Source organism: Microcaecilia unicolor, chromosome 1 (assembly GCF_901765095.1).
Source record: "Microcaecilia unicolor chromosome 1, aMicUni1.1, whole genome shotgun sequence".
Taxonomy (NCBI): domain Eukaryota; kingdom Metazoa; phylum Chordata; class Amphibia; order Gymnophiona; family Siphonopidae; genus Microcaecilia; species Microcaecilia unicolor.
The window spans coordinates 25,287,737-25,431,915 of NC_044031.1; the positions used below are offsets into that span (position 1 = coordinate 25,287,737).

The following is a 144,179-nucleotide window of genomic DNA, read 5'->3' on the forward strand; positions in this document are numbered from 1 at the left end:
CTCTGTCTCACACACACTCACACACAGACACTGTCTCTCACACACTCTCTCTCACACAAACACACACACACACACACACACACCACACTCTGTCTCTCTCTCATTCTCTCTCTGACACACACACTCCATCTCTCACACACATTCTCTCTCTCAAACAAACACACTCCGAGGAAAACCTTGCTAGCGCCCATTTCATTTGTGTCAGAAACGGGCCTTTTTTACTAGTCTGTTATGAAGCGATCGGGGACAGATTTTAAAGGTAGCTGGGGCAGGTGTCCAGTTTGCAGTGCTTGTCGGCGGCTCTGTTGATCGCATGGGCCATTGTCTCAGCAGTGAGGAGAACGAATTTTGACCAGGTTTGGTCCGCTGGATGTTCTCCTAAGGTTGGGTCTAATCCATTGATGACATTTTCAATGTCGGCAGTGTTCTGGGGAAGACTGTTTCGTAATTTTACATTTTTTTCATTGGAGTATTTTGCAAGGTTGTCTTCTGATGGGATGTCTGATTTGGTTGTGGTGACCGAGGTAGTGTCCAGTAGTTTATGTACGAGTTGGTATAGTATTTTTGTGTCTTTGTGATCTGGTCCTGCTTTGGTTTTGTAGTATGACCTTTTGGCTTGTCTTATTGCGTATTTATATTTTCTGTGTATTTGCTTCCAAGCGCTGAGTGTGTGATCATCTTTTATTTTTATCCATGCTCGTTTGAACTTCCTGGTTTGTGTTTTTAGTTTTTTCAGTTCGTCGTTTTGCTAATTATCTTGATTTCCAGTTTAATGATCCTAATTGTTCAAGCTATTTTTTGTCATGATTGAAGTTTAACCTATTATCTTTAGCTCTTATCATAGGACAAACTTTCCTCTTCTAACCTAACCTGTCCCTTTGCCCCAACTATGTATTTCTCCTATCCGGAACTGGTAATCACCACTTGCGGAATTATGTAAGCCACATTGAGCCTGCAAATAGGTGGGAAAATGTGGGATACAAATGTTATAAATAAATAAAATAAAAAAACATGGTACTGGATTGTGTCTATGTGAAGTTCTTGTTCGTAAGGGTGCTATTTCGTCTAGAACGCTTCTACATCTTTTGTCCCATTCAGAAAGGAAATTTGTGGCGTCCATCTGTGGTGTCCAGTCGTTCTCATATATATGTTGCCCGAATGTGGTCGGGTCTATTTGGCTTCTTGTGGACTAGGTTGTTTGTTCTTGAGTGCGATATGAACCCTTTTTCCGCCATTTTAGGGATAGGTTTAGCTTGTAGTGGTCGGTCCACGGTGTTTCTGTCCATTTGATATCTGATATTCTCAGAGGACAAGCAGGCTGCTTGTTCTCACGACTGGGTGACGTCCACGGCAGCCCCCGATGGTCGGAATCTACCTAGCAACAAAAGTTTGCTAGAGTCTTCTGACACGCGCGGGCATCTTCCCGCCCATCGCGCGCGAGAGTCCCAACTCAGTTCATTTTTTTACGTGGTCAGAGAGGGACTGCAATGGTCTTTCTCATGCCCAGTAACTTTTTCGTGTTTTTTTCCGCTTCTTAGCTCTCTGAGCTGTTTTTCTTTAACTTAAAAAAAAAAATTTCCTTCTTTTCTTAGTTTTGTTCCCTAAGTTCCTTTCGTTTCCGTTGCGGCCACATTTAGGCCGCATGTTCGGGTTTTCTCCTTTTTGTGACTTCTTTTCCGGCACAATCGAGAATTTTGATCTCGCCGCCACTATTTTTCCGTCCATGACATCGAGGATTCCCAGCGGCTTCAAGAAGTGCGGTTGGTGCAGCTGGGCAATCTCAGGTACTGATCCACACGCGTGGTGTATCCAGTGCCTTGGGCCCGACCATTGCCCAGACGCATGTAAGTTGTGTCTTAGCCTCAAAAATCGGACACAGGTGTCCAGACAAGCTCAGCGGGACCGTCTTTTTGGAGCTTTGCCCGGCACTTCGGTGTCGACGTCGACAGCGGTACCGAGGTCGGTGGCGTCTACATCAGCACCGGAGTTGGCATCGACATCGGGAGAGCAGGTGAGATCTGTCCAGAGACCATCAGCTGGGACCAGTGGGCCGTCGAGTGGGTCTCCACCTGAAGGCCCGACCTCTCTCGGACCCGACCCTGAGGAGGCGTGTGGATACCATGTCCTCCTCGTCAGTACCGAGGAGTATCGGTGACGTGCATCGAGACCTTTTACATGCTCTTATTGTGATAAAAGTTTCATTCGGAAGAGAGACCTAATAATTCACCAAAGAAACCATACAGGAGAGAGACCTTTTTCTTGTGCTGAATGTGAGAAGGGCTTCATTTGCAAGTCAGTTCTTAAATTGCATGAGAGGACTCACACAGGAGAGAAACAATTTCTATGCACAGAATGTCATAAAAGCTTTAGGCAGAAATCAGATCTAACAACTCACCGGAAGACTCACAGTGAGGACAGACCCTTTCCGTGTACACAGTGCGGCAAAAGCTTCAGACGGAAAGGAGATCTTGTTAGCCATCAAAAAATTCAAACGGGAGAGAGACCCTTTTCCTGTGCTCAATGTGGGAAGAGTTTTAGACGGACAGAGACCTTGTTATCCACCAAGGAATTCACAGAGGGGAGAGACCCTTTCCGTGTACCAATTGTAGGAAAAGTTTCATTTGGAAGAGAGAACTGAGAATCCATCAAAGAACTCACAGAGAGCCTGCTCTTGATCTCTCTGGCACTAAACCTATTGAGTACTCTTGGGCCACAGATTTAACGTTAACCCCGGAGATACAAACAGTGAACAGATCTCAACGCCCCTACTGTTTGTGGATGATTTGAAACTTTGCAGTTTTTGTGATTGCCGCTTGGCAGAACAACGCGAGTAGTGCAATCTTCTTAGAGGAAAATTGAGCATCTTTCCGGCTGACAACTGTGGGATAAAAGAACAATCATTTAAAAGCAGAGGAAGGAGCAACAATCTAGCACAAATTATTAAGGATAAAGATCAGCAGAGAAAATACTACTACTTAAAATATTTACAGTGCTTCTGGCTTGCTATACAAAGGTGCTAAGTGTTCAGGGACAATCTGTACCTGCCTGAGTGCCCCTTATACTAAGCTGCGTAGGTGCCTACGTGCGCCCAAAACTCACCAAATTGGAGTTACCACCCGGTTACCGCGTGGCCATTGTGGTAATTTCAATTTTGGCGTGCATCCGCTACATGCGTCTGAAAAATATTTTATTTTCTGATGCACGTAGCGGACACACGCCAAGTGGCACCTGACGCGCGTAGGTCTTTACCGCCCAAATTCTTTACCGCTACGTCTATGGCTGGCGGTAAGGTCTCAGACCCAAAGTGGACACGCGACAATTTTGATTTTGCCGCACATCCATTTTCGGCAAAAAAAAAGAGGCCTTTTTTACAGGTGCGCTGAAAAATGATTCTGCGCAGGCCCAAAACCCACAAGCCATTTTTCAGCGCGCCTTTGTAAAAGGACCCCTCAAATAGCTTACAGTCTAAGAGGTACCTGAGTGGGAGATACAGTGACTTGCCTGAGCTCTCTTTGTCTCTCTTTGTTAAATTGCACAGCGCTGCGTAACCCTAGTAGCGCTCTAGAAATGTTAAGTAGTAGTAGTAGTAGTAGCTCACAAGGAATGGCAGTGGCAGAAGCACAAATTGAACCTTGGCCTCCCTGCTTCTCAGCCCATTGCTGTGACCATGAGGTCACTTCCTTTCCCTGGGCTATATCCTCTCCCTCCAGGAGAAAAGAGTTTTAATAGAACAGAAGGAGGTGAGCTGAAATATGGCCCTTGAAGATCGTCACATTGCCCTTGCTTTGGCTCATCTGTGAAGCAGACACAGAGATCCTCTCCCAGAGGCAACAGGATAACGAGAACACAAGTGGCTGGTGCACCAGTCTGGAACCAAGATTTCTTTCACAAGAGAGGGACAGAGCCCTGAATAGAAAAGGCGAAACCCTAGGTAGCTTGTTAGCTAAGAAGCCTTCTGAGCACTTTTAGCATCTTACCTGCACCCGCTCATTAGTGCCAGCAATCCGCTTTCTCCTAGTGAGCAATCAAGACTTCTCTCTGAAGGAGGCTATCAGGCTCATTTTCGAAAGAGAAGGATGCCCATCTTTCGACACAAATCAGAAGATGGGCATCCTTCTCACAGGGTCATCCAAATCGGTATAATCGAAAGCCGATTTTGGACGTCCCCAACTGCTTTCCGTCGCAGGGATGGCCAAAGTTCAAGGGGGCATATCGGAGGTGTAGCAAAGGCGGGACTTGGGCGTGCCTAACACATGGACGTCCTCGACCCATAATGGGAAAAAAAAGGGCGTCCCTGACGAGCACTTGGACCACTTTACCTGGTCCTGGTTTTTTTTACGACCAAGGCACAAAACGGTGGCCGAAATGACCAGATGACCACCGGAGAGAATTGGGGATTACCTCCCCTTACTCCCCCAGTGGTCACTAACCCCCTCCCACCCTCAAAAAACATCTTTCAAAATATTTTTTTGCCAGCCTCAGATGTCACTCAGCTCCATCACAGCAATATGCAGGTCCCTAGAGCAGTTTTAGTGGGTGCACTGCACTTCAGGCAGGCGGACCCAGGCCCATCCCCCTGCCTGTTACGTTTGTGGAGGAAACAGTGAGCCCTCCAAAACCCACGACAAACTCACTGTACCCACATCTAGGTGCCCCCCTTCACCTGTAAGGGCTATGGTAATGGTGTACAGTTGTGGGTAGTGGGTTTTGGGGGGCTCAGTACACAAGGTAAGGGAGCTATGTTCCTGGGAGCAATTTATGAAGTCCACTGCAGTGCCCCCTAGGGTGCCCGGTTGGTGTCCTGGCATGTCAGGGGGCCCAGTGCACTACAAATGCTGGCTCCTCCCACGACCAAAGGGCTTGCATTTGGTAATTTCTGAGATGAACGTCCTTAGTTTCCATTATCACTGAAATCAGAAACGATCATGTCTAGGGATGACCATCTCTTAAGGATGACCAAAATTTGAAGATTTTGGCGTCCCCGACCGTATTATTGAAACAAAAGATTGGACTTCCATCTTGTTTCGATAATAAGGGTTCCCCGCCCCTCCATCGGGACGTTTTGCAAGGACGTCCTCAACAAAACTTGGGCATCCCTTTCGATTATGCCCCTCCACGTGTTTCCATTCCTATCTTCTTCAGCTTCTTCTTTGTCTTTGTGCAGCCCGGGTGAATGCATCTGAAAAGGGACTGCTTGACCCATTTGTTCAGGCCTGGGCCTACTTGAGTTAACAAGCCTTGCTGGCCTGCTTTGTGGGGTAATGACATTTCTCACATTTATTATAGATGTTCAAGTAAAAGTATGCTTGAGGGAATGTGAAGGAAAGGGATGAGTTGGGGGGGGGGGGGGGAAAGAGTATATGTAAGACACCCATAAACAGGGGGCTGAGAAATCATCTGCCTTGACATAGAGGCACAAAATGACCAATATGGCAGATCTCCGACACCTCTAACACCAGCGGTGATCTGATGCTATTTTACTATTGAAACCAGATGAGGTATACTCTTCGGGGTTGCAGACTCTAACAGCTCCCATTAAGAGCCTAAACCGTAATGTTTCAGGTAGGATGACACTGCTGGGTGAGGTAACTCTGTAAGTTACTCCAGTGCTCAATAAAGTAGTGTGGTTGATGTGTTAGCCTATTGGGATGTATAGAAATATGAGTTAATAAAGAATATAAAGTGATACCTTTTTGACTAGTTTTTGGGATTTAAATTCCCTTCCTCAGGTCAGAACAGTATGAGCAAAAGATGACAACACTGAGTGAATCATAAAAGCATTTAATTGATACTCTGAGGTGGAAAGGGCTGGGGCAGCGGAAGGGTTGGAAGACAGGAGGGAGAGATGGATGGGTGATCAGAAGATGAGAAAGCATTAGAATTTTATGCTTTATAAAGTGACTAGTAAAACAGGCCCATTTCTGAACGAAATGAAACGGGCACTAGCAAGGTTGTCCTCTAATGGCAATTATGTTTTTAAGGGAACTGTTAGGAGAGAGAGAGAGAGAGAGAGACAGTGTGTGTGTGTGATTGAGAGACAGAATGTGTCTGTGTGAGTGAGAGAGTTTAGTGTGTGTCCCGTGTGCACCAATTATGCTGTCTCCCCTCTAGTCATCCATAAGCAGGCAACATACTCTGTGCCCTGCCCCCTCCATCCATCCATGTGCTGCATCTCTCCCCTGCCCCCTCCATCATCACACCTCCCCCTCCCTCCCAGTTTCAGTCTCCCCTCCCCCCCGTCGCTCCCTCCCAGTTCCAGGCTCCCTCCCAGTTCCAGAGTCATCGTCCCTGTCTCCCTCCCAGTTCCGTCGTCCCTCCCTCCCTTCAAGTTCCACACACCCACCCGCCGATTAGCTCTTCTGAGCAGGGACCGTCCTTAGTTATTAATTTGTACAGCGCTGCGTAACCCTAGTAGCGCTCTAGAAATGTTAAGTAGTAGTAGGCTGCACGCTGTGTACTGATGTTTCCTGGCCACCGCAAGCCTGACGTGGTAAGTGAAGATGAGTTTCAACAATCGGAGGGCGGGTGTGTGGCACTTGAAGGGAGGGACGACGATGACCATTGAACTGGGAGGGGGGACCCTGGAACTGGGAGGGAGGGACAGACGGATAACGTTGGACGTCACTCTTCTCCTACGTTCCAATGAGGAGACTGATGTCAGGAGATGGTTACGGGCGCAGATAGCCTCATTGGAACGTTGGAGGAGCAAATTATTATATTAGATAGAAAAACCAGATTTTGTTAAGGCCTCTCTTGTTAGTTTCAAAGTATCCGATCATGATCTTCAAAAGTATTATGTTCCTGGATTTATTTTTAAAGCTCCATTTTAGTATCCTGATCATAAAGTTATTGATGCAGTGCTATGGCCCCAAGAACTGCTTAAACTACATACAATGATCCTATATAATAATTCTCACCTCCAATGTTCTATGCGTCTTGCTGCCTGTGTCCGTGGCTTCTCCGGAGTTGGTCTGCTAGGCTCCGTAACCAGACTGACATCACCGGAAAGGAGACACCAGATTGGCTAGCAGAGGGGAGGAGTGGCCATTGTGGCTGAATCCTGCTGCCGCTGGACATGGAGGATCCCACCCTCTCCCCCCGTGCTCGCTCCCGAGTCGCAGGCCTCCCCTCCCCTTCGAATTGCAGGATGATGCCCCCTCCCTGCCTCCGAGGTCCATGCCCCCGTCTCCTCCGATGTCCACGCCCCCACGCCTTCCTCCCTCTGCCCTTCAAGCACGACCTGTCCTCCAGCAGCCCCTCGCAGGACCCCCTCCCCCCTCCCCTTTGAGTTCCAGGACCCTCTTCCCTCCGAGTTCCAGTCCCCTTCGAGTTCCGGACCTCCCCTTCGACTTGCAGGACAATGCCCCCTCCCTCCAAGGTTCACGCCCCTGCGCCTCCCTCCCTCCTGCTTAGAGGGCAGAGAGAGAGAGGGAGGGAGGCACGGGGGCTTGGACCTGGGAGGGGGCGTCGTCCTGCAAGTCAAAGGGGAGGGGGGTCCTGGAACGCAAAGGGGAGGGGGAGGGGGTCCTGCGAGGGGCTGCCGGAGGACAGGTCGTGCTTGGAGGGCACAGAGAGGGAGGGAGGTGTGGGGGCGTGGACCTTGGAGGAGAGTGGGGTGTGGACGTCGGAGGGAGGGGGCATCCTGCAAGTCGAAGGGGAGGGGAGGCCTGGAACTCGGAGGGGAGGGGGTCCTGGAACTCAAAGGGGAGGGGAGAGGAGGGGAGGCCTGGAACTCGGAGGGCACACAGAGAGGTAGGGAGGGGAGGGGGGCCTGGAACTCGGAGGGCACAGAGAGAGAGGGAGGGAGGGGGCCTGCAACTCAGAGGGGAGAGAGATGGAGGGAGGGGGCCCTGGATATCGGTGGATGGAGGAGAGGCCAGGGGAGAATGCGATGAGGGAGGGGGCAGGGGAGAGATGCTGCACATGGATGGATGAAGGGGGCAGGGCACATAGGATATTTGCTGCATATGGGTGAATGCAAGGGACAGAACATAATTGATGCACACAGGACACACACTACACTCTCACTCACTCACACAGACAGACACACACACTCTTTCTCTCTCACACATAATCACTCTCTGACACAAACTCACTCACTCTCTCTGACACATACTCTCTCCTAACAGTTCCCTTAAAAACATAATTGCCATTGCGGACAACCTTGCTAGCGCTCGTTTCATTTCTTTCAGAAACAGGCCTTTTGGCCTAGTGGTTAGGGTGGTGGACTTTGGTCCTGAGGAACTGAGTTCGATTCCCGGCACAGGCAGCTCCTTGTGACTCTGGGTAAGTCACTTAACCCTCCATTGCCTGCCGCATTGAGCCTGCCATGAGTGGGAAAGCGCGGGGTACAAATGTAACAAAAATAAAAGTATTTAGTATAATGTATAGCAGGGCTCCCCAATATTTATCTGATATGATACGTCTCCCAAAAGATAACAGAATTGAGACATCTCAAAACACTTTACTGCTTCTGTCACGAAACGTGTAGCCACCCGTCTGGGGTTTCCCCGTGGCTACTTAGAGGGTCTACCCCAGCACAGCTCAGGTCTGCCTGCACCTGCCGCTCGTGCTCTACGCTAGCACCCTTCTCCCACCGACTGGGTCACAACCACCTCTGGGCGAGTCTCCTGCTCTCAAGTTATCCCCAATGATTTCTAGGTTACCGGGGCCACACACCCAGTGGCCCCACAGTTCCCAGAAAGCACTCACAGACCCAACACACAAACCACCAGGATTCTTTATCAGTCCAGAAAAACAGGGCAAACAATCCATAACCACCTGAACTTCAGAAAATCACTAAAAACCAAACTATTCAAAAAGACCTACCCCAACGATCCTACATAAACTCCTTCACCCAGCAACACAGCATGACCAATGATCATACTGGACAACATACAATCTTCATCCCTCCTGACCCTTCACAACTACCTCATTCGATCACTATACAACCTTGTATTTGTTCTCAACTGACTTGGCGAACGCCTTGACGGTACTGTGTAAGCCACATTGAGCCTGCAAATAAGTGGGAAAATGTGGGGTATAAATGTAACAAAACAAATAAAAATTAAAAAAAATATTGAACAAAATAATGCAAATAGCAAACAATAACAGGTAACTGAAATGTGAATCAATTATTAACACTAGCTAAACATATATGTACTGTCTAAACAGTCCCTGGGAAGGTCAGGACATATAATTCACCGAGCCTCAGCAAAGAGACCTGTCTTTCTTTCCTCCCGGGCTAAGACTGAAGCAACAGCCAGCATCTGCTGGGTAATTTCAAACACCAGGCCAATCGGAGCCCAGAAAAGTCAAGTTTCAAATAAAAACTAGTTACTTCACTACAGGCACTTTCTATTATCTGTGTGCTAACCAAAAGAAAGAGAAGTCAGTCCTCTGGAACAGCTTTAAGAATAAACATGCACCATCTGCTGGCCAAACAGGAGAAATACACTTCAGAACATAATGCAGGAGTCTTTTATCACTAAAGGACATTCTCTGACTTTCCATCTCCTTGGTTTTTTTGGAAGTGTCTTATTGTTAAATTGATGCAATGTCCTAGGATATGACTAGTTTTTTTTTCTTGGAATTCACATAGAACTTATTGTTATCTGTGGAATACAAGAAAACAACTGTTAGGGTGGTGGACTTTGGTCCTGGGGAACTGAGGAACTGAGTTCGATTCCCACTTCAGGCACAGGCAGCTCCTTGTGACTCTGGGCAAGTCACTTAACCCTCCATTGCCCCATGTAAGCCGCATTGAGCCTGCCATGAGTGAGAAAGCGCAGGGTACAAATGTAAAAAAAAAAAAAATAATAATGTGTCACCTTGGTTTGTCTTGGGGACAAATGTCTCCAAATGGGATATTTTTGCATGTGTAAAACAGAAAAATAACTACAAGGTGAAGAAGAGAAAAAAATCAATATCCCACCAAAAAATCCAGTCTGTAAATCATAAATAGATTTAAGTCTTCCTATAAAGAGATGGAGAAAAGACCTTAGTGACTTATAGAAAAAGGAGGTACTCAGTCTCTACAGCAAAAACCACCACCATCGGTCAGAAAACAACCTCCATTTCTAAGCAGAACTCTCCAAAATAATAATAATGCACAACGACTCAGTATAAACTTAATATAAGCTTGCTCCATCATCTAAAGTGTCTTGTAAATAAAAAAAAGTTATAAACACAATAAAAGACTTAATTGAATAACGCAGAGAATAATGTACAGGAGGAATTTTTAATAATGACAGCAGCTGGAAACAAACTTGAAGATCTTCTCTCCACGTAACTCACAGGGTAATCACGGTCCAATTCCTCTAGCCATCCCCTAACCCCTCCCGTTCCCTCTTGCCTACCCTCTCATCTACCCTCCAACCTCTATCCATCCCCTAACCCCTCCCGTTCCCTCTTGCCTACCCTCTCATCTACCCTCCAACCTCTATCCATCCCCTAACTCCTCCCGTTCCCTCTTACCTACCCTCTCATCTACCCTCCAACCTCTATCCATCCCCTAACCCCTCCCGTTCCTTCTTACCTACCCTCTCATCTACCCTCCAACCTCTATCCATCCCCTAACCCCTCCCGTTCCCTCTTGCCTACCCTCTCATCTACCCTCCAACCTCTATCCATCCCCTAACCCCTCCCGTTCCCTCTTGCCTACCCTCTCATCTACCCTCCAACCTCTATCCATCCCCTAACTCCTCCCGTTCCCTCTTACCTACCCTCTCATCTACCCTCCAACCTCTATCCATCCCCTAACCCCTCCTGTTCCCTCTTACCTACCCTCTCATCTACCCTCCAACCACTTTGTCCTAAACCTGTGATCAAGAAGGTATACCTGTCTCATGAGCACTCAATTTATCATATAAAGTTTTCCATTCCAAAAGGTGGTTCTCTGAAGCCTCTTGTCTAGTACAATATAAATCCAAACCCTCAAGGTGCAACACACTCATCATACAATTGGTCAATACTCAGCGGTACCGGTTCTATCCGCTTTACAATTTTTAGCGGTCAGGAGGCCTAGTAGTAAAAACAAGCATGTTCCCTTATCCCACCCATCTACACAAGGGCCACTCAATTTCACCTCTTCAGTACCTATGCCTTGAATCCCACTACATTCCCTCTAGCATCTGGCAGACTTGATCCCAGAAACATCTGATCCAGGGGCAATATAAGACTATGAGTGAGTGAGTCTTCCGCCAGGGTCGCTTTACTCATACTACCCCTCTCCTCAAGACCCTTCACTGGCTCCCTATCCGTTTTCGCATCCTGTTCAAACTTCTACTAACCTATAAATGTACTCACTCTGCTGCTCCCCAGTATCTCTCCACACTCGTCCTTCCCTACACCCCTTCCCGTGCACTCCGCTCCATGGATAAATCCTTCTTATCTGTTCCCTTCTCCACTACTTCCAACTCCAGACTTCGCGCCTTCTGTCTCGCTGCACCCTACGCCTGGAATAAACTTCCTGAGCCCCTACGTCTTGCCCCATCCTTGGCCACCTTTAAATCTAGACTGAAAGCCCACCTCTTTAACATTGCTTTTGACTTGTAACCACTCGCCTCCACCTACCCTCCTCTCTTCCTTCCCGTTCACATTAATTGATTTGATTTGCTTACTTTATTTATTTTTTGTCTATTAGATTGTAAGCTCTTTGAGCAGGGACTGTCTTTCTTCTATGTTTGTGCAGCGCTGCGTACACCTTGTAGTGCTATAGAAATGCTAAATAGTAGTAGTAGTAGTAGAAAATTGCATTTGGGAAAGTACTTCGAGTCAGTGAGCTTCATTTCACCTCACAGCCATATCTAAATAACTATGATGTAAGAACTTGAACTGCATTTTCTGTAGTAATATCCCAAATACCTTTTAAAGAGTCACAAAATAACGTGCAATATTCTGTTCCCAAATATCTTACCCCAACTTACTTGTTCAATACGTGGCGATCTGTTGTGCAGCCAATTGCATCCCCTCTGGATGTCCCAACACCCCATACCAGTGAGTGATAGAATTTTTCCCTGCGACAAGGTCTGGTCTCAATTTATCCATCAGGGCATTCTCCATGAGCCAACCCTGGGCCCTCCACTTAAAATGAAGCACTAAAATGTCTCGCATGAAGATGGGCATTGAAATGAGATTACAGGCAACTGATATTGTACACGTAGTTGGCTCAAAGGTTGAAGGTCTCTCCCCTTTGGCCAAAATAAATCTCCTATTATCCTACGGCCCCGATATTTGCATCCACTTTTTTATTGGGCAGGATAGGGATGTCCCATAGTTTGTTCCGGGGCAATTTCTCCAAATAGATTAATTTTGCACATACCATGACAATAACGAACCTCACTTCTAAGCCAAGATATGTACAGCTTGATCTCAGTGTCTCCAATTTACTCCTAATATTCACCATAGTGCTTGCATCATGCCAAACAAAGCTTCCTTGTAGAGTTCATAAGATGTAATGTGTATAAGCAACCTGTCTAACCCTCCTATTTACTAAACTGAGTGGCAGTAAACAGGGGGGAGTAAGTGTGCTTAGAAATACTTTTCAGTCAAGCCTGTCACACCCAAAACAGAAAATATTTGCGTCTTTTTGACACATTTTCTTGGTCTCAGACTGCATTTCTCAGTACTCTCTAGCTTGGTTAAATAGCTGATCACCCATCAGCTGGTCCTTAACCTAGTCCTAGATAAATGCCAGGCAATGTGGATTACTGGTCATTCCTTTTACTCCCTTGCTATTTCCATTACTCATGGAGAAACCTGTTGCTTTAACAACCTCACTTAAATCCCTTGGGGTGATTCTGGATGCTTTGTTTTCAAAGATTAGATCCTGTTTTTTTCTTTTGCTCATCATCAAATTTGAACCATCTGTGCTTTCCTAATAAAAGATGCCCTCTACCCTTTACTGCATGCCCTTGTCATCACTCAACTTGATTATTGTAATTCATACACCAAACTGCCCTGAAATTGATTACAGCTAGTCCAGAACACTGCCGCTTGGCTCCTTCATTATCTTCGCTACACTGACTGTCACTCTGTTATTTCTAGAATACCATTGGCCTATAGTGACAGAGTTCAATTGAAAATATTAGTTCTTACATTCAGGGCTATGCAAGCGGGTCTACACTTTTTGATGTCCTCTTCCCACTTGCTTCTTCCTGACAGTTGCAACCTTCCGACGATACATTGCTTGCTATTCCCTCCTCTCTCACAGGCATATTTAGGAGTAGACTAATAGTGAATTGGACTTTGATCCTGGAGACCTGGGTTTGATTCCCACTGCAACTCCTTGTGACCTCGTGTAAGTCTAGTAGTGGTAAATTTGCCTTTTACATACTACAGTACAGTTTCGATAATCCAACTTTCCTTAATCTGACCATCCAGCATATCCGACAGACTCCCTCTGGTGACATCATTGCATTTATTTCTATTAAAAATCTTTGTTTCAGAACAATTTCTGAAAATTGGGACCTCTATGCCCTTTGTTTATGCATTGTTTGAGGGGTTTATGCAGTGTTTTCCATATTACCCATAATAGAAACATTTCTTCAGTAGAAAAATCTTAATTTCTGACATCCAACAGCAAAACTGACAATATGATTTACTCCCATGGTTCAATCCAGAATGGCCATGGCCTTTCCTTCACAATCATTCCTTTTAAACAGTATCGCACAATTTCTGGCGCACCAATCAGGGAACTGGACTAGACCAACTGTTCTGGAATTTTCTGGCCTTTTCTTTTGGGTCTGCTTATTTCCGTTTGTGTTTCTGTGAGTTTCCACTGATAGTGGCAAGACAGGAATTTCTGGCTGACCACAAACTGACAAGACCATTGCCATGACATCCCAACCGTCTTGTTACAAACAAACTGGCAAGACCCCCGTTGTCATGACATCCCAACTGTCTGTTACTGAGCAAAGGTGTGGCAAGGACACCAAGACCCTATCACAGGTCTCCTATGTACTTGCAGGATTGCTGATTGGGTGATATATGAGATGGTCCTTTGTGATGGGAAGGGTATATAAGTAACTGCTCATCTAAAGAGACTGAAATAGCCCGGCTGGCAGGAGAGTTTCATATCCTTGCCACAGCCAATACCAGGAGGGGTGTCCTTCCCCCCCCCCCCCCCCCCCCCCATAAGAACTAATTCTTTACAGCTAAGAATCTTTATAGTATCTACATAAGTACATAAGTAATGCCATACTGGGGAAAGACCAAGGGTCCATCGAGCCCAGCATCCTGTCCATGACAGCGGCCAATCCAGGCCAAGGGCACCTGGCAAGCTTCCCAAATGTACAAACATTCTATACATGTTATTCCTGGAATTTTGGATTTTTCCAAGTCCGTTTAGTAGCGGTTTATGGACTTGCCCTTTAGGAAACCGTCCAACCCCTTTTTAAACTCTGCTAAGCTAACCGCCTTCACCACATTCTCCGGCAATGAATTCCAGAGTTTAATTACACGTTGGGTGAAGAAATATTTTCTCCGATTTGTTTTAAATTTACTACACTGTAGTTTCATCGCATGCCCCCTAGTCCTAGTATTTTTGGAAAGCGTGAACAGACGCTTCACATCCACCTGTTCCACTCCACTCATTATTTTATATACCTCTATCATGTCTCCCCTCAGCCATCTCTTCTCCAAGCTGAATAGCCCTAGCCTCCTTAGTCTTTCTTCATAGGGAAGTCGTCCCATCCCCACTATCATCTGAAGGCGACAAAACAGTGTGACAAGGCGGTGGCCGTAGCTAGAAGGTTGTTAGGCTGTATAGAGAGAGGTGTGACCAGCAGAAGAAAGGAGGTGTTGATGCCCCTGTATAGGTCATTGGTGAGGCCCCACCTAGAATATTGTGTTCAGTTTTGGAGGCCGTACCTTGCGAAGGATGTAAAAAGTATTGAAGTGGTGCAAAGAAAAGCTACGAGAATAGTAAGGGATTTGCGTTACAAGACGTATGAGCAGAGACTTGATGACCTGAACATGTATACTCTGGAAGAAAGGAGAAACAGGGGTGATATGATACAGACGTTCAAATATTTGAAAAGTATTAATCCGCAAACGAACCTTTTCCGGAGGTGCGAAGGCGGTAGAACGAGAGGACATGAAATGAGATTGAAGGGGGGCAGACTCAAGAAAAATGTCAGGAAGTATTTTTTCACAGAGAGAGTAGTGGATGCTTGGAATGCCCTCCCGCGGGAGGTGGTGGAAATGAAAATGGTAACAATTCAAACACGCGTGGGATAAACATAAAGGAATCCTGTTCAGAAGGAATGGATCCTAAGGAGCTTAGCCGAGATTGGGTGGCAGAGCGGGAGGCGGGGATAGTGCTGGGCAGACTTATACGGTCTGTGCCAGAGCTGGTGGTGGGAGGCGGGGCTGGTGGTTGGGAGGCGGGGATAGGGCTGGCCTCACTTACAAGGTCTGTGCCCTGAAAAGGACAGGTACAAATCAAGGTAAGGTATACACAAAAAGTAGCACATATGAGTTTATCTTGTAGGGCAGACTGGATGGACCATGCAGGTCTTTTTCTGCTGTCATTTACTATCTTACTATGTTCTTCCTTTCTTTCTCTCTGTTCTGTGACCTTTGTATGACAGTGAGGAATACACTTTCCTTCCTATTGTTAGACTCTGTTCTGTAAAACTACTAGTGTCAAGAGCCAATAGTATTTCTTGTGCTGTTGCAGTGAGAAATAAAGATTCCTTTTGGTTTTCTAACTTAGTCTGGGTTTTTTTTATAAGAATAGCAATCAAACGCAGCCAGTACACAACGTCATCCATTCAGTCTCTTTATTAAATTCTACAGGAGCAACCGAATGTAATGTAAAAATCCCAAACTGTTCTTTACAATTTAAATAGCGTTCTGTACCTTCCCATCCTTCAGGAATATAATAAAATAGTTCACCGGCAAATATCTGAAATCTGGTGATTTTTCTGCTCCCAATGTTGCTCTAACGGAGTTTCTTTATTGTGTGTTACAATTCTAGATTTATGTTAAGTCACACTCTTTATCGGACGCTTATTCCTGCCTACATAAATCATATTACAAGGACACAATAATTTTCATGTGGGAATAAATACATTCTTTAGTTTGAGGGTCTGTCCAAAATGCAGGAGCACCATTGACACTGACCAGTAGAAATATTCCTCTTAGAACCCCCTTGTTTTTTGGATAAAATTTCTCCAATATTTCGACCCCCAGAGGAGGTCTGGTTTCAGCTGGTGTAAATCCTCACGCCCAATTCGGCATGGATCTATAAACAGTGCCCAACTCAGAGCGCTGTTTATAGAATAGTGCGTAACGCTCATTATTTTTGGCGCAATATATAGAATTTTGACCCCAAGTGTGTTAAGCCCCCTTGGCCTTTTAAATATTAAATACACTATATCCTATTTAAGGCTCCACATGCAAGAGCATAAGAAAATAAGCGTTGCCAAAATGGGACAGACCGAAGGTCCATTAAGCCCAGTATCCTGTTTCCAACTGTGGCCGATCCAGGTCACAAGTACCTGGCAAGATCCCAAAACAGTACAATACGTTTTATGCTGCTTATCCTAGAAATAAGCAGTGGATTTCCCCAAGACCATCTTAATAATGACTTATGGACTTTACTTTTAGGAAGATAGCTAAATCTTTTTTAAACCCCACTAAGCTAACTGCTTTTACCACATTGTCTGGCAACGAATCCCAGAGTTGAATTATAAGTTGAGTGAAGAAATATTTTCTCTGATTTGTTTTAAATTTACTACTTTGTAGCTTTATTTTGTGCCCCCTAGTCCTAGTATTTTTGGAAAGAGTAAACAAGCGATTCACATCCACCCGTTCCACTCCACTCATTATTTTATAGACCTCTATCATATCTCCCCTCAGCCATCTTTTCTCCAAGCTGAAGAGCTCCAGCCACTTCAGCCTTTCCTCATAGGAAAGTCATCCCATCCCCTTTATCATTTTTGTCGCCCTTCTCTGTACCCTTTCTAATTCTACCATATCCATTTTGAGATGCGGCGAACAGAATTGCACACAGTATTCAAGGTGTGGTCGCTCCATGGAGCAATACAAAAGCATTATAACATCCTCAGGTTGTGGAGAGAGGAGGAATACTAGATTTTTTTTTCTTTTTCAGGAGTGAATGGTCTCCCACAATGTATGGAAAGAGACTGAAACCTGCTTAGGCCATACTCTAGTTCTACACTGACTTTTGTGTGACCACATGGCAGGCATCCTCTATCTGCTTTTCTCTCCTAGCATACTTTGTCCTTGATATGCATATTCTTTTGGCTATTGTTCACCATTTGCTTGCCATCTCTTCAGTCTCTTATAGCTCCGAAGGCGAAGACTCCATCAGAGGCAAAACCATACAGCTGCCCACACCCCAGAAAAGCAGGTTTAATGTAGCAGGCTGTTGGACTGCCAACCCCGGGCTGCCATCTTTCCTGCTAATGTCACTTCTCTCCTCTCTGTGAGTCTTTTCATGTAGTCTTAGGTATGGTTTCTGACTAAAGCCTCTATTGCACTCTTTACATTTAAACGGTTTTTCTCCCGTGTGTGTTATTTCATGTCGCCTGAGGTTTGATATTTGACAGAAACATTTCTCACACTCAGTACATTTGAATGGTTTTTCACCCGTATGGGTCCTCGCATGTTTTATCAGATTTGATTTCAGAGTGAAAGTTTTTTCACACTCAGTACATTTGAAGGGTTTTTCACCCGTATGGGTCAATTCATGAAATCTTAAGCTTGACTGCCAACTGAAGCTTTTATCACACTCTATGCATTTGAATGGTTTCTCACTTATATGAGTCTTTTCATGAATTGATAAACTTGATTTCAGATTGAAGGTTTTATCACACTCAAAGCATTTGAAGGGCTTCTCTCCAGTGTGCGATCTCTGATGTAATACTAGGTTTCTTTTGATAGCAAAACTTTTACCACATTCTGCACATTGAAAGGGTCTTTCTCCTGTATGGGACCTTTGATGTACTACTAGACTTTCCTTCTGAAGGAACTTTTTCCCACATTTGTTGCATGAAAATGGTCTCTCTCCACTATGGGTTTTCTGGTGTTTAGCCAGATAAGATTTATTGCTAAAACATTTCCCACATTCAGAACATGGAAACGGTCTCTCTCCTGTGTGCATTCTCTCATGTGTTATTAAATCTCTTTTCAGAAGGAATCGTTTCCCACATTCGTTACACTGATTTGGCTTAGCTTGGGTATTGTGAGTTTTCAGGTGAGCCAGGAGATGCGGCTTCTTACTGAAGCTCTTTCCACATTCTATACATGTATATGGTTTCTCTCCTGTATGCAATCTCTTGTGTGATTTGAGAGTTCTCAGATCCATGTAACAGTTCCCACACTCATTGCATATATATTGTGGTCTTAATGTCTGGTTGCTTCGCTGCTCCAACGAGTGTGATATGTCACAGATGCTTTGCTCAGAAGGAGTTCCATTCTTGGGTGGGTCTCCTGGTAGGTTTCTCAACCTTTCTTCTGAATTATATTGAGTCCAGAAGTTCTTTCCCCAGTCGCAACACAGACAGGTATCCCATTTCTCTGATATAGTTTTAATCGCTTCTGGATGTATAATGGGTTCATTAGGAAGTGTCTCTTCTTTTCTTCTCTGGTACATATCATTTTCTGGGTAAAGAAATAGAGAATAGATATAACTCAATGTGTGGGATGTTATAGAGTAAGCTTGTTCTAACACACCCTAAAAACTACACAACAGAAATCTGAAACAGGATTTTAGTACACAGGGAAGCGTATTTTCAAAGCACTTAGACTTACAAAGTTACATATTAACCTATGGAACTTTGTAAGTCTAAGTGCTTTGAAAATGAGCCCCAGGGACTATCATTTTGTTACAACTTGATGAATCATTAACCAAACAAGACAACTAGGGCACAAGAAAACATCAGCCAATGTTTCTTGGAAATAAGGGTCAACAAGAAAGTTGTAGGTGATACCTTTTTACTGGACTAGCTTAATGTATCTGACAAGCTTTTTGAGTTCTCTCTTCATCAGGTCGGTGAAGAAACAATTCACTTACATTGGGTTTAAACACTACAAATTCATCCAGGCCTAAGATGTCTACATAGACTATGAGGCATATTTTCAAAGCACTTTGGGAGGCTAAGTTCCATAGGTTTCTATGGAACTTTGGGAGGCTAAGTGCTTTGAAAATATGCCTCTATATCTCCCACCTTACTCCCCCCTCTCCATTGCCTCTCTCTACCTACTCATCTCTTCTTTTATTCTGGTATACTTAACTTTTATCCTAACAATATTTTGTATTCCTATTACTATGTAAGCCGCATTGAACCTGCTTTAAGTGGGAAAGCGTGGGATACAAATGTAATAATAATAATATGTTATTACAGTTCAGTGAAAAGGGGGTGGGGGAATAGAAAGAGGTGATGCTACAGTAACACTTTACAGTTCAAAGATCCTGCATCTGTTACTAGGTGAGTAAGTCAGCGACTCTGAAAATAATACAGAGGACTCAGACTGTTTCATCATTCTAATTTCAGAATATGCTCTGAAACACAATCTGCGCTGTAGCCAGAGGGACTTACTAGAAGTCCCATCGTTGCAAATCTTGCAGTGTGCTCGATGGAGGTCAGGAGCATTCTCAACAGTGGTACCTATGCAGTGGAACAAAATGCCTCCATTACAGATCCTTGTGTAAAGCTTTACCCATCATGTCAGAATAGTAGATATACTGGAGTAGGTGTACAAGTTTTTGTTTGATAATAAGGGGTTAGGCCGAGATGTCTGTAACCAGGGATGTGTTAAAGTAGCGTTTCCCAAACTTTTACGAAATATGACCCCATTTTAAGAAGTAAAAAAACATGCGTCGCCTGGTGACAATAAAAACAAAATAAAAGACCACCTACTCCCCCCTCTTCCCATGTATCTAAAGCATAAACAGAGCAGTAGCAGCAGGAAGCTAGCCAAACCTTTTTTAAACCCCGCTAATCTAACTGCTTTAACCATATTCTCTGGGCAATGAATTCCAGAGTTTAATTACACGTTGAGTGAAGAAATATTTTCTCCGATTTGTTTTAAATTTACTACTTTGTAGCTTCTTTGTGTGCCCCCTAGTTCTAGTATTTTAGGATAGAGTTTCACTCCACTCAGTATTTTATCAAATCCTCCTCTCAGCCATCTCTTCTCCAAGCTGAGGAGTTTGTTAACCGCCTAGGACAATAAGCTTTTAAATAAATACATAAGTTCACACTCACAGACCCCCAGTACTCTGCAGGATCACTATTGGGCATACATCACAGTGAAGGTCCATTGAGGGGTAGCCAGCCCCTATGTCTGTGAGTCCATCTACTGATCGTATCTGGAGTCCCGAACCACAGTTTGGGAAACTCTGTGTTAAAGGTTTTATTAAGGAGGGTGGGAAAGGGAAGGTTTTGAATGGTGATTTCATTTGTGAACCACTTCGATTGTTTTCATTAACAAGTAGGCAGTATATAAAAACTTTGCTTCCTTTGAGAAATGTTCACCTATGTTACTTGAATCTAGATATTCTGTGAAACAGCTACAAGTTAGAATTCTCCTGCCCGGTTGCTCTTTTCTTAAAATCTCTTGTTGAGAACGCGGTTCAAGCCAACATAGATTCCTTGCTGGTTCTACAGGCCATTCTACCTGTTCCTCAGTCCAAGCAGGGACAGGGAAGATGCTTCATCTACTTCACTGTCCCAAAAAATGACAGCATCTTTCAACATGTGTTGGATTTCAAGAGCCTAAACCATTGGCTTCTGTGTCTCATACTTTCAAATGGTGACCTTATGTTCCGTAAGCAGAGCTCTCAACCTCAAGGAGGGTTTGTTTCCTGATTCCTTGCTGTGGTTTGGTGTTAAATAAGAAAATAAGCGTTGCCACACTGGGATAGACCGAAGGCCCATCAAGCCCAGTATCCTGTTTCCAACAGTGGCTAATCCAGGTCACAAGTACCTGGCAAGATCCCAGAACAGTAAAACAGATTTTATGCTGCTTATCCTAGAAATAAAGCAGTGGATTTTCCCAAGTCCATCTTAATTATGGCTTATGGACTTTTCTTTTAGGAAGATATCCAAATCTTTTTTAAACCCCGCTAAGCTAACTGCTTTTACCACATTCTCTGGGCAATGAATTCCAGAGTTTAATTATACACGTTGAGTGAAGAAATATTTTCTCTGATTTGTTTTAAATTTACTACTTTGTAGCTTTATTTTGTGCCCCTAGTCCTATTATTTCTGAAAAGAGTAAACAAGTGATTCACTTCTACCCGTTCTACTCCACTCATTATTTTATAGAACTCTATCATATCTCCTCTCAGCTGTCTTTTCTCCAAGCGGAGGAGTCCTAACCGCTTTAGCCTTTCCTCATAGGAAAGTCATCCCATTCTCTCTATCATTTTTGTCTCCTTTCTCTCTACCTTTTCTAATTCCACTATATCTTTTTTGAGATGCAGTGACCAGAACAGCACACAGCATTCGAGGTGTGGTTGCACCATGGAGTGATAGAAAGGCAACATAACTTTCTCATTTTTGTTTTCTATTCCTTTCCTAATAATTCCTAACATTCTATTTGCTTTCTTAGATGCCGCAGCACACCGAGTAGAGAGTTTCAACATCATCATCAACGATGACAGCTAGATCCTTTTCCCGGGCAGCGATTCCTAATGTGGAACCTTGCATCACATAACTCGGAAAAATCCACTGCTTTTGGAATCTTGCCAGATACTTGTAACCTGGATTGGCCACTGTTGGAAACAGGATGCTGGGTTTGATGGACCTTCGGTCTGTCCCAGTATGGTAAAATTTATGTTCTTATGATCACTTTGATCTTGGGGGCGTTGGAGCTTCAGGTTCTTTCTTGCCAGGACCCTTACCACTCCTTTTTGGAGGATTTGGTGACATTCGCACTGCTCCTTTCTGCCCAAGGTGATTTCGCTTTTTCATGTGAATCAGGTGTGTTTACCCTGCTTTGTGGAGGGGAATTTTGAAGTTTCAGCACAAAGGCTTCACAAGCAGGTGATGAACAAGTTTCGTCTCTCAGACCAACTCTTGGTCCTGTTTCATGGTCCTCAGAGGAGCCATGAGGCCTCCAAGGCTTTTATCATGAGATGGATCAAGGCTACTTCGAGCTCATTCAACTCAAGCTCAGGTGACTTCCTGGGCGAAGGCCTGGGTGGTTTCTCTAGAGGATATCTGTCAGGCGGCGACGAGTTGCTGCTGTATTCTTTTGTGAAGCATTACAGGACTAATGTGCAAGCCACAGCTTGTTCAGACATTGGTAAAGCTGTCATTCAGGGGGGGGGGGGGGGCTTGTCTTCCCCCTCCTATTGAGTCTGCTTGGGTACACCCTGCTTGTTCAGGATGGTACCCAGCCCGGACGACTACATAAGAACATAAGAGTAGCCATACTGGGTCAGAACAATGGTCTATCTAGCCCAGTATCCTGTTTCCAACAATGGCCAAGCCAGGTCACAAGTACCTGGCAGAAACACTATGCTGCCAATCCCAGGGCAAGCAGTTGCTTCCCCATGTCTGTCTCAATAGCAGACTATGGACTTTTCCTCCAGGAACTTGTCCAAACCTTTTTTAAAACCCAGATATGCTAACTGTTGTTACTACATATTCTGGCAAAGAGTTACAGAGCTTAACTATTTCTTGAGTGAAAAAATATTTCCTATTTGTTTTAAAAGTATTTCCATGTAACTTCCTTGAATGTCCCCTAGACTTTGTACTTTTGGAACGAGTAAAAAAAATCATTCTATTTCTACTCGTTCTACACAACTCAGAATTTTGTAGACCTCAATCATACCTCCCCTCATCTGTTTCTTTTCCAAGCTGAAGAGCCCTAACCTCTTTAGCCTTTCCTCATATGAGAGGAATTCCATCCCCTTTATCATTTTGGTTGCTCTTCTTTGAACCTTTTCTAATTCTGCTATATCTTTTTTTGAGATACAGCAACCAGAATCAAAAGCAATACTCAAGGTGAAGTCGCACCATGGACTAGGAAGGTGAAATGGTTATATCTGTTAATTTTCTTTCATTTAGTCAGGTTGTACCATCCTGTGATAAGATTTGGAAAATGAAAGACAAGTGCCACAGATGTGGTGTTGAAGCTCATATTCCAAATAAGGCTGCAGTCATTGATGGGGTATGAGTGCCCTCTACTAGACGGACCTTTGGCAGATGCATACTGGAGCTTTTAGATCAGTTTTCTCTACCTCCATCTACCTTTAAAAGGGGATGACACAGCCCAACTAAAGGAAAGGAAATTAATAGGTATGACAAAATTTCACCCTTTTCTATGAACTAACAGAGAAAATCAAAGCCTTCCCAGAAAATATGAGCAGGAAAAATTTGGTATACTCTCAAGGGAAAGAAATGAAACAGTAGCTCTAGCAACAAAAATCTGTTGCATCCTGTCACCAGGCAAGAAATGTGACCTGACCAGAGACAATATGGACCAGCACCAGAACTTGGGAATTGTTCTCATTATTGACCTCTCTGTACATATCTTTATTTTACTGTTGTTACTATTACTTTGAAAGTTATCACACATAAGACCTGTCATGCCAATAAGGTTTTCTGAATCTGATTCTATTTGAAACTAGATCCAATAAAAATAATAACATACCTAATAACACAGTAGATGACATCCAGAAAAAAAGCACAAAGGCCTCTCAAGAATGGAACAAGTGGACTTTATTAATGACCCGATAAGGGCCATGTTTCGGCGCCCTGGCGTTCTACTCCGCATCAGGAACCTCTTCTCCGGTTAATTAGTCATTGTTCTTTATACAACAACCTGTGCATTGAGTGATGTTTCGTTGAATTGACCCCTGAGGCCGGCGTAGGTTTACGCCGAAACACGGCCTGTGTCGGGTCATTAATGAAGTCTATTTGTTCCATTCTTGAGAGCCCTTTGTGCTTTTTTTTCTGGATTGCTTTTGCTGTGTACTCTGACCCTCTCCATTGTGTGCATACATATTATATATTTATTTAACACATTTATACCCCCCATTTTCCCCCTTAGTTGCAGGCTCAATGTGGCTTATATATATATATAAACATAGTAGATGCCGACAGATAAAGGGGAAAGGGAAAAGGGACTTGCAGTGGCGTAGGAAGGGGGGGGGGGGGGCGGTGGGGCGGTCCGCCCCGGGTGCAAGCGCTGGGGGGTGTCGGCGCCGCTGGTTACCTGCTTTCTTTGCCCCGGAACAGGTTACTTCCTGTTACGGGGCAGAGAAAGCAGGGAACCAATGGAGCCGACGCGGCAGCTCCCAGAGACGACGTGCACTCGGCGGGGTGGAGCGCCAGCAGTAAAGATACACTCCGGGGGGGGGGGGGGGTTGTGCGCGCCAAGGGGGGGGTGCGCCGTGCTCGCACCCGGGGGGGGGGGGTGCGCAGTGGCGACCCGCCCCGGGTGTCAGCTGGCCTTGCTACGCCGCTGGGGACTTGATATACCGCCTTTCTGAGGTTTTTGCAACTTCATTCAAAGCGGTTTACATATATTCAGTTACTTATTTTGTACCAGGGGCAATGGAGGGTTAAGTGACTTCCCCAGAGTCACAAGGAGTTGCAGTGGGAATCAAACTCAGTTCCCCAGGATCAAAGTCTGCTGCACTAACCACTAGGCTACTCCTCCACTAGCAACATTCCATGTAGAAGGCTGCACAGGCTTCTGTTCGTCGAACTCACAGAAGCAGAAGCCTGCGCGGCCGCATTGCTGATCTGCAAGGGCAGGCTTCTACATGGAATGTTGCTAGTGGAATAGCAACATTCCATGTTGAATGTCAAATAGGGAAATGGGGCTTGATATACCGCCTTTCTGAGGTTTTTGCAACTACATTCAATGCGGTTTACATATATGCAGGTACTTATTTTGTTCCAGGGGCAATGGAGGGCTAAGTGACTTGCCCAGAGTCACAAGGAGCTGCAGTGGGAATCAAACTCAGTTCCCCAGGATCAAAGTCCACTGCACTAACCACTAGGCTACTCCTCCACTAGCAACATTCCATGGAGAAGCCTGCCCTTGCAGCTGCGCAGGCTTCTGTTTCTGTGAGTCTGACGTCCTGCACATACGTGCAGGATGTCAGACTCACAGAAGCCTGCGCGGCCACATTGCTGATCTGCAAGGGCAAGCATCTACATGGAATGTTATTTAGTGGAATAGCAACATTCCATGTTGAATCTCAAATAGGGAAAGGGAAATGAAACTTCATATACCGCCTTTCTGAGGTTTTTGCAACTGCATTCAAAGCGGTTTACATATATTCAGGTACTTATTTTCTACCAGGGGCAAGGGAGGGTTAAGTGACTTGCCCAGAGTCACAGGGAGCTGCAGTGGAAATCGAACTCAGTTCCCCAGGATCAAAGCCCGCTGCACTAACCACTAGGCTACTCCTCCACTCCAAGACCAGAACAGTCCACCCAGTCTGCCCAACAGTCACATTCATTTATCAGTTTATGATTAAACCAACCACGGATGTGATATAAAATATGTATACTTGATCCTGATCTCTCTCTGCCATTTTCAGGACACAGACTGTAGAAGTCCACCCGGCACGGGCCTTATGTCCCAGTTACTGGAGTTGCTGTTGAGGCCCACTCCAGCTTATCCCGAACTGTTTTACTATATATGGGACGCAGATCGTAGACGTCTGACCAGCACTGGACTTCGTTCCTCATGTCTGGAGTTCCCATCTAAACGACACACCTGCTGATCATAGCATATCAACACCCATGAAGTCATTTAAGTTTTGTCTTTATACCATCCTCTTTCTAGTTAGGGATCCTCTGTGTTTTTCCCCCCGTTTGTGAATTCCGTCACCGTTTTTTGTCTCCACCATCTCCCTCGGGGACGGCATTCCAGGCATCAACCACCCTCTCCGTGATAAAGTATTGCCCGACATTACTCCTAAGTCTACCACCCTGCAACCTCCCCGTCTCTGAAAGAGATTTGTTTGGAGGTGGTGGAGATGAAAACGGTAACGGAATTGAAAAATGCGTGGGATAAACATAAAGGAATCCTGTTCAGAAGGAATGGATCCTCAGAAGCTTAGCAGAGATTGGGTGGTAGAGCTGGTGGTGGGAGGCGGGGCTAGTGGTTGGGAGGCGGGGCTGGTGCTGGGCAGACTTCTACGGTCTGTGCCCTGAAAATGGCAGATACAAATCAAGGTCAGGTATACACATAAAGTAGCACATATGAGTTTATCTTGTTGGGCAGACTGGATAGACCGTACAGGTCTTTCTCTGCCGTCATCTACTATGTTACTACCTTTCAAGTATTTAAACATCTGTATCAGTAATAAATAAACAGAAAGATATAAAAACACTAACACACATCAAACCATAATAGGCACTGTGCAACCCCCTCCCCCTAAGAACACGGAATTGTCGCAAGGAGTGGTCAAGAGGAGCAATGCCCTGGGCATAAACCTGCTCTTTTGAGTCAATATGTGTAAAAAAAAAAAACCAAAACATGAGCCCAAAGAGCAGGGGATGCCAAAGGCAACGCTTGCGCTGGGCACAGATCTGTACAGTAACTTTTAAGGAAAAACATCTTTTAGTGAAAGCAGTCACTGATCCGGAACTCCAGCTACCATTTGTAATGGAAAAGCTGTCTGGCCTTAAACTCCTCTAAAGGAAGGTCTCAGTTCATTCAGGATAATAAAAAAAAAAGAGAGGTGTCTGGTCACGAAAGTGGTGCCAATGTACAAACACATGACAACAATCTCTCTCACTTGGAAGTCAATGCTGCAGTATGGAATTAGGCATGCCTTTTCTTGAGGGGGTACTTGGAGGTACTGAGTACTGGCACCTTTTCCATTGTCTGCTAAAATTGACCCATGGAACCCAAGTTTTAATGAAAGCGCTCAGGCTCTACACACCAATTCTGTCTTGTCATAGATTCTATGACTGGTTGCAGGTGGCCTGGCTATTATGGGGTGGGTCCCTCCTTGATTACCCCACTCCTGAAGGGTGGCCTAGCATTTGAGTACCGGCACCTTTTTTGCTAGAAAAACAACACTGGAATTAGGGCTACTAATCCATCTGAGCTTATACCGATCCACTATTCCCGTGTGGTTTGGGAGTATATTCTACCCTATAAGCTCGTCCAGACGCACTGTGCATTGGGGGGACGCTCTGCTTCAAATGTCTGTAATAGAAATCCTGAAAGTGAGTAAAGAGACCTCCAGAGAAGCTTGTGAAGGGTTTCTGCAGTTCCACGCTACATCTCACCTGAGCGGCTGCTTTTTCCGGCTTCTCCTTCCTCTGACCTTGGCTCTGTCCTGATGTACGGCTCTTCCCCTTGTTCAATCTGGGATATAACATCAGGAGTGATGGATACCCGGCCTGTTCCTGGGGTAAGAACACTGCATTAAGTTTCCCACAGTCACTCAGTACTCGGCACACAATATTAGCGGTTATTTTATGGAATGGACATGTACTGAATTCAAAATGTATTGAAGGAGGACGAGATTATGATAGAAACATCCAAATACCTGGCAGGGTTGTGGGGGAGGGGCACTTTCTATAGTGAAAGACTCAATACTCTGGATTCAGAGTTGGAATGAGGGGAGCTAAGAAGAAATGTGAGGACATTTTTCTTTCTTATCAAGGTAGTGAATGCCTGGAAAAGCCAACCAGAGGTGGAAGTAGGCACAACAATGACAGATATCAAGTATGTCTAGGACAGATACAGAGGGTGTTTATAAGCACTAGTAAGAAAGAAAGCTCAATGGGAATCTACACGTGTATCGGCTTTCTTTTTTCTGTCTCCTCTCTGGAACGGACTTCCAAAAGAGATTAGATTACAGAATTCCTACATTCACTTCCGAAAACTTCTGAAAACTTTTCTCTTCACAAACTGTATTGAACAGAACTTATGATAGTAGGGAAGGTGTAGAAGTTTAGGCTAAACTGTATTTAATATGTAGATTTTTTTATTAGTTTTGTCATTTGGGGTTGCTGTGCTTTTCTATCAATGATTGGGGTTCTTATTTGTTTGTATGTATGAGTTGTATTTCTTTTTAAATGTAAACCGTTCTGTTTTGCAACAGCAATAAGAAACAATATATAAAACGAATAAATGATAAATTATGACCAGAAACTGCTAGGATCGGGGGTGCCACAATGGGCTGAGGTTATAAAGTGCCAAGAAGCTATGATATTGCCTTTTCTTTTTCAATTCAAACCAACTAGCTTTAAACTCATATTGCCTGTCCAACTCCGCAGCCATATCTGGAAGAAGGGAGCCTGGTCTCTTCAGGAGGCAAAGACTACGATTCTGCCGGAGCCCATAGCAGTGACAATCACCCATACCAAAATGACATCCTCTTCTTTTCGTCCCACTGTATTCAGCCTGAGACACAGCACCCTCGCTGCAAGAGAGTCCTGAATTTGGAGGACAACCATGTGGCAAGGGAAAGTGGGTCAACGAGTCACTCTTACTGTTGGTGTGAGAACCAAAAGCCCTTAAACAGCCCCTCCTGGGGGGGGGGGGAGGGGGGAGAGTGGTGGAGGAATGATCAGCCAAACCCACCTCAATTAACTTTCTCCCTCCCCAGCTCAGTCCTAGTTATACCATGAAAGAAAGAAAAATCCTAGTGACTGTCACCCCAGGAGCTCTGTTACTAATGCTGCTACACCAGTGCTACCAACTGCTGGAGAAAGAGAAATACTGACATTTTTTCTTCTTCCTAACTATTTACAGTAACAGTAAATATGAACAAAAAATAGTCTATGTCATCTAATTCTTTCCAGATTTTCTAGAAATGCATCATTCTCATTTTTTCTGCAGCTGCATGTTCATATTTTTAAACAGAGCACACGTTATTCCACCGGGTGTTTCAGCCCAAGAACTATAATTCCAGTTACTGATTACTTTTATAGCCAGGGAGGTTAAAAAATAGAGAAGCTTTTTTTTTCAGATGAATGCATCTTGTTCTAAAGCAAGAGACTTCCAAATAACTACATTTAGAAGTCAGTTCCTCTTATAACATCAAAATTGTAGTCTGCTATTGAGGCAGACATGGGAAGCAACTGCTTGCCCTGGGATTTGTAGTATAGATGGGATTTGTAATATGGAATGTTGCTACTATTTGGGGTTCCGGAATGTTGCTAATCTTTGGGGTTCTGGAATCTTGCTATTTTTTGGGGTTCTACATGGAATGCTGCCATGATTTGGGTTTCTGCATTTCCTGTTTGCGGAACGGCGGGACCACAGGAACTGCTGAAACAGAAGCGAAAGAAAAGGCTGTCTGAAGCGGAGTCCCTGCATGCAGGAGGTAAACACTTTAAACAGCCGGCTCTTACAAAGGGGAGGGCCAGAGAGGGGGGGGGGGGGGGGTTCTGAAGCGACAGGGAGGGGAAGGGGGTCCTGAATGACACGGGGGGAGGAGGGGATTCCTGGAACTCCACTGGAAGGGGAGGGGCAGGTCCTGGAACTGGAAGAGGAGGGGGGTCCTGGAACTGGAAAGGGGGGTCCTGGATCGGGCATTAACAATTACTGGTGCTAATCTGCAATAATTTAAATTTATGCATAGATCTGAAAAGGGGGCCATGGGCAGATCAGGGGCATTCCTGGAATTTGTGCACAGTGTTACAAAATTAGGCAGAGCCTCATCTAATTTAGGTGCAAGGATTTACACCAGGTTTCAGTTGGAGTAAATTCTCGCACCCATTAACAAACACTATTCTATAAACAGCGCCCAACTCAGCACCATTTATAGAATACAGTTACAGAATATAGGATGCATGCAGCTTTCACAGCACGACGAGGATGAAGAAGTTAAAGAAGACCGCGGCTGGGCTGGCGGGGGGTTGGGGTCCCCCGCCAGCCGTAGCAATATTTTAAAAAGCCGGCAGGAGGAAGCAGACCTCGGGGGTAGGTGATGGTGGTAGGCGGGGGAGGGAGGGTTAACGGCGGTAGGGGGTTCCGGGGCGAAATCTGCGGGGCCCAGGCCCCAAGCAGATATGCCCCTGCTTCCAACAACAAAAATATTTATTCTTTACCTAGTGAGTTGAGAGTCTGATAATTCTCTTTCATCACATCTTTGTAAAGCTCCTTCTGCTGTTCTTCTAAATCCTCCCACTCCTCCTGGGAGAAATAGACAGCGATGTCCTCAAAAGATACTAAGCCCTGAAAGAAAAATAAATTCATACGGGGAATCAGTTCCACGCACACATTTAAAACAAAACCCTCCCTTTGTGGGGACTCCTGATCTCTCTCCTTCCCTCAGCTCAGTCCTGTTTACAAAGAGGGAGCAGCAGTCTCCTACCTGAGCAGAAGCTCCTGCAGGCATTGCCCTCTCTGCTTTTGCTGTTTGCAGCATTAGAAATGGACTGTGTATGTTGGGGGGGGGGATCGTTTTCTGGCTGCTAGGAAAGAGCTTTTGCCTCTTGCAGCGCTCGGGGGCTGTTAGAGGATACGGCGAAGAGATCAGCAGAAACTAATCGTTTTCTGATTTTTAGCAGCTTTTCTTCCTCTTGCCGCTCTGCAGCAGCTGAGCGCAGGTTGATGACATCACGCGCAGACTGATGACGTCTTCTTCTAGAGGCGTGGCGCTTTATACTGACAGCCCACGACGGGGTGGGGTTTAGCTCTTGCAGACTGTTTCTAAGGCTGTCAGTTCTGCCTCTGCACGTTCAGATCGAGCTTTTGCAGAGGCACGGCTGTAATTGTTGTAGCCTTAACTGCTTTGAAGTGTTTATTTGTTTTACTCTGCCGAAATAGTCTGAAGCATTTAACCCTGCAGGCATTTGCTACTGATCACCTGGTTTCACATCTGAAGCAGTCTTTTTAGTACATAAGTACATAAGTAGTGCCATACTGGGAAAGACCAAAGGTCCATCTAGCCCAGCATCCTGTCACCGACAGTGGCCAATCCAGGTCAAGGGCACCTGGCACGCTCCCCAAACGTAAAAACATTCCAGACAAGTTATACCTAAAAATGCGGAATTTTTCCAAGTCCATTTAATAGCGGTCTATGGACTTGTCCTTTAGGAATCTATCTAACCCCTTTTTAAACTCCGTCAAGCTAACCGCCCGTACCACGTTCTCCGGCAACGAATTCCAGAGTCTAATTACACGTTGGGTGAAGAAAAATTTTCTCCGATTCGTTTTAAATTTACCACACTGTAGCTTCAACTCATTTATTTATTAAAACTACTACTACTACTACTTAACATTTCTAGAGCGCTACTAGGGTTACGCAGCGCTGTACAAAATAAACAAAAAGGACGTCCCTGCTCAAAGGAGCTTACAATCTAAGGAACGAAATGTCAAGTTGGGCAGTCTAGATTTCTTGGGTAGAGGTGTAGAGGTTAGGTGCCGAAGGCGACCTTGAAGAGGTGGGCTTTAAGCAGAGATTTGAAGATCGGCAGGGAGGGGGCCTGGCGTATGGGCTCGGGGAGTTTGTTCCACGCGTGGGGTGAGGCGAGGCAGAAAGGGCGGAGCCTGGAGTTGGCGGTGGTGGAGAAGGGTACTGAAAGGAGGGATTTGTCTTGAGAGCGGAGGTTACGGGTAGGAACGTAAGGGGAGATGAGGGTTGAGAGGTAGTAAAAAAGGCCCGTTTCTGTTTGAAAGGAAACGGGTGCTAGCAAGGCTTTCTTCTGAGTGTGTATGTTTGAGAGAGGCTTCTGTTGTGTTCCTGCTGCAGTGTTGTGCTGATTCGCTGCTGCTAGTGCTCCCTGTATCATGGCTCTGCCCCTCTCCCTTCTACTGGCCAATCTGGTGTGGGTTGTGTGACGTCACTATTATCTACTCCAACTGCAGACCACCTCCAAGGGATCCATGGTTCCAGGCCGCCTCAGAATGTTGGAGGTGAGAATTATTATATAGGACTAGTAAAAAAAGGCCCGTTTCTGTAAGAAATTAAACTACTACTACTACTTGACATTTCTAGAGCGCTACTAGGGTTACGCAGCGCTGTACAGTTTAACAAAAAAGGACAGTCCCTGCTCAAAGGAGCTTACAATCTAACGGACAAAATGACAAGTTGGGGTTGACCTTCAAGTGCACTCAATCTGCAGCCCCCCATTACCTCTCTACCCTCCTCTCCCCATATGTTCCCACCCGTAACCTCCGCTCTCAGGACAAATCACTCCTTTCTGTACCCTTTCCACCACCGCTAACTCCAGACTCCGCCCCTTCTGCCTCGCATCACCTTATGCCTGGAACAGACTTCCTGAGCCCATACGCCATGCGCCCTCCCTGCCCATTTTCAAGTCCTTACTCAAGGCCCATCTCTTCTCCCTTGCTTTTGGTGCCTAACTACCTTCCCATTCCTGATACCTACACTGACTACATAGTTTTTACCTTTAGATTGTAAGCTCTCTTGAGCAGGGACTGTCCTTCCCCATGTTTAAACTTGTACAGCGCTGCGTAACCCTGGCAGCGCTATAGAAATGCTAAGTATTAGTAGTAGTAGTCTAGAAACGGGCGCTAACAAAGTTTTCATTTGAGTGTGTATGTTTGACAGTGTGTGTGTGAGAGAGAGTGAGTGTGAGTGTGTGTGTGTGTGAGTGACACTGTGTTAGAGAGAGAGACTCTGTGTGTGTGTGTGTGTGTGTGTGTGTGTGTGGTGGCCGAGTTAGTGTGTGGGAGAGAGAAAGACAGAATGTTGATTGATTTTGTGTGTGTGTGTGTCACAGACAGAGACACACCAGGCTGTGTGAGAGAGAAAGTGATTCAGTGTGGGTGTGAGATACCGTTGTGGGGTAGGGTAGGGTTGTTCTGTATGTAGATGTTTTTTTTCTTTTTTCGGTGGTAGGGGGTGTGTGCGTGTCAGTGGGAGATAGCAATCTGAATTCAGCACGTCCCCCCAGCAAAGTATTGCAAGCTATGTCCCTCCCTCCGAGTGTCTGTGTTGCCCGTTTCTTATTTATTGTGATATGTACAGTATATGTATGTGTATATATATATATATATATATATAAAATACACACACTTTTTTAGTTATGGTGTTAACAAAATTTTAAGTTTTATATTAAACAGTATCTGCTGCACAGTGCCTCGGGTAAGTGTTCTCAAAGGTGATAAGCCCCAATAAAATAAAAATTGAAAATGTCAGAAAAGTTTTGCATTATTCTTTCTTACTGCAGGCTAAAAACAATGGCAAACGTAAGAATTTTCAACCAAGGGGTTCACACACTACCAGATTTCCAGGGGCCACTTCTTTATTCTCTCAATTTCCACTTGTATTGACAACTCCACTTCTTTAGATTCACCAGGGAAGACCTCTTAAATATAGTCATATGGCACTTCAGTCGCTAGGAATCTTCAAAAACGCACCTCCGTAGACAGCCATCTCACATTGGCTGACGTCTCTGCAACCGCTCCTCCTCTCCCCTCTGTCGTCGCTGAGCTCCTCCGGGGCCTCCCTCCAGGGGTAGTGACGAAGAGGGGAGAGGAGGAGCGGCTGCAGAGACGTCAGCCAATGTGAGATGGCTGTCTACGGAGGTGCGTTTTATGTTTTTTAAAAATCTTTATATACCGTTAGTATTGGCGGTGGCGAGGGGGTTGATTTGGGGGGGGAGTGGCTTGGTGATGCGATGGGTGGTGGGTGTCGGATTTGGGGGGAGGGGCTTGGTGATTCGCCAAGGGCTGCAGGTGGCGAGGTGGTTGGGGGGGGATAGGGGCTTGGTGTTGCGCCTTGGGTAGGGGGTTGGGTGATGCTCTGTGGGGGGGGGCTAGAGGCTTTGTCATGCGCCATTGCGGTGGGGTTGGGGTGATGCGGGGGAGGGGGGGGGGTGGGGGTGGGGGTAGTAAGAGGTGTTTCATAGGCAGGGGGAGGAGTACTCTTCCCCTGCGTGGCTTGCGGAGGGGAGGGGCTTGGGTGATGTGCCGGGGTGGCGTCACTGACCGTTTTCCGATTCGTTGAGTGTCTGTGCTCCACCCTTGACGTCATCACGTTTGACTCGTGGGCGGGGCAGACACTCATGGAGCAAAGGCGGCCTCAGCCACTTCACTTTTACAACGTTGGGAAAGTGTGGCTTCATTAGAACGTTGGAGGTGCGTTTTATATAGAGAGATTAGGATTTATTTATCTGACAGTGGCGTAGCCAGACCTGACATTTTGGGTAGGCCCAGAGCTAATATGTGTGGGCACTAGGTGTGAGTAGTGTTTCTTGGGATACTCTAATAATGCCTTAGACTGCATTCGATGATGGATTTCTAAGTAAACAGTCTGTGCAACAGTTCTCCTGCATTAACACAAACCACATACCTGGTTCATGGAACACCGACATTTTTAAATATAGTGATTTTATCCCATATCTTAAACTTGACCAAATATGACTGCTATAAGGCAAACATGTCAATGGCACATATCCTTCAAACTTTGCTTTGTAAGAAATGCAATGCCTGATTATGCTGTATTCATAAAACAGGTAAATGCCTGACATCTACAATACTACTTTATCCTAAAGCAAAAAAATAAAAATATATATTTTGTTTACAGTTTGTCGTCTCTGGTTTCTGCTTTCCTCATCTTCTTTTCACCGTCTTCCTTCCATCCAGCATCTGTCTTCGCTCTCTTTCTCTGCCATCCACTGTCTGCCCTTTCTCTCTGCCCCTTCCATCCACCATTTGCCCTCCCTCTCCCATCCATCCAGGGTCTGCCCTCCCTCTCGCTGCCCCTTCTTTTCAGCCCTCAGTTCCAGCCCCATTATCCCACCTGCCCCTAGTTCCAGCCACAGCCCACATCTACTATTACTACTACTATTTAACATTTATATAGCGCTACAAAGCGTACGCAGCGCTGCACAAACATAGAAGACAGTCCCTGCTCAAAGAGCTTACAATCTAATAGATCTAATAGATTACAATCTAATACAGCAGCAGTGCCGAGCAGAGCAAACGCCAGGCATTTCACGGACTTTTTTTTTAAAGGCTGGATCAGGTCAGGTGCCGGGTGGCAGGGGAAGAAGAAGGTCATGTCCGTCGGGGGAGCTGGTAGGCAGGTGGGGACTGCGGCGCCAGCGGAGCACCGCCCCACCTGCTGACACCCGGGATATTGGCTGGGTGGGCCTGGAGGGAAAGTGGCTGGGCCTGGGCCCATCCAGGCCCGCCCGTGGCTACGCCCCTGATGTGCACTTTGGCCCTTTGCTCTTCCCCTATGGTTCACACATCCTTTAAAAATACTTGATTATTCCAGGGAACACCTCTGCTCAGGGGAAGACTGACAGTGTTTGGGGTCCCTGGGCAGTAAGGATCATAGGGCCCCCACAACCACTGCCCACCGTGTCCTGTTGCAAATCACAGCCCTCCTACCATCACAATTGCCATCCCTTTCCGCAAATTACAGCCCCCCACCACCGCAGTTGCCTCCCACACACTACAGCCCCCTGTAGGTGGGTCCTACCTTGAATGGCCCTGGTGGTCTAGTGGCTACTGTGCCCAGGGCTGGCGCCGACACATTTTTAATATGGCTGCTGCAACTTCCAGCAGTAGTCTCGCAGGTCTCGGCAGTCTCACTAGACTTCTGCATGCTGAAAACTAGCTCTACCGCTTAAAACCCTATGCCAGCTGGCATTAGGGCAGGAGGGGAAGCAGGACAGCAGGATTCAACTCTCCACCTGTGCTGTTACTGTCAACCCTGGGGGTCCAGTAGACCTTCCCAGTGGGTGTGGACCCCTAGACCCCCCACCCCAAATACCCTGGTGGGTATACAGGAGGCAGGGCACCACCATTTTGAGGCTATGCTTGCAGGAGGAGGGATTGCTTACTCCCTCCTCCTGCTTCCAGGTACTGGGGGGGGGGGGGGGTTGGGGGACAATAGACCACCAGGGTGGGAGGAAAGGAGGCAGGGGTGCAGCAAAGGGAGGGCTTCTACTTGTGGGACAGGGGGTTTATTGGGGGTCTGCCCCTTGTGTCAGGGAGTCCACCAGACCTCCAGCCTCTTTGTGTCAGGTGGTCCTGCCCAAACTACCCTCTTGCCATAACTTATTTGTGGGTTAGACCATGTATAAATGCTGACAGCAAGGTATCATGGCTGATAAGTTTATTCCCCTACTAAAAGGGGGAATAAACACATCTAGGAACACCCTAGTCCAACCCAATACACACCCAGCCCATGCCCGGTTGCCATTTGCACACACTTGGCTTTTTGATGTGCATATTTCAGTTTTGTAAAATGGGAACTTAGAAGTTTATGCAAGATAAACATTTAAGTGCCAGGTTATGCACATTTCAAAAGCAAACAGCCTTTCTGAAATGGCCACCATCGTACTTTACCATTTATAAATGCACACGTATGTTCTGCTCAAACTCTACCCATGTGCATGCCATCACTGCACATACTTTTAAGCTGATCACTATTTTATGAGACCACTTACATACTTGAAACTAGATACCATCTATGTTGAGAAATTGGAGGTGGAAGACGTGAACTCAGGCAAAGGGAAGAAACTTAAAAGAAACCATTATGGAACTCATTAACTTACATAACAAGTAGTAGAATCTTCCATACCTAGAATCAAGGTCTCTAGCTCAGATCTCATCAGTGTGAAAGCTATTTAGGGGGTGGGTGGGGGTGGATACCTGAGGCATTAGGGCGTTCTACGTGTCTTGTTGGAGATAGTCAATCCTTGCATAACAAGTTGTTTGCATTATTTGAAATGTGAAGTCTCTCTTGAATTTGTTGGACATGTAACAGGCTTGCTCAATTTGATTTTCTGTCATTCAAAAATTGTGAATATGCTCTGCTTACTACTAATAAAAATATTTCAAAATAAATTAACTCCCTGAAAGTATAGTGTAATCTATTTTCATGTGATCCATTTCTTCTTCAGCTTTAGGAATATACAAGTCTTGGTAGATGCCGATTATGATAAATGACCGTGTGATCATGGAGTTTTCTTGTTCCTATATCAAGAGGCCAATCTAAAATTCCAAAGAGCTACAAGAGTTCAGGGATCAATTGCTTGGGTCTTATTTCACTATCAATTTTAATATTCTGTAATGACCTTCGCTCAGCAATTTTAATCTTCTGTAATATTCTGTAATGACCTTCGCTCAGTAATTTATGATGGATTGTTTCTTCCTGTACTCCTGGGACTGTAGAGCTTCAAGTCAACTACAAACAGTAAATGTGATGTTACCAGAGCATCTTTACTAACTTTAGGATTATGGCTAAACCCATAGGCTAAAGAACTAGTAACAGTAGTCAGTGGATTAAGTGCTATACAAAACAATAGTGGTGATAGGGAGTCTCCCAGAAATATTCCTCACTGGATCCTGATAATTGAAGAGCACATTTTCAAAACTCAGTCTATTACTCTCAGTTTTGAGTTACCCATGGTAGTGGCTTTTGGAATGAGTGAAGTTAAATCATTAAAATACCATGGACTTTAGTGAGTTTTGGCAGAGGAATAAGCGACAGCAAATTAATCTTGCCTTGATGAACAAACTTTAATTGTATAACTCGAGACTGAATTGAGTGAGTTTTGGAAAAGTGCTTTTCAATTAGGAATCACAAACTGTCCCTCTTCATATTCAGATGGAGCGAGGTTTGCCACGCTTTTGCAGTGAACTTAACCAGTCTAGGGTTTATTTTATACATTTCAAGGCAATTTATTAGCCATGCGTGTAGGATGCTTTCAAAGCCTTTGTTGTAATCAATCCATGCCATACTGAGATCTCTGCTTTTCTTAGCACACCAAATCCAGATGTGCCCTCGAGTCAAGAATAGACTCCTGATGACCACACAATGAAGGACCCCCCCTCCCTCAATGGATTTGTTGGCATGATACAGGAGTGGTTTTTGAGCTTAATATTCGTATATCTATATATCACAAGACTCCTGAAGAAGGCGTCTGTAGCGCCGAAACACGGCTGTGTTGAGTCGAGTGTATATTTAAATAAAGAGATTGTTCCTATCTACGTCGCCTACTGGTGTTGCTCAAGAGCCTACTCCTCCTACTCCCCCTTTCCTCAGACAGGAGTGGTTTTGCCATTTCCTTTTCCTCAGACAAGGAGGTTTTTTCCTAGCATTGACCAAGTTTAATTTAGCATTAGCTGTTCTTTAGTTCAATATACTCCTGTTTTATTGCCTTTCTGTTCTATTGCCATGATGTTGTTGGAATCAACGGGACTGCATATTCTGTTGGAATCTATTGCAGTGAACAGGTCATAAAGTGTAGGTAGACAAGTTATCAGTCTATAATTTTTGGGAACATTATTTGGAGCCCCTTTGGAAGGGCAAGTGTTCTTCCTGTTAAATCTGGCTGCATATCAATTGATTTTTGCAGCTCACCAGGTCTTCATGGTTGGGCACTCCATCTGGGCCAGGGTTCTTGCAAACTGGGGCCTCTTTTTAACCTGCATTCCAGGTGTTGCGCTGTTACTTACTACTACTACTTAACATTTCTAGAGCGCTACTAGGGTTACGCAGCGCTGTACAAATTAATAAAGGACGGTCCCTGCTCAAAGGAGCTTACAATACTTCAGGCCATTTCATAGCTTAAATATATGCCTTTGTTAGACACTCTTGTATACTGGGTAGCATTCCATTCTCTTTTGGGGACCTTGTATACTCTTGTACCCAAAATGATGAACCATAAATAAGACAAAAATCAAGACTGTTCTGGACATGGAGAGATATTTTGCAAGCCATTATACTCTGATCAGTAGCTGCTATAAAATCTTAGGGACAAGAATAAATGGGCAGACTGTGAGCCATCTATACAACTCATAACATATCAGCTATGCGGCTTTGAGCTGCTCAGCTTCTTGTAAGGCTCATGTGATCCTTATTTCTATATTGGTTATTGTAAACCACTCAGAATGACCTGATGGGGAGTTAATAGAGTTTTTAATAAATTGTAAACTACATCTTTACTCTTACAGGTGAATGCTGAATGTGACCCATTCCTTCCAGTCTTTTTGAAAGCTCCCTGCATCCATGTCGTAGCACTTTCGTTCCTACCACTTATCTCTAGAGGCCCTAACTCACTGTGGATCATCTATGTACCTCTCTCTCTTCGGCAGAGATCTCTATTTTGGACACAGAAAGCAATCTACTTGCTACTGACTTTCCTCTCCTAGTTGTCCCTGTAAGTTGCATTGTCTTTTTATACTTATTCATTCATCCATCCACTTACACTCAGTGGAAATATCTATAGAAAGTGTCATATGTCTGGATGGTGAGCCCTGGGACTGTTCGCAGGGGCTCCCAACTTGAAGGGCAGGAGGAGCCTGACCGATGGTGGACGAGTCTCTCTATAGTAGTCTAGCAGATGGCCCTTGGGGGCAGGACCGGTAGACCTGACCCTGGAGTGGCTCTGAAAAGAACCCTTGGGGGCAGGCTCAGCAGAACTGGGACATGGACTGACTCAGGAACGCAGAGGCCAGGCAGGACAGAAAACAGCAGTTGCGAGGTCGTCGGGAAAAGGGCCAGGACGCCTTCAGTGGCCCGGGGAGCCTGACATCATCGGAGGGTGTCCCACCACCCTCCCTGCAGCAGGGCCTCAAAAGTGCTTCCGGCATGTGCGTCAGGAAACCAGCAGTTGCTGACACAGTGAACTGGGAATGAGCATCGCCCAAGAAGGCAGCAAAGTGCCGTGACACCACAAACGCCGACCCGGAGGCCAGCTCCCAGATGACCGTGGAGCAGAACATGACTCCCTGCCGAGGTCCACAGGTGGGTTGACCCAGGGTCGTGACAGAAAGACTCATCATGCTTGTATTAACTCAGAATTAGTGCAGTCCTCTTGATTTCATCTATCAATGGTAAGTTCTTGTGTGCTTGGTGTGTAACAAAACAGAAATTAAGACTACAAGTCTTCCCATATGGATTTTGATCTGTTTTAATTTGCTGTCTGGTAACATAGTTAATATATCTTATGAGGACAGTACAGACTGAATGGGCTGAATTGTCTTTTTCTGCTTTTGTTTATCATGTTACTATGTATATGAATATAGTTTCCCATTTCTGTCGATTTTTCTTTTTTTGTGCATTATGCGGTTTGACTTCTATTTCAAATTTTTGCTACATGGCATCTAGTCTGCCTAGTATCATTCCTGGTGCATAGTAGATTGACCTCGTACATACTCATTGCAGCCCGAGGGCCCGACTTCCTGTGAAGATCAGTTGGACAGGTTTGGGAAACCGTACCGTCATCTGTTATTGCATGTTCCGTGACCTTATCTGATCTCTAGGCAATGCCCTTATCTCCATACTCTAGATACTAGGAATCACCCTCCCCATCCAAACAAGTCATCTTCGTGACAGACTGAAGATGAAAGGTCTGCACAGCCATGTTTCTCTCTTTGTTTCACAGGAAGAGAAGTTGAAGAGCTTCTAGCACGAAGAAACCATGAGACTGATGGCCAGAGCTTCAACTGCTGCAGATTCCAAAAGTACATATTTATTTCTCTCAGACTCTTCTACTGAACCAGTCCATGCAAATCTTTAACAGGGCAAAATTTATAAAAGGCAGTTAAACAGATCATGGAGTAGAGTTGTCTCACAGCCCTGCCACCTCCCCTAAAGTTTACGTAACAACCTTGTCCTCGCTGTGTCCGTGTAAAGGGAAATAGACACAGACATGATCAGGCATCTGCAATGGGATCATATTGTTGGGGGTCTTTCCTGTCTGCTGCCCCTAGTGCTGCACACAGGACTCGGTGCAGGCTTCAAGGAGTAGGATGAGATGAGAATGGACCATCTTTACGTTCCAGAGGGTACTACGCTCTCATGAAGCTGATGGATCTTCACGTGGGCACTTCGGCTTCTGATCTTGTAAAGCACTCTGGAAAAGAGAAAAGAAAGTTGGGCTCATCTTAGCAGGGGACAGACACCAGCACAGGAACACAGGTAAGTGCATATGACCTATTTACAGTCCACTGAAACTTTCAGGTGTATTTACATCGAGGTCATAGTACTGAATTTTAGAGCGCTACAGGGACTAAATTCTAGCCACTATAGTCACAGGATGCCTGTCTGTTCTGTCTGTTATGAGGACCTTCCATGAAGGAGGCTTAGTTGGTGGTCACAAGGCAAACTGCCTGTTCAGTGGCCGGCACATTGCTGTTGAACTCACTGCTAGGGCTTAAGGAGAAATTAGGTCTTACCTGATAATTTTCTTTCCATTAGACCTTCCCACTGTTCCAGAACCTGTGGATAGTTGTGGACACAGAGAACTGAAACTGAGCTGGCATCCAGTCCAGATCCTCAGTATTTATGTAGATAAGCAGGAAGGAGAAACTCGGAATAAATACAACCACCTCAAACAACTCGCTAATATAACACTAACCAAATGATCAAACGTGTGGACCTCTTTCATCTTTTGACAACTTGTAGAGAACAAGACATAAGCAGGAAGCACCATGCAAGGCGACAGTCATTTGACCCATTACTGCACACTGACTAATCATCTCAGAAATCTCAGGCAGACCTCTGGAATAGTGGAGAGGACTAATGGAAAGATCAGGTAATACCTAATTTCTTCTTCCATTACGTGGCTTCCCACTTTTCCAGAACTTGTGGGATGTTCAAAAGCAATCCCTAGAGTGGGTGGGATCATGGCGCCGCTGCCCTAAGGACTGAAGCCCTAAAACTGGCTTCCGAGAATGTCACAACTCCATCCTGTAGTGCTTGGCAAAGGAATGCAGAGTCAACCACATCACCGCCTTGCAAATATCCACCGGAGATAGTAAGGTAGTGTACACCCAGGATGTCACTATATGCCTTGTAGAATGAGGTCGTATGGCCTAAGGAGCCTGCTTCCCCACAAGCAAATAAGCTGATGTGATAGTTTCCTTCAGGCACCTGGAAGTCACAAGACCAAGCATCTGTTTACCAAAAAGCACAGTCTGTTCAATTTGCGAAACTAATTCGTGACTTCCAGATATCTAATGAGGACTCTATGCACATCGAGAAGCTTCAAGGAAGAATACTGAGCCTCTTCGTCCTCTCTGTGAAAAGACAGAAGCTCCATAGATTGAGATGAAATGCTGATACCTCATTCAGAAGAATGGAAGGAACTGTGCATAGGGAAACCTCCACCTCCAAAAAGTGAAGAAAGGGATCCCGACAAGATAGCACAAAGAACTTTGGAGCTTCAGGCTAACGCAACAACCAACAAGAATGCTGTCTTTAGCATAAGATGTTTCAAGGAGGCCTTTTGGAGTGGCTCAAAAAGGAGGCTTTTGAAGAGCCCGAAAGACTAAATTAAGGTTCCACTATGGACACAGCATATGAAAAGGAAGGCTGAAAGCAGCCCACTCCCCACAAGAATCGAACGATATTCAGGTGAGCCACAAGAGATGTCTTCTGTAGCTGGCTCCTGAAACAGGCCAAAGCTGCAACCTGAACTTTAGAGAACCCAGCACCAATCCTTTCTAAAGGCCTGTTTGGAGAAAAGCTAGGATGTGAGTGATCTGAGCAGAGAAGGGAGAAAGTCCGCACTCAGAACATCAGCCCTTGAACGTCCTCCACACTCTCAGAACACCAGCCCCTGGACATCCTTCACACCCTCACATACTCTACGAATGTATGGAAATTATGGAAATGGGACTTTCTATACCACCTTTCTGAGGTTTTTGCAACTACATTCAAAGCGGTTTAAATATATTCAGGTACTTATTTTGTACCAGGGGCAATGGAGGGTTAAGTGACTTGCCCAGAGTCACAAGGACCTGCAGTGGGAATCAAACTCACTTCCCCAGGATCAAAGTCCACTGCACTAACCACTAGGCTACTCCTCCACTCCAAGCGTTTCCAAGCCTGAAGAAAGATGGAAATGACTGAATCAGAATAACTTTTTTGTCTTAACCAAACCCTTTCAATGGCCAAGCCATAAGACCAAAAAGGAAAGGAGCTAAGGGACCTTTTGCTTCAGTAGGCCGTGTACCTGTAGAAGACAGAGGACCCCCGTCTAGCAGTCAAATCAGGTCCGTGTATCATGGCCTCCACTGCCAATCCTGGGCTATGAAAATTATTCAGCCCAGGCACAATACAACCCTTTTCAACATGCTGTCTACCATGGGCCAAGGAGGAAAGACATACAGTAGATGTGTCTCCAGCCAGGGCTGCAGTAGGGAATCAATCCCCAAATCAAGCCCAATTCTTTCCAATGGCTGAAAAACTTGGGCGCTTGGCATTCCTTTTCGTCACCATCAAGTACAGAAGTGGAGAACCCAATCAGTCCACTATCAGCTGAAACCCCTGGTTGGATAGTTCCCACTCTCCTGGGTCCAACGAGTGCCTGCTGAAAAGTCCACCTACACATTCAAGGACCCCACAATGTGACCTGTCGACAAGCAGAGAAAATATTTCTCCACACAACTCATGAGGGAGGCCACCTCCACCACCAATTGGATGACTGCGGGTCCCGCCTTGCTTATTGGTATAAGCCACCACCATCACATTGTTGGAGAAAACTTGGACCAGGGCCCCCACCAGACAGGGAGTGAAGTTGCCTAAGGCCCTGAGCTCCAAGCGATTTATTGACCACTGAGATTCCTGTTCCATCCAGGTGCCCTGTGCCAGATGGAACTTGTAATGAGCTCCCCAACCCAACTTGCTGGTGTCCATTGTCACCATCTCCCATTGTGCCATCAGAAAGGGTGTTCCCGTTGATGCAGAAGCTTGCAGCAGTTGGGGAGGAACTGGCCCTGCTGGGCTGAGTGACACTTCCTTCTTACTCAGGCCAGATGGAATGCCCTATATGGAATCAGACATGAAGCCAGTGATCCCTGCCGTCACAATCCGGGGGTCTGAGGCTGCCGGGCAGAAGCAGAAATCTTCCCCTTTGGCGTTTGTAGGGTAAAAAAAAATATTGGCAAAACAAATGCTTGGAAAAAAAAGCAGCAGGAGCAGATGAGCACAGCGTCTTCACTGCGACACCACCTTGGGTCCCCTCGCCACGTCCCCTTTTGAAATATGGGCTACGAGAGGTTAGGCACTCTGCCTTACAAAATAGTGTGCAGCCAGATGCACGCACAAATTCTGAGTCCCCACTTAATTTCAATAAATTGGTTGTTAGCACCCAAATATTGCTGGTTCAGAGCTCATTCATCAGTTACATAAGTACATAAGTAATGCCATACTGGGAAAAGACCAAGGGTCCATCGAGCCCAGCATCTTGTCCACGACAGCGGCCAATCCAGGCCAAGGGCACCTGGCAAGCTTCCCAAACGTACAAACATTCTATACATTATTCCTGGAATTGTGGATGTTTCCCAAGTCCATTTAGTAGCGGTTTATGGACTTGTCCTTTAGGAAACCGTCCAACCCCTTTTAAACTCTGCTAAGCTAACCACCTTCACCACTTTCTCCGGCAACGAATTCCAGAGTTTAATTATACTTTGGGTGAAGAAATTTTTCTCCGATTTGTTTAAATTTACTACACTGTAATTTAATCGCATGCCCCTAGTCTAGTATTTTTGGAAAGTGTGAACAGATGCTTCACATCCACCTGTTCCACTCCACTCGTATTTATATACCTCTATCATGTCTCCCCTCAGCCGTCTCTATAATCAATTCATGATGAAAGCTTCACATATCAAAACTACTAAGAACAGAACTCCCTACCAAAATCACCGATTACTTAAAATGTTGTAAATTATTGAGAGCTTTCTTACTTAGTAAATCCCTTACCATTGCTAGCAATTGTTATATTTCACTGCTACGATGTTAATACATTATATATAGCCTTTTAGTTGTAATTTCCTTTATAATTGTTTGATGTAAGCCACATTGAACCCGAACTTGTTTGCAAGGGTATCTGGGAGTGCGTTCAAGTTTGAAATCCAGGAGGAAAGTAAAAAAGCGATTTGAAATAGGGCAGGTTTGTGTTTAAGAAACAAAAAGAAGTTTAAGAATAAAAAAACAAGGGAAACAAAAATGCAGACGTGTAGGAGTAAGATTACAGTCACGGGAAAGCCTCAGCTTTATTCACGAGTTGGTTCACTGATGTTCCACTGATGAGTGGAGGCTGACCGACACTGCTGTTTTTCCGTTTCGTTCCAAAACCGAAACTGCTACCAAACATAATCGCCTGGTTCGGCTAAAGCCAAACCTAAAGTTTCATTGTGAACGGAAAGAAAGAGGCCCACTGGGGATTGTCAGAGCTGGCAGCCTTCTGCTAAACCCACAGGAGATTATTACCCTCCAGTTCCAGGAACTGCAAGCACAGGCTGACAACTGGGACAGCCATTTTAACAAAAGACTTCTCAACGCTGGTATGTTAGGGTTCCCAAGTCAATGAGGATGTAGTGAAATATCATCCTTTATTTATTTATTTATTTTATTGCATTTGTATCCCACATTTTCCCACCTATTTGCGGGCTCAGTGTGGCTTACAATACATTGTGAATGATGGAAATACAATGTGTTACAGTACAATTATGGGTTACATTATGAGGAGTTGTGGGAAGACAAAGTCAAGTCAAAACAACATTTAGAGCGTAGAAACTATGGAATGTTACAATGGGGAAAAGATAGGGCGATAGAACAATAGCACGAAAACCTTAAAGTAATTTATATGTGGGTGGAGTATTCGGGGTAAGAGAATTTAGAAGAAAGTGTATTGATGCATTTCTGTTAGTGTGTATGGACTTCATGTGTTTTGATCCTTGCAATAAATTTTCTCAAAGAGATAAGTCTTTAATCGTTTGCGGAAGTCGGTTAGTTTGTAGTTCTAAGAAAGGTAAAAAAATAATAATAATACAAATTAAAAAAAAAATCACGATTACCAACTTTCATGCTTACCTAAAGTGTGCACAAGTAACAAGAGAAAGTAGCACTGAGATGTTTCCCATTTTGTATTTCGTTATAAAACTGATTAAGGACAAGCATGATAGAGATTGTTTTTAAAATAGGTAAAGGAGTCCAGGCACTGCTCTACACTGCAGACATTATGCTAGCCTGCTGCACAATCCAGAATAAGAAAAGCACATATGCTCTGAAAAATTACATCATTTCTTTACCAACAATATAAGCTGACCAGTACTTGTGCTTGAAAACAGTTACCGCAGATTCCTCTCTCATAGAATCTAGAACATAAGAATAGCCAAACTGGGTCAGACCAATGCTCCCATCTAGCCCAGTATCCTGCTTCCAGCAGTGGCCAATCCAGGTCACAAGTACCCGAAAGAAACCCAATTAGTTGCACCATTCCATGCTACCAATTGTGGGACAAGCAGTGGCTTCCCCCATATCTATCTCAATAAATGACTATGGACTTTTCCTCCAGGAACTTGTCCAAACCTTTTTTTAAACTGAAATACACTTACCACATCCTCCGGCAATGAGTTCCAGAGATTAACTATTCTTTGAGTGAAAAAAAATATTTCATCCTATTTGTGTTAAAATTATTTCCCTGTAACGTCTTTGAGTGCACCTAGCCTTTGTACTTTTTTTAAGAGAGTAAAAAAAAAAAAAATCTATTCACTTCTACTCATTCTACAGCAATCAGTAATTTGTAGATCTCAATCATATCTCCCCTCAGCCATCTCTTTTCCAAGCTGAAGAGCCCTAAACTCTTTAGCCTTTCCTCATACAAGAACAGTTCCATCCCCTTTATCATTTTGGTCACTCTTCTTTGAACCTTTTCTGATTCCGCTTTATCTTTTTTGAGATACGGCAGCAGAACGCAATACTAAAGGTGAAGTCGCACCATGGAGCGATACAGAGGCATTATAAGTATATAGGTATTGCCATACTGGGAAACACCAAAGGTCCATCAAGTCCAGCATCCTGTTTCCAACAGTGGCCACTCCAGGTCACAAATACCTGGCAAGATCCCAGAAAAGTACAAAACATTCTACTGCTTATCCCAGAAATAGGGGATTTTCCCCAAGTCCATTTAATAATGGTCTATGGACTTTTCCTTTAGGAAGCCTTACAAACCCTTTTTTTTTAAACTCCGCTAAGCTAACCACCTTTACCACATTCTCTGGCAACAAATTCCAGAGTTTAATTACACGTTGAGTGAAGAAACATTTTCTCCGATTCATTTTAAATTTACTACATTCTAGCTTCATTGCATGCCCCCTATTCCTAGTATTTTTGGAAAGCATATTCTTTGTCTTATTTACCATCCCTTTCTTAATAATTCCTGTTTGCATTTTTGGCCGCTGCCACACACTGAGCAGAAGATTTCAGCGTATTATCTACGACACCTAGATTTTTTTCTTGAGTGCTGACCCCCCAAGGCAGAACCTAGCATCAGGTAACCATGATTCGGATTATTCTTTCCAATGTGTATCATCTATCATTTATCCATATTAAATTTCATCTGCCATTTGGATGCCCAGTCTTCCAATTTCCTAAGGTCTTCCTGCAACTTTTCACAGTCCGCATGTGGGTTTTTTTTTTGTTTTTTTTTTTAACTTTGAATAGTTGTATCATCTGCAAATTTATTCACCTCACTTATTCTGATTTTCAGATCATTTATAAATAAGTTAAATAGCACTGATCCCAGCATAGATCCCTGTGGCACTCCACTATTCACCCTTCTCCATTAAGAAAAATGGCCATTTAACTCTACCCTCTTTTTTCTGTCCAACAACCACTTCCAAATCCACAACCAAACATCATGAGGAACTTTGTCAAAAGCTTTCTGAAAATCTAGATATACTACTTCAACCAGCTCACTTTTATCCACATGTTTATTCGCGCCTTCAAAGAAATGAAGCTTCTGCACACCACAAGTTTAATTGAAACGCTACATCTTCATCATACCTCACAGAGCCTGGAAATTCTTATAATCGCCCAAATAGTATCCAACTCAGAATATATAATTATTTAAATAAAGACCATATTATACTCCCAAGCAAAATTAGTCCCCACACATGGACCTCAGATAATGAAAACAAACTAAAAACCACAGTGCTTTTATAATGGCTGGACTTTGTGACACATTTGGAGAGACAGCCGATATATCTCCACAAGAGGCTAATTCCTAAGGAACTTATCACCCTAAATTTACAGGCTTAAATTCCCGCTAAACCTTTGTATCAAAAGCATTTATTTGGATCATCTATATACCATATAAACTACTATGCAAATCATAATTGCATTACTTGCAATCACATTACACACACAAAATAAAAATAATAAAGCAAAGATTAGCTCCCCCGCTCCCCAGACTACCTTACAATCCCTTGTGATCCAGTGGTGTAGTCAGGGCAGGAGTGATCCCAGTCATAGGCGCCGACTCTGTGGGTGCTCAAACACCCCCAATATTTTAACCCGCCGTCGGCTCCGGTTCCAACCCCGGCCAGCCCAACCTGCCCCCCCTCTTCTCCCTCAGTAGTCCTCCATCCTCGCCTTCCTGCCGCCCAGAATTTGAAACTCAACTTACCTCGGTCCCAGCAGCAGTGAAAGGCAAGCAGGCTCGGCTTCAGCCTTCTCTTCTCTCTCAGCTCTGGTCCCGCCCTCATTTCCTGTTTCCGCGAGGGCGGGACCAGAGCTGAGAGAGAAGGGAAGGCTGAAGCTGAGCCTGCTCGCCTTTCACTGCTGCTGGGACTGAGGTAAGATGAGTTTTAAATTCTGGGCGGCAGGAAGGCGAGGACAAAGGACTGTTGTGGAGAAGAGGGCGGGCTGGGGTTGGGACTGGCACTCGGAGGAGGGGGGGTCTGGAACTCAGAGGAGAGGGGGGCTGGTGTTTGGGGCGAGTTACTGGACTTGGAGGGGAGGGGAGAGAGGAGAAATCGCTGGACATGGATGAGAGGGGAGGGTAGGGGAATGGCTGGATATGAATGGAGTGGGGGGAGGGGGGATGCACCACCTGTAAAAAAAAAATAATAAATTTCAGCACCCCCAATCATTTTGAAAAGTTGGCTCCTATGATCCCAGTTGTTCTTGCCCATGTCAGCATTATTCTCTAAATAGTTGCCGTAACCTCTACATCCCTAGACTGCCAGGGAAGGACTATAAGATAGACCTAAGGGGAGCATCCGCACATGTGCAGCGAGAAAAAGGCAAGAGGAGAGGGAGGAAGACAAACAGGGCAAAGCCATAATTTTCAGCTTCGTCCAAAACTGAAACCATGGCTGTAATCCTTCTCAGCAAAACCAAAACTGTGCAGAAAAGGATTTTGGTATCCGAAGACTCGGTCAGCCTCTACAGGTGGTGTACAGAGTTGAGAAGGCTGGAGGATGTTGGGATGGACTGAGGATAGGTAAAAAGTGGGATGTTTGACCACGGAAATACAAATCCTGGAGACAATATCATAAAACTTCTTTATTGAAAAAAGACCTCGACACAACTGTTGTGTATTCATTTTCTAAGGTCGTCATTGCTCAGTAGTCTTTCTTTCCCCTCTACATGCACCATCATCCTCTTATATGTTATGTTCTAGGATTGACATTTCACCTAGGAAGTACTTCACCTATTCATCTAGTGTTTCAATAAGGTTTCTCTTGAGCTTAGAGACTCAGGTTCCTTTTATGTTTATATATTATTTGTGTAGGTTTCAAGCATTGTTTTTGAACTTTTTCGTTCTTGCCCTTTGACCTTGATGTCATTTCCTTTTTGGAGCCATTTTTTCTTTTTTAAAACACACAATCAGTCTTGAAACTTTTTTTCACGTTCCATGCTGCGCTCCTAGTGACCCGCTACGGACAAGCTTACCACGAAAGGTCTTTTTCAGGTATTTCATAGTTTTCCTTGTTAGTCATTTGGTCTCATGCTTCGCTGTATTTAAGAGTTTCCTTTCTTTCCCCTCTATTTTTCATTATGCTGCTTTTTTATATATATATTTTTTGTTGCAGACCACTTTTGTAATATAGCCAATCACTTTACGTTTGGTTCGTCACACAGACCAAATCGTGTTTCAGGCATTTCAGGTTAGTTTTTTCAATTTTTACACCTTCCATTTCTTTTTTTTCCTTTGCGCTTAATTTAGCGTCCTGTTCCACCCCTTCTAACAAGGATTTTGTTGTGTTTTGCTTTTCTGTTTCAACAGATTCATATACGCTACGTCATAGCGGGAGGTGGGTAGTTGCTCCGTCTATTTAAAATACATTTTAAATATAATTCGCGCAATCCTTGTTTCATCAAAACTGTAAGGCATAATATGTGTATACCATACACTTTATGTACAAACTCCGATTCACTTTCTATGGTATTCACGGGAGGCAGGCAGTTTGCTTTCTTAACTTTCTATTCACTTCATGTGCTTCTTGCTCCATCACAGCTGTAAGGTACAATTTGGGCACATAAGATATAGTAGAATTGGAAAAGGTACAGCGAAGGGCGACGAAAATGATAGTGGGGATGGGACGACTTTCCTATGAAGAGAGGCTGAGAAGGCTAGGGCTTTTCAGCTTGGAGAAGAGACGGCTGAGGGGAGATATGATAGAAGTGTATAAAATAATGAGTGGAATGGATCGGGTGGATGTGAAGCGACTGTTCACGCTATCCAAAAATACTAGGACTAGAGGGCATGAGTTGAAGCTACAGTGTGGTAAATTTAAAACGAATCGGAGAAAATTTTTCTTCACCCAACGTGTAATTAGACTCTGGAATTCGTTGCCGGAGAACGTGGTACGGGCGGTTAGCTTGACGGAGTTTAAAAAGGGGTTAGATAGATTCCTAAAGGACAAGTCCATAGACCGCTATTAAATGGACTTGGAAAAATTCCACATTTTTAGGTATAACTTGTCTGGAATGTTTTTACGTTTGGGGAGCGTGCCAGGTGCCCTTGACCTGGATTGGCCACTGTCGGTGACAGGATGCTGGGCTAGATGGACCTTTGGTCTTTCCCAGTATGGCACTACTTATGTACTTATGTACTTATGTAACTTCTACGTCCTTACCACGCCTTTTTTTGGTGATCCCACTTCTTCTTTCAGCTTTTTCCTTTTCTTCCCTTCCCTCTACCCCCTTTTTATTTTCATTTTTCTTTCGTTTACCATATACATTTTTCATATATATTCTTATATATATTTTTGGCACATATATACATTTTTATATATTTTCTTATGTTGCATGGTTTTTTCCTTTTTTTGTCCAACGTCTTTCAAATAGCCATGGCAACAGTATATTTTTCTCAATTGGCTGTATATGGTGCGCACAGGTATAGGCACCACCACATGCATACACTAGTTTATTTATTTATTGTATTTGTACCCCACATTTTCCCACCTTTTTGCAGGCTCAATGTGGCTTACAGGGTATGGAAATGAGAACGTCGTTACATGATTTGAAAGAACAAAAACAGTCAATCATAAGCTGAGGTGAAAGAGGAATTCAGATGGAAAGGTGTTAGGTAAGGTCGTGTGACTCAGAGGTGTCTTAGGTGTACTTGGGTAGTTTAAGGAATGATTTGTTTCATTGAGGGTGACTTTTGTAGGCTCTGTTGAAGAGATGTGTTTTCAGGGCTTTGCGAAAGCTTGTTAGATTGGTTATGGTTTTCAGGGCCATGGGTAGTGCGTTCCATATCTGTGTGCTTTTGTACGCAAAGGTAGTAGCATAAGCCTGTTTGTATTTCATTCCTTTACAGCTGGGGAAGTTCAGGTTGAGGAATTTGCGGGCCGATCTTTTGGCATTCCTGGGTGGTAGGTCCACTAGGTTTAGCATATAGAGTGGGGCATCTGCATGAATGATTTTGTGTACAGTCGTGCAGATCTTGAACTCAATTCGTTCCTTGAGTGGGAGCCAGTGCAGTTTCTCTCTGAGGGGTTTCGCACTTTCATATTTAGGTGTTCCAAAAATGAGTCTGGCTGCGGTGTTCTGGGCTGTCTGGAGTTTCTTGATGGTCTGTTCTTTGCAGCCTGCGTAGAGCGTTACAGTAGTCCAAGTGGCTTATTACTAGTGACTGTACTAGGGTGCGGAAGATGTTTCTTGGGAAGAAAGGTTTTATTCTTTTGAGTTTCCACATCGATTGGAACATTTTTTTCGTCGTGTTCTTTGCGTGGGTGTTGAGAGTGAGGTTTCGGTCAATGGTGACTCCAAGGATTTTCAGATTTTCTGAGATAGGAAGTGTGCAGTAGGGTGTGGTTATTGTAGGGGAGGTGAGAACTAGACATTGAGTTTTTTCTGTGTTGAGTTTTAGCTTGAATGAGTCCGCCCAAGAGTTGATACCACGTTCCCTTTTCATGCATATTTTATTTGCTTTTCCTTCTTTTGTTTATATATGATGTTGGTCTTACGTTTTCTCCTGTATATATGATGTTGGTTGTATGATTTTTACTTGTTTTTTTATTCAAAGTCTTTTATATTTGCATTTTGAAGACAGCATGTTTTACTTCTGTATGTCTTCCTTGTTTCAACATAAGCTGTGCGCGTATTTGTATGATGCTGCTTTTATGATATGCTTTAGTATATATAGGTTTCCATATAATACCTCATGGATATTTTATCTATTGTCCTTCATATATGCATGTATTTTAAGATAGTATGATCTATTTTTACATGTTTTGAATGTTTAGTCCTTCCTATAATTAGTCCCTCTTACAATTATTTATTTATTTACACGACCATTTTGTGTAATTTTTTGGTGACATTATAACATCCCACATATGCATAATCTGTGTATACGTCACTTAGAGACTTTACGTTCATCATTATTGATTATTTTTTATCATTATTTTTATTGTTGTATTTTATTATATGTTGACCTCTTATTGTATATTTATTACTTATTTGAATGTTTTATTTGATTATTTGATTCTGTATATGTATTTGTTTGAAAGATTTATTTGATTTATGTTTTTATAGACTCCTGATGCAGGCCTGTAGGCCGAAACACAACAGTTGTGTCGAGTCTTTTTTTCAATAAAGAAGTTTTTATGATATTGTCTCCAGGATTTGTATTTCCGTGGTCAAACATCCCACTTTTTACCTATTTCTGTGTTTTCCCGTGGGGCGTTCGAGTTCTCCGCTTGATTGCGGATTTTTTTTGAACATATACCCCTGAACCTGGGATGGACTGAGGTACAGGAGACACAGCTGTGCTTACTTGCCACACACTTTACAGGGAAAGATCCTGAAAGATAGAAAAGCACATGCTACATGCAGTTGGTTCTTTAAGCAGAGGGTCTGGGGTCTGCAAGCTGAAGCGCATCTAGGGCCAATGCAGAGAGCAAAATGACTAAGGAAGGGCAAGACATGGAAAGAAAATGTCCTCCAAACATCCCGCTTTCCATGTGGGTCCTCTCCTTGCCCTCTGGTGGCCAGAACTGGTGGCTGCTATGGACTGTTTTCTGCTGTCTTCCATGTTCCAGACTTCAGTGAGTCCGGTCCGGATTTTCCAGGTTGCCAGCCTTGCTCTGCTGGGTTGTTCTGGAACAGCACCCTTACTTGGCTGGTGATTTACTGCAGCTGTGGGTCAGCTGCTGAGAGGCTTATTAGCTTCTGTGAGCCTTGCTTGCCTTGCCTTGGTATCAAAGGTCATCCATGAGTTCCTGGTGGTTTGTTGGAGTTCCTCTGAAAGTTTCCTTTGTGTTGGACCCTGCCTGTTCCTGGACTTTGACTTTGCTTGCTTCCTGTGCCTTTGACCCTTGGCCTGGACCTGGACGTTGCTTTCCGCCTGCCTAAAGACTCTGGTTAGTTTATGGATTACCCGTGTTTGCTGCCGGCCCCTTTGACCTTGCTGTGCTACTGGATAATGTTTACTGTCTACTATTAAAGCCTCTTCTAGTCATATTCTGTGATTCCTGCCTGTTGTGTTCAGCACTGCTTTCTGCTTGGGTGATTTGCCTGCCGCTGCCGCTCCTCGGCAGTGGTCCAAGGGTTCACAAACCTAGTTCCTGCTTTGAGAATGTGACACCTAGCAGCCGCTCTATTACTCGCCTTATCTTGGCCGACAAGGCCCTTCTCTCTGTACCAGCCTTTGTGTCTCTTGTGGAATTTCAGCTCATTCTTGAAGCAATGATAATATTCCACACACTGCTGCAGCTGCTTACTCTCTACCTGGGAACAGAGGCAAAGAAATTAAACAGCAACTTAACAAATGCACAGCTCAAGCCCCAAACGGCAAAAGATGGGATATGCCAGGGGTTCCCAAACTTTTTTGGTTTGCGGTACCGCCCCCCCCCCTCGGTCACCTGGGTCTCGCCCCCCCCCCCCCAGCCACATGGGTCTTCCTTTCCCTGCAGACCCCTCCCCTCACACCAGCACACCTCTGCCTTCCCTAAATCCAGCATCGCTCACTACCTTCCTTCCAGCAGGTCCAGGACTGCTGTCGCTTCCTTCCCCTTCCCCTACTGTTGCTGCAGTGCTTGCAGCTTACATTTTCAGGCCGTCTGCAATTCACACAGGCACTCCGGGGCCTTCCCAGTTTGCCGTGTTCGGCCCTCTCTGATGCAACTTCCTGTTGCGAGGGCCGGACGCAGCAGAGGGAAGTCCCCGCAGTGGCTTTGTGAATCGCAAACGACTCGAAAATGTAAGCTGCAAGCATGGCAGTGGGGGAAAAGGCAGGAAGCTGCAGATGCCGGACCTGCAGAAGGGGAAAGTAGGGAGCGGAGTGCCGCGGCACCCCTGAGAGTTCGCTGTGGCGCATCGGGGTGCCGCAGCGCAGTTTGGGAACTGCTGGGATATGCGCTTCCTCGCAGTGTGTTTGCTCAGTTCGCCACAGTGCCTCGGCTGGGACTGCGGGCATTGTGCATTCCCTTCTGCCCCTACATCATTATCTCCTGCTAAGAGAAGTGAGCAATGCAGGAGCTATGAGCACCCTCTCACCCACAGTCAACATCATGCCCTAGAAAAGTCCAGGGAGAGATGCCCCCCATCCCCCTCCTCAGCCAGCACAATTCGCCACTACATTATCTGCTTGGAAGGTGGTCTCTGCTCTCTCACCATCTTCAGCATCTTGTAGAAATCCTTCGTGTAAATGGAGAAAGCCTTGTTAAAGAGACCCTGACCCTGGGACGGCCAGATATTGCTGCCTATGGAGAAAAAAAAAAAAAAGAGAGCATTACAGCCCCTTAGCCCTGCCACAGATACCCCTTACAGAACAACGAAAATTTGCTAAAAAAAATCACATACATAACACTTTACCCGTTGACCTTGGAAGGTAAAGATCTTTGCAGTGCTTAGGAGTCTCTAATAGTTGATCATTGTGATTTCTTCTACCACCTGCCAGAATTAACAGACACTGATTGATGAGTTCTTATACTATTTATGGGCCTCCCAACATGGCTTCCTCTGCTTACTTGCTGGTACTGTTCAGCCAGCGATGGTCGGTGTGTTTTTAATGCCTACCGCCACCTCTGGAATTATGCATGGATAATCAATGCTGGTCCATGTCCAGTTACCAGCGTTAATTGTCCAGGTATGTGCAGATGGCTGGCAATGATTACTGGCCTAAAAATGGCAAGTACAAATCAAGGTCCAGTATACATACGAAGTATCACATACCATGTGTAGCGTGTTTATCTTGTTGGGCAGGTTGGATGGACCGTACAGGTCTTTATCTGCTGTCATCTACTATGTTACTTAACCGGATAAGTACCAATATTCAGCCCTTAAACGGTTAAGTTAAACAGGTCAAAGATAGCACACTGCTATTTATTTGGTCCTATTTGGATGGTTAACTTACCCGATTAAGAGCTGAATATAGACACTTATCTGGTTCATCGACAGCGCCCCCAGGCTGCCCACGTAACAGTCGGTTTTGGCTTTAGTGGTTAGACAGGACATTTAGTGGCACTATCCGGGTAGGCTGCTTCTGAATATTCCCTCAAGACCCACTCGGTGCCAATTCACTCGGCAAGAGGCTCTCTTACTCTGTTAACCGGCGTTGAATATTGACCCCTTTGTCATTAAAAACAGCAACATAGAACTGTGTAAATTTTTTATTTTTAGGGCACAAATCTGGAATTCCAATTTCAAGACGAAATAAAATAAACAAAACATAAGGGAGTCTGGAATTCTGTTCTCTGACATTGAACCAGTGTTGTATAGTAACTAAGTAAACGTTAACTAGTTACCGTACTTAAATAAAAGTTTTCTTACTTGTACAGGATAACATTTGTTACTTTTACTTCAGTAATAATTTTGCCAGTTTTTAACCTCTTTTACGTAGTTACATCTGGTGCTTGTAGTTAAAAGTAAAAGCGGAAGGGAAACGTAAATGACGATTCTTCAAGTAAACTAAATGATAGCAAAATCCTGTTCTCAGTTTTGCTCTATCGCAAACCCTTGTCACACAAACAGTGGATCATCTCATGTTAAATTTTGCAGTTCAGTGAATATAACCAATAACCTGCGTTTGTTGAACTGGTTCTTGACTGGTCTCCAGCCAACAGAACGGTGACGAGTTGGGTCCTTTTAAACCGGAGCTGAAGCTGGTAGCAATTCTTGGCGAACAGACATATGTATCTACCACAACAGACTGCTCGTCATCCCATGGGAAATTTTACATTGGGGTAACTGGCCACTGGATTGTCTTTAGGGATGAAGTTTGCGTGTCTGGCCTAAAGACTGAAGGGTTTCCACACATCTGACGTTCTTGCATCAGTTCTCAAAGATATTCAAATAGTGCCTTTTTTGTACTTGGACAGCATGACGGTAAGATAAAGATGCAAGTGATGAATTAAATGTAGATGATAACGACAATCCTATATAATAAAAAGCACCTCCAACATTCTGAAGCTGACTCCGTGGCACTGTGGCAGTGTAGGGTTCGTAAGTCTGTAGTTCAGCGTTTCATTGGCTCTCACTGTCAACGAAGAACCAATCAGACAGAACGGAACTTGGAGGAGGGAAGTGGAGTGGATTGAATCTCTAACAAACAATCATATACAGGGAGGTACGAACATCAGTGGAGGCAAGTGCACAGAACGGAAGGGAAGACAAACAGTTAATCACTTTGTCACTCACACACACTCAATCACTCTGTGTATCTCTCTCTTACACTGTCTGTAAAACACACTGTCACTCTCAGTGGCCAAAAAAGCAAACAGGATGCTAGGAATTATTAGGAAAGGGGTGCAAAATAAGACCAAGAATATTATAATGCCTCTGTACTGCTGTATGGTGCAACCTCATCTCGAGTATTACGTTGAATTCCGGTTGCCATATCTCAAAAAAAAGATATAGCAGAATTAGAAAAGGTTCAAAGAAGATCAACCAAAATGATAAAGGGGATGGAACTTTCCCATGAGGAAAGCCAATTTAGGTTAGGGCTCTTCTAAGAGGGAATATGACTGAAGTCTACAAAATCCTGAGTGGTGTAGAACAAGTAGAAGTGAATCGGTTTTTCACTCTTCCAAGAAGTACAAAGACTAGGAGACATTCAATGAAATTACATGGAAATACTTTTAAAACAAATAAAAGGAAATATTTTTTCACTCAAAGAGCAAAGCTCTGGAACTTGCTGCTGGAGGATTTGGCAACAGGGGTTAGAGTATCTGGGTTTAAAAATGGTTTGGACAAGTTCCTGTTATTGAGATGAACATGGGGGATTGGTAGCATGGAATGGTGCGTTTGGGTTTCTGCCAGATACTTGTGACCTGGATTGGCCACTGTTGGAAGCAGGATACCGGGCGAGATGGACCACTGGTCTGACCCAGTATGGCTATTCTTATGTTTACTGGATAAACACTGGAAAAATTCCACTTCCCCTAGTAAGTCTCCACCCCCACCCTCAGTTTTTGTGCCTTTGATTTATTTATTTATTACATTTGTACCCCGCGCTTTCCCACTCATAGCAGGTTCAATGCGGCTTACATATTATATACAGGCACTTATTTGCACCTGGGGCAATGGAGGGTTAAGTGACTTGCCCAGAGTCACAAGGAGCTACAGTGGGAATTGAACTCAGTTCCCCAGGATCAAAGTCCACTGCACTAACCACCGGGCTACTCCTCCACTAGCAACGTTCCATGTAGAATCTCCAATAGTAGCAACATTCCATTTAGAAGTCGGCCCTTGCAGATCACCAATGTGGCCGCGCAGGCTTCTGCTTCTGTGAATCTGACGTCCTTCACGTACGTACGTAAGTGCAGGACGTCAGACTCACAGAAACAGAAGCCTGCGCAGCCTTCTACATGGAATGTTGCTAGTGGAATAGCAACATTCCATGCAGAATCTCCAATAGTAGCAACATTCCATGTAGAATCTCCAATAGTAGCAACATTCCATGTAGAACCTCCAATAATATCTATTTTATTTTTGTTACATTTGTACCCTGCGCTTTCCCACTCATGGCAGGCTCAATGCGGTTTACATGGGGCAATGGAGGGTTAAGTGACTTGCCCAGAGTCACAAGGAGCTGCTTGTGCCTGAAGTGGGAATCGAACCCAGTTCCCCAGGACCAAAGTCCACCACTCTAACCACTAGGCCACTCCTCAGTCCTAAGTGACACAAACCTATGTATTTGATTTCACTGGAAGAGATACACAGCAATAGTATCTGTGGCATGAAAACACCAGTACCTTCAAAAGAATCCCTAATTAATTGGAATATAAATAATTTACTATTCTAAACAGTTAAGAATTTTAAGTCCTAGTATGATCTCAATCCCTCTAATGTGCTTGCATTGTGGTTTCTGGTGTGGTATTTAGAACTGCACAGCAGTGTAGAATTTTGTGCGTCTTGTGAAGCTTCTTTTGTAGCTGAACTATTTACCACACTCAGTACATGAGTCTCTCTATACAGTCAATATTTTTTCAGGGATTTCCTTGTTGCTGATAATTTCATCACAAAAAAAAACAACCAAAAAAATTTTCTTGGGAAAGGGGGGCGACTTGCTACATACGTAGGTGGGAAAAAAAAAGTTAAGGCCTCTTACAAAGTCTTATCTTATACCTAATTAGTTCTAGGGGAGGAGGGAAAGGAGGAGCAAATTGATATGTTTAATTATGTATTTATTGAAACCAGGGGCGTAGCTACGGGCGGGCCTGGGTGGGCCCAGGCCCACCCAATTTCAGCTCTGGCCCGCCCACCCAAGCGCACACACACTGCCCGCCCACTTTTCCTCCAGGCCCGCGCCAGCCCCAGCTCCCATTGCCAGCCAGGGGCAGTGACGTAAGAGATGGGAGGAGCCTGCAGAGCCAGCAGCCAATGCTTCAAGGCTGCCTGCGGTGCCACGCTTTTTATTTTCAACATTTTTTGTCGTTAGCGCTCAGCTCAGTCAGCTGAGCGCTTCTTCTTTTTATAGCGCCGGCCCTGCTGCTCAACAGGAAAAGCAGCAGTGGCCGGTAATGGGAGCTGGGGCTGGCGGGCCTGAATCGGGAGAGAGAAAACAGATGGAAGGATGGGAGAGAAAGAGGGAAAACAGATTGTGACAAGGCTACATCCCCGATGTATAGAGTGAAGCAGCAGAACCATGAACTACATATCCCAGAATGCATTTCCAGTCCTAGCAGTGAGATCCCAGGGGATAGGCAAGCTGGCCATATACCTGACCACAAGAGGGAGGGTGAATGAAGGAGCCAGTTCCCGGGACCAGCAATCTGTATATCATGCTGCCCACCTGTAATAGGGAGGGGTGGGCTGAGAAGCAGGAGGAGGATTGGATGGAAGAGGGAATTAATCAGCCTGAGCAGGGGAAGAAAGCAGAACGGAATGGGAGCTTGAGAGTTGAGGAAGGCATCTCCTGAAGGTTTGGAAACCTACATGGTTTGGGGAATTTATTTTGGTTTAAACCCTGCTTAAGTAGAGAAGCCTGGTTTTCTTTTGGGGAAACCCTGAGTGGTGGGGGAATTACTACCCTGTTTTGAAACCTGATTATTGTGAGAACCTCTGAAGTTGGAAGGCTGGTTTATGAAGGAGGGCTGCCTGGTAGGAAGAGGGGTTCAGTTCAGGAGGAGAGGAGAAGTGCAGGCTGAAAATCCTTGGGCAAGACAGGTCCCTAAAGAACTGAAGCAGGCTGAAATACCTTGGGTGGAAGGAAGTCCCAAAAGTATTGAACCTCCTGAAAGTAAGGGCTGCTTGGTGATTAACATTGTCTTGAGGGGAAATCCTGCTTGTGGGACAAGTACTATTTGTTTGCTACTGACTGGGACCAAAAAAGCAGGGATTTCCAAAGGACTATTCCATTCCCCTCCGGAAAGGGAGCAAAGTCTTTATGTAATTGGTTGATGTACTAAGCCAGGCAGAACAGCCCTGCCTGAGAAGCAAGTCTCTACTCTGGAGGGAAGTTTTGTTTATGAATCTGGAAAATAAAGGAATGTTTTTGAAGTATTTCCTGGTGGCAGTTTTGTGAAGTTCTGGCTATTCAGGGGAGGCAGCTTCCTCCCCCATACTGGAGCAGCGGGCCCGTTTACAAGATGGAAGGATAGGAGAGAAAGAGGGAAAACAGACGGATGGATGGGGAGAGAGACACTGGATGAAAGGATGGGGAGAGAAAGAGGGGAGATGGATGAAAGGATGCAGAGAGAAAGGGGAGAGACTGGAAGGATGTGGAGAGAGAAGGGACACTGAACAGAAAAGGGTAGAGAGATAGACACTGGTTAGAAGGAGGGAGAGAGAGACATTAGATGGAAGGATCAGGAGAGAGGGTAGATGGGTGGAAGGATGGGGAGAGAAAGAGGGAAGATGCTGGATGGAAGGGTAGGGAGAAAGAGGTGACACGATGGAAGGATGCAGAAAGAAAGAGGGGAGACAACTGGAAGGATGGGGAGAGAGAGGGGAGACACTGAAAGGATGGGAAGAGAAAGGGGAGAGCTGCTGGATGGAAAAGGGGAGTAGTGAAAGACTGGAGAATAAGAGGAAGGGGCATGGGGAGAACAAGGGTGAGAAAAAGATGAAAAGCCATAAGTAGATGAAGGAAATTAAAGAATGGATAGTAAGAATGAATTAAATCAGGACAGAGAGAGAGAGGCAGAAAAATATTGAAGAAAGCAAAGAAAAAGGAGAGAAAAATGACAAATGGCCAGGAAAACCTGGCAGAAGAGTTAAGCGAAAACGAAGGAAAGCAGAATCTAGAGACTGGGAGCAACACAATGAGAAAAAGTAAATGGCCATACGACAAAGGTAAAGAAAATAATTTTATTTTTAATTTAGGATAAAGTAATATGGTACCTGTGTTAATACTAGGACTAGGGGGCACGCAATGGACCTACAAAATAATACATTTAAAACAAATCAGAGAAAATATTTCTTCACTCCACGTGTAATTAAACTCTGGAATTTGTTGCCACAGAATGTAGTAAAAGCAGTTAGCGTGGTTTAAAATAGGTTTTGGATATCTTTCTAAAAGAAATGTCCATATGCCATTATTCAGATGGACTTGGAAAAGTGGAGTGGAGGAATAGCCTAGTGGTTAGTGCAGCAGACTTTGATCCTGGGGAACTGGGTTCAATTCCCACTGCAGCTCCTTGTGACTCTGGGCAAGTCACTTAACCCTCCATTGTCCCAGGTACAAATAAGTACCTGTATATAATATGTAAACCACTTTGAATGTAGTTGGAAAAACCACAGAAAGGCGGTATATTCCCTTTCCCTTATATCTAGGATCAGCAGCATAAAATGTATTGTACTTGCCAGGTACTTATAACCTGGATTAGCCACTGTTGGAAACATAATGCTGGTTTTGATGGACCTTCTGTCTGTCCCAGTATGGCAACACTTATGAATAAAAGCCTTAATCTGGATCCCGTATTGGCCCAAAAGATCTTGATGCAGTGAATCTGCTAAACATACAATTTCCTTCTCTTTCCAGGTCTCAAAACACCGCATATTGCAACCTGGAAGTAAACTGCCCCTATCCTGCATCAATTTTTGTACTGTTAATTACACAATAAAGCTGTTAGCTACATTGAACCTGATCTATTGGAATAATGTGGGCTATAAATAAATAATAAACCACTGATTTTAGGCACCAGCAATAGAGGTGGTGAAAGTGATCACGCCTAAAGTCTGGCATGTGGCTGTGGCTTAAGCTAGTATACTAGAGCAGATTTGGCACTGAACTTTGCCGTTACAAAGTATTGGCTTAGCGTCCTGGGTTTTCTTTTTTTTTTTTTAATGTCAAACTTTTAGCACTATTTACAGAATTCCTTCATAGGTGTGGCTTCTTCATGCCATTCTTAGCAGCAAGTTTGCCGTCACCTAAAGTTTAAACCCCATGTAATGGCTTTGGTGCTCATTATAGTATACATGAGGTAGTAATAAGAGAGTAAATAGGCGTGTAAATGCATCTGTTTAAGTATAGTTGCAATGCCCCTGACATGCCCATTGCCCCACCCACGTCAGTGCATGAGAGAAGTTAGGTGCTCAGTTCACAGAATAGTGCCAGTTGGTGCTCGTTAACATAAATTATTGGTATTTATTGCAGTTCAAGAAGCCCTTGAAGACCTTCTTATTCGCCAAGGCTTATTCCCCTGTTTAACCTCTACCACTTGTTGGCTCTTCACCCCTGTCCTTTGTCCATGTCATCCCGTGTACCTTCCCCTCCTGTCACATTCTGTTTCTGTGCCATCTCTATATTGAATTGTATACTCTTGATTTATGTAAGCCACATTGCGCCTGCTTATGTGGGAAAGTGTGGGGTACAAATGCACCAAAATAAATAAATAAAGTTTCAGAGACCAATACTTCCTTCCTTAGGTCAGGAGAGGATACCGTAACAGCATTATACTGACCTGAGGCAGGAGCTTTTGGCCTCTGAAAGCTCACTGAAAAGGATTAGGCTATTAAATAAATTGTCTGAAATCTGATTCACTGAAAAGCAGCACTTTACCCTGTGTGACAAATGCATCTGATTAGTGTGACTAAATTTTGCTGGGGGAGGGGGGTAGAGAAAAAATTTTGTGCCCACCCACTTTGGGTTCAGGCCCACCCAAAATTGGCAGTCTGGCTACGCCACTGATTGAAACCCTATTTCTTGTCACTGTGGATTGTATTGTTTATGCTTGTACTTTCTTAATTGCAATAAAAAACAGATTTAACCATACAAACATTTCTCAGTGTACTGTTTCATGTTTTATAACAAAGCTTTTGTCACACTAACACAGAAAGGGTCACTTACCAATGCGGCATTTCCGGTGGGTTGGATTCCGGATAAAGCTTAAAAATTCTTGCTCTCCTGAGAGAGTGTTGTGATGTTTTTTAATATTTACTTTATTTCTAAAGCTTGTCCCACGCTGTGTACTTTTAAACAACCTCTCCTTTTCATTCGTTTCCTGAAATAGTGTTTCCTCTCCTCTCCTACTGAAACCTTGTCTACATTCAGAACACGCATATGGTCTCTTTCCTTTACAACTATTCTCTTCTTTTACTTCTTCCTCCTGAGTGAAGATTTTACCACAGTCCGCACATAAATATGGTCTCTCTTGGGGTGGCATCTCCAAATGGATTTGCTTTACACCTGTCGTGATGGGAATGAGCCTCAGACTCTGAAATTCATTGCCCGCACTCGTCTTCCCATTTGTACTGTGCCAAACAGAACTTCCTTCAACGTGAGATCTCTGGTGTGCGTTCAGAGTTACAGGATCCAGGAAGAATATCCCACATTTATCACATAAGCATCTTTCCTCTGTTTGTTTTCTCTCCTCTTCTCCTGTGCGTGTAATAATAACGATGGTTTGATGGCACAGAGAATTCACAGCCGAGACTCCTGTTGAATTTATTTGGATCTTTTCCGAGGTGTATTGGTTTTTGCCACAGCCTGAACCTGACGAAGGATCCTCTCCATGGCTTTCTGATAACATCTTGTTCCTTGATGGATTGTCACTGAGTTCCCAGTGATGTGTGTCTGTAATCCTGGTCCTGAAATCTTCATTGTCTAAATTAAAAGAAAACACTGGCTATTACTATGGTAACTGGAAAGCCTGAATAAGGCACTCTAGAGAAAAAAAAGGGGGGGGGCTCAGCAGGGACTAAGATTTTGGGGCAATAGCAGAAAGAATCTTCCAGCACAGACCCTCTGAGCCAGGGGCGTATCTGCGTGGGGCCACAGGGGCCTGGGCCCCCGCAGATTTTGCCCTGGACCCCCCTACCGCCGTTAACCCTCCCTCCCTCGCCTACCGCCGTCACCTACCCCGAGGTCCGCTTCCTCCGGCTTTTTTAAATATTGCTTCAGCTGGCGAGGGACCCCAACCCCCCGCCAGCCCAGCTGCGATCTTTAACTTTTTCATCCTGTGAAAGCTGCATGCATCTTTAGATAAACGTGCTGCGACGTCAGACTCCATCCAACTGGATCTAAAGATGCATGCAGCTTTCACAGGATGAAAAAGTTAAAGATCGCTGCTGGGCTGGCGGGGGGTTGGGGTCCCCCGCCAGCTGAAGCAATATTTTAAAAAGCCGGAGGAAGCGGACCTCGGGGTAGGTGACGGCAGTAGGCGGGGGAGGGAGGGAGTGTTAACGGCGGTGGGGGGGGGGGGGGGGGGGTTGACGGCGGTGGGGGGGGGGGGCTATAATGTGCCCCCTCACTCTAGCCTCTGCCCCCCCCTACCGCCAAACCTAAGATACGCCCCTGCTCTGAGCATAGGACAATAATCAGGAGAAGCTGCTAAAGCACTTCCTGTTCCCTTACTGAGAGAAAGTGTAACATCTGGAGCTCTATATTGAGCAGACCAGACTCTGTGAATCATAACTGATCATATTATAACTCCCTGATTATCTCAGGTATTTAGGTGTCAGATTGGGAATATGACTGGTGCCTGTACCAGAACCCCAGTGTGTGAGGAAAGATACCCGGAGGAGCTTGTGAAGGAGTCTCTGTGCTTTTATTCCGGTCCCTCTGTGACAAAAAAAAAAAACAAACAAACAGTGGCTTTTAAGCTTCTAGTATTATTTCTTGAAGTGTATTTCTCTAGTTTGGCCAGCAGGTGGTGCATGTTTATGTTTAAAGATATTACAGAGAACTGACTGTTCCTTCTTTTGTTAATTTGTTGTTCTGAACTCTGATTGGCCCAAGAGCTCAAAATCTCAGCTATAATGTACTGGCTTTTTCTCCAGTTTTAACCAGGGAGAAAAGAGAGAAGGATCTCTTTGCTGAGGCACTGTGAAAAGTTATAGTTGATACCATGTGAGCAGCTATATGTCCTTCCTGATCTCCCCAGGTACTAGTTAGATAGTGTTATAATTGATCCATATTCGGTTACCTGTTGTTATGTGCTGTTCTTGTTCCATCTGTTTTATGGTTCACTGTTCAATATTTTTATGACAATAAACCTTTTTTTAGTTTATTGCCTCTGCTTGTCTGGACTAAGAATCCTGGTGGTTTGTGTGTTGGGCCTGCGAGTGCTTTCTAGGAACTGTGGGACCACTAGAAGTGTGGCCCCAGTAACCTAGGAATCACTGGGGATAATTTGAGTCCTAGAGCGGGAGACTTGCCCAGAGGCGGTTGGGACTCGGTCGGTGGCAGGAGGGTGCTAGTGTAGAGCAAAAGTGGTAGGTGCAGGCGGACTTCAGCTGTGCTGGGAACAGACCCTCTAAGTGGCCGCGGGGTAGCCCCAGGTGGGTGGCTAGGTGTTTCGTGACACCCTCCTCTTACTGGACTCACCTGAGCAGCTGCTTTTTCCAGTTTCTCTTTCCTCTGATCCCGGCTCATTCCTGATACATGGTTCTTCCCCTTGTTCAATGTGGGATATAATCTCAGGAGTGACAGCAGGGCAGCCTGGTCCAGGGATATGAACATTGCATTACGTTTCTCAAAATCACTCTGGGCATCATTCCCCCAAATTCAGGGATTAGAAACATTTCCAGCATAAAGATATTTGCACTTTCAAGTAGTAGTGTAAACCCTCTCTACATCTGTTCAGTCTGGCTCAAGGAGGTTTGATGAACAGGAGACGGCAGGAGCATGCTTTGCTCGTTATCTGGGCTGAAGCCAATAGACGGAGCTTGTCACCCTATCAATTACATTGGTTTGAGTGTACCAAGATGGCAGCAGCTGCACTAGGAGAATGAAAACCTCCTTGGCTTCAGCTTTGTGATGTCACACCATCTGCTATTAATCAAACCTACTTGGTCTGGCTTCTACTATAAATATATTATCACATGACTCATTATATCCTAGAAAGCAAATGAAAGGGAGAGGGCAGTGGCGATCCTAGGTCAGCTGCCACCAGGGGTGGATGGCTGCTGCGCACCCCCCCCCCCCCCCCAGGTGCAGTGGCGTCCATCCCCCCAGGGTGCAGCACGACACCCCCCTCCCCAGGTGCATTCTTAGCTGCTGGGAGCAGCTGCACGGCTGTCGGCTCCACTGGCTCCCTGCTCCCTCTGCCCCGGAACAGGAAGTAACCTGTTCCGGGGTAGAGGGAGCAGGGAACCAGCGGAGCCGACAGGCGCGCGGCTGCTCTCTGCACCCTCCAGCAGCGTGCACCCGGGGCGGACCGCCCCCACCGCCCCACCCTTGGTACGCCACTGGGAGAGGGCGATCGCAGATCCTGTTATGTATTATTGCAGGTCCAAGGGGGGGGGGGGGGAAGCAATACCAAACCACAAGGAGAGGGGCTCCATTGCGGGTAGAAGAGGGGGGGCACTACTATTTACACATCTAGCTATCTATATAAATATAATGTGAGAACCACAATATTAAATCACTGCTCCACCTTCACAATCGATCATCAGATACTTAAAGAGTCCCAACTGTCCCCTACATCGCTCAATCATCAATTCAAAATGTCATCTCTATTATAAAAGTCCAGGATCCCATCCATTCAAATGTCATGATATGGGTATTTCCATCCAATAACAGCAATGTTTTGTGGTCAAAGCTTACTCCTATAGGTCACTTTCTGTCACACCAACAGAAGAAAAACAGCTGGAAAGACACTTATCTCAATGAAATGTCAATGCTCTGGGGAATCAAGGATCTCTCACACTTGATAGATATAATCTATATCTCTAGGGAACATTATTTTGATTGCATGGGATTTCACTTATTCTCACTTGAGAGTATTTGGAGAGATTCAATTTGATTTTTCATACACCTAATTGGTCTTCAGGACAACCTTCATTGGGTGTTTTACACTGGCTCCCAATTGTGGACCTTTTACTGTTCAGTAGGACTCAACCCCAATATTCAATATCAATGTTACTTAATCTCCAAAGAGTAGTTGTGAATAACGTGGCAATAATTCTCACGCTATAATGGAGGAAAAAGCCTCTGTATCCCCGATCCAGAAAATCTTATATTCTTTTTTTTTTTTTTTTTTTTTTAACCAGGAGCTTTATTGAATGACTATCACATATACAATATAACATAAACACAGCCAATCATTCCCAGTAGACAAAGCCAATTCTCCGAAGGTCTCTGCTGTCACAGAACACCTTCTTAATACAAAGCCATTCCCAGTTACATTTTAACATTTTATAACAAAATTATCAACACCAAAACCTCAGCCAAAGAAAAATTCCCTAAACCCTACCCCCCAACCCTTCCTCCCAGGGACATCCCCACCTTTATATCCTGCCAATCCTCACGTCAAAAATAACCTAAGAAATACCCATAACTGCCCATACCTGTTTCCATTTAGCCAACGTGTTCTTCTCTTTAGCCCACAGTCGCTCTCTCTCAGCAATATACTCCAGAAGAGCCTTCCACTTACTCACTGAAGGACACCCAAGTTGCTTCCATGATCGAGCAATCACCAACCGACCTGCACTAAAGCAATGTTTAACTAAGATCTGTTTCCCTCCCAGCACCCCAGGAACATGTTTATTAAACAAAAACACAGCTGGATCCCAAGGAATAGGGTAGCCCACCCACACCTGTACATTCCACTGAATCGCCTTCCAGTAAGCCTGCACCTTCCGACATGACCACCAAATATGGCCATGGGTACCCCCTTAGGCCACAGTTTCGCCAACAAAGGGACGAAACCCCCCGAAACATGTGACTCAAACGGGATGGTGTGAGGTACCAACGATATAAAACTTTAGTACTATTCTCTTGAATATTAACTGCTGGGGAGCAATTAACAGTTGCTCTCTCCATTTTCTGCCATTCAGCTTCCTCATAGCACACACCTAATTCCTTTTCCCATCTGGTATGGTAATGACTGGCCTCAGGCAGAGAATCTCTCGAGTATCCATACAACAAAGTTATCAACCCCCTAGAGCCTTCATGCCGAACACAAATTTCTTCTAAAAAGGTCACTTCCGCGAACAATTTCTCCCTGATACCAGGAGATTGAAAGAAATGCAAAAGTTGGTTATAGGCATATTGATCCCTGTGAGGCAATCTGTAGGTACCCGCCAGGTCAGCAAACGGAACAAATCCAGTACCCTCCACTAGTTGCCCCCATAAATCTAACCCTTGTCGCCTCCATCTAGTAAAAGCTGAATGATAGCATATAATTCAGCGGAAAGGCTGAATGATATGCTATAGGGGACAAACGAGAATTATAAAATCTTATATTCTGATTGCATGGGGGTGAGATCTTCATCGGCTAAAAAAACCTCTGTTTTGAAAAATACAGTTTGAATTTTCAATATCCTGTATGCTTACTATTTTTGTGTGTTTGTAATCACAAAGCATCAAGCACTTATCTTAATGTTCCAGTATTCCGACAGGGTCCTGTTTCGCCGTATCCGGCTTTTTCAAGGAAATAGAGCTCGTGCTTATGCTGGTATTCTTCTCCCAGCGTAACTTAGGTAAGTTAGATAAGCATAAGCAGCACGAGGTCTATTTCTTTGAAAAAGCCGGATATGGCGAAATGGGACCCCGTCGGAATACTGGAATAGTAAGATAAGTGCTTGATGCTTTGTGATTACAAACACACAAGTAAAAATAGTAAACATACAGGATATTGAAAATGCAAACTGTATTTTTCAAAACTGAGGTTTTTTTTACGCAATGACGATCTCACCCTGTGCAATCAGAATATAAGATTTTCTGGATCAGGGATACAGAGGCTTTTTCCTCCATTATAGCGTGAGAATTATTGCCACGTTATTCCCAATTGTGAACTGCATTCATTTTAAAAGGTGCTGCATTTAGCTTTTTGGATTTTGCAAAGAGACAGACCTGAGTATTTAGCTCCTAAATTGGTTCCCTATGTCCTGTGTCGTCCATTGCATTCAAGCCAAGGAGTTTTACCTTTCATTGGATGTATCAGGGGTGTTTGTTGGGGATCTAGGGCTTTCTCACTGGCTACCCCCCTTGGTTGTGGAATAAACTTGCCTTGAGTTTCGCTAACCATCAAGTTATCCCAACTCACTCTGTACCACCAGGGCCGGTGCTAGGGTTTCTGGTAACCTCCTGCAGCCTATTAGTCAGCGCCCCCTACCCATCCAGGGGCGGGGTCACTATGGCTCTGCCCCTACAGTAGCCACACCCCTTTTACCGGCCATGGCACATACAAACAGGAATCACTGAAAATATTACACCTGTAAAGAAGAAAATTAACTTGTTTTTTCTTCATTATAAATAATTTCTGTAAGCTGTTACAGCTCCAGTATACCCAAAATGACACAAACCAAATTAGCATACAGACCAGGAATTAGGAGAACGATATGTTATCAAAATCTCAGAAACTAACAAACAGATCCCTATTCAGACACTTGGCCTTGCAGTCACATATGCAGAACAGAGATAGCCCCTCTTCAAATTTAACCTGAAATCCTAAGAAGCTAGACTCTGCATGCAGCACAATACCAGAAAAACAGAACATTGCTATACATTGCAAAATAAGACAGCAGATGTAAATTCTCAAACTGAACATTACTATAAATTCAGATCCAAGGACAATAATTAACTGTTATTATCTCTTGCCTTTTGATGTTTGTTATTTTATGTCTTATTCTCAATTTGTATAATTGTTCTTCTTGTACTGTAGCTTGCACTACAGACTTTGTAAGCCACTTTGAGCCTGCGATCAGTGGGAAAATGTGGGATATAAATGTAATAATAAATAAATAAATAAATAAATAAATAAACAAACGTATTCCAAACACTAAAATGAAAATAAATGATTTTTTTTCCTACCTTTGTTGTCTGGTGACTTAGTTTTTCTGATCATGTTGGTCCCAGTCTCTGATTCTGCTGTTCTCTATCTGTTCTCAACTCCGTTTCCAGGGATTCCTTTACTTTCCTCCTTTCTTCATTTCTTGCCCTACATCCATAGGTAAAAGCTGGGTCCTCCGCGGACTTTACTAGAGAAGGTACAGAGTGGATCCAGCTTTTGCCTATTTTCTCCATCCATGTGTAGTTTTCTCTCCTCTTTTCCTTTTCCCTCAGCTCCGTTCAGTATGCATCTCCTTCCTTGGTCTTCCCTCCCCTTCATCCATGTCCAGAATTTCTCCTCTCTCCCCTCCATCTATGTGCATCTCCTCTTCTGTCTTCCTTCCCATCCATGTCCAGCATTTCTCCTCTCTGCTTTCCTCTCTATCCATGTGCATCTACTTCCTGTCTTCCCTCCCCTCCATCCATGTCCAGCATTTCTCCTCTCTCCCTTCCCCTCCATCCATATGCATCTCCTTTCTCTGTCTTTCCTTCCCTCCATCCCTGTCCAACATTTTTTCTCTCTTGCCAGCCCTCCACTCCATCCATGTCCAGCATTTCTCCTCTCTCTCCACTCCATCCATGTGCATCTCCTTCCTGTCTTCCCTCTCCTCCATCCATGTCCAGCATTTCTCCTGCCATCCCCTCCTACAGCAACTCTCCTCTCTCCCCTGCCCTCCCCTCCATCCATGTACGTCCCGCAACTCTCCTCTCTTCCATGCCTTCTCCTCCATCCATATCCAGCAATTCTCTCTCTCCTTCCCTCCTCTTCATGTACAGTGATTTCTCCTCTCTCCCCTACCCTCTCATCCACGTCCAGCGATTCTCCTCTGCCCTCCCCTCCATGTGCAATGGCTCGCTTCAGCCCCCCCACCCCCCTTTTAAGCCCCCAAGTTCCAGTTCCAACCCCAGCCGTCACCTGCCCACCCTCAGCTTCCCACAACAGCCCTCCTTTCCTTCCTGCCGCCCTACCTTTAAAACTTTTATATTACCTCAAGTTACAGCAGCGGTGTGCAGCAGTGAAAGCAGCCAGGCTCGGCTCACCTTGTAGGGGTATTTCCCTGTGATCTAGCCTAAGCTGGTCTTGGCCTATACAAGCCTATGACATCTTGGTATAATAAGATGGCTGCTGCAACATCTCTGTGTCAGCAAGATCCAGCTTCAGCTTGTGGAAAATCACTGACAGGCTTGCTAAAGCCAAGGACAGTCTGTGTTCTAAACACCCCCTTCTATCACCCTGAGAACGGAGAAGGGAGGCAGACATGGCTCCAGAAGTTACCATTCTCCAAGGTCACAAAACAAAGAACTCTTCTTGCCATGTACTGAGCTGGACAAGATCATGATTGGTTCCTACCGTCACCTGACCGAGAGGTACGGGGAAAGTGGGAACAGAAGTAAGTTAGTGAGTCGGAGACCCTTGGAAGAGGGGCAACTGGTAAGAGGACCTGAGAAATCCAGCAAGGCTCGGGGGAGCCAGAGACTTTGTATGATACCAACCTCGTGACCTGCATCCTGGTGCAAATACCTGTGGCAGAGATATTGGCTCTGATAACCAAAGGAGTGACGGGAACCTACGTGGGCTGATAAAGACCTGCACTACATAAGACACAGACAGCTAAAATAGCGTCTGGGGAGATTCTGCTCCGGTCTTATCTGAAGCCGTCATCAGGACAGCGTGGTAAGATCACAGTGATATATTTCCTGGTCTGGGGTTAGGCAGTGGTTTTATCTAAGTACGACTGGTTTATGTCAGCTCTTGGTCAGGGAAAGCAGCTAATGTGTATTTTGCATAAGATGTGATAAGTTTCATAAGGATTATTAGGTTATCATTTGTACTGTTCTAATCATTAACGTACCTAGTCTCAGGATAATCAGAGTGTAGTTTAGACAATATATTTTCGGTAGTGCTCATATCAGTAAGGGATATTTTTATTGCATAAGCTAGCGCAGGGTATTTCTATTTTCTTATCCATAATAAAGCTAATATATATATATCTATCAGCTGTGTCTTTCTTTTTCACTCTACACACCAACACCTGGAGAGGTGCCAGAAGCAAGATTCCTGTATCTCACCCTAGACAGAGCTAGTGAGTCTGTTAGGCAGACTTATGCATCAGGGAATCTTGGTATAAGTAATCTGTGGGTACCTGTTGCCCTAGGTATTATTTATCTCACCCTACAACCTCCAGCCTTCCTTTTCTGCTGTGTCCCGCCCTCGAAGAAACAGGAAATTACGTCAAGAGGAGGGCGGGACACTGAGATGGAAGGGAAGGCTGGAGGCGAGTCGAGTTTGGCTGCTTTCACTGCTACCTGCCGCCGGTGTGACTTGAGGTAAAATACAAGTTTTAAAGGCAGGGCAGCAGGAAGGAAAGGAAGGCTGTTGTGGGAAGCTGAGGAATGAGAGCTGCCCGAGTCTCCCGGCAGCGGTAAGCATGGCTTGTGGCAGCCTCCAGAGGTCGGCGCCCCCCCTGCCATGTTTATCGGGTTGCGCCGGCCCTGTGTACCACGCATCTTCTTCCCATCATATATCTGCTCTTGGTCCCTCAGCTATATGGTAAGTCATACTGTAGAAAATCTTTAGCATCATATCTATGTTAGTTGAATGTTCTAATGCATGTTTATTATGTGTATCTTCAGTATTATTATTATTTATTGCATTTGTACCCCACATTTTCCCACCTTTTTGCAGGCTCAATGTGGCTTACAGAGTGTTATTATGATGTAGTCATTACATGATCTTAAATACAATCGATAGTAGGCTGGAGGTAGATGAGGATTTAGATGGGAAGGTGTTGGGTAAGAAACAGCACCACGGGCCTTTAAAAATGGAACACAGTTCTTTAATGAATGAGCCTTGACAAAAAGACCCGACACGGGCCGTGTTTCAGTGACTAGCACCTGCGTCAGGGGTCACAGTGATGACGTGGAAAACTTGGGGAATAACTCGAATATATTCCTCTACAATATATTATTCCTTACCCCACGTCTCATGTAGTAAAAGCTACAAAGCACCAAGGCACTTTCACTTTCTGTATCCATTTGTAGAGGAATATATTCGAGTTATTCCCCAAGTTTTCCACGTCATCACTGTGACCCCTGACGCAGGTGCTAGTCACCGAAACACGGCCCGTGTCGGGTCTTTTTGTCAAGGCTCATTCATTAAAGAACTGTGTTCCATTTTTAAAGGCCCGTGGTGCTGTTTTTTTTGTTTGGACTTTAGTTTGTACTTTGTTCCCTCTCTTTTGTTATATCCAAGGTGTTGGGTAAGGTCATGTGAGAGGTGTTTTTTGATGCACCTGAGAGGTTTAAGGAATGATTTCTTTCATTAAGGATGTCTTTTGTAGGCTTTGTTGAAGAGATGTGTCTTCAACGATTTGCGAAAGCTGGTTAGATTGTCCATGGTTTTCAGGGTCATGGATAATGCGTTCCATATCTGTGTGCTTTTGTACGCAAAAGTAGTGGCATATGACTGTTTGTATTTAATTCCTTTACAGCTGGAGAAGTTCAGATTGAGGAATTTGCGGGCTGATCTTTTGGCGTTTCTGGGCGGTAAGTCCACTAGGTTTAACATATAGAGCGGGGCATCTGCGTGGATGATTTTGTGAACGGTTGTATTATATCTCTGGTATTTGCATTCCAGTGCTGTTAAATACGTATATTTTTGATACTGTTTCACGGTAGTTCTATTACTAGGGTTAAATCTACTTTTTTTCAAGTTTACCTCATTTATTGCACTTATGTTTATTATAATTTTGTTAACAGCATAACAATAGTAGAAGTTTTATGTTAAACTGTACCTTCTGTACACCGCCTTGGGTGAAGCTCTTCATAAAGGTGGATAATAAATCCCAATAAATAAACAAAGTGCCCTCGGATTTACGTACACTGGCTCATCAGGACTTCGCTTGTTCCCAGAGATCCAGTTTTGACTGGGGTATGTCTGATTGCTGTTGTATTTATTGTCCTGGATTAGAAGCTCTGGGCTGCCAGGGTAGATGTGAGAGGATGAGGCTGGATTTTATTTGTACACCATTTTGCATTTTTTTAAGCTAGTAAGCAGTTGTGATGGAGGGTAAAGGAAACCACTGGTCCTCCTTAAAACACTCCCTCATAGGGCTACCTTAAGAGGCCTAGCTCTAGCATGCTCAGCATGGAGGGCGTGGTTCAGACAAAATCCCAGAGCAAGGACAAGCCAGGGAGGCCCAGAGCAGGAAGTAGCAGACCTCCAGAATACGCCCATAAAGCATATGTTTAAAGGACCAGAGGGGTAGCTGTGAGGTGAGAAAAGCCTTTCACCTTGTGCACATTGTGATTCTTCTGAGGCCTGGTAGGAACCAGACCTTTTGTCTGCTTCCATTGAACTCTAAGCTGCTTTATACAGACTCCTGCTAACAGCCAGCGAGAGGAACATATTTCTGTATGTTTTCTTTTACACCGTGGTCTGGCAGTGTTTGTGAAGGCTCCTCGCCCCACACCCTCTCAATTACAGCAGAATGTAAGATTTTTAAATAAATACAAAAAGTTATATTTACATAGTAACATAGTAGATAACGACAGAAAAAGACCTGCACGGTCCGTCTGCCCAACAAGATAAACTCATATGTGTATACCTTACCTTGATTTGTACAAGCCTTTTTCAGGGCACAGACTGTACAAGTCTGCCCAGCAGTATTTCCCGCCTCCCAAGCACCAGTCCCGCCTCCCATCTCCGGCTCTGGCAGACCGTATAAGTCTGCCCTCCACTATCCTCGCCTCTCAACTACCAGCAGGCCTAAACTAAACGGATAGTGTCGGCCTAGTGACAGCACTACACCAGGTCTCTGAGCTCATTCTTAATCTCTTCCCCACGACAGATACCCTCAGCCTCTCCCCTTCTCCTTCCAACTGTGTGCTTGTCCTTACTTCCACTTCTTCCCCTGGGAGGCTCTTCCTGTATCTAATCACCCTTTCTAGAAAGAAATATATTCTACTGATCCTACTCTAACCTCAATCAAACAGCCCCTTATGGCCATGCCACTCTCCCCTCACTATAACCCACAGATGGAGTCCCCTTACGACATCCCACTGTCCCTCACTTAAACCTTATTGAAACAGCCCTGTATTATTATTTTTTTTATTCTCTGATCATACTGCACCTCTTGACTGGATGCAAAGTTATCACTACAACACCACATCAAGAATCCTCCATCCATCCCCCCCATGCCTCCTACTGCCTTTTTCTTGATGACTCATGGCTGCTAATAAAAATGTTAAACTACTCCTTACCCAGTGACCTCAGGATCTCATAATTCTCCTTCATCACATCCTTGTAAAGCTCCTTCTGCGACTCCTCTAATTCCTCCCATTCCTCTTGGGAGAAATAGATAGCAATGTCCTCAAAGGTGACCGGGAACTGAAACACAAAAAAAACAACCCAGAAACAAATTTAGCACCGCTGCATCATGCCCATCGGAGGGGCTTCAAATCACTGAGGAAAGCATTAGTGACCAACCTTCCAATCTTTCAAAGTTAAAACTCTTCTCATCTAGCCACCCTGGAATGTCTACTCTGTAGCAGATTTTTTATATCCTGTACCAAAAAGCATTTTCCCTATGCCACTGTATTACAAGTTGATTTGGCTGCTGATTGAATGGAAGGTTAAATTTAACTTTTTAATGTTGACATTCAAACGTTTTCACCCACTGGCACCGGCGTACTTGACTCATGTTCTGGAGTGCCTGTTGCGTTCTTCTCAACAAAATTTGCTGGAGATGCTGCTGGCTAGGCTGGTAGCAACAGGATTTGGGTTCTGTATTTAGCTGGGCATTGTCCATTCTTTGGCATAACCTACCATTTGAGTTACGTTCAGAATGTAACCTATGGAAGTTTCGAAAGCAGCTTAAGGCCTGGATGTTTCCTCAGGCCTTTTCAGGATTATTGGATATAACTATATTTGCGATTTTATTTTGCGATACTACTGCCTTGATCGCAGGCTAGTCTTCCTAACAAATTTAGGAAATCTATTACACTGACAGTAAATGACTTGAACGTTTCTACAACGTAAGAAGAATATTAACCACTGGCATCTTCTACTAGAGTTTTATCATCTATGTATCATCTATGTACGGCTACCACACTCATCATCTATGTAAAAAATCGCTATAAAACCGTATCTGTGCTTTATGTCAGAAAAAGCTAAGTGGATATGGTTTTCTTTGCCGATTTTATTTTTCTCAGGGAAGGGCCTTCGAAACCCGCATTTATTGTGTCCTGGATATTGAATGATCTGCCTGGTATATACAACAACAGACATTCACTGGGAAGTTGAACAGAATAATGCCAAAGCTGCCAAGTTACCCAACTCCATGAGGAACACTTTTTGGCCTGTCCTGGTTTTGAACTTAATCCCAGAGTAGGGTGATATTTCTAGTCCCCAATTGTACTCATTGAAATCAGTGCTGCAAGTCCCAAAATGCATCAGGATAGGGTTTTTATTTGTTCAGAACTGGTTTAATATCCACCTCCTGTAACTGGGCAACTTGGCAGCTCTGGAATTCTGTCCCTCCATGATAATGAACCCCATGTAAAAATGTACTTTTTGTTGAACCTAAGGAAGCTGGAGAATACACCTAGTTTGGATCTGAAATTGGGTTTCTTGAAAATTGTTTGGTTTTGGGTCTTTCAGATTTATTAACCACCTTTATGAAGAGATTCACCCAAGGTGGTGTACTGTAACTGACAATTTTGTTCATAGCACAACAGTAACATAAGTACAAAAGTATTGCCATACTGGGACAGACCAAAGGTCCATCAAGCCCAGCATCCTGTTTCCAACAGTGGCCAATCCAGGTCACAAATACCTGGCAAGATCCCGAAAAAGTACAAAACATTTTATGCTGCTTATCCCAGAAATAGTGGATTTTCCCCAAGTCCAATTTAAGAATGGTCTATGGACTTTTCCTTTAGCAAGCTGTCCAGACCTTTTTAAACCCCGCTAAGCTAACCGCCTTTATCACATTCTCTGGCAAGGAATGCTACAGTTTAATTAGATGTTGAGTGAAGAAAACTTTTCTCTGATTCGTATTAAATTTACTACTATGTAGCTTTATCACATGCCCCCTAGTCCTAGCTTTTTTTTTGAAAGACTAAAACGATTCAAGCCTACCCGCTCCACTCATTATTTTATAGACCTCTATCATATCTCAGCCATCTTTTCTCCAAGCTGAAGAGCCCTAGCCGCTTTAGCCTTTCCTGATAGGGAAGTCGTCCCACCCCTTTTATCATTTTTGTCGCCCTTCTCTGCAACTTTTCTAATTCCACTATATCTTTTTTTGAGATGCAGTGACCAGAATTGAACACAATATTCGAGATGTGGTCCAAGTATAAATAAATACAATAAACCCCTGTTTAGTAAGCCACGCTAGTGCGGACACAGCCCGTTCACTTTGAATGGGCTATGTCGGCATTGATGCGCAGCTTAGTAAGCGGGGTGGGGGTAGGGGGTAAATGAGGTAAACTACTGCAAATTGAAACCTAATATTAGGACTAACATGAAATGGTATGAAAAATATACACATTTAACAGCACTGAAATTAATTTCATAGGAATTGTAAAATACTAAAAAGGTATCAAAAACAAATTAACAGATTTGCTCAGGGGACCAATGTTCTTCTCTTCATATCTGATCTTTTTTTGGGGGGTGGGGGAGGGAGGACTTTATAAACTTGATGGTAAAATGTATGCACAGATACACATGTAAATGATCAGAAAAATGGCACATATACGCAAAACCAATCTTTTATCACATTTGGTGGATCTGTCCAAAGGTTCAGTCCTACTGGACCTCCATTTTGGATACAATGCAACAAATGATACACACGCCATACCCTGGAAGGGAAGATTATGTATCAATCATTTTTATTGGTAAACAGTATAACAGGTTACAAGTCTTTGAACTGTACATTTACCATTTACAGTGTTGTTAACATGTCTTATCTAAACCCCCCCTTCCCCCTCGCCCCCATATCCCCTCCATTAACACATCAATTCCCAGATGGAATTGCCTGTCCATTAACGTTAAGATCTATCTGTTCAGTAAACGGCTCCTTGCCGCTGGGGTCAAAGTGTTCCAGAACGGGCTCCAACATTGTTATAGATTCTCTCCTCTTGCTGAGGAAAAGTCATGTATACCCATCCTCTCCATCCGTGACAGTGTGATCATCCTCAATCCCCATTGCTGTACCGTGGGGTAGCTGTTAGATATCCACTCTGTTAATATAGCTAGTTTTGCTGCTATAGTAGCTTTCCGCACAAACGTTTTCACACCTCTTGGAAAAGGTGGATGCAAGGCAGGACATCCGAATACGAGTGCTGAGTCATAGTGCCATCTTACGTTCCACATTCCAGCGGAAGGGAAGATTATTGCTTACTTCACTTTACACCTTCTGAGATCAAGGCGGATCATCGTAAGCTGGCGACATCTTTTCACGGCAAGTAAACTGGCCTTAGCACAATCTTGGGAACAGCCTCTCTTGCCTTCTATGTCTCGTATACTTCAGAAAATGGATTTTATTTTTCAAATGTCTAAACCGACGGCACTGAGACATACTGTACAAAGAACGTTCCTCCTCCTGACGCAGCTTGGCAAACCAAATGGGCCCTTGTTGGGTCTGGCATTTGAGCATTCAGCAGCCTACAGTTTCCTACTACTTGGACAATCATCTTGGGACAGATATTTATTTATTTGTTACATTTGTATCCCACATTTTCCCACCTATTTGCAGGCTCAATGTGGCTTACATAGTTCCTTAAGTGGTGATTACCAGTTCTGGAGAGGAGAAATACATAGTTGAGGTAGAGGGACAGAGTGGGTTGAGTTCCAGGAAGAAAGTTCATCTTATGATAAGAGCTAAAGGTAATAGGTTGAACTTCAACTGGACAATTAGGAACATTAAATTACTAATCAAGAAAATTTAGCAAAAAACAGTTAAGATATAGAGATATGGAAAATACATGTTTTGTTGATTGCATTTAGGATGAATTGTTATTGTATGCTTTCTTAAATAAATAAGTTTTCAATAGTTTACGGAAGTTCACTGTGTCGTGTGTTATTTTTATGGATTTTGGTCATTCATTCCAAATTTGCGAGCATATGTAGGAGAAGCTGGATGCATGTGTTCATTTATATTTCAGTCCCTTACAGTTTGGATAGTGGAAGTTCAGGAATGTACGTGATGAGCTGATAGAGTTCCTGGTTGGTAGGTCAATATTGAGACAGACATGAGGAAGCTTCTGCTTGCCCTAGTAGTATGGAATGTTGCCACTATTTGGGTTTCTGCCAGGTACTCGTGACCTGGCTTGGCCACTGTTGAAAAACAGGATACTGGGCTACATGGACCACTGGTCTGACCCAGTATGGCTACTCTTATGTTCTTATGAATTCTTAGCCTGCTTAATCTGTTTACCATTGAACTTCTTCAAGGACTCGTTTAGAGCCCTGGGTCCTCAGTCTCAATCACTGATACACTGCCCTTCAAGCCTGGTAAAAGACCAGCATGATACTAGGGGTTAGGCCTCCACAAGGAGAAACAAACCTCCTGGAGGGGGGCAACGTCATCCAACACCCCTCCCACGACAGAATTCCACAACTCCAACTGAGCTTCCAAAATGCGCCGGATGAAATTATCTGGAACAAAAAAGGCAGAGTAATGGAAGCTCCTGGGGGTTAATACTATAGAGCTTCCTACTCAGACAGGAGCCCAGTGCTGAAAATGGGTGTAGATAACACAGGCTATTTATTTACATCCAAAGCTGTTTACATACTGCATTCGGGCATCTTTTCTGTCCCTAGTGGACTCACAGTCTAAATTTTGCACCTGGGGCACTGGAGGGTTAAATGACTTGCCCAAGGTCACAAGAAGCTGCATGGGAAATTAACACAGGTTGCCCTGGTTCTTAACCCATTAGGCTCCTTCCCTCCTCCCCTCTCTAAATCTGTTGTCACACACTTTTTATGCTCTTAAATTTAGTTTACTGAAATTTTTTGACTATAATTTTAGGCATTCAGCTCTAGTACATTTTCAAAGGCCAATTTTAGAAACATAAGTCTCAAAGTTAGACGCATAAATCCTTTGTTGTAGAGGAGTAGTTATTGCAGTGGGCTGAAAACCTGGGTTCGATTCCCACTGCAGCTCCTTGTGACCCTTGGGAAGCCACTTAACCCTCCACTGCACCAGGTACAAAAACGTAAGCTTGTGAGGCGAGCCCAGTAGGGACAGAGAAAGCAGCTGCATTTAATACATGTAAAACAACAACACATATCAAATCCATTACCCTTTGAATACTGTTTGTTCTTTTCACTGAGTAATGTAAGTAGTTATGATCATCACAATTTATAATACTGTTCCTACATTTCCTTGTTTTTTTACTGTATTCTTTACCATGTAAGATGCTTTCTTTTACTATGTAAGCCGCACTGGACCTGCTGTATGTGGGAAAGAGTGGGGTACAAATGTAATCCTATATAATAATTCTCACCTCCAACAGGATGTGCTTGGGACCGTGCCTGCCGGAAGTGGTCTGCTAGGCAGGCATGCTCTGACCTCAGTGACATCAGTGACAGACAATTTGGCAAAGCAAAACAATCTGAGTGCTGGCCCTTAGGACACATCCTATATAATAATTCTCACCTCCAACAGGATGTGCTTGGGACCGTGCCTGCCGGAAGTGGTCTGCTAGGCAGGCATGCTCTGACCTCAGTGACAGACAATTTGGCAAAGCAAAACAATCTGAGTGCTGGCCATTAGGACACAGGGTTGATAGGAGAGTTTTAAAAGACTGAAGGAACCAAAAGTGTTAAATGGGGGGGGGGGAGTTCTGAACCACTGAAAGACATGAACATTTGGGAACAATCAGAATGCTGGCCATTAGCACACAGGGTACATAGGAGAGGTTTAAAAGACTGAAGGAACCAAAAGTGTTCGGGGGGGGGGGGGGGGGGAGTTCTGAATGAATGAAAGAAATGAAAATTTACTAGAGGAACACAATCTGAATGCCGGGCATTTGTACACAGGGTAGATAGGACACTTTTTTTTTTTTTAATGAAGTACGTGAAAGTATTACATCTTGGGGGAGGGGTGAGGAGGAAAGCGGTGGGGTATCCGGATACTGGGCGTTAGGGCCACGGGGGTACATAGACTTTTGAAAGCCTTAAGGAACCCAAAGTGTGGAAAGGAGGAGGAAAAGGAGGGGAGGGAACGGGGTGAGGGGGCCCTGTCACACACTCTCATTCTCACACACACAGACAGTCTCACTCTGTCACACACCCGCACATTCGCTCTGGCTCTCTCTCTCTCAAACATACACACTCCCAGGAAAACCTTGCTAGCGCCCATTTCATTCGTTCCAGAAACGGGCCTTTTTTACTAGTCAATAAATAAAATAGCTAATGGTATTTTGTGGGACTTCTATTTATTCGCTTATATTTTCTATTTAGCGCCCAGCAACTCACTGGTAGTTCAGGAAATAAGTACTGAACCCCTTGATCGCTTTGATCTCTTTCCTTATGCTTAGGAGAGTCCCCCCCCCCCCCAAAACTCCTCTCCTCTGCTCCCTGGCCCTATTAAAGTCAGAGCCGACTCTGCAGTGTCCCAAGTTGCAAAGGGATCACCTTTTTTTTCAGGAGCTTATGCAGATACAGTGGGTGCTTTTCTGTCCCTGACACAGGCTCACAATCTAGTCTGCACCTTGATGCATTTGCAAAGAGTGGGGCAACAATCCCCTACCTGAGCAGAAGCTCCTCCTACAGGCATTTTCCCCCTCTCTGCTCTCGCCTGGGTTGCAGCAGGGCTCTTTGGCTGAGAATTTGGAAGAGGAAGCGAGACACCCCGGCTGAAAGGTTCCTCCCTTCCTCGTCTGGCTCTTCTGGAAGCAAAGCAGCCATACCAATGTCAGGAGAGGGGGCGGGAACACACCCAGGATTACTAAGCAAGGAGGGGTCGGCTGGTAGATCGGATGACGTCAAAAAGTTGAAGCCACTTAGGTTAATCTCGGTTTCCTCATCCCCGCGCAGCCGTCTACCACTACTATTTAGCATTTCTATAGCGCTACAAAGCATACAAGCAGCGCTGCACAAACCTAGAAGAAAGACAGTCCCTGCTCAAAGAGCTTACAGTCTAATAGACAACAAAATAAAGTAAGCAAATCAAATCAATTAATGTGAACGGGAAGGAGGAGAGGAGGGTAGGTGGAGGCGAGTGGTTGCGAGTCGAAAGCAATGTTAAAGAGGTGGGCTTTCAGTCTAGATTTAAAGGTGGCCAAGGATGGGGCAAGACGTAGGGGCTCAGGAAGTTTATTCCAGCGAGACAGAAGGCGCGAAGTCTGGAGTTGGCAGTAGTGGAGAAGGGAACAGATAAGAAGGATTTATCCATGGAGCGGAGTGCACGGGAAGGGGTGTAGGGAAGGACGAGTGTGGAGAGATACTGGGGAGCAGCAGAGTGAGTACATTTATAGGTTAGTAGAAGAAGTTTGAACAGGATGCGAAAACGGATAGGGAGCCAGTGAAGGGTCTTGAGGAGAGGGGTAGTATGAGTAAAGCAACCCTGGCGGAAGACGAGACGGGCAGCAGAGTTTTGAACCGACTGGAGAGGGGAGAGGTGACTAAGTGGGAGGCCAGCAAGAAGCAGATTGCAGTAGTCTAAACGAGAGGTGACAAGGGTGTGGATGAGGGTTTTGGTAGAGTGCTCGGAAAGAAAGGGGCGGATTTTACGGATGTTGTAAAGAAAGAAACGACAGGTCTTGGCAATCTGCTGGATATGAGCAGAGAAGGAGAGAGAAGAGTCAAAGATGACCCCAAGGTTTCGAGCTGAGGAGATAGGGAGAATGAGAGAGCCATCAACAGAAATAGAAAACGGGGGGAGCGGGGAGCCGTCCTCTAGTATACTCAAAACAAAGCAAGCAAACCTAAAAAAAACATAGTAACATAGTAGATGACGGCAGAAAAAGACCTGCACGGTCCACCCAGTCTGCCCAACAAGAGATAAACTCATTTGTGCTACTTTTTGTGTATACCCTACCTTGATTTGTACTTGTCCTCTTCAGGGCACAGACCGTATAAGTCTGCCCTATGAGCTGCTGCATCCTCCTTGTCGTTCTTTATTGTTGGTTGGTAGCGTTTTTGTTTAATCTCACTTCTATTTTCAAACATGCCGGCTTGTTCAGCATACGGATGCAAACAGAGGATGTATTGGTTTTAGCGGTTACAGTACTAATTTCTTCTACATTTTAAAAACTATTGTGTCATTTGGAGGGTGGCTATAGGGATCTCCCTGTATTCGTGCAGAGATGTTTTCACCTAGTAAAGGGCCACCAAAACAGAGGCATGTTATGAGATTCAGGTACTTATTTATTTATTTATTTACTACTACTACTTAACATTTCTAGAGCGCTACTAGGGTTACGCAGCGCTGTACAATTTAACAAAGAGAGACAGTCCCTGCTCAAAGAGCTTACAATCTAATAGATAAGAGTGAGACAAATATAGGACAATCAAGCCATTGTGACATCACTGATGAGGTTGGCTCTTAGGCATTGGTGGAATGAGGCATTATGACATCACAATCTCAGCTCTGGATACCAGAGACTGAAACTCTTCACACTAAGGGGGGAAGTGGGCCAAGTATAGGACAGTCGAGCCATTGTGACATCACTGATGAGGTTGGCTCTTAGGCATTGGTGGAATGAGGCATTATGACATCACAATCTCAGCTCTGGTTAAATCACTGCTATATGTAATACTACTACTACTACTTAACATTTCTAGAGCGCTACTAGGGTTACGCAGCGCTGTACAATTTAACAAAGAGAGACAGTCCCTGTTGAAAGAGTTTACAATCTAATAGACAAGTGAACGGTCGGTCCGATAGGGGCAGTCAAATTGTATTTGTAGCCCACATTTTCCCACCTTTTTGCAGGCTCAATGTGGCTTACAGAGTACGGAAATGAAAACGTCGTTACATGATTTGAAGACAAAAAAAAAATGAAAAGACAGTCAATCATAGGCTGAGGTGAAAGAGGAATTCAGATGGAAAGGTGTTAGGTAAGGTCGTGTGACTCAGAGGTGTCTTAGGTGTACTTGGGTAGTTTAAGGAATGATTTGTTTCATTGAGGGTGACTTTTGTAGGCTCTGTTGAAGAGATGTGTTTTCAGGGCTTTGCGAAAGCTTGTTAGATTGGTTATGGTTTTCAGGGCCATGGGTAGTGCGTTCCATATCTGTGTGCTTTTCATAGGCGTAGACTGGGGGGGGGGCGAGGGGGGGCAATGCCCCCCCAAACGACGATGAGGCACCGCCGCGCCATTAGTAAAAAAAAAAAAAACACATGCACGCACGCGCTCCTCTCCATCCGCTTGGCTTCCCTGCTCTCTCTGTCTGCGTCCCGCCTTCCTCTGACATCAGAGGAAGGCGGGACGCAGAGAGGGCAGGGAAGCCAAGCGGAGTAGCGGACGGAGAGGAGCGTGTCCGTCTACCCCTCTCTCTTCCTCCCTCCCTCCCTCCGCCGCAGGCAGCAGTCTTTTCCAGCGTTCCTGGCAGCGGTAGCGATGTACACGCTGCCTTTGGCTCTGCCCCGGAAGCCTTCTCTTCAAGTTCCTGTTCCCACCGAAGGCAGCGTGTACATCGCTACCGCTGCCAGGAACGCTGAAAAAGCTGAAGACTGTTGCCTGCGGCGGAGGGAGGGAGGGAGGAAGAGAGGGGGTAAACGGAGTCACCATCTTGGACCTCGCGGGGGGGGGAGCAGAGGGAAGATGGATGGGACTGGGAGGGGTGGGGAGCAGAGGGAAGGAGCAGGAGATGAATGGGACTGGGAGGGGTGGGAAGCAGAGGGAAGGAGCAAGAGATGGATGGGACTGGGAAGGGTGGGGAGCAGAAGGAAGGAGCAAGAGATGGATGGGACTGGGAGGGGTGGGGAGCAGAAGGAAGGAGCAAGAGATGGATGGGACTGGGAGGGGTGGGGAGCGGAGGGAAGGAGCAAGAGATGGATGGGACTGCGAGGGGTGGGGAGCGGAGGGAAGGAGCAAGAGATGGATGGGACTGCGAGGGGTGGGGAGCAGAGGGAAGCCTACTGGAAAGAAGACACTGAATAAAACAGAAGACACTGGGACCAAAGCGAATAGAAAAACTAAATGATCAGACAACAAAGGTAGATAAAAGTATTTTATTCATAATTTATTAATTGAAATGTCAGCTTTTTGAAATGTGCAGCTGTGATATTTTGCCTGTAAATTCAATTCCTTCCTCCACATTAGCATATTCATTTGCATATGTATATATGCAAATTATATGCTAATATGCTCCGCCCATTCTTTGCCCCCCCAAATGAAACAGTCAAACTACGCCTATGGTGCTTTTGTACGCAAAGGTAGTAGCATAAGCCTGTTTGTATTTCATTCCTTTACAGCTGGGGAAGTTCAGGTTGAGGAATTTGCGGGCCGATCTTTTGGCATTCCTGGGCGGTAAGTTCACTAGGTTTAGCATATAGAGTGGGGCATCTGCATGAATGATTTTTGTGTACAATCGTGCAGATCTTGAACTCAATTCGTTCCTTGAGCGGGAGCCAGTAACAATCAGGCTTACTATTTATAAGTACAATTTTTTTTAAAAGCATTCATTAGGTTGAAACTGGGAGCACTTAACACTCTTTTCCTTCCTGCGCCTACATCAAAATAAAAAGATAGCATGTAGGAACTTGCTCCTTTTGTTTTGTATTTTCAAATGTAAGCCACCTTGAACCCAAGTTTGCTTGGGATAATGTGGGATAAAATGTTTTGTTTTGTTTTTTAAGCCTTTCTCCTCTACCTTTTAAGACATTGCCTATCCAGCTGGTTGGTAATGGCACAATGAAAGCAAGTTTGGTCCAGTGAGGACTAACTCAAAATAACCTGTCCCTTAGCTGGGCCCTAGTATTACCATGTTGAAAATGCGACCATATCATGCCTTTGTGGTTATGTTCCACTAATAAGTTAAATGATTAACTGGCTATCTTGAAAGGATTATGTAACCTTTGGATGCATGACTAAAGGACACAAATATACACTTATTTATTCAATATCACAATTCCTCATGTACCGTCACAAAACAACCTTTTAAGGGGATAGTGTTCACAATTATTATTAACGAGATAGAAGAGATAACAGTTTACAATTCTGGCACAGAAGTCATCACAAGAACAAAATAGAAGAAAAGAAACGGACTGCATTAGGGCTTATAGTCCATTTAGTTATGTTTAAACAAAAGAGATCTGCATTAAACAAAATATTTATTTTTATTTAGACTTATAAAACCATTTGTTCCTGAAACATGCCTAAAAACGTAATAATCCATTTGTGTATCTAAAATGTACATTTCTACAAAACAGATAAGATAAAGGAAGTCATTAGAGCCAAAAAACAATCCTTCAGAAAGTGGAGAAGAGAACCAACTGAAAGTAACAGGATAGATCATAAGGAATGCCAAGCCAAATGCAAAGCGGAGATAAGGAGGGCAAAAAAGGACTTTGAGAAGAAATTAGCGTTGGAAGCAAAAATACATAGTAAAAAATGTTTTAGATACATTAAAAGCAGGAAACCGGCCAAAGAGTCGGTTGGGCCGCTGGACGAAAATGGTGTTAAAGGGGCGATCAGGGAGGACAAAGCCGTAGCGGAGAAATTAAATGAATTCTTTGCTTCGGTCTTCACCGAGGAGGATTTGGGGGGGACACCGGTGCCGGAAAGAATATTTGAAGCGGGGGAGTCGGAGAAACTAAACGAATTCTCTGTAACCTTGGAGGATGTAATGGGTCAGTTCAGCAAGCTGAAGAGTAGTAAATCACCGGGACCTGATGGTATTCATCCCAGAGTATTAATAGAACTAAAAAATGAACTTGCGGAGCTACTGTTAGAAATATGCAATCTGTCCCTAAAATCGAGTGTAGTACCGGAAGACTGGAGGGTAGCCAATGTTACTCCGATTTTAAGAAGGGTTCCAGAGGAGATCCGGGAAATTATAGACCGGTGAGTCTGACGTCGGTGCCGGGCAAGATGGTGGAGGCTATTATTAAGAATAAAATTGCAGAGCATATACAAAAACATGGACTGATGAGACAAAGTCAGCACGGATTTAGTGAAGGGAAGTCTTGCCTCACCAATCTAATGCATTTTTTTGAGGGGGTAAGCAAACATGTGGACAATGGGGAGCCGGTTGATATTGTATATCTGGATTTTCAGAAGGCGTTTGACAAAGTGCCACACGAAAGACTCCTGAAGAAATTGCAGAGTCATGGAATCGGAGGTAGGGTATTATTATGGATTAAGAACTGGTTGAAAGATAGGAAGCAGAGAGTAGGATTGCGTGGCCAGTATTCTCAGTGGAGGAGGGTAGTTAGTGGGGTCCCGCAGGGGTCTGTGCTGGGTCCGTTGCTTTTTAATGTATTTATAAATGACCTAGAGATGGGAATAACTAGTGAGGTAATTAAATTCGCCGATGACACAAAATTATTCAGGGTCGTCAAGTCGCAGGAGGAATGTGAACGATTACAGGAGGACCTTGCGAGACTGGGAGATTGGGCGTGCAAGTGGCAGATGAAGTTCAATGTTGACAAGTGCAAAGTGATGCATGTGGGTAAGAGGAACCCGAATTATAGCTACGTCTTGCAAGGTTCCGCGTTAGGAGTTACGGATCAAGAAAGGGATCTGGGTGTCGTCGTCGATGATACGCTGAAACCTTCTGCTCAGTGTGCTGCTGCGGCTAGGAAAGCGAATAGAATGTTGGGTGTTATTAGGAAGGGTATGGAGTCCAGGTGTGCGGATGTTATAATGCCGTTGTATCGCTCCATGGTGCGACCGCACCTGGAGTATTGTGTTCAGTACTGGTCTCCGTATCTCAAGAAAGATATAGTAGAATTGGAAAAGGTACAGCGAAGGGCGACGAAAATGATAGTGGGGATGGGACGACTTTCCTATGAAGAGAGGCTGAGAAGGCTAGGGCTTTTTAGCTTGGAGAAGAGACGGCTGAGGGGAGATATGATAGAAGTGTATAAAATAATGAGTGGAATGGATCGGGTGGATGTGAAGCGACTGTTCACGCTATCCAAAAATACTAGGACTAGAGGGCATGAGTTGAAGCTACAGTGTGGTAAATTTAAAACGAATCGGAGAAAATTTTTCTTCACTCAACGTGTAATTAGACTCTGGAATTCGTTGCCGGAGAACGTGGTACGGGCGGTTAGCTTGACGGAGTTTAAAAAGGGGTTAGATAGATTCCTAAAGGACAAGTCCATAGACCGCTATTAAATGGACTTGGAAAAATTCCGCATTTTTAGGTATAACTTGTCTGGAATGTTTTTACGTTTGGGGAGCGTGCCAGGTGCCCTTGACCTGGATTGGCCACTGTCGGTGACAGGATGCTGGGCTAGATGGACCTTTGGTCTTTCCCAGTATGGCACTACTTATGTAGATGTGATTCAATGTGCCCCAATGAAAGGAGAGTTTACTTTGACTTCCATTTACAGAGCTGCCAAGTTACCCTTTCCAGGAGGGAGACATTTTGGCCGGTTCTGGTCTGGATTTCTGTTTATCTCATCCTGGTGGATTATGGGACCTGCAGCACTGATTTCTATGCATAGAATCATGGACTACACATACTACACTACTTTGGGATGTAAGGTTAAAGCCAGGACTGGCCAAAAAGTCTCCATTCTGGAATGGGTAACTTGACAGCTCTGCATTTAATTTCAATATAATCCATAATCTTTATAACACCAGGTTTCCCAAGACAGATTACAACAAAGATGAACCCAGCAGGAAACAGGATATTCTCACTGAAAGTTAGCCATCTGTATTGTATAGAACAGTGTAGAAAACTTAGCACACAATGCAGAGTTTATAACTGCTTTTGCTACCAGCTACAATAATTTTTAAGCTGTTTTAGTGATATTCAATTTTTATTTCATGATATTGATATCTAGATATGGGAAGCTTTCAAATAATAAAAGCTATCAAATAAGTAAAATAAAAATCTTTTGTCCTCCACCTTTTAAGGCACTGCCTAGCAGCCAACTGGATTAGACTTTTTACAGATGGACCATGCATAGGCAGTCCCTTATTTCTAATAATCTTTGGCTATTGTTTTCAATAGCGTTTACTATTGTTTTTGGTGAACTAAAACGGCATCAAGCTCCACCTACTGCTTGGAAGCGTCGCCCACTGGCTTCAGCTCATATAATGGACTAGATAGGTTCAGGGCCGGTCTTAGCAAGTGCGGTGCCCTGTGCAGACCAATTTGGTGGGGCCCCATCCTAGCCCCGCCCCTGCCCTAGCCCCGCCCTAGCTCCACCCCATTGATAAGCAAAAATAATCCCAGGTTCCAATCTAATTCATGTTTAATGTGCGATAAAATGCCATAAATAAGTAAATAAATATAAACTTTTAAAGCTGAGCACCTGATTCTCAAAGTGGACATATTCCAAACACTATATTGAAAATAAAATGATTTTTTTCTACCTTTGTTGTCTGGTGACTTTGTTTTTCTGATCATGCTGGCCCAGTATCCGATTCTGCTGTTATCTGTCCTCTTAGCTCCATTTCCAGGGCTTCCTTTCCATTTATTTCTTTCCTTTCCTCCTTTCTTCTTCATTTCTGGTCCTCCACAGACTTGACTGCCCAGTGGATCCAGCTTCTGCCTATTTTCTTCATCCATGTGCAGTTTTTCTCCTCTCCTCTCTTCCTTTTCCCTCATCTCATCTCCTTCCTCACTCTTCCCTTCCCTCCATCCATGTCCAGCATTTCTTCTCTCTCCCCTGCCCTCCCCTCCATCCACCCATGTCCAGCGACCCTCATCTCCCCTGCCCATCCACCCATGTCCAGCGACCCTCCTCTCCCCTGCCCTCTATCCACCCATGTCCAGAGGCCCTCCTCTCCCCTGCCCTCCATCCACCCACCCATGTCCAGCGACCCTCCTCTCCCCCTGCCCCCCATCCACCCATGCCCAGTGACTCCCTTCTCTCCCCTGCCCCCCATCCACCCATGCCCAGTGACTCCCTTCTCTCCCCTGCCCCCCCTCCAGCCACCCATGTCTAGCGACTCCCTTCTCTCCCATGCCCCCCTCCAGCCACCCATGTCCAGCGACTCTCCCCTGCCTCCCCTCCAGCCACCCATGTCTAGCGACTCCCTTCTCTCCCATGCCCCCCTCCAGCCACCCATGCCCAGCGACTCTCCCCTGCCTCCCCTCCAGCCACTCATGCCCAGTGACTCTCCTCTCTCCCCTGCCTCCCCTCCTCCAGCCACCCACCCACCCATGTCCAGCGACTCCCTTCTCCCCTGCCCCCCTCCAGGCATCCAGGTTGTCCAGTGGATTCTTCGGGGCAGGCAGGAAAGATCCCCAGTCTTTCCTGCCCACTGCCGGTGCTGACTCTCCTCCGCTGCCGGATCGCTATTCAAAATGGCTGTTGAGACTTACAAGGGCAGCCTCCAAGACTTCAGCAGAAGTCTCGGCGGCCATTTTTAAAGAGTGATCCGGCACCGGGGGAGGGTCAGCGCTGGCAGTGGGCAGGCAAGACTGCCTGCCCTGAAGAATTCGCTGGACAGGGGAGGGGAGGAAGGAGAGCCGGCTAGCCAGCAGGGAGAGGAAAGTACAAATTTGTTGTTCCTGCCAAATTCAAGGAGAAAGCAGGGGAAGCGGGTCACAGTTGGGCTGGGGAGGCTTAGCCGAGCGTTGAGGCACGCCGTGCGGGGCCCCCTTAAGCACGGGGGCCCTATGTGGTCGCCTCGGCATAAGACCGGCCCTGGATAGGTTCACTTCGTCTGCTGTCCATCCAACCCAAGGAGGTTGGATGGACAGCAGACGAAGACCAGACGCAGAAGACCCATTCCAAACAATCCAAGTGGGCTACATCAATGCCAAATCCACAGTAAACAAAACAGCAATACTAACAGACTGGATCACGGCAGAAAACCTGGACCCACTCTTCATCAATGAAACCTGGATCCACGACCAAAAGGATCCCATAATCCTAGACCTGTGCCCTCCAGGATACAAAATCACACACTGGACCAGAAAGGAAAAGAGAGGCGGAGGCATAGCACTAATCTATCAATCCCACTTTACCACCGACAGCACTGCCGAGTCCTTGACACCTGAATTTGAAATTGCCTCAATCAGAATCCACAACAAAACCCTACGCGATCATTTGAATTGTGTCTTGTTTTACAGACCTCAAGGTAATTGGAACGAAAGCCAGACTAACTTCATGGACTTCATTTCAAACACATGTGTAACCAACTCCAATGTACTAGTATTAGGAGACATCAACCTTCACTTAGAAGACCCAAACTCAATCAACGCACGTGAATGTAAGGAATTCCTCCACCTATGGGATCTCAAATGGCCACAAATGCAAGCAACCCACATCAAAGGGCACTGTCACGGTTGTGCCCAGGTCCCTGGCTCGCAGTCACCTCTGTGGCCATTTTGAAACACCGAGAGCCAGACTCGCACAGGATGCAGCAGGGCAGATAGCAGCAGCGCTACGGGCAGAAAAGAGGGGGCTCTTTCTTTCCTGCCCCGAGCGAACAGGTACCTCTACACCACCAGGGATAGTAGCAAAAGGGGAGGGGAAGGGAGTCCCGTGCCCGCTAGCGCCTGTTTCATTTCAGGCAGAAACGGGCCTTTTTTACTAGTGGTTCAATGATGAACTGAAAAAGCTAAAAACACAATCCAGGAAACTCGAACGAGCATGGAGAAAAACAAAAGATGAACACACACTCAACACATGGAAACAATCACAAAGAAAATACAAATATGCAATAAGACAGACCAAAAGATCATACTATAAAACCAAAATAGGAACAGATTACAAAGACACAAAGAAATTATACTAACTCGTGAACAAACTCCTAGACACCAACTTGGTCACTAAATCGAATACAGACATCCCATCTGCAGACAAACTTGTTAAGTATTGCAATGAAAAAATTGCAAACCTACGCAACACGCTACCTCAGGACAACAGTGACATCGAAATCTTCCTTAATGAGTTGGACCCAACCACGGGAGAATACCTGGCTCACCGAACCTGATTAAAATTCACCCTCCTTACCGTCGATGCAGTTGCGCAGGCGATCAGCAGGTTCTCCAACACTCACTGTAAACTAGATACCTGTCCCAACTACCTAATGAATGCCGCTCCTGACCACTTCATAGCAGACCTCACATCCCACCTAAACTACATGCTTCAGCAAGGTTTCTTCCCTAAGGAAAATGGCAATATCCTACTCATTCCGATACCAAAAGACACCAAGAAAAAAAACAAATGAAATCACTACTGTCCAGTAGCATCCATTCCCTTGTCAGTCAAGCTGATGGAAAGCATAGTAGCCAAACAACTTACAGATTATATAAACAAATTCTCAATATTACACGAATCACAGTCAGGTTTTTGCCCCCTCCCCAGCACAGAAACAGTACTACTCACTCTCCTAGCCAAATTCAAGCAGGAAATAGCAATAGGCAAAAACATCCTCCTCTTCCAATTTGACATGTCTAGTGCATTCGACATGGTAAACCATAATATATTAATAAGATTACTAGATAAGTTCGGGTTTGGTGAAAACATACTTAGCTGGATCAAGGGTTTCCTAACCACAAGAACATATCAAGTAAAATCAAACTGGAACATACTATCGCCGTGGAAAGCAGACTGCGGAGTATCACAAGGATCACCGCTATCACCGATCCTCTTCAACCTAATGATGACCCCACTAGCCAAGTCCTTATCCAATCAAGGCCTTAACCCTTTCATCTATGCAGACGATGTCACAATATTCATTCCTCACAAATCTAAACTGACTGAAATCACCAACGAAATCAAGATCAGCTTGAACATCATGGACTCTTGGGCAAATGCATTTCAACTAAAACTAAACAAAAAAAAATCCACACAGTCTCATCCTCCTATCCCTACACAGCGCGGACAACCCCACTATTATCAACAGCCCAGATTACACCCTCCCTATCTCAGACAACTTGAAAATCCTCGGCGATACGACGGACCGCAACTTAACACTAGAGAGCCAAGTGACATCCACAACAAAGAAAATGTTCCACTCAATGTGGAAACTCAAACGCATGAAACAATTCTTTCCGAGGGGAACATTTCGCAACCTGATACAATCAACGGTACTAAGCCACCTAGATTACTGCAATGGAATCTATGCAGGATGCAAAGAACAAAGCTTAAAGAAACTTCAGACTGCTCAAAACACGGCAGCTAGGCTTATCTTCGGAAAAACGCAATTTAAAAGTGCAAAACCCCTTCGCGAAAAACTACACTGGCTCCCAATCAAAGAACGCATTGAGGGGCATAATCGAACGCGAACACCCATGTGTAAGGACGTCCATCTCCGAGAACGGGTCCGTGAAGGGGCGGGCCGCACCGTATTTTTGAAAAAGATGGACGTCCATCTTTCGTTTCGATAATACGGTTGAAAACGCCCAAATCCCCACATTTAGTATGACATAACAGCTGGGCAAACTCGGTTTTCAGCAATAATGGAAACCAAGAACGCCCTGCTGAAAAGCGAGCAAATGCAAGCCCTTTGATCGTGGGAGGAGCTAGGATTCGTTGTGCACTGTTCCCCCTCACATGCCAGGACACCAATCGGGCACCCTAGGGGGCACTTCTAAAAAGTTTTTAAAAATATCCTAATTGCTCCCAGGTGCATAGCTCCCTTCCCTTGGGTGCTGAGCCCCCCAACACCCCCCCCCCAAACCCCACTTCCCACAACTGTACACCACTACCATAGCTCTTGCAAAGGGATGAAGGGGGGCACCTAGATGTGGGTACAGTGGGTTTTGGAGGGCTCACATTTACCACCACAAGTGGAACAGGTAGGGGAGGATGGGTCTGGGTCCGCCTGCCTGAAGTGCACTGCACCCACTAAAACTGCTCCAGGGACCTGCAGACTGCTGTGATGGAGCTGGGGATGACATTTGAGGCTGGCATACAGGCTAGAAAAAAAAACATTTTAAAAGTTGTTTTTTTTGGTGGGAGGGGGTTAGTGACCACTGGGGGAGTCAGGGGAGGTCATCCCTGATTCCCTCCGGTGGTCATCTGGTCATTTAGGGCACTTTTTGGGACCTGTTTGTGAAAAAAAAGGGTCCAAAAAGAATGCCCTAAATTCTCACTAAAAACGCCTTTATTTTTTCCATTATCGGCCGAGCGCGCCCATCTCTCTCGGCCAATAACCACGCCCCAGTTCCGCCTTCACCATGCCTCCGACACGCCCCCATCAACTTTATTCGTTCCCGCGACGGAGTGCAGTTGAAGACGCCCAAAATCGGCTTTCGATTATACCGATTTGGGCACCCATGCGAGAAAGACGCCCATCTACCGATTTGGGTCGAAATATGGGCGTCTTTCACTTTCGATTATGAGGCGGATAGCTTTCAAAATCTGCACTCTGGTTCACAAAATTATCTACGGTGAAGCTCCAGGATACATGACAGACTTGATCGACCTACCAACTAGAAACACATCAGAATCAACACGAACGTACCTAAATCTGCACTACCCAAGCTGCAAAGGACTCAAATACAAATCAACTTACGCGTCCAGTTTTTCCTACATAAGCACACAACTGTGGAACGCATTACCAAAAGCCTTGAAAACTACGAACAACCACCTAAACTTCCAGAAAACACTAAAAACTAACCTGTTTAAAAAGGCATACCCTACCGATCCAACATAAATGCCTGATCTCTGCAACACAACAAAACTAAAGAACGTAATGGACATAACACAACTCTTCCGTTGTACGATTCCCTAGTGTGGCTGGGCCACATGAACTTTATCTTACCACAACATCACCTTGTATTTGTTTACAACGGAGTCTGTAACGCCTCTCCGGTACTATGTAAGCCACATTGAGCCTACAAATAGGTGGGAAAATGTGGGATATAAATGTAACATATAAATAATAGACAGGAGATGAAGTGATGTCAAAACGCTGAAACCAATTAGGTCAGTCTGATTTTTCCCTTACCTGCGGTGCTGTCATCCCCGTATACTCAAAAACAAAACAAGCAAACTTATGAGCTGCTGCATCTACGTTGTCGTTCTTTACTGTTGGCAACATTTGTATTTAATCTCACTTATATTTTCAAACATGCCAGCTTGTGCAGCATATGGATGTACACAGCGGAAGCATAAAAACAGGATAACTTTTCATACATAGAGTAGTAATTTGTTATAAATCTTAATCAGTGGTCAGTTGGAGGGGCTGGTTACAGGGACACCATATCACGTGTTAAATTTGTGCAGAGATTTTTTTCTCATGGTAATGGGCCACTAAAACAGACATCATGTTATGAGAATCAGGTGCTCAACATTCAGAGTCTCTATCTATTTATTTATTTATGACAGTCATGGATTGTGGGAGCTTGCTCCTTCTATTGTGAAGAATGCAGTAGAATATTTACTACTGGTTGATATACAACAAAAGTTAACCAAGTCAACTTCATGCTTTGTAATATAATTTTTAATATCAGTCATTACCCAAATATAAATAAAATGATAATATTAATTACTAATAAAAAAGGCCCGTTTCTGTAGGCAAGGAAACGGGCCTTAGGCAGGCAATCCCCCCCCCCCCCGTGCTACGGCCCCCTCGAACCCACCCCCTCCCGCGAACCTGTCGATCCCCCCCACCCCGGAACGCCGAAAACTGCCGCCACCGTCGCCGCCGTTGTTGTGCTACCTTCCCTTCCCTTCCCGTAGGTTGTTCAATCATCTTCTTAGAAAGTTTAACTCCATGCGTCTGACGTCAGACGCACAGAGTTAAACTTTCTAAGTAGATGATTGAACAACCTACGGGAAGGGAAGGTAGCACAACAACGACGGCGGCAGTTTTCGGCGTTCCGGCGGGGGGGGGATCGACAGGTTCGCGGGAGGGGGTGGGTTTCGAGGGGGCCATAGCGCGGGGGGGGGTGACAGCTGATTCTGAGGCAGTAGGAGGAGTACCTACTCCTCCCCTTGCCTTGCAATCAGCTGTGTTGACGTCAGTGACGTCCTGCGTGTCTGCCTCGCAGACCACTTGCAGCCAGGGACCCACGGTCCCAAGCATGGAACGTTGGAGGTGAGAATTATTATATAGGATATGACTGTGTCTGCCTCTTATGGTAGCTTTTGTTAATTAAAGCCGTGTCAGAAAAATATTTGCAAGTGCGATTTTATTATGCAGGCAAACAATACACCGCCAAAATACAAAATAGCAAGCAGCACAGTATTAGTCGCCAAGTTTATACAAAGTTGATTATTTTCAGTGGAAAATAAATCTGTTGGCTGCCTGCTATGTGAATATTCCATCACTGTTTAATTATTGCTACCAAGTATTACATATTTAGGGCATATGCTTTAAACGATTGTTTACATTTGTTTGTCTAGACCTTACATGCACATGGTATTGCTTTTTAAACCTGAAGGCAAAACCAAAGTGTGGTTAAACAATTTGGTATAAACTGTGTTGTTTATGGCTTTACTTGTTATGAAATGCTTTGAGTCCTACTGATCTGTACATCTGTTGTGTTATTTTTGCGGGTGGAAACACTCAGGGAAGGGAGTATGGGAGGGGAAGAGTTCTTGGGGTAAAAGTTTTTATTGTGCCATGTTGGATGGTTTATTATTTATTATATTATTATTTATTGCATTTGTATCCCACATTATCCCACCTCTTTGCAGGCTCAATGTGGCTTACAATTCATCATGGATACTGGAAATAAGAAGAGAATATACATTTGGTTTTACAGAGGGTTTTAGGCTACATGGTGGTGAAATACATGATAGTGTTAAAGCAAAAGACATTAAAGACATTTCTGGATATATTAAAGATTATACAGCTACATGTGTTGATCTTTGTGATATAGCTTGTCGAAGAGATAGGTCTTCAATAGTTTACGAAAATTGGTCAATTCATAGACCGTTTTCAGGTTCCGTGGCAACGCGTTCCAGAACTGCGTGCTCATATAGGAAAAGGTAGATGCGTGCATTAATTTGTATTTTAGACCTTTACAATTAGGGGGATGAAGATTAAGGAATGTGCGAGAAGATTTTTTTGCGTTCCTGGGTGGTAGTTCTATTAGGTCTGACATGTAGGTTGGGGCGTCACCATGGATGATTTTATGGACTAGGGTACAAACTTTGAACGTAATGCGTTCTTTAAGTGGGAGCCAATGTAGTTTTTCTCGTAGGGGTTTCGCGTTTTCATATTTTGATTTGCCGAATATTAGTCTGGCTGCCGTGTTCTGGGTTGTCTGGAGTTTTTTAAGTATTTGCTCTTTGCAGCCAGCGTAGAGTGAGTTACAATAGTCCAGATGACTGAGTACCAATGATTGTACCAGATTGCAGAAGACAGTCCTTGGAAAAAATGGTCTAATTCTTTGTAATTTCCACATTGAGTGAAACATCTTTTTAGTTATGTTTTTCGCATGATTCTCGAGTGTTAGGTGTCGATCAATGGTGACTCCAAGAATTTTTAGGGTGTCCGAAACTGGTAGATTTAGTTTTGGTGTGTTGATGGTGGTAAATTTATTCTTATTGTATTGCGAGGTAAGTACTAGGCATTGAGTTTTTTCTGCATTAAGTTTCAGCTGAAATGCATCTGCCCAGGAATTCATGATATGTAGGCTTTGCTTGATTTCGTTGGAGATTTCCCTTAGATCTTGTTTGAATGGGATGAAGATCGTTACATCATCAGCGTATATATATGGGTTTAGGTTCTGGTTCGATAGTAGTTTGGCCAAGGGTGTCATCATTAGGTTGAATATGGTTGGTGAGAGGGGGGATCCCTGTGGAACTCCGCATTCAGGTGTCCATGTGGCTGATGTAGTCGAATTTGATGTCACTTGATATGAGCGTGTAGTTAGGAACCCCTTAAACCAATTGAGAACGTTGCTTCTGATTCCGAAGTATTCGAGGATGTGTAATAAAATTCCATGGTCAACCATGTCAAATGCGCTTGACATGTCGAATTGTAGCAGTAGTATGTTATTGCCATTTGCTATCAATTGTTTGAATTTGGTCACGAGCGTAACTAGTACGGTTTCAGTGCTGTGATTAGAGCGAAATCCTGACTGGGAATTGTGTAATATTGAGAACTTGTTTAGATACTCTGTGAGTTGTTTGGTCACCATCCCTTCTGTTATTTTGGTAATTAAGGGAATGGATGCTACCAGGGGCGTATCTGGACTCCGGCGGTAGGGGGGGCCAGAGCCAGAGGGAGGGGGCACATTTTAGCCCCCCCCCCCCCGCCGCCGAGCTCCCACCGCCACCAATGACTCTCTCCACCCCCCTCCCGCCGCCAACCCTCCCCCGCTGCCGTTCTTACTTTTGCTGGCGGGGGACCCCAACCCCCGCCAGCCGAGGTCTGCTTCCACCTGCCGCTGCCGTAAAAACTTCTTCTTCAGCCGGCGGGGGACCCCAAACCCCCGCCAGCCGCCCCGCGGTGTTTAAAATTCATCTTCGGCCTCCGTGGCCGTGCTGCTGTGATAGGCGCTGTTGAAATCCACTTCGGAGTCTGACGTCGTTGTACGTTGTACGTGCTGCGACGTCAGACTCCGAAGTGGATTTCAACAGCGCCTATCACAGCAGCACGGCCACGGAGGCCGAAGATGAATTTTAAACACCGCGGGGCGGCTGGCGGGGGTTTGGGGTCCCCCGCCGGCTGAAGAAGAAGTTTTTACGGCAGCGGCAGGTGGAAGCAGACCTCGGCTGGCGGGGGTTGGGGTCCCCCGCCAGCAAAAGTAAGAACGGCAGCGGGGGAGGGTTGATGGAGGTAGGGGGGTCCAGGGCAAAATCTGCGGGGGCCCAGGCCCCTGAGGCCCCACGCAGATACGCCCCTGGATGCTACTGGTCTATAGTTAGTTAGTTCTTTAGCATTTTTATTTGCATCCTTGGGTATGGGGGTGAGTAAAATGTTACCTTTCTCCCTTGGGAAGAGTCCCTTTTTTAGCATAAAATTCACGTGGTTTGTTAGGTCTGTTATAAATTGTTGAGGGGCCGACTTCATGAGGTTGTTTGGGCATATGTCTAATTTGCAATGAGATTTGGCGAATCTTTTGAGTGTTTGTGAGATAAGATCTTCCGGTAGTATTGCGAATTCTGTCCAGATCCTTTCTGCTGGGTAAGCTCCAGGGTCTGGGTCTAGGCAGTCTAAGAGTGTGGTGTATTCGATGGGGCTGACAGGTATTTTGAGTCACAGTTGTATGATTTTCTCCTTGAAGTACTTCGCCAAGTCGTCACCTCTTGGTGTGCCTTTGCTGTTGTTAGTGACTGGAGTGGTGTCTAATAATTTATTCACAAGTTGGAAGAGTTTGTGTGTGTCTTTGTAATTTGGTCCAATTTCAGTTTTGTAGTATTGTCTTTTGGTTTGTCTTATGGTGTATTTATATTTCCTTTGGAGTTGCTTCCAGGCGTTAAGTGTGGGATCGTCTTTCTTTTTGTTCCATGCACGTTCTAGTTTTCTAACTTGTGTTATGAGTTTTTCAGTTCTTCGTTGAACCATGGTATTGAGTTCTTTCTGTGCGAGGGTCTGGTTTGGATTGGGGCAATGTTGTCTAGTATTAATTTACATCTATTATCCCATTTTGAGAGGAATTGGATTGTGTCTGCCTTTATTGTCCATCTGTCGATGTAGATCTGTTGCCAGAATTTAACCGGATCTATTTTTCCTCTTGTGGTGTAAGTTTTTCGTGTTTGTTTGTTAGGTAAGTCTTTCATTCTCCATTGGAGGGTGATATGTGCTTTGTAACAGTCTGACCACAGTATAGGTGTCCATTTAGTATTTGTTAATGTAAAGTTTGCGTCATGATCAAATTCGTGTGTTATGATGTCTAATGTGTGTCCTTTTTTGTGAGTTTGGTCCTTGTAGATCCCATAATTGTAAGAACTCTTTACAGTCTTGGGTACTTGTTGTGGTGAGATCTTCCAAGTGTAGGTTAATATCTCCTATTATGATGAGGTTTGAGGAAGAGATACAGGTGTTCGAGATAAAGTCCATGAAGTGTGTTTGGCAGTCTCGCCAGTTGTCTGGTGGTCTGTAAAGTATAACTGCGTTAAGGTGTTCCTGCAGTTTTGGGTGACCGATTCTTATGGAAGCGATTTCAAGTTGTGGCAGTATGGATTCAGCTGTGTTTGTGATATTGAACTCAGATTTGTATATTATGGCTATTCCTCTTCCTCTTTTTCCGTTTTTTGTCCAGTGTGTAATTTTGTATCCTGGTGGGCATAATTATAGGGTCTTTAAGGTCGTGGATCCAGGTTTCAGTGATGAATAGGAAGTCGAGGTTGTCTGCAGTGATCCAGTCTGTTATAGTTTCTGTTTTGTTTACTACTGATCTGGCGTTTACGTATCTCATTTGGATTGAATGGTAAGGTTCGGTTCGGGGCATAGATGTCTTAATTTTTATTAGTTGCCTGTTTTCCTGATGTCTAGTTTTGTTGTATCCTTTCTTCCCTTTCTGTTGATTGTTTCCATATATATTTGTCTGTAGGGTGCATGTGTTGTAGGTAGATTGGTGTTTGTGTTGGGAATTGTCCATGCATAGTATATTAGGGGGAGGAAGTAGATTATCATAATCAGTTTGTTGGTGTTCATGTTGGCTGTTATTCTGAGATACGTAATATGTATTTACTGAGATGTATTTTCTGAGATACGTAATATGTGTTTACTGTTATTTTCTTATTTATTTATTTATTTATTTGTAGCATTTGTATCCCACATTTTCCCACCAATTTGCAGGCTCAATGTGGCTTACATTTGCCGTAATGGTGGTTGCCATTTCCGGGTATTAGCATTATAAATGGTATTGCATCTTAATGCATACATACATTGAGGTGCATACATACATGGTAACATACATGGAACATAACATAAATGGAACAGATTATGGTACATATAAATATACCATGTGCATACATACATGGTAAAGAATAATACTTTATGGTATTGCATGAAGGTTCCTGAGTAATAAATAGGATTATAACATACATAAGGTCATCGACTATAGAGAGACCCTATTTGACCTAAGGTTTAAGGAGGTAATGCTTGATTGTTAATAGCAAAGAGGTTGATCAGTCATGTGATAAGTTTTCGGATTTGTATAGATCATGTGTAGTGTTATTATTTAGTATTTAAGATGGATGTTTATGGTATGCCTTCTTGAAAAGATTTGTTTTCAGTTGCCTTCGGAAGATGGTTAAGTCTTGCGTTGTTTTTATGACCTTCAGTAGTGCGTTCCATAGCTGCATGCAAATGTATGAGAAGCTGGTCGCGTATGTGGATTTATATTTTAGCCCTTTACAGTTGGGATAGTGGAGATTGAGGAATGTGCGTGATGATCTTTTTGCGTTCCTAATAGGCAGGTCTATAAGGTCTGACATATAGGTCGGGGCTTCCCCGTAAATGATTTTGTGGACCAGGGTGCAAACTTTGAATGCAATTCGTTCCTTTAGTGGGAGCCAGTGTAGTTTTTCTCTTAGGGGTTTGGCGCTTTCGTATTTCGCTTTCCCAAATATGAGTCTGGCTGCTGTGTTTTGAGCGGTTTGAAGTTTCTTAATGATTTGTTCTTTGCATCCGGTGTAAATGGCATTGCAGTAGTCTAGATGACTTAGTTGTACTAGGCTGCGGAATACTTCCCTTGGGAAGAAAGGTTTGATTCTTTTAAGTTTCCACATTGAGTAGAACATTTTCTTTGCTGTATTTTTCGCATGGTCTTCGAGTGTGAGATTTCGGTCGATTGTGACTCCCAGAATTTTCAGGCTATCTGAGACCGGAAGGGTGTAATCTGGGGTGTTTATGGTATTGGGTTTGTTTGTGTTGTATTGTGAGGACAGGATGAGACATTGTGTTTTTTCTGCGTTTAGTTTTAGTTGGAATGCGTCCGCCCATGAGTTCATTGTTTGGAGGCTGTGTGTGATTTCATTTGTGATTTCATTTATGTCTTGTTTGAATGGGATGTATATCGTGACATCATCTGCTTAAATGTACGGGTTGAGTCCTTGATTAGTTAGCGATTTGGCTAAAGGTGTCATCATTAGGTTAAAAAGGGTTGGTGAGAGCGGTGATCCTTGTGGTACTCCGCATTCAGGTTTCCACGGTGTTGATGTTTTTGATTTAGAAGTCACTTGATAAGTTCTTCTTGTTAAGAAGCCCTTAAACCATCTTAGTACATTTCCTCCAATCCCGAAGTAGTTTAAGATGTTCGAGAGTATTTGGTGGCTGACCATGTTGAACGCGCTGGACATATCGAATTGTAGAAGTAGCACACTGTTTCCTGTTGCAATTAGTTGTTTAAATTTGGTTATGAGAGTGGTTAGTTAGCACTATTTCAGTGCTATGGTTGGATCAGAATCCTGACTGTGATTCATGTAGTATTGTGAATTTGTTTAGGTAAGTGGTGAGTTGTTTTGTTACCATACTTTCCATTAGTTTTACTATCAGGGGAATGGATGCTACTGGTCGATAGTTGGTTGTGTCGTTTAATTTTTTCTTTAAGTCTTTGGGTATGGGTGTGAGTAATATATTTCCTTTATCCTTGGGGAAAAGTCCTTGTTGGAGCATGTAGTTCAGGTGTGAAGTGAGGTCTGTTATGAAGCGTTTGGGGGCGAACCTTATTAGGTTACTGGGGCAAGTATCCAGAATGATGGTTTCTTCGGTTATCAGATCGAAGTCATTCCAGGTTCGATCTGCTAGGTATTCACCGGAGGTAGGGTCCAGGCAAATCCATGAATTTTTCGTGATCAGTGTTATTGTGTGGTAATGTGGATCGAAGTTTTATAATTTTCTCATTGAAGTATTTGGCAAGTTGGTCTGCCGTTGGGGTGTCTGTGCTGTCTGTGGTCACCGGTGTGGTGTCAATTAGTTTATTCATGAGTTGGTAGAGTTTATGTGCGTCTTTGTAGTCTGGTCCTATTTTGGTTTTGTAGTATGCTCTTTTGGTTTGTCTTATTGTATATTTGTATTTTCTTTGCATTTGTTTCCAGGCTTTGAGTGTATGTTCATTTTTCATTTTTTGCCATGCGCGTTCGAGTCTCCTGACTTGTGTTTTTAGTTTTTTCAGTTCTTCGTTGAACCATGGTATTGAGCTGTGTCTTCGTGTGGTTCTTGTTTGTAGTGGTGCAATTTCGTCTAGTATGTTCCTGCATCTGTCGTCTCAATTTTGGAGATAGTGTTTGGAGTCTGTCTGTGCTACCCATTCATTTTTGTAGATCTGTTGCCAGAATGTAGCAGGATCAATCTGTCCTCTAGTGGTGTAGGTTGTGCATTCTTGCTTGGGGTGCGTGCCTTTTTTCCGCCATTTTAGGGCTATGTTTAATTTATGGTGGTCTGACCATGGTAGGGCCGTCCATTTTGTATCTGTTAGTATAAGATTTGAGTCTAAGGATAGTTTGTATGTGATGAGGTCAATTGTGTGTCCTTTGACATGTGTAGCTCGCATATTAGGCAAATTAGGGTCCCATAGTTGTAGGAAGTCTTTGCAATCACGTGCATTGGTTGCACCTCCACCTACCCTCCTCTCCTCTTTCCTCTACACATTAATTGATTTGTTTGCTTTATTTTTTGTCTACTAGATTGTAAGCTCTTTGAGCAGGGACTGTCTTTCTTCTATGTTTGTGTAGCGCTGTGTACGCTTTGTAGCGCTACAGAAATGCTAAATAGTAGTAGTAGTAATTAGGGTCTTCCAGGTGTAGGTTTATGTCCCCTATTATGAGTAGATTGGAGTTGTGTACACATGTATTCGATATGAAATCCATAAAGTTTGACTGGCATTCTTGCCAGTTTCCTGGTGGTCTGTAGAACAGGACTACGTTTAGGTGGTCGAGCAGGTTAGCATGGTGGATTCTAACTGAGGCAATTTTGAGTTTTGGTGTTATAGACTCAGCAGTTGTTGTTACGGTGAAGTGGGATCTATAGATTAGTGCTATTCCACCTCCTCTTTTTTCTTTCCTTGTCCAATGCGTTAATTTGTAGGATTATGGGGTCCTTGTGATCGTGGATCCAGGTTTCGCTGACGAGTACTAGGTCGAGATTGTCTGCCATGATCCAGTCAGTTATTGTTGTTGTTTTATTTACTACTGATCTGGCGTTTATGTATCCCACCTGAATTGTTTGATAAGGGTCTTTTATGTTCGTAGTTGTGATGATTTTCTTAAGTTGTCTGTTCTTTTGTTGTGTAGGTTTGTTATGTCCTTTCTTTCCTTTGTGATATGTTTGTCCCTGTGGGGTAGTTTTTTCATTGTTTTGGTTATTGTTGTTCTGGTGAGGTGAGGTGTGGTGTGGTGTGCCTAGGTAATCTGAAGAGGTTAAGTATTGTGGGTATGTTGTTGGTGTTTGTGAGGGGGTGGTTAGTGTTAATTAGGGATAGTGTGTAGATTATTAGTATTAGCTTGGTGATAATCATTTTGTTGCTTCTTTTTAGTTATGCAGCTGAACTAGAAATTGTGTCAGGATATAAACCTTGTACAAGATATGAGGTATGTCTGGGTATTCAGCAATGCAATATAGCAGCCAAGGTGTATACAGTAGGCCTATGCAGTGGGTAAAAATACCTATATATGGTATATATGAATATTCAACAGTGCAGTATAGAAACAAAGTATGTACGATAATCCTATACAGTAGATAAACATACAGGTTTAACAGAGTTTAACGATTTACCAAGGTTTGACGAATACTAAGAGGTAGCGTTATAGTGCACACATTCAAGGATGGGCATAATATAAACATTCAAGCAGCATAAAGTTCAGAGCAGTTGCAGCTACTTCAGAAGATATTTAAAGCTACATCTGAATAATAGTATTAATCAACATTGTAGTAAAATTAGATATTTTATAGTACTTTTATGAGAAGCAGGGGGACATAGGGAAGTAAGGTAGCAAGATCAGAGGTAGAGAGAAGACTAGTAGTATTGGTAATCAGTATTGCAGTCAGATTAGATATTTTATAGTATTTTTATGAGAAGTAGGAGGACATTGAGAAGTAAGGTAGCGAGGTCAGAGGTAGAGAAAAGCATGGTAATATCGGTAGTCAATATTGCAGTCAGGTTAGGTATTTTATAGTACTTTTATGAGAAGTAGGAGGACATAGAGAAGTAAGATAACGAGATCAGAGGTAGAGAAAAGCCTAATAATATCAGTAGACTAGGTTAGAGAGAGACCTGCACATTCCTTCCTTTCTTTGTGTGACTTCTCGGCGGATCGGCAGCAGCAGGTTGTAAGAAGTACACGTCCGATGTCCAGTTTTCATTCTAGTGGAGACACTGTTGGAGTAGTTCTTTTGTGTCGATCTTGTGTATCGGCGATGCGGCTGTAGAGGTTTCGCTACGTGGGTATAGTGATCCACGTGGAGCGGTAACGCATAGGATGCGTTTGTCCGCGTTGTGGTTGAGGAGTCGAGATATTTTCGGTCAGTTTCGGTTTTTTTTGCTGGGCACTGTCTCCAACCTGTGATATCGGAGTGTGGTAGAGCGCCGTTGTTTAAGCTGGTCCGATCTTGGCTGGCTGTGTTCCGTCTGGGGGTTGTCGGAAGAAGTTGGGGTTTTCTCTCCTGGGACGGATGTGGGTTGAGTCCACCTAAGGCAGTGTCTCGGTCACATAGCTGAGATGGAGCCCCGGTCGAGCTTCAGTGCCTAGTCAGTTACGTAGCAGTCCGTGAGATAGTCCGCGTGCATGGCCATTTCCAGCGATCTGCCTTGCTCCGTTCCGGAGATGTTGGTGATCCTTTCTGTTCGTCCTCGTTCGAGCTCGCACGGGGCAGGCGCGGCTAGTCTCCATTGGTATAAGTACATAAGTAATGCCACACTGGGAAAAGATCAAGGGTCCATCGAGCCCAGCATCCTGTCCAATCCAGGCCAAGGGCACCTGGCAAGCTTCCCAAATGTACAAACATTCTATACATGTTAGTCCCGGAATTGTGGATTTTTCCAAAGTCCATTTAGTAGCGGTTTATGGACTTGTCCTTTAGGAAACCGTCTAACCCCTTTTTAAACTCTGCCAAGCTAACCGCCTTCACCACGTTCTCCAGCAACGAATTCCAGAGTTTAATTACGCGTTGGGTGAATAAAAATTTTCTCCGATTTGTTTTAAATTTACTACACTGTAGTTTCATCGCATGCCCCCTAGTCCTAGTATTTTTAGAAAGCGTGAACAGACGCTTCACATCCACCTGTTCCACTCGACTCATTATTTTATATACCTCTATCATGTCTCCCCTCAGCCGTCTCTTCTCCAAGCTGAAAAGCCCTAGCCTCCTTAGTCTTTCTTCATAGGGAAGTCTTCCCATCCCCGCTATCATTTTAGTCGCTCTTCGTTGCACCTTTTCCAATTCCACTATATCTTTCTTGAGATGCGGCGACCAGAATTGAACACAATACTGAAGTTGCGGTCGCACCATGGAGCGATATAACGGCATTATAACATCCTCACACCTGTTTTCCATACCTTTCCTAATAATACCCAACATTCTATTCACTTTCCGAGCCACAGCAGCACACTGAGCAGAAGGTTTCAGCGTATTATCGATGACGACACCCAGATCCCTTTCTTGGTCCATAACTCCTAACGTGGAACCTTGCATGACGTAGCTATAATTCGGGTTCTTTTTTCCGACATGCATCACCTTGCATTTGCTCACATTAAATGCCATCTGCCATTTAGCCGCCCAGTCTCCCAGTCTCGTAAGGTCCTTCTGTAATTGTTCACAATCCTGTTGCGAGTTAACGACTTTGAATAACTTTGTGTCATCAGCAAATTTAATTACCTCGCTAGTTACTCCCATCTCTAAATCATTTATGTTTCAATCATTTTTATTGTAGATATTTCAATAAACAGTGTACAGGTATGCAATGATCTTTGAAGGATTAACACCTAAATCAACACTATTACAACGATGCACTACAACATGTCTGCCTATCAGTTCCTTCTATCCCTTCCCATCCTCCCCCCCCCCCCCTTTAACTCCCCCCAACTCCCCCTCCCTCCCCCCCCCCCCTCTTCAATAGTCTACTATCAGTCTACAGGTATTCAAGGTCTCTCATCTACCCACACAGTCTCTCAATTTAAAATTTTACTTTTTGCAGCTGGTTGTAGGGAGGCATATTTTCAAAGCACTTTGGGAGGCTAAGTTCCATAGGTTTCTATGGAACTTTGGGAGGCTAAGTGCTTTGAAAATGAGCCTCAGGGTATCCCAAAATTTCGCCCAGGTGGTTTCCAGCTTTTTACCCTCCACAGAGGCGATATCTGTAATTCCACAACGTTCTAGTTTTAACAGTTCAATCATATTTGCCCTCCAAGCCCCAAACGTAGGGCCCTCGTTCTCTCTCCAGTTTAGCAGAATTATCTTCTTGCCGATCAGCACCGCCCTGTGCAGGAAGGAGTTGAGTCCTGGAGGGACAAGCCCTGTATAGCAGTGTTTTCCAAAAAGCAGTAATGGCTGCCTCTGTATTATATTGCATCTCCAGTATTGTTTGATGGGCGTTAAAATCTGGGACCAAAATCGCACTACTTGAGGGCAAGACCAGAACATATGCCCCAGTCCTGCTAGCGCCTGGGCACAATGAGGGCATGCGCCTGTGCCACCATACCCTGCCTTGAACGCCCTAGCTGGTGGGATGTGAAGTCATAATGCAAATTTGTATTGTATCTCCCAGTGTCTAGAATATACAGAGGTGCGCAATGCCAAGTTAAAAAAGTTCTGCAACACCTCCTCCGAGACTTCCGCCTTCAGGTCAATCGCCCATTTTTGTGCTCTGCCTCTGTAATCAATGTCCTCCGTGGAGTCCTGGAGATACCTGTGATGAAATCGCAGGGGCACTTTGTTTTGAGCCCCCAATGTCAGTGCTGTGTTTAAAATGTCCTGTACATCCTCGCTCAAGTTGGTCCAGCCCAGCTCGGTTAGGTAATGTTGTATCTGCAGATGCGCAAACTGATCTGTCCCTGGCAAGTTAAATTCTGTTTGTAATTCCCGGAATGGCCGCACTTTACCTTCATCTGTCAACAGTTGGTACACATACTGAATTCCTTTCTTCCGCCATCTAGCAAACATCACTGAAGTTGTGCCTTCTGGAAAATCTGGGTTATTAAACAGTGGCAAGAAGGGCGTTGCGGTCCATCTAAACCAATGTCTTTTGCACAGCCACTTCCACGTTGCCCTTGCTGACAGAACGAATGGATTATGTCCTAAGTTGAGTTTGACTCCTCTGCCTGACGCGTGCAGCCACCATCCCAAATGTACTGTAGGTGAAAGGGCCTGTTCTAGTTGTGTGTTTGAAAACTCCCCATGTCCTGTTAGCCAATCCCTAATGTGTCTCATCGAGCATGCTATGGTCAGGTATCTTATATTGAGTAGGCCCATCCCCCCATGTTGTCTCGGCTTCTGAATGACACTCAAGGGGAGCCGAGGCTTCCGCCCTCTCCACAAAAATGCCTGAATCAATTTATTAAGGGCCTTTTCCTCTCTTTGTCTTAAGTATAGTGGTAGCATCTGAAAAAGGTATAGCCATTTAGGGGCTATCATCATGTTGACTAATCCTATGCGTCCTGATAGGGAAAGTGGGCATGTATTCCATAAATGTAACAGGCGTCTGGTCTCTTGTAAGACTGGGAGTACGTTTTTCTCATATAGGAGCCCCAGGTCAGAAGGAACTTCTACCCCCAGATACTTAATCTGATCTTCTGCCCATTGCAGAGGGAGTGAATCTCCCCATTCGTGTCGCAACCCCTGATCCAGGGGCAGTGCCAGTGATTTCGTCAGGTTCAGCTGAAAGCCCGAGAGCCTACCATAACTGTGCACCGTGTCTAGAAGGTATTCTAACGATGTTTGGGGAGTACTCAGCAACAACAGCAGGTCATCAGCGTATGCTAGTACCTTTATCTCGTGCTGTCCAACTCTGACCCCCTGTATGCCCTCATGCAATCGGATCTTATTCAACAAGGGTTCCAGGGACAGCAGGAAGAGCAGCGGGGACAGTGGGCAACCCTGGCGTGTTCCTTTCCCAATGTCAAATCCCTCTGTTCGTATCCCATTAACTAATAACATAGCCCGGGGGTCGGTGTATAGTGTGATGACAGCCTGCAGTAGCCATCCCGTGATGCCCACCCACCGTAATGTTTCGAACAGAAAGGGCCATAATACCCGGTCGAATGCCCGTTCTGCGTCAAGGCTCACCGCCAATTTTTGAGATTTTGTGTTAGGAGCTACTAATGTGGCTAGTATGAATTTACGCACATTAAGGACTGATTGGCGTCCCCTGACGAATCCAGCCTGATCCTCCTTCACCAACTGTGGCAGAAGTGGTGCCAGTCTGTCTGCTAATATCCTAGACAATAGTTTGGCTTCCACATTGATCAGGGAGATTGGTCTGTAGGAGCTGGGTTGTAGTAAATCTCTCCCTCTTTTTGGAATTAAGCTTATCAGGGCCGTGTTAGCATGCAAAGGGAATCGACCATTGTCTACCACTTCATTAAGATATTCTGTTAGGGGTCCCAAAATTTTCTGTTTAAGCATCTTATAGAATTCACTAGATAGCCCATCGGGCCCCGGCGCGGAGTGCGTTTTCAGTGCACCTATAGCCTTCTGGAGCTCCTTTGCCCCAATCGGTTTATTGAGGTGGTCGAGGTGTTCTGGAGATATTTTCCCCATATTAGCTTTGCCTAGGAATGTTCGGATGGCCTCCTGAATGTCTCCCGTCTCTTTCTCCCCCTTATATAGTGTGGCAAAATGTTGCTGAAAGATTTGCGCTATCTCATCTGGTTTAGTGGTGATCTCTCCCATTTGTCCGCGCACCGCTGCGATGTAGTGGGGCTTTCGCGTACCTTTGACTAACCTCGCAAGCATCCCCCCTGCCTTATCTCCATATTTGAACAGTCTATATTTCCTAAACAACATAGAGCGCGCTGTTCGTTCCTGGAGTAAGCTATTTAATGCCACCCTTGTGGATGTGAGGAGCTCATAGGTGTGTTGCGTAGGGTGTCTGGTGTACTGCTTTCTTATTTCTCTGAGCTGCCTCTCCAGCGCCACTATACCTTGGGCCATAGGCTTATTTCGTTTGCTCACATACGCTATAACCTGTCCCCGCAGGACTGCCTTGGCTGTAGACCAATACAGAACGGGGTCTTCTACGTGTGCCTGATTATGTGTGTGAAATTCTTCCCAGTTCTGATGTAAATATTCTGCGAATGCTTTTGAAGAGTACAAGTATGCCGGGAATCTCCACCCCGGGGATTGCCGAAAGTATGCCTCTCCCTCCAGATCAACCCATATCAAGGCATGATCAGAAATTTCTTCAGGGCCTATGACCGCCTCTGTTACTTTCTGAAATATGACGGGGGAGGTTAGTATGTAGTCCAAGCGGGACTGGGTTCGATGTGCACGAGAGGTGTGAGTGTAGTCTTTCTCCTCGCCATGTAATATCCTCCATGGATCTAGCAGGCCCACTCTCTGACAGAACGAATCTAAAAGTGATATGTCTGGTGAGGCTCCAGAGCTCGGTTGTCGTGTCCTGTCTAGGAGGGGGTCTAGCACTTGATTCATATCCCCGGCAATCACCGTGGGAAGGGCCGCATGCGTGAAGCACTGTGCTAGTAATTGAGCATAAAAACGTTTAGCCGATGTGTTGGGGCCATATGCAGAGATTAGAAGCATCTCTTTTCCTTGAAGGTTAAGCTGTATGCCCACGAATCTTCCCTCCCCATCTTTAAATAGCATTTTCGCGGTTCCCTTCAGGGCTTTATGTAATAGGATAGCCGTCCCACCCCTTCTACCTGTTGCTGGGGAATAGAATACCTCTCCCACCCATCGCTTCTCCGTGTGTGTTTCCACCCAACCTTTGAGTTCCTCTGCTGCCTTCTGAGACTGTGTTGTGTAGGTCCCCTCGTCCCCTGAGAATACCTCATGATGCTAACTTTACCTGTTGCTAATCCCTTCCTACCCACCCTACCCTTCCCGCTCTCCCCTCTCCCACTATCCGCTCTCCCCAACATTCCCTTGACAACAAAACTATGGGAGCCCCTGCCATGCCCGAGGCCCCACCACCCGACCTATTAAGTTTACACCCAAGTCTGCTTTATGTGAAATGTGTCCAGCAGCAACCTTCTCCTCATATCTCACCAGCTGAAATCCCAAGTCACTCTCCTGGTTGTCCTTCCATCGGCTGCTGTCTGTTCTGTTCCAGCTTGGTTATGTGTTCTTTAGCAGCAGCCTCCGAATCAAATGATTTCCATTTGCCACTTTGCCGAATCTTTAACACCGCTGGGTATATCAGCATGAACTGGATCTGTAGCTCTTGCAGTCGTCGGCATAATGGTGTGAATTTCTTTCTGCGATCTTGTAGGGACACCGAAAAGTCTTGGAAGATTCTTACAATTTTCCCCTCAAACTTAGTGTCATCTCGCTTTAAGCGGTAGCCTCTCAAAATCTCCAGCTTGTGCAGGTAGTTATGCACTTTTAGGATGACTGCACGTGGGGCCTGGCGGCCATCTTGGAGCCGGCCCACTCGGTGCACTCTTTCTAAGCACAAGGCTCCAGCATGGTCGGACAACGCTGTTGCAGGAATTGATGCATGAATTACCCCTATTGTTAGCAGAATCTGTGGTACTTCAGGAGTCAAACAGCACACACCAGAATGAGAGAGAAATCTTCTTTATTTGCCAGCAAACAAAGTAGGACATCAGCATTAAGTCTCTTCTTCTCTTCCTCAGCTCTCTGTGTCTTTGTGGCTTCTGTCTCAGCTCTTTCTCTTCTGCTGTCTCTCCCTCTTCTGTCTGTTCCTTCTGACGTAAGCTGCTTCTGCTCTCACTTATATACAGTCCTAAGTCCCTCCTAGCCCCCCTTACTCTCCAGATGGTAAAGAATGGATTAATTACCTTGTCTGAACTAATTATTACCATACATATACTTAAAAAAATATCAATTACATAGGTTTGATATTTCTCAAACTGACCTATGACCCGGGGCCCCTCAAACCAGACAATATGGCACCAGTCTCTTACATTTTATTATGATTAACTTAGGTTCATTGAGGGGCTAAGGGACATTCTCATATTCCTAGTCAACTTCATACTAACTGCTAACTGAACTCTGGCATTCATTAAGGGGTCAAGGGCTAGTCTTACTTAATAGCATACAGCTATAGTTTGTTATTACTTTCAGGACCATTCCTACATTTACCTATAATTAATCAAGACTTTTCTTGACCCTTTTCACCTATCAGCTCCATACATTAAACCAGCCAGGACTGCAGAAAACTCAAACCATATGCTGACCTTTTCACTGCAGTCCTACTCAGAACGTAAGGCAAAGAGTTGAACAAACATTAGATTTAAAAAGGTTTTCTACATATTAACTACACAGAATACACATATTCTAAAATAAGCATCCTTATAAGACATATTCTAAAATACACAGAATCAGTATTCCTTATAACAAAATCTACATATCAAGAATATCTAGAATTATTTAAACAGCATTCAGCCTACTTTTAAATTACCGTATGTCTGGCTCATGCCTTGTTCATAATAGTATCCCCTCAAGATTTAATGGTATACAGATGTGTGTGCTAGCATTAGCAATCCATCACTCACAAGGGTGAAAGAAAGTTTCTGTCTCTGACCTTTTTAACCTTTAGCTTAGCTAAAGCTAGACTTTCAAAATAATCTGAACCATCTGGCATTCCTTCACTTTACTTTACAGAACTGAGAATTTAACCACCAAACTTTTAAACCCCAGATTTTTAAACAGAATTAACACTTAATATAATTTCTTATATATGTATAATTATGCCCATGCTGTCTCACGCGAATTCATCTGTCAGCCATTTTTCAATCACTGTGGCCAGCACCGAGTCGTTCACCGATTCTGGTATGCCGATCAGACGAAAGTTGCTCCGTCTGCCCCTATTTTCTAGATCGTCTACTTTCTGCTGTAGCGCTTCCACCGTTGTTTTCGTGGTTTGCTGCTGGCTGTGTAAGGGGGCCTGCGAATCTTCGATATCTGATACTCGCCGCTCGAGCTCTCCGATGCGTTTCATCGCATCCGCCAAGCGGGAATCGTACTGTTCCAACTGCGCCAAGATTTTTGCTAGGCGCGGTTCCAGCGCTTGTGTCACCGCGGCGGTCAATTGTGCCAGCTGCGATGGAGTGAAGTTCTGTTCGCTTTGTGGCGGGGCCTTCTCTTCAGTGTGGCCCACCGCCTTTGCCTTGTCCTTCGCCGTTTTTGCGCTGCGTGCCGGCATCGATTTAGTTGCTGTTTCCACAAACTTATCCATCAGCTGCTTGTTCTTTCTCCGCTGTTGCTGTGGTAATTAGCGTGGGTTTTGCTATTTTAAAGGTGAAATCGGGCAGTGGGGCCTCGGAGAGCAAAGACACACGTCTTCCTCTCTCACCGCATCACGTAACTCCCCCCTCTAAATCATTTATAAATATATTAAAAAGCAGCGGTCCTAGCACAGACCCCTGAGGAACCCCACTAACTACCCTTCTCCATTGTGAATACTGCCCATTTAACCCCACTCTCTGTTTCCTATCCTTCAACCAGTTTTTAATCCACAATAGGACTTTTCCTCCTATCCCATGACCCTCCAATTTCCTCTGTAGCCTTTCATGAGGTACCTTGTCAAACGCCTTTTGAAAATCCAGATACACAATATCAACCGGCTCCCCTTTGTCCACATGTTCGTTTACTCCTTCAAAGAATTGAAGTAAATTGGTCAGGTAAGCTTTCCCCACACAAAAGCCGTGCTGACTCGGTCTCAGTAATCCATGTCCTCGGATGTGCTCTGTAATTTTGTTTTTAATAATAGCCTCTACCATTTTCCCCGGCACCGACATCAGACTCACTGGTCTATAATTTCCCGGATTTCCCCTGGAACCTTTTTTAAAAATGGGCGTTACATTGGCCACCCTCCAATCTTCCGGTACCACGCTCGATTTTAAGGATAAATTGCATATCACTAGCAGTAGCTCTGCAAGCTCATTTTTCAGTTCTATCAGTACTCTAGGATGAATACCATCTGGTCCAGGAGATTTGCTACTCTTCAGTTTGCTGAACTGCCCCATTACGTCCTCCAGGTTTACCGTGAAGTCAGTAAGTTTCTCCGACTCGTCCGCTTGAAATATCATTTCCGACACCGGTATCCCACCCAAATCTTCCTCGGTGAAGACCGAAGCAAAGAATTAATTCAATCTCTCCGCTACATCTTTGTCTTCCTTGATCGCCCCTTTTACCCCTCGGTCATCCAGCGGCCCAACCGATTCTTTTGCCGGCTTCCTGCTTTTAATATACCAAAAAAATTTTTACTATGCTTTTTTGCCTCTAATGCTATCTTTTTTTCGTAATCCCTCTTGGCCTTCTTTATCTGCGCCTTGCATTTGCTTTGACACTCCTTATGCTGCTTCTTGTTATTTTCAGACGATTCCTTCTTCCATTTTCTGAAGGCATTTCTCTTAGCCCTAATAGCTTCCTTCACCTCACTTATCGACCAGGCCGGCTGTCTTTTGGAGTTCCGTCTTTCTTTTCTAATTTGTGGAATATGTTTGGCCTGGGCCTCCAGGATGGTATTTTTGAACAGCGTCCGTGCCTGTTGTACAGTTTTTAACCTCTCAGTTGTCCCCCTAAGTTTTTTTCCACCGTTCTTCTCATTTTATCATAGTCTCCTTTTTTAAAGTTAAACGCTAACGTATTTGACTTCCTGTGAATAGTTACTTCAAGGTTGATATCAAAACTGATCATATTATGATCACTGTTATCAAGCGGCCCCAGTACCATAACGCCCCTCACCAGATCATGCGCTTTACTAAGGACCAAGTCTAGAATTTTTCCTTCTCTCGTTGGCTCCTGCACCAGCTGCTCCATAAAGCTGTCCTTGATTTCATCAAGGAATTGTACCTCTCTAGCGTGTCCCGATGTTACATTTACCCAGTCTATATTTGGTATCTCTGTTGGCGTGAAAGATTTGGCGCTGCGAGGCTGTTGGCTGGGGTCGGCTGCAGTCGCCCATGTGTGTGGGCACCTGAGTCGAGATGCTGGCCCGTTGGGGACCATCGAAGCAGCTCGCGGGTAGCTCACGAGCCCAATTCTTGTCCGCTTCCTAGACCACCGATGGGGTTCATCGTGTCCGTGTCTACAGTCCCCCTCTCAGTTGGCGATAGCAGGCGCACGTTCCGTCGGTGAGTGTTGCCGGGCAGCAGCTAGGGCTGGGCCAGGCTGCCACGTGGTCCCGGCTGCACCTGTGAGGGTAGTTTTGTACAGTTCCCAGCGGTGTCCCGGTTCGGATTAGGTGATCGAGAGGCAGTTCAAGCTCCACGGTATCAGTCGTTCCACGTTTCAGCGATTTCGGTTCCGTTTTGGGCCAATCTTCAGCTATTGTCCGCTGAGAGTCCTTGGAGCTAACTACTCCTGCGACCACCTATACCACGGCCATCTTGCAAAATCTGTATGAAGCTTATCAACCAACATGTTTTGTTTTAATAAAGATGATTAAAAAATAAAAAATAAGTTTTGGATCTTAGTGAATTCCATTATTCTGTCTCGCTGTATTTCCAGTTTTGGCACAGTATGAGACATCACAAGAACAAAATATAAGAAAACCAATGGGCTGCATTAGGGCCTTATAGCCCATTTAGTTATGTTTCCACAAATGAGAGATCTGTTTGACAGAAAATATTTTTATTATTTTGACATAAACCACTTGTCCCTGAAACATGCTCAGACAGAAGGGGCGTAGCTACGGGTGGGCCTGGATGGGCCCAGGCCCACCCAATTTAGCCTCAGGCCCGCCCACCCACCCAGAGTCTGAGTCCATCCCCGTCCGTCCATATCTTCGAATCCTCGCCCGCAGCGATGAACAGGCGGGCGGGGCACCAGTGCGCCGCTCTCCAGTAGTAAAAGCAGCAAGCCGGCAGGTTTGAGTCCATCCTTCGCTTCCCTGCCTTCTCTGCATCCCCCCACCCGCCTGAAAGGAAATTACATTGAAGGAGTGGAATGCCTAATGCTACCCGAATACTGCTGAACAACAGGACAACCTCATGTTTTTGTGCCTACTGATGGACGTATACTTATGCACTCTACCTCTGCTTTTGGCTGGTTAGCCACACCTTATTACTACACTGGACATTTGTGCCTTATACAGTTTTACTGTTTACTAACGAAAGAAGGTTGCTGTTTACTAATGTAAGGACAGAATGCAGGACTATTAGACATATAGCTTGTAACAGTAGTTTGCAAGGCCTATACAAGACCAGCTTGCATGTAGCAACGCGACCTTGGAGGGTGCTGACACCCCCTGCATTCCTGAGCCGAACCTTATCTCCTGTGCTAGAAAGGAGCATTGTGTGTATGTGTGAAGAATAAGCTGCTAAGTTTCGTTTTTCTTGCCAGTATCATTTCAGTGTTATGACGTGAGTATGTACTGGGACTACAATTTTGTACTGTAAGAACTACAAATGTTCACTGCGCATGCCAGTGTGATGTGTAAGGGGCCAAATGCGCAGGCCCAGTAGGGAAGTATAAATGTAAGTGTCAGATGATTTATGACACACAGTGTCCCGAGACTACTCGGTGCTGTTCACTTGCTAGCAATAAAGTTGCCTTGTTTGGAACCAAAGTTTGCCTTTCGTCTCCTGATTTCCCACCTGTTTCAACATCACAGGAAGGCGGGACGCAGAGAAGGCAGGGAAGCGAAGGACGGACTCAAACCTGCCGGCTTGCTGCTTTTACTACTTGAGCATAGCGCCCTGCCCGCCAGTTCGCCGCTGCAACCTCAGGAGTGGAGTGCAAGTGAGCCAGCCCACTATAAGGAAGCTATTTGGTAAATTTCTGTTTCCACTCCCCCGCGCAGCCATCGCGTCGCCATTCATTCAAAACACAGCAAGCAAACCTGTGAGCTGCTGCATCCACATTGTTGTTCTTTGCCAAGAGAAGAGAGATGCTGCGAAGGGGGAGAGAGGGGGGTGGAAAGAAACAGGATGGGTGGGGGAAATTCTGGCCACAGGAGAAGGGGGGCAAGACGAAAGAGAGAAGTGACAGGAAGATGCTGGGAGGGGGTGAAGGGTGGGGAGAAGAGAGGGAGCAGATGCTGGGCTAGAAGGATGGAGGGAGAGAGACATTGGGAAATGTGGAACCATGTGGGATAGGCCAAGGGGGTGGCATGCAAACGAACGCAAGGAGGATGGTGATTACAGGGGAAAGAAATATGGTAAGGGGGAATAGATTGAAGATGGAAGGGAATGGATGGCTGGGGAAGTAGAGAGATGGGGAATAGGAGAAATAGTGGGTGAAAAGGAATCTGACAGGTATCTGAAAAGTAAAACAAAGGAAAAGGGGTTAGACAGGATAAAATTTGGGTGGACAGAGCAGAAAAGATAAAAAAAGAGGGAAGAGCTAAAATGGAAAGTTCAATATGTCAGAGGCAAGTGAAGTGAGGGAATGAAACAAGAGAGGAGAAAAAGACAAATGGACAGCAGCTGCTTGAAGGAGAAATAGCAGAAAGATTGGAAAGTTCAAAAGAGAAACTGGATCAACATGATGGAAAAAGAAAATGACCAGACAACAAAGGTAGAAAAGGCATTTTATTTTGAATCTTAACTGAAATATGATAGCTTGAGAAATGTGCACAGCGGATGTCACTTTCCTCATGAGCTAAAGTGTTTCTGTTTCTACTTTGAGTTGGGAGGTGCTGGGGGAGGAAGAGGGCGGGGCAGAGAAAATTTTGTGCCCACCCACTTCGGGCTCAGGCCCACTCAAAATTGGCTGTCTGGCTACGCCACTGGGGTGGGCTCTGCCCAGGATGTAAAAAAAGAAAAAAGTTGTATATTTAATGATGGTAAGCATTAGGGTGTGTGTGTGGTGGTGAGATTGGGAAGGGCAAGAGAGATGCCAGACTATAGGGGACATATAAAGGGTGAGGTAGGACTGATGTCAGGCTACAAGTAGAGAAGGTTAGGGTTGATTCTGGGCTATAGGGATGGATAGGGGGGGTAGGATAGGGCAGGGCTGATGCTGTATACAGGACAATTTCAAATTTTTGGTCCTTTATTCTATAATTGATGAGGGTTGCATGCGACTGAGGTGAGAGATTCTGCTGGTATGGCATGTAGTTTGTTTGGGGGATCTAGGAGTTTGACTTGTCTAGCTTTTCCCAATGGAACACATATTGCTGTTGTGTATATTTACTGCTACCTTTTTAAAGGTACTGTTATTGGTATTCATGTTCAGAATTGGTGATAAGGTTTGTAATAAAGGCTCTGAGAAGCTTCTTTGCAGGGTTTAGTGTTGTTTCACAAAGTATCTGACAGTGAAGGAATTTTGTGTTGCTATTACTGAGGTGCTCCCAGAATTTGAATACATTTTTTTTATGGAAAGCTGTAAGAGGAAACATTCTAGTTATAGAATTAAAGTAGAGAAACTTTTTAGTAGTGCCAAAAACAAGTGCCAGAGCCGGTGGTGGGAGGCGGGACTGGTGGTTTGGAGGAGGGGATAGTGCTGGGCAGACTTATACGGTCTGTGCCAGAGCCGGTGGTGGGAGGCGGGACTGGTGGTTTGGAGGAGGGGATAGTGCTGGGCAGACTTATACGGTCTGTGCCAGAGCTGGTGGTGGGAGGCGGGGCTGGTGGTTGGGAGGCGGGGATAGTGCTGAGCAGACCTATACGATCTGTGCCAGAGCCGGTGGTGGGAGGCGGGGCTGGTGGTTGGGAGGCGGGGATAGTGCTGGGCAGACTTGTACGGTCTGTGCCAGAGCCGGTGGTGGGAGGCGGGGCTGGTGGTTGGGAGGCGGGGATAGTGCTGGGCAGACTTGTACGGTCTGTGCCAGAGCCGGTGGTGGGAGGCGGGGCTGGTGGTTGGGAGGCGGGGATAGTGCTGGGCAGACTTATACGGTCTGTGCCCTGAAGAGGACAGGTACAAATCAAGGTATATACAAAAAGTAGCACATATGAGTTTATCTTGTTGGGCAGACTGGATGGACTGTGCAGGTCTTTTTCTGCCATCATCTACTATGTTACTATGTTACTATTCTGTATGCTACAGTAGGTGGAAAAAAATCTTAATGTTGACAATATGATTTTGCATATGTTTATCATTAAGAATTCTTGAACTTTCCTTCATGTGGTTTTTGATATGTTAACATTTGTGAAAAATTTAAATGTATTAATTTGTGTAAATGAATGGTTATTGAAATGATTATTGAATTGAGAGTTTTATATTTTCCTTGCAACCTTTTTTGTTATAACTAAATAATATTTGGGCTCTTATTTGGTTCTGTCACAGACTGCAATGTTCATTTAGGCGACACACTGAACACATCTGTTGGGTGTGTCCCAGCCAGCCACTGATCTAGATTGTGGGGTTTGGGGCTGCAAAGCTTTAGTAAGAAGGATACTTTATTATGCTTCTGCTACCCACATTTATGGAAGGACTGCTGTTTCCGTGCGCAATAGGCGCACTTTGCGGCTACCACCACTTAGTAAAAGAGCTCCCAAGTGCACTTTAATTTATACTACTCATACCTATATACATAGTGACCACCCATATTAGCTCTGGGCTCACCCAAAATGTCAAGTCTGGCTATGCCACTGCGTTAAACTGGCTAAAACCAGTTTAAAACCCACGTTGCTGGCTCGGAAAGCTTAGTCTTAGTGCATCTCCCCCTGAGTTCGATTCCCACTGCAGCTCCTTGTGACTCTGGGCAAGTCACTTAACTCTCCACTGCCCCTGGTAAGTACCAGAATATACGTAAACCGCTTTGAATGTAGTTGCAAAAAAACCTCAGAGAGGCATTATATCAAATCCCATTTCCCTTCCCCTTAGCAGGTTTAGCTCTAAATCTCTGATCGTTCCATTGTGATGTAAATTTGTGCAGAGGAGGCAGAAATTAATCTTTGCTTTGTTCCATTCACTTGCATATTAATTAGTAACTTCCAGCTCCAAATCTCAGCTTCAGCCCTTTTGTCCCTTCTCCCTGCACTGCAAAAGATAAATCCTTCAGCTCCTTTAATCTCACTTATATATTCAAACATGCTGACTTGTGCATTATATGGATGTAAACACTACTACTACTATTTAACATTTGTAAAGCGCTACCAGGGTTACACAGCGCTGTACAATTCAAACATAGAAGGACAGTCCCTGCTCAAGGAGCTTACAATCTAAAAGACAATCTAGAGACAAGTACAATCTAGAGACAAGTGTCCAGATAAAGACAAGTGTAGAGTCCGACTAATAGGGCATGCTATATTTCACGGAAGGTTAGGTGCCGAAAGCAGCATTGAAGAGGTGAGTTTTAAGCAGAGATTTGAAGATGGGTAGGGAGGGGGCTTGGCTTAGGGTTTGAGGAAGGTTGTTCCAGGCATAGGGCGAGGCAAGGCAGAATGAGCGGAGCCTGGAGTTGGCAGTGGTGGAGAAGGGAACTGAAAGGAGGGATTTGTCCTGGGAGCGGAGGTTACGGGCGGGAACATAGGGGGAGATGAGGGTAGAGAGGTAGTGAGGAGCAGTGGACCGGGTGCATTTGTAGGTAAGGAGGAGAATCTTGAATTGAATGCGGTATCTGATCGGAAGCCAGTGAAGTGACTTGAGGAGAGGGGTGATGTGAGTATATCGGTTCTGGCGGAATATAAGACGTGCGGCAGCATTCGGACGGATTGAAGGGGGGATAGATGGCTAAGTGGGAGGCCGGTGAGGAGCAAGTTGCAGTAGTCATGGCGAGAGGTAATGAGAGCTTGGACGAGAGTTTGTGTGGTGTGCTCAGATAGGAAAGGGCGAATTTTGCTGATGTTGAAGAGGAAGAAGCGACAGGTCTTGGCAGTCTGTTGGTTATGGGCAGAGAAGGAGAGGGAGGAGTCGAAGATGACTCCGAGGTTGCGGGCAGATGGGACGGGGAGGATGAGGGTGTTATCAACTGAGATAGACAGTGGAGGAAGAGGAGAGGTGGGTTTGGGTGGAAAGATGAGGAGCTCGGTTTTGGCCATGTTTAGCCTCGGGTGGCGGTTGGACATCCAGGCAGCAATGTCAGATAAGCAGGCCGATACCTTGGCCTGGGTCTCCGTGGTGATGTCTGGTGTGGAGAGATATAGCTGGGTGTCATCAGCATAAAGATGATACCGAAAACCATGAGATGAGATCAGTGAGCCCAGGGAGGAGGTGTAGATTAAGAAGAGAAGCGGTCCAAGGACAGATCCCTGGGGAACTCCAACAGATAGTGGGATGGGAGTGGAGGAGGATCCATGAGAGTGTACTCTGAAGGTGCGGTGGGAGAGATAAGAGGAGAACCAGGAGAGGACAGTGCCTTGGAACCCAAAAGAGGACAATGTGGCAAGAAGTAAGTCATGATTGACAGTGTCAAACGCAGCAGATAGATCGAGGAGGATGAGGATGGAATAGTGGCCTCTGGATTTGGCGAGGAGCAGGTCGTTGCAGACTTTAGAGAGAGCTGTTTCTGTCGAGTGTAGGGGGCGAAAGCCGGATTGAAGTGGATCTAGGATGGCATGAGAGGAGAGAAAATCAGTGCAGCGACTGTGGATGGCGCGTTCAAGTATTTTGGAGAGGAAGGGGAGGAGACAGATGGGGCGGTAGTTGGAGGGGCAGGTAGGGTCAAGTGATGGTTTTTTTAGGAGGGGTGTGACTACGGCGTGCTTGAAGGTGTCAGGGACAGTTGCAGTGGAGAGAGAAAGGTTAAGGATGCGACAGATTGAGGGGGTGACAGTATGGGAGATGGTGTTAAATAGGTTGGTGGGGATGGGATCGGAGGAGCAAGTGGTGCATTTCGAGGAGGAAAGAAGGCGGGAGGTTTCATCCTCAGTGATCTCGGGAAAGGAGGAGAAGGAGGCCTGGGTTGGTTGGTTGAGGGAGAGGGTTAATGGGTGGAGAGGGGGGGTGGGGGGTGATGGCTTGGTAGTGAACTCAAGGTTGATTTTTTGCACTTTATCATGGAAGTAGTCAGCCAGTGATTGAGGAGAGAGTGAGGGGGGAGTGGGAGTGGGGGGCACCTTGAGGAGGGAGTTAAGGGTGGCGAAGAGACGACGAGGGTTGGAGCTGAGAGAACTGGTCAATTGGGTGTAATAGTCCTGTTTTGCAAGGAATGAGGAGTGGAAGGAGGAAAGCATGAATTTAAAGTGAAGGAAGTCTGAATGAGTATCCACGTGGATGGGACGGGGACAGAAGAGGGGGACCTGGATTAGGGTTAATGTCTTCCGCGGATAGCAGGAGGAGGAGCAACAGAGAGCGGAGGAGGGAGGGGGAGGACGGGCGACGAAGGCGACGAAGACGGGGTGCACTTAGGAGGAATGGGGATGGGTTAATAGCAGGAAGGAAGTGATGAAGGTTGAGAGCTAGGCTGGAGGAGGGGGACAAGAGGGATGGTGAGGTGGTGAGGGATTGGGGTGATAAGGGTATTACCGTGGTGGGCCAGGCGGGAGGGCAACGAGTTCCAATGGTGGACAGTGGGGGTGGGGAGGAGAAGAGATTAGGAAGGGACAGGGCAAGGAAGAGAATGTGGATAGGAGCCATACGTAGTGACTGGGGTGTAGTAGGTGACAGTGTGGTGACTGAGGTGTTATGCAGATAGAGTGGAGAGCTGGGTTGGAGGTTTGGGACTGGTAGGAGAATAGTTGACAAGCTAGCAGGTAAGTCAGTGGATGAGAGGCTTGCAGGCAGGCAGGCAGGCGAGCAGGTAAGTCAATGCTTGACAAGGTAGCAGCAGGCAGGTAGCAGCAGGCAGGTAAGTCAATGGATGAGAGGCTCGCAGTGGATCAGGCGGACTGGAGCACGTTGGAGCAGATGAATGGAGCAGGTAGGCTGGAGCAGATGGGCTGGAACAAACAGGGAGGAGCTGGAGCAGGTGGACTGGAACACTGGAGCAAGCATGGAAAGCTGGATCGGTGGACTGGGACGAGCTTGGAGCAGGTGGATCAGGCGGACTGGAACAAACTAGAGCATTTGGACTGGAACAAGCAGGCTGGAGCAGATGTACTGGAACGAGCAGGGGGGAAGCTGGATCGGCGGACTGGAACAGGCTGGGATCAGGTGGATCGGAACACGCTGGGATCAGGCGGACTGGAACACGCTGGGATCAGGCGGACTGGAAGAGCAGGCTGGAGCAGATGGACTGGAACAGGCAAGAAGAAGTATAATAAACAGAAGTATAATAGCGAAATAACTTTTCATAGGTAGAGTAGTAATTTGTTATAAGTTATAATCAGTGTGTTATTTGTTTGAGTGAATGACAATGACGGCTGCGCGGGGAAGGAGAAACAGACTAATACATTTTGACGTCACTTGGTCTCCTCTCCTGCCTAGTAAACCTCCTTGGCCGCTCAGGCTGCTGACGTCACAAAGGAGAAGCGGAGCAGCTTCACATCGAGGTATAAGCCTGTGTTGATTAGACAGCAAGATATGTGGGGCGGGGACAGTAGAAGGATCCGCCCTCTAGTACTGATAAGGGAGGGAAGAGAAGGCGGCGTCTCTCCAATTCTATATTCCTCTTGGAGCGGGAAGGACTGGAGCTTTGTGACTCCCGGGGTTTATAAAGCAAGAACGGGAGGAAGGGAACCAAGCCCTGGAAATGCTGTTGTGGAGAATGGCTGCAGAGCTTTTCCATCTGCAGATAAACAGGCAGAAGGTGGTCAGCAGATATTGCATCCCCTATTGATCCTGCAGCCATTGCCTTATTCTTCTCTAGACCACGACTGGATTTCTTATTCTTTCTTACCCAGCTGTAGTCCTGGCTGGAGCAGAACTCAAACTCCTCCCTGATCCGTGATAGTGGGCGGACCCTTCTACTCCACCCGCCCCATGAACCATTCTGACCAATCAACACTAAAACGAGTAGAGCCAAGAAAAAAAAAAATCCCTGAAAGACTCAGCCCTCAACTAAAGCTCCGCCCCCTCGTGATGTCATCAGTCTGTGCAGAACAGAGGAGAAACGTGCAATCTTTTCTTTGTTCCATTAATTTACAGGTTAACCCTTAGCAGAAACTTCCTCCTCCAAATTCCAGGTTTTGCTCTTTTGTTCCTGCTCCCAGCACTGCAGGAGGTAAATCAGCTCCTCTCTCTGTCAGAAAAAGCCCCAAATTCATTTCTAATCCTGCAAAAGCAGAGACTAAAATGCCAGCGGGACAAACACTGCTGCAGCTTTCCCTAAACTGGTCCCAAGCAGACCCGGAGTTTGGACACATTGTCCCCTGGGAGATTTTGTGGCCCAGGTTCTGTGTGACTACAATTTGCTCAGAGAAATGTCACCCTGGTGCTCTGAAATATAAGCCTGTTTGTAGGATCGTGTGTTATGTAATCCTAAATTCTATGCGCTCAGCAAACTTTTCCTTGCCCCAATGAGCACCAGCTTTGGTGCTGCTGATGGACAGGATGCAGAAGATGCTGAGTGAGTTTCTGGTTTGTATTTCAGATGCGAGTGACGTTTGAGGACATCGCTGTCTCTTTCTCCCAGGAGGAGTGGGAGTATTTAGATGAAGAGCAGAAGGAGCTTTACAGGGAGGTGATGAAGGAGAATTATCAGACCTTGATCTCGTTGGGTAAGGGATAATTTTCTGTTCTTATTAGCAGTATCTGAGCATCATTATAAAGCCAAAGAGCAAAAAGTCGCACAGAAAATCAAATAGGTTAATGCTGAAAAATAAAATGATGTAGAAATACTGTCACACTCAAATTGATCACATCAATGAAAAAATAGCCAGTAATTCATAGTCTCTTCTCACAAACTGGCAGCTATTAATCCAGGGGTGTAGCCAGACAACAGATTTTGGGTGGGCCTAGGCAAGAAGTGGGTGGGCACCAAGTGTTCCCCCCCCCCCCCCCACCAAAAAAATATCTCAGCTGGTGGGGAAAATGCTTCTTTCCATCTTGGCAGTGCAGCAGGAATACGCTGAAAACTGAGCATGAGCAGGTACCGGTATTGTGGAGAGTAGCGTTTTTGTTACCATCAGAGGGAAGTCTTCAGCTGGTGGAGCTTGGGATCCCCACCAGCTACCACTAAACGTGTGCTACTATTAGGTGGGCCTGAACCCTGTGGGTGGGCCCACCTGTGGATATGCCACTGTATTAATCACAGGTTACAAAACAAAACTTCCAGTATATTCTGTTAAACCAGTCAAGTGTATTAAGCAAAATATCTTTTCATGACAGTGCTTAAGCTGCATAAACAGTGAAAATAACTTGAAATACAACTGTCAATGTTCACAGTCTGGTAATGAAAATATAGGTTAGGTGGGGAGAGGGAATTTCCTGGGTGGGCCTATAATTCTAATACCCGTATATAGGCAAAATGCCCATTTATGGACATGTGACGCCTAGCAGTAATTCAGCAATATCCCACTAGAGGTCACAGTGATATTTTGAGAGCTGGAATCATCTAGGTGGGAGCGAGTGGGCATCACGTCTGCCACACTAGACCTGAGGGTCCTCCCCACCCTAGGTAAGTCCAGGGTGTTTGATGGGGGTGGACATTTTTGGGAGTTCTACCTGGGGGGAGGGGTTTGATAACCTATGTGAGGATTTTCTGGGGGTTCTTTTATTGTGGGAGATCTGTCAGACGGGTTGTGAACCAATGGGGCTGTGGGGGTGCTGTGCGCGGTGTGGGGGCGGGGAGGATTTGATGCTGTTTACAAGATGTACACAGGTTACATTGCTGCAGGTCAGGAGCTGTACACGGGGGAGGATGTATTTCTCAGGGGCGCTTTTTAGAGGGAACAGCAATTTTAGAAAGCTGCTTCTGTGTGCGGGGATATCTCTGTTTGTTTTCACCATGTGCAGCTTTCTAAAATCAGTGTTCTCTCTAAACATGGAGGGACTTAAATGTTTGGTCCAGCACCTCTTTTTACGAGAGGCTGTATGTTTGGCAGAACTTCCTATAAAATATTGTGGGAATTCTTCACGTGTTGACTTGGATGTTTAAATTCCCTTCTCTAATATGTAATTTCACTGCAAACCCCACTGAAACAGGTCAATTAACAAGGGGAAAGTGCACTTTCCCTTTCCTCTTAAATAGGCCTGACACCACCAACCACCCATTTTCTCGAAATCCCAGCGCCCAGATCTTTCTCCCTTCCTTCCTCCTTACCAGTACTTCCCCATACCATGCACATGGATAGAAAAACATAGCCCCAGTACTTTTTCCTCCCCCCCCCCCCCCCCCCGAGGCAGTTTTTTCTTTCTAGCCCATCTTCCCCAGAGGGAGCATAACTTTTTCCCCCTTGGCCCCCTCCACTGACAGCACTTACCCCAGGGGCAACTCATTGCAGTCTGCAGCCTGAGGCTAGGAATGAGGTGGTATTCCCCCAGGCACCCAAAAGAGAGGGCCCCCTGAAAACTCTGATCAGGAAGGAAAAAAGAATGCAATTTATATATTCCTAAGCAATAAAAAAAAAAAAAAAAAACCCTGCCAACATTGGTTACAGTCAACAAAAATGATCTGAGTTAAATTATGTTGCCTGGAGCTCTACTATTAAAAAAAAAAACAAAAACCTGAACCCTGACTCTGCATTGTCACAGTGTTAAATGCAAGCAGGTGGAAACATTTTTTTCACTCAACGAACTCTTTGCCTACAAATGCACTCAGTCTGCTGCCCCTCACTATCTTTCTACCCTCATCTCCCCTTACGTTCCCGCCCGTAACCTCCGTCACAGGATAAATCCCTCCTCTCAGTACCCTTCTCCACCACCGCCAACTCCAGGCTCCGCTCATTCTGCCTCGCCTCACCCTATGCTTGGAACAACCTTCATGAACCCTTACGCCAAGCCCCCTCCCTGCCCGTCTTCAAGTCTTTGCTTAAAGCCCACCTCTTCAATGCTGCGTTCGGCACCTAACCCTTGCCGTTCACTGAATCCAGACTGCCCCAATTTGACTGCCCCTATCGGATCGACCGTTCACTTGTCTATTAGATTGTAAGCTCTTTGAGCAGGGACTGTCTCTCTTTGTTAAATTGTACAGCGCTGCGTAACCCTAGTAGCGCTGTAGAAATGTTAAGTAGTAGTAGTAGGATGTGGTAACAGCGGTTAGAGTATCTGGGTTTAAAAAAGGTTTGGAGAAATTCCTGGAGGAAAAGTCCATAGTCTGCTGTTGAGGCAGACATGGGAAGTAACTGCTTGCCCTGGGATTTCTAGTATGGAGTGTTGCCACGATTGGGTTTCTGCCAAGTACTTGTGACCTGGCTTGACCGCTGTTTGGAAAATAGATGGACCATTGGTCTGACCCAGTGTGCATACTCTTACGTTCTTATGTATTCTGCATCCACAGGAGCCTTCAGAAAGTGGAGAAGAGAACCAACTGAAAGTAACAGGATAGATCATAAGGAATGCCAAGCCAAATGCAAAGCGGAGATAAGGAGGGCAAAAAAGGACTTTGAGAAGAAATTAGCGTTGGAAGCAAAAATACATAGTAAAAACTTTTTTAGATACATTAAAAGCAGGAAACCGGCCAAAGAGTCGGTTGGGCCGCTGGACGAAAATGGTGTTAAAGGGGCGATCAAGGAGGACAAAGCCGTAGCGGAGAAATTAAATGAATTCTTTGCTTCGGTCTTCACCGAGGAGGATTTGGGGGGGACACCGGTGCCGGAAAGAATATTTGAAGCGGGGGAGTCGGAGAAACTAAACAAATTCTCTGTAACCTTGGAGGATGTAATGGGTCAGTTCAGCAAGCTGAAGAGTAGTAAATCACCGGGACCTGATGGTATTCATCCCAGAGTATTAATAGAACTAAAAAATGAACTTGCGGAGCTACTGTTAGAAATATGCAATCTGTCCCTAAAATCGAGTGTAATACCGGAAGACTGGAGGGTAGCCAATGTTACTCCGATTTTTAAGAAAGGTTCCAGAGGAGATCCGGGAAATTATAGACCGGTGAGTCTGACGTCGGTGCCGGGCAAGATGGTGGAGGCTATTATTAAGAATAAAATTGCAGAGCATATACAAAAACATGGACTGATGAGACAAAGTCAGCACGGATTTAGTGAAGGGAAGTCTTGCCTCACCAATCTAATGCATTTTTTGAGGGGGTAAGCAAACATGTGGACAATGGGGAGCCGGTTGATATTGTATATCTGGATTTTCAGAAGGCGTTTGACAAAGTGCCGCACGAAAGACTCCTGAAGAAATTGCAGAGTCATGGAATCGGAGGTAGGGTATTATTATGGATTAAGAACTGGTTGAAAGATAGGAAGCAGAGAGTAGGATTGCGTGGCCAGTATTCTCAGTGGAGGAGGGTAGTTAGTGGGGTCCCGCAGGGGTCTGTGCTGGGTCCGTTGCTTTTTAATGTATTTATAAATGACCTAGAGATGGGAATAACTAGTGAGGTAATTAAATTCGCCGATGACACAAAATTATTCAGGGTCGTCAAGTCGCAGGAGGAATGTGAACGATTACAGGAGGACCTTGCGAGACTGGGAGAATGGGCGTGCAAGTGGCAGATGAAGTTCAATGTTGACAAGTGCAAAGTGATGCATGTGGGTAAGAGGAACCCGAATTATAGCTACGTCTTGCAAGGTTCCGCGTTAGGAGTTACGGATCAAGAAAGGGATCTGGGTGTCGTCGTCGATGATACGCTGAAACCTTCTGCTCAGTGTGCTGCTGCGGCTAGGAAAGCGAATAGAATGTTGGGTGTTATTAAGAAGGGTATGGAGTCCAGGTGTGCGGATGTTATAATGCCGTTGTATCGCTCCATGGTGCGACCGCACCTGGAGTATTGTGTTCAGTACTGGTCTCCGTATCTCAAAAAAGATATAGTAGAATTGGAAAAGGTACAGCGAAGGGCGACGAAAATGATAGTGGGGATGGGACGACTTTCCTATGAAGAGAGGCTGAGAAGGCTAGGGCTTTTCAGCTTGGAGAAGAGACGGCTGAGGGGAGATATGATAGAAGTGTATAAAATAATGAGTGGAATGGATCGGGTGGATGTGAAGCGACTGTTCACGCTATCCAAAAATACTAGGACTAGAGGGCATGAGTTGAAGCTACAGTGTGGTAAATTTAAAACGAATCGGAGAAAATTTTTCTTCACCCAACGTGTAATTAGACTCTGGAATTCATTGCCGGAGAACGTGGTACGGGCGGTTAGCTTGACGGAGTTTAAAAAGGGGTTAGATAGATTCCTAAAGGACAAGTCCATAGACCGCTATTAAATGGACTGGAAAAATTCCTCATTTTTAGGTATAACTTGTCTGGAATGTTTTTACGTTTGGGGAGCGTGCCAGGTGCCCTTGACCTGGATTGGCCACTGTCGGTGACAGGATGCTGGGCTAGATGGACCTTTGGTCTTTCCCAGTATGGCACTACTTATGTACTTATGTACTTATGTACTTATGCAACAGTGGGTGCAGAGTGAACTAGAGCATTTCTACCAGCTGTATTCCCAGATATTCAATGTCAGGCCATGTCCAGGCACTGGAATTGAATATCTGAGCATATGCAGTCGGATAAAGCATAGCTGGTTAAGTGCTTTATCCTCTTACAATTCACCAGACAAAAATATTTAGATTGTGATTATCGACTCAGGAACAGAACACACTCCTTCCACTGCCAGACACTTTGTTTAAACTACTACTACTACTATTTAGCATTTCTATAGCGCTACAAGACGTACGCAGCGCTGCACAAACATAGAAGAAAGACAGTCCCTGCTCAAAGAGCTTACAATCTAATAGACAAAAAATAAAGTAATCAAATCAATTAATGTGTACAGGAAGGAGGAGAGGAGGGTAGGTGGAGGCGAGTGGTTACGAGTCAAAAGCAATGTTAAAGAGGTGGGCTTTCAGTCTAGATTTAAAGGTGGCCAAGGATGGGGCAAGACGTAGGGGCTCAGGACGTTTATTCCAGGCGTAGGGTGCAGCGAGACAGAAGGCGCGAAGTCTGGAGTTGGCAGTAGTGGAGAAGGGAACGGATAAGAAGGATTTATCCATGGAGCGGAGTGCACGGGAAGGGGTGTAGGGAAGGACGAGTGTGGAGAGATACTGGGGAGCAACAGAGTGAGTACATTTATAGGTTAGTAGAAGTTTGAACAGGATACGAAAATAGATAGGGAGCCAGTGAAGCGACTTGAGGAGAGGGGTAGTATGAGTAAAGCAACCCTGGCGGAAGACGAGATGGGCAGCAGAGTTTTTAACCGATTGGAGAGGGGAGAGGTGACTAAGTGGGAGGCCAGCAAGAAGCAGATTGCAGTAGTCTAAACGAGAGGTGACAAGGGTGTGGATGAGGGTTTTGGTAGAGTGCTCAGAAAGAAAGGGGCAGATTTTACGGATGTTGTAAAGAAAGAAACGACAGGTCTTGGCGATCTGCTGGATATGATCAGAGAAGGAGAGAGAAGAGTCAAAGATGACCCCAAGGTTTCGAGCTGAGGAGACAGGGAGAATGAGAGAGCCATCAACAGAAATAGAAAACGGGGGAGTGGGGAGGTGGGTTTGGGGGAAAAAAATGAGAAGCTCGGTTTTGGTTATGTTTAATTTCAGGTGGCGTTGAGACATCCAGACAGCAATGTCAGACAAGCACGCTGAAACTTTGGTTTGGATGCAAGGTGAGATATCAGGGGTAGATTTGGGAGTCATCAGCATAGTAGAAAAAGCCATGGGATGAGATTAATGAACCAAGGGAAGAAGTGTAGATAGAAAAGAGGAGGGGACCAAGAACAGAACCCTGAGGTACGTCGACAGGCAGAGGGATAGAAGTAGAAGAGGATCCACCAGAGTGAACACTGAAGGTACGGAGGGAGAGGTAGGAATAGAACCAGGAAAGGACAGAGCCCTGGAATCCAAGTGAGGACAGGGTATCGAGGAGTATGCTGTGATCGACAGTGTCAAAAGCAGCGGAAAGATCAAGAAGAATGAGGATGGAATAGAGACCTCTGGATTTAGCCAGTAATAGGTCATTGGAGACTTTAGTAAGTGCAGTTTCGGTTGAGTGGAGAGGGCGAAAACCAGATTGTAGTGGGTCAAGAATAGCATGTGAGGACAGAAAATCAAGGCAGCGGCGGTGAACAGCACGCTCAAGTAATTTGGAGAGAAAAGGGAGGAGGGAGATGGGTCAGTAATTAGAGGGACAAGTAGGGTCAAGTGAAGGCTTCTTAAGCAGAGGTGTGACCACAGCATGTTTAAAGGCAGTAGGGACAGTTGCAGTGGAAAGTGAGAGGTTGAGAATGTGACAGATAAAAGGAATAAGAGCAGGTGAGATGGCATTAAGAAGGTGGGTGGGAATGGGATCAGAGGAACAGGTGGTACGTTTTGAGGAAGAAAGGAGAACTCAATAGTAACTTCAGGAAAGGAGGAAAGGGAATGTGGGGAAGGAGAGAGAGGGGAACGGACTAGTGGAGGGAGAGGTGGTGAGGTAGAGAATGCAAGGTTTATCTTTTGAACCTTGTCGTGAAAGAATTCAGCAAGGGTCTGAGGAGATAATGAAGGGGGAGTTGGGGGAGGGGTCACCTTGAGGAGAGAGTTCAATGTGGTGAAGAGAAGTTGAGGGTTAGAGCCAAGGGAGTTGGTCAGTTGGATATAATAATCCTGTTTGGCGCGTAAAAGAGCAGATTGGAAGGAGGTCAGCATGAACTTAAAGTGTAAGAAATCAGCAAGGGCCCAAGATTTCCGCCAGATGGGTTTTTGTTTGCATGATAACTATACAAGATGTTTAGACCACTGGTGTTAATTCATTTTGTTTGGCGGGGGCCCTTACCCCAGAGCTGCTTTATAATAGGGTCTGAAGCTTTATGAAATAACACAAAACTCTGCAAAAAGACTCTAAAACCTATACAGAAAACTTAACACACCATAACAGCCCTAACCCACATAGTGCAATAAATATTACACTGGGCCCTAGAGCACCAATATACCTGCTACTGGGAAACTGGAACAACAGACAGTACATGGCAGCAGAATCCTTCACCTCAGTTACACATGCAGAACATGGACAGACCCTCACCCGATACAAAATAGGGGACCACAAAAAAAACAAAAACATAGTAACATAGTAGATGACGGACAGAAAAAGACCTGCACTGTCCATTCAGTCTGCCCAAGAAGATAAATTCATATGTGCTACTTTTTTATTTGTATTGTCCTCTTCAGGGCACAGACCGTATAAGTCTGGCCAGCCCTATCCCCGCCTCTCAACCACCAACCCCGCCTCCCACCACCAGCTCTGGCACAGACTGTATAAGTCTGCCCAGCACTATCCTCGCCTCCCAACTACCAGTCCCGCCTCCCACCACCAGCTCTGGCACAGACCGTATAAGTCTGCCCACTATCCCTGCCTCCCACCACCGGCTCTGGCACAGACCGTATAAGTCTGCCCAGCAGTATCCCCACCGCCCAACCACTAGCCCCGGCACAGACCATATAAGTCTGCCCAGCACTATCCCTGCCTCCCACCACCGGCTCTGGCACAGACTGTATAAGTCTGCCCAGCACTATCCCTGCCTCCCACCACCAGCTCTGGCACAGACCGTATAAGTCTGCCCAGCACTAGTCCCGCCTCCCAACCACCAGCCCCAGCACAGACCGTATAAGTCTGCCCAGTACTAGCCCTGCCTCCCAACCACCAGCTCTGCCACCCATTCTAGGCTAAGCTCCTGAGGATCCCTTCCTTCTGCACAGGATTCCTTTATGTTTATCCCACGCAAGTTTGAATTCCGTTAGAAAGCCAGACTACAAGCAGGGGCATTTCACAAAGCAGGCACATCCTCAATCCTTAAAAAGTATTAAACATAATTTTTCTCTTTTTTACCTTTGTTGTTTGAGCACTTTAATTTTGTGATTTGGCTGGTCCCAGTCTCTTCCACTCTTCCAGGTTGGCTTTTCCATTTCTTCTCTTGTCTTCCTTACCTTTTCTTTTTTTTTTTTCTTTTTTCTGTTGATCAATTTTATCAAATTATGCCTGAGTATCCCAACAATTAGTTTTCAACAATTAGTCTATGATATTTCATCAAAGGCTAATAACCAGAGTAAATATCCGTTTAGGCAATATCTTGTTACACCTATTACAAGCAACAAAGCCCGTTTTGTGAAAAATGAAATGGGTCCTAGGAAGGCTCTTGTCTAAGTGATTTCTTCTCTCTCCCTTCCATGTCCAGCAGTTCTTCCCTCCCCTCCGTGTCCTGCGATTCTGGCCTCTCCTCCATGTCCAGCGATCTCCTCTGCCCTCCCCTCCATGTCCAGCGATTCTCCTCTGCCCTGCCCTCCCATCCATGGCCAGTGACTGTCCTTCCTGCCGCCCTGCCTTTAAGCCATTTATCTTACCTCAGGTCACAGCGGCGGCAGGCTGGGCTCGTGTCGCCTCCAGCCTTCCCTGGCCTTCCCTCTGTGTCCCACCCTCCTCTGTTGTCATTTCATTTTTCCGCGAGGGCGGGACACTGAGAGGGAAGGAAACGCTGGAGGCGAGCTGACGTCAGCCCGCTGTTACGAATCCAGCCATCCAGGGAAGCAGACTTACCAGTTATTATCTTTTTTAATCTGTTTTTTATAAGTTATTCAAATAATACAGAAGTAAAGCATATTAACATATTTCGTGTTCTTAATATCGTTAGATAATACACTTTCAAGTGCTCAGGTTAACCACAACACACATTAAGTATTTCACCTTATCTAAGTCTATACCTCTGGGCTTTCCCCCCCTCCCCATCTTTCTCATATAAGAGGGTGTATTAGGCAGTTCCTGATTGGTGATGAGCACTTGTTTCGTATATGTCCCACACTGTGGTATTGGGCAAGAGTGCCTCTATGAATGGCTGTCAGTTTTGACATCTGTCGTACATTGTCCAGTCTGTCTAGCACTCTCTGCAGTCCTGGGATGTTCGGTTTTCTCCATGATGTTGCTATAGTCAGTTTGCTAGCCACAAACAGTTGTGTGTCAAATTGGTGGATGGTATTTTTAATTCCTTTAGGCAGTTTCACTGGGTATGCCACGGCAGTCAACTTGTTCAGGTAAGATACTATTTCAATCCAGAACTATCGCACGACATCACAAGTCCACCAAACATGTACCATGTCTCCCTGGCCCCCACACTGCCTCCAGCATAGTCCCGACCCCATCTTATAAATGTGTAATAGGCGACTGGGCGTGTAGTACCAACTATACAATATTTTATGCCCATTGTCCATTAAGGCGCTAGAGGTTGAAACCCTTAACAAAGATCTAAATGCCCGGCGCCATTCCTCGGGCGGGTGCGTCTCTCCCATTGCTATCTCCCATTTAGCTGTGTAGTAATCCACTGGAGTGTTGTGTAGAAGTAGATATGCCTCCTCGCCCCCCTCCCTCCACCAGTCCCTGTTCTAGCCGAGTTTCAGCTAAACTTAACTCTTCCTTGTCATCAAGCGGATGCGGCCATTACAGATGGGTTGTGTCCATCAACCAGCAGAGGGAGATAGAGAGCACACTTTTTTCAGTGCCTCATACCAGCTTGCTCCACTGCCTCGCTTCAGTATTCTCTATCTCCCCAAGCAGGGTGGCTGCAGCTTCTTCGAGCTCCATCTAAAATCTGCCTGGAGGTTGCTCCTGTGCTTTTGCCAGTTGTTAGCAGGGGTGTTGGAGGCTATAGCAGCTTCACTTTAAAGGCACATAGGTTCGCCCTTTCCCTGCCTTACCCATACCTCCGTGGATGTGGACACATTGCTTAGTTTTCCCTGTCCTTCCCCACCAACAGTGGATGCAGGCACATAGGTTCGCCCTTTCCCACTCATCTGAGCCTCCGGAGTTCTATTTACCTCTGCTTTCCTCACAGCGTTAAAAAGAAAAAAAAAGTTGTGTGGCGCTTAGACGCTGGAACAGAGGTTTTTCCTTGCCTTTTTCTGTGGGACCGGAGCTGTGATACTCGGTCCAGTGAGGTAAGAGTGTTTTCTGACTCCTCCGGGGTGGTCCCGCGATTGGGGCGATTTGGCGCGAACCGCCATTTTGAATTTTACCGCCGTTTTCGGCGATGGCTGCGGAGACAGTAAAGCGCTGTTCCAAGTGTGGCAAGCGCAGAACAGCAGCGGGGCTCTGTAAATCGTTAGAGCTGACCCGAGCATGGCGAGTGACGATTCTTCGCGCTCTGAGCTGGCAGCGGAGGCCATTTTGAATTTACCACATGGCGTGACCTCCGCTGAGACGGAGAGTCCTGAGCCCGGGGGGAGGCCTTGGAGTGAGGCTGATATGAGAGCTACTAGCCTCGGCAGAGATCCGGGTGCCCAGGGTGAGTGTTTCTCCCCTGATTTTGTCTTATTAATGCATAAAGCATACATGCTTAAGAGCTCTCCCACAAAGCCCGGCACGGGCCTCTTCTAATGCCCCCCCGGTGGATTCTAGCCTGGGTATGCCCTCTGAGGCGTTATTCCCTGATAATTGGCAGAATTTGAAGCGCAGAAGGGCTCTTTCCCCTTAAGAGGTGCTGCACCTCCATTTTCCCCCCCGTGGTTGGGCTGCGAGGATTCGGAGGACTCTGGCAGGCCTTCATGGTCTGAGGAGCCAGAGTCTGGTGCAGAAGTGACTCAGGATCTGGACGATCCCTCCGCAGTGAGGATTTTCCACCGTGATGAGCTGTCAGCGCTTATTTCCGATGCCTTGCAGGCTCTCTCTATTGAGGACCCTGCCAGTGGCACAGCCTCCTCTGTGAATCCTAGAATGGCTAGTACCAAAAAGCCTGCTCGAGCCTTTCCTTTGCATGACTCTTTCCAAGAGCTTATTTCGGCTCAATGGGCTGACCCCGAGGGACCTATGAAAGTTTCCAGGGCTATGGGGCAATTATACCCTCTGAGTGAGGAGCATATGGCTCGCTTTGCTATGCCTAAAGTGGATGCCCTAGTCACAGCTGTGACAAAGAGAGCTACCCTCCCTGTTGAAGGAGGTGTTGCCCTGAAGGATATTCAAGACCGTAGACTGGAATCAGCACTTAAACGGTCATTTGAAATTGCAGGTCTCACTATTCGGGCGTCTGCATGCAGTTGTTATGCTGCTAGAGCCTGCCTGGCTTGGTTGCAACAGGCAGTGGAACAGCCCGGTGATGGACCGCGGATGGAGTCGGCCTTGTCCTTTCTTGCTGACGCCCTTTATGATATTGTCAGAGCTTTGGCTAAACACATGGCAGTAGCAGTGGCGGCTCGCCGTCTTCTTTGGCTACGGCATTGGGCGGCGGACATGGCCTCTAAGCAAAGGTTGGTGAAGTTGCCCTTTCAAGGCCTTCTCCTATTTGGTGAGGAGTTGGAGAAAATTGTGAAGGGCCTGGATGAGGCTAAATCCCAGCGCTTGCCCGAAGATAGGCCTCGGCCTTCCTCTAAGGGTGCGGCGGTCCACTCCTCTTACAGACCTCGCTTCCGTGAAGCTCAAAGGTACCGCCCGGGGCGTTCTGCTGGGTTCACTTCTCGTGCCCGTTTTCAGCAGAGGAACTCCTTTCGCTCGGACAAACGTTCCACAGCCACTGGCTCAAGGCCTGGAGTTCAGGGGCGACCCTCTCAATGATGGTGCGCCGGCCCTCTCCTCGAGTCCTGTCATCGGAGGACGTCTTTCCCTCTTTGCCGAGGAGTGGGCCAACATTTCCTCAGATCAGTGGGTCTTGGACCTGATCAGAGACGGTTACAGAATAGAATTCGACGCCCCTGTAAGAGACGTGTTTGTGGAGTCCCGATGCGGTTCTGCCGCCAAACGGGCGGCGGTAGAGGAGACTTTGCAAGGTCTGATTCAGATAGGGGCCGTGTCCCCGGTACCTCCAGGGTCGCTTTACTCATACTACCCCTCTCCTCAAGACCCTTCACTGGCTCCCTATCCGTTTTCGCATCCTGTTCAAACTTCTTCTACTAACCTATAAATGTATTCACTCTGCTGCTCCCCAGTATCTCTCCACACTCGTCCTTCCCTACACCCCTTCCCGTGCACTCCGCTCCATGGATAAATCCTTCTTATCTGCTCCCTTCTCCACTACTGCCAACTCCAGACTTCGCGCCTTCTGTCTCGCTGCACCCTACGCCTGGAATAAACTTCCTGAGCCCCTACGTCTTGCCCCATCCTTGGCCACCTTTAAATCTAGACTGAAAGCCCACCTCTTTAACATTGCTTTTGACTCGTAACCACTCGCCTCCACCTACCCTCCTCTCTTCCTTCCCGTTCACATTAATTGATTTGATTTGCTTACTTTATTTATTTTTTGTCTATTAGATTGTAAGCTCTTTGAGCAGGGACTGTCTTTCTTCTATGTTTGTGCAGTGCTGCGTATGCCTTGTAGCGCTATAGAAATGCTAAATAGTAGTACCTCCCGCCGAACATGGCTGCGGCCGCTACTCCATCTACTTTGTGGTGCTGCGAAAAGGAGGGTCTTTTCGCCCTATTCTGGACTTAAAAGAATTAAACAAGTCCCTGAGAGTGCGGCATTTTTCACATGGAAACCCTGCGCTCCGTCATTGCGGCGCTACAGCCAGGAGAGTTTCTCACGTCTCTGGACCTGAAAGAAGCTTACTTGCACATACCAATTTGGCCCCCGCACCAGAAGTTTGAGGTTTGCGGTGATGGAAAAGCATTTCCAGTTCCGGGCCTTGCCTTTTGGCCTCGCCACAGCTCCCCGCACCTTTTTCGAAGGTTATGGTGGTAGTAGCTGGCTTTTTAAGGCGAGAGGGTATTCGGGTTCACCCGTACCTGGATGACTGGCTCATTCGAGCAAACTCTGCTGCAGAGAGTCAGCATGTAACAGCCAGAGTGGTCTCAGTACTTCAATCTCTGGGCTGGGTCGTCAATTTGGCCAAAAGTCACCTGACCCCCTCGCAGTCTCTAGAATATTTGGGGGCCAGGTTCGACACAGCCTCGGGGTATGTGTACCTACCCGAGCAAAGACGGTGCAAGCTTCAGAATCAGGTCTGTCTGCTCCTGAGGATGCCCCTCCCGCGAGCTTGGGACATTGTCCAGCTGCTTGGATCGATGACGGCCACCATGGAACTGGTGCCCTGGGCAAGAGCGCACCTGAGACCTCTACAGTAGGCTCTACTCCAAGGATGGTCTCCAGTATCTCAGGATTATCAATGCAGACTCTCTTGGCTCCCTGCGGTCCGACTCAGTATGGAGTGGTGGCTCTCAGACAGCATGCTGTGGCGAGGAATGCCGCTGGCGCTCCCCGATTGGTGCCTAGTGGTGACAGATGCCAGCCTGAAAGGCTGGGGCGCACATTGCAAGGGGAAGCATGCCCAGGGTCTATGGACACCCGAGGAGTTGGAGTGGTCCATCAACCGCCTAGAGTTGAAAGCGGTGTTTCAGGCGTTTCTGGCTTTTCAAGTGACCCTGGAAGGATTGGCTGTCAGAGTGATGTCGGACAACACGACAGCAGTGGCCTACATAAATCGACAAGGCGGCACTCAATGCAGAGCTCTAGCCGCGCAGGCCGAACAAATTTGCCACTGGGCCGAGCTGCATCTACAGTTTCTGTCGGCAGCTCACATTGCAGGTCAGAGCAACGTGCAAGCCAATTATCTAAGCAAGCATCAGATCAATCCAGCGGAGTGGGAACTTGCAGATGAAGTATTCCTGCAGATATGTGCCAAGTGGGGCAAGCCCGTGATGGATCTAATGGCGACAAGCACCAATGCCAAAGTCCCGTGCTTTTTCAGCAGACGGAGAGATCCTCGCTCGGCGGGGTTGGATGCTTTGGCTCAACCCTGGCCTCCGGGCCTACTGTATGTGCTTCCTCCGTGGCCCTTGATAGGGCGAGTGCTCCTGCGGATTCGGCTGCATCCAGGAGAAGTGGTTCTCCTCGCCCCGGATTGGCCCAGGAGGCCTTGGTATGCGGACCTCCGACAGATGCTCATAGAGGATCCCCTTCAGTTACCTCTGGTTCCCAACCTGTTGTCACAGGGTCCGGTGACCTGGAGGACGCCTGCCGATTTGGTCTTATGGCCTGGCGATTGAGAGGGCGCAATTGAGAGACAAAGGCTATTCCAATAAAGTAATTACCACTCTCCTGCAAGCCCGCAAGCGTTCCACTTCCGTTGCTTAAGCCAGGATTTGGCGCCAGTTTGAAGTCTGGTGTGCTTCCAAAGAGATCACACCCCTGCGGGCTCCTGTCTCGCCGATTCTGGACTTTTTGCAGGATGGCCTATAATTCCCTGCGGGTGCAAGTGGCAGCGTTGGCCTCCCTACGTGGCAAGGTTGAAGGCGTGTCTTTAGCTGCTCATCCAGATGTGGCACGGTTTCTTAGAGGGGTGCTTCGGCTCCGTCCTCCCGTGCGTGCACCTTGTCCAGCTTGGAACCTGGGGCTAGTGCTGAAAGCCCTTCAGGGTGCTCCCTTTGAACCGCTTCGGCGTGCTTCAGAGACAGATTTGACATTGAAGGCCATCTTTTTAGTGGCCATTACTTCTGCGAGACGGGTGTCAGAGCTCCAGGCGCTGTTCTGTAGAGACTCTTTTCTGCAATTTTCAGAGTCCGGGGTCACGGTTCGGACCGTGCCTTCCTTCTTACCTAAGGTGGTTTCAGCGTTTCACCTAAACCAACCTATTTTCTTGCCCTCCTTTGTCAAGGAGGAGTTTCCAGAATCTTTTGGGCAATTGCACCTGGCCGGCCGGCCTCTGCCTGAGGCCTTTAAGGCGCATTCCACTAGAGGAATTTCCTCTTCTTGGGCTGAAACTGGAGCACTCTCTCTTCAAGAGATTTGTAGTGCAGCAACATGGGCTTCTAAGCTCTTTTGCCCAACATTACAGGCTGGATGTGGCTGCCAGGAGGGACGCACATTTTGGAGCGCAAGTGCTGGCGCGTGGTGTGGCTTCCCACCCTATCTAGGGATTGCTTTGATACATCCCATCTGTAATGGCTGCATCTGCTTGATGACAAGGAAGGGAAAATTAGGTTCTTACCATGATAATTTTCTTTCCTTTAGTCATAGCAGATGCAGCCATGATCCCTCCGTGTCTGATTGCTATCTGCTGTAAATCTATTTCAGGTTCTGTTCATGTTTCCTGGAGATTCCGTCCTTGGGAGAAAGTCGGAAAACAGTCTTCAGGATTCTTGTTCAATTAAAAGAGGATGACTTAATTCCCTCCAGTTTCATGTTTTGGAGGATGAGTTTATTCCCTCCGGGAGGATGAGTTTATTCCCTCCAGTTATGTCTCAGTGGAGGATGAGTTTATGCCCTCCGGGAGGATGTTTCATTCCCTCCATTCTGAGTTAATGCCCTTTGTTGTAGGGCCATCGTTCGCTGTGAGGAAAGCTCATGTTATTCCCATTGCGGTTTGCCATACTGCTTTGGAAGCTTCAAATACTGAAGAGAGGCAGTGGAGCAAGCTGGTATGAGGCACTGAAAAAAGTGTGCTCTCTATCTCCCTCTGCTGGTTGATGGACACAACCCATCTGTAATGGCTGCATCTGCTATGACTAAAGGAAAGAAAATTATCACGGTAAGAACCTAATTTTCCCTTCCTCTGCTTTCTGCTTGATGAAGGTTTTTACTTGAAGGTAATGGAATGCCTGTAGGGGCGAAAGCCCATGCACCTGGCACAGATCAGTGTGAGAGACCATTTGTCCCTGCTCGTACATCTGGCCTAGTTTGCACAGTCCCATTTTTTCCCATTCTACATAGCTCTTATCCATTGGCGCATGTATGGGTAAGATATGTGCTCCCTGGAAAAAACTTGTCTCGTATTCTACTCCAGGTTTCTAGGGGCCATTGCAACAGGGGAGGACTTGCTTTAACTAGTTCCCTTAATCTCTGTTTCGGGAGCCATGGGGCTGCTTTTAAGGGTAACAACCCCCACCATCCCTGTTCCAGGTCACTGCCCAACTTTCCCTCTTTTTGCATCCATAGTGACAATATTCTCAGATGGGCGGCCTGGTAATATGCTTGCAGGCAGGGCACACCCATTCCTCCTGTCTCCCTGGACTGGTACATTACTTCTTTCTTTACCCGCGGCGGTCTTTTCCGCCATATGAAGGCAAAAACTTTCTTTTGCAAGCCTCGTATATATCCCTTTGGAAGTTCTATGGGTAGGGCCATAAAAAGGTACAAAAGTTTTGGGAGGAGCATCATTTTTATTCCATTTATTTGCCCCATCCAGGATAGGGTGAGACCCTCCCATTTCTCTACCTCAGTGAACAACTCATTTACTTTATTCGGGAAATTGGCTACGAACAGCTCTTCCAGTCTACGCGGAATGCTTACTCCTAAATATCTAATATGCTGTTTTGCCCGTCTATATGGAAAACATGCCTGTAGCTGTTGCAATTGGCTTCCCGGGATGTTTATATCTAAAGCCTCCGACTTATCAAAATGTATTTTATGTTTCAACTTTTTTATTGTATTATCGTAATAGCAGACCATTATACAAACACCAAAATTAGTACATATACATCACAGTCAACTAAGTATAACATCAACAATATTTTTGTGATAATTTCCCCCCCCCCTTTTTCCCTGTTCCCCCTCCCCTCCCCATTCCTCCCCTCCAATACGCTGACATATTATTGTAAATTGTTGACAAAAGGAAAAGAATAACATCATTTACATAATAAAGTATAATAATATCAGCCTCCATTGTCTTATGTGTTTTCATTTGTTACCCTTTGGTCTCAGCTTTATAATATAACCAATATCACATCTTGATCAAAAGACCCCCCTCCCCCCTATTAACCTATAAATGAGTCTTCTGTTATCACAATTGATACCCAAGAATATTACAGAGTGTTAAGAATTCGACTTCTCCCTCTGTGAGTCATCCCGTCCAAATAACACCCCCAAATTTTTAGAAAGCGCTCTTTTCGCTTGTATGTTCCTTTTGCCTCTCTCGCTTCCCAAGTAAGCAATTGGTGTACCTGGTTCCGCCAATGCCAGAAGGTCGGAGGGTGTGCAGAGGTCCAGTGCTGCATTATGCATTTTTTGGCAATGAGACATACTTTGCTGCACAGCATTATTTTGTCTTTGTTTAATCTGGGGAAGGTGTCATGTTTATCTAATACTAAACATAAGGGATTCAATGCTATATCACAATTCACAATTGTAGACAGAAATACAGCTATGTGTCTCCAGTATCGTTTTATTAAAGGGCACACCCATATCGCGTGATATAGCGTATTATCTGCCCTCTGACATTTCAGGCAGGTAGCGGTATGGATGCCCCCTGACTTGTATAGTTGTGTCTGGGTAAAATAAGCCCTATGCAGTATATGAAACGCACATTCCCGAAGGCTGCCCCTCCTACTATTCTGGGTATATCCTGTATCTGTTTTACAATATTCTATCCTGTCAGTGCCCTGCCTATATCTGATTCCCATTTCTGACGAAGTTGGCTAAACTCTCTCCCAGGCATCAGTCCCCACAGTTTCAAATGTATGCTAGAGATCGATGGAACCTCTTCGGCTATTTCTTCAAAGAATTTTCTAATTTTCTCACCTAATTGCTTCTTAATCTTGTCTGTATTTAGTGTGTGCACATAGTGCGTGAGTTGGCGGTGCGCAAAATGATCCCTCCATTGTGCAGTAATTTGCATTTGTGTTACTGCTTTGATATGCCCATCAACCCCCAGTATATCTTGCATGGTTACTATGCCATTTCTTTCCCATGTGACAAAGGTTTGATTTTCTATTCCCGGCATAAACATCGGGTTGCCCCTAATAGTTAGTAACTCGATGATAGAGGGGTCTTCCCCCAGGAGTTTCCCTATATATCTCCAAGCTTCCCTGATAGGCTGGAGCAAAACTCTATGTTTAAATCTATGGGGGATTATTTTATTCTGAGTGTGTAATAACGCTATATAATTATATGGGGCAAAGTACACCGTCTCATACTCAAGTGGTGTATGATCTGATGTATTCATTAGCCAATCTCTAACCTGTCATAGCAAGCAAGCCATATTGTAGTATTTAATATTCGGAATCCCCATTCCCCCTTCTCTCCACCCTCCTAGTAGGAATTTCTGTTGACATTTGGCCCTTTTCCCAGCCCAACAGAACTTTCTCAGAATTTTATAAAAGTATTTTATGTCAGTTTGCTTAAGTTTTAGTGGTAGAACCTGTAAAACATACAGCCACCTAGGCATTATCACCATCTTTGTTAAACATATCCTCCCTGTCAAAGATATCATAAGGTTATGCCAAGAGTTTAACTGGTGCATGGTCTGCTCTTTGAGTTTGCTAACGTTTAAATCATATAGGTCTTTTGTATTTACCGGTAGTAGGATGCCTAAATATTTAAAAGATTTATTTGCCCACTTTAACGGGAAATCTATGGGCCATAAACTGTGGGCATCTGCATTTATAGCTAAGGCCTCTGATTTGTCAAGATTTAGCGTGAATCCCGAGTAATCTCCAAACTCCCTAAAAATTTCTAATACATTACCCAGCGCTTCTCTTGGGTTCTTTAAAATAATTAGCAGGTCATCAGCAAATGCAGCCAATTTGAACATCTGATGCTGTATGTCCACTCTAGGCACCGCTTGGCAGTCTTGAATATCCCTAATTAGAGGGTCCAAATATAATGCAAAAAGTAAGGGCGATAGCGGGCAACCTTGTCTCGTTCCCCTGCCTATATGAATTGCCTCAAATAAATTCCCATTGACCATTACCTGCGCTAGAGGGGCTGCGTATAAAGCTTTAATCGCCTGTACAAACTCGCCTTTTATACCATACCCCTCCATCACCTCATATAAGAAAGACCATTCCACTCTATCGAACGCCTTTTCAGCGTCGAAGCTAATCATTAAAGCTTGTTCATTAGTGTGCTCTAAATATTCCAATGATGTCAAAATTCGTCTGAGGTTCTTAGCAACCGACCTGCCCTGCACAAATCCAACTTGAGCTTCATGGATTATTTTTGGTAGAACACGGCCTAGTCTATTTGCCAAAATTTTTGCGAATAGTTTTGCTTCATGGTTGATAAGCGATATAGGTCGATACGACTTTACTAGTTGTGCATCTCGATTAGGCTTTGGAAACACAATTATGCGTGCTAGATTTAAATGCTCAGGTAGTGTGCCATTTGATATCCATTCATTGAACACTTTAGTTAATGTAGGTACAATCGATTCTCCCATTAATTTATAGAATTCTGCTTTGTATCCATCGGGACCTGGCGCTTTGCCCATCTTGTTGTGTCCTATAGCCCATGTGATCTCATCCCCACTAATCTCCGCATTCAATAGATTGCGGTCGTGTTCACTTATCTGTGGGATCGTAAGGTTTTGAAGATATTGTTTGCCTGATAGTCCTTCCTGTTCTGTGGAGCTATATAAGTGTTGATAATATGTTTTAAATGCCTGTCTGATTTCTTTATTAGAATGTATCAAACTCCCCTCTTGTGTTTTTAAACTAGTGATATTTCTGGAAGCGTATCTAGGGGCAATAATTCTTGCCAGAAATTTCCCTCCTTTATTCCCAAATTTATATAGTTGGAATCTATAATATGTTTGGAATTTC

At 45.2% G+C, this 144,179-nt stretch overlaps 1 protein-coding gene across 1 annotated transcript; it reads right to left on the bottom strand.

Moving 5' to 3' along the window:
• Window positions 1–17,076: 17,076 nt before the first annotated feature.
• LOC115461585 (zinc finger protein 12-like) lies at window positions 17,077–81,741 on the bottom strand. The gene is made up of 11 exons (XM_030191555.1): window positions 81,566–81,741; window positions 75,069–75,195; window positions 65,358–65,471; window positions 62,880–63,635; window positions 54,950–55,039; window positions 54,761–54,849; window positions 53,756–53,875; window positions 30,287–30,457; window positions 30,021–30,147; window positions 27,246–27,365; window positions 17,077–18,633 (listed from the first exon to the last, which is right to left on the bottom strand). The coding sequence occupies exons 1-11, from the start codon at window positions 81,590–81,592 to the stop codon at window positions 17,312–17,314; spliced, it is 3,063 nt and encodes a 1,020-aa protein (XP_030047415.1). The 5' UTR covers window positions 81,593–81,741; the 3' UTR covers window positions 17,077–17,311.
• Between the last annotated feature and the right edge of the window lie 62,438 nt (window positions 81,742–144,179).

Excerpts from the sequence above, each read along its gene's own strand:
- LOC115461585 (XM_030191555.1), bottom strand. The coding sequence starts at position 81,592 with ATGCCTGTAGGAGGAGCTTCTGCTCAG. Across the intron at positions 75,196-81,565 it reads TAGGAGGAGCTTCTGCTCAG|TTCCCGGTCACCTTTGAGGA; the intron begins GTAGGGGATTGT and ends TTTGTGTTTCAG. Across the intron at positions 30,148-30,286 it reads CTGCAGGAGCTTCTGCTCAG|GGCTTAGTATCTTTTGAGGA; the intron begins GTAGGAGACTGC and ends TTTTTCTTTCAG.